Source organism: Perognathus longimembris, chromosome 8, assembly GCF_023159225.1.
Source record: "Perognathus longimembris pacificus isolate PPM17 chromosome 8, ASM2315922v1, whole genome shotgun sequence".
NCBI lineage: Eukaryota > Metazoa > Chordata > Mammalia > Rodentia > Heteromyidae > Perognathus > Perognathus longimembris.
Window position 1 is genome coordinate 68171901 of NC_063168.1, and position 121896 is coordinate 68293796.

General features: G+C 39.0%; 3 protein-coding genes across 6 annotated transcripts; 1 reads left to right on the forward strand and 2 right to left on the reverse strand.

The window, feature by feature from the left end:
* Positions 1-16572: 16572 nt before the first annotated feature.
* Msgn1 (mesogenin 1) lies at positions 16573-17151 on the reverse strand. The gene has a single exon (XM_048352191.1). The coding sequence runs from the start codon at positions 17149-17151 to the stop codon at positions 16573-16575; it is 579 nt and encodes a 192-aa protein (XP_048208148.1).
* Positions 17152-43850: 26699 nt separating this feature from the next.
* On the reverse strand, positions 43851-69775 carry Gen1 (GEN1 Holliday junction 5' flap endonuclease). The gene is made up of 14 exons (XM_048353393.1): positions 69627-69775; positions 64711-64893; positions 63877-64063; positions 61535-61711; positions 59184-59294; positions 57288-57361; positions 54235-54326; positions 52797-52947; positions 52017-52053; positions 51850-51930; positions 50919-51049; positions 48655-48716; positions 47034-47177; positions 43851-45637 (listed from the first exon to the last, which is right to left on the reverse strand). Exons 2-14 carry the CDS (start codon positions 64869-64871, stop codon positions 44331-44333), a joined length of 2715 nt encoding a protein of 904 aa, XP_048209350.1. The 5' UTR covers positions 64872-64893; positions 69627-69775; the 3' UTR covers positions 43851-44330.
* Positions 69776-70139: 364 nt separating this feature from the next.
* Smc6 (structural maintenance of chromosomes 6) lies at positions 70140-119819 on the forward strand. 4 transcript variants are annotated; one of them, XM_048353394.1, is made up of 27 exons: positions 70140-70296; positions 77397-77539; positions 78810-78927; positions 81222-81327; positions 83341-83477; positions 84024-84085; positions 88330-88410; positions 89572-89673; positions 92938-93057; positions 93147-93245; positions 94041-94187; positions 95422-95510; positions 95689-95853; positions 96360-96538; positions 97369-97573; positions 97998-98112; positions 98547-98707; positions 99678-99813; positions 102212-102292; positions 103187-103357; positions 104023-104160; positions 105426-105571; positions 109578-109703; positions 113258-113363; positions 115915-116067; positions 118283-118380; positions 119289-119819. In XM_048353394.1, exons 2-27 carry the CDS (start codon positions 77402-77404, stop codon positions 119401-119403), a joined length of 3294 nt encoding a protein of 1097 aa, XP_048209351.1. In that variant the 5' UTR covers positions 70140-70296; positions 77397-77401; the 3' UTR covers positions 119404-119819. The 4 variants fall into 4 exon arrangements, with proteins under 4 accessions (XP_048209351.1, XP_048209353.1, XP_048209354.1 ...); XM_048353396.1 differs by having other exon boundaries at positions 95692-95853; XM_048353395.1 differs by lacking the exon at positions 70140-70296 and adding an exon at positions 76042-76058.
* Positions 119820-121896: the final 2077 nt, after the last annotated feature.

The following is a 121896-nucleotide window of genomic DNA, read 5'->3' on the forward strand; positions in this document are numbered from 1 at the left end:
TAAGTGAAGTAATTCATGCCCTGAGAGACAAAGGATCTATGTTTTCCCTTACATGTGGTAGCTAGATTTAGCTTACAAACTCATAAGTAAGTATGGTGGGTGTTATGCAAGTGTATATGTACAAATGTATTCATTGAAATGTGGTAGATTCTAGGTAGATCTCAAATAGAGCAACACCTTAGAAAACCAAAATCAGTGAAATAAAACACCAGGAAGCAGCTACTCCAAAGGGGTGGGATGGAGTCAAGGGGAAAGGGGTGGAGCTAGGAAGAGGAGAAGAAGGTGAAAATGCAGACAAGAATCTAATATGTATCCTGAGAAATTAAGAAGAATGAGGAACAGGGGTGAGTAGAATGTTAAAAGGATTGACATTGATCAAGATATATTGTGTTCATAACAAGGCAGGGATGTCCACTCTCTCCCCTGCTCTTCAACATAGTACTAGAATTCCTAGCCAGAGCAATTAGGCAAGAAGAAAATATAAAGGGGATCCAAATAGGAAAAGATGAAGTTAAACTTTCTCTCCGCAGATGACATGATCCTATACCTAAAGAATCCCATAGACTCTACCCCCAAGCTACTAGAGCTGATCCAAAACTTTGGCAAAGTTGCAGGATATAAAATAAACCCTCAAAAATCAATGGCCTTTCTCTATGCTAACGACCCGAAGACCGAGGCTGAAATCAGGAAAGCAACTCCTTTTGCAATAGCCCCCAAAACATAAAATACCTAGGAATAACCTTAACCAAAGAAGTGAAAGACCTCTTTGATGAGAACTTTAAAAGCTTGAAAAACAAAATTAAGTCAGAACTAAGAAAATGGAAAAACCTCCCATGCTCCTGGATTGGGAGGATTAATATAATCAAAATGGCAATATTGCCAAAGGCTATCTACAAACTCAATGCAATACCCATTAATAGCCCAACACTATTTTTTAATGAAATAGAGGAAGCAATCCAGAAATTCATATGGAACAATAAAAGACCTAGAATAGCAAAAACAATCCTAAGCAGAAAGAACAGTGCTGAAGGAATTACAATATCCAATTTCAAGCTGTATTATAAAGCTATAGTAATAAAAACAGCTTGGTATTGGCACCGGAACAGGCCTGAAGACCAATGGAACAGAATTGAAGACCCAGAAATGAACCCACAGAACTACGCCTACTTAATCTTTGATAAAGGAGCTAAAACAATAGTTGGAAGAAAGATAGCCTCTTTAACAAATGGTGCTGGCAAAACTGGCTCAACACATGCAACAAACTAAAACTAGATCCTTATATATCACCCTGCACCAAAATCAATTCCAAATGGATTAAAGACCTCAAAATCAAAACAGACACCCTGAAAACACTAAAGGAAGGAGTAGGAGAAACACTTGGGCTCCTTGGCGCAGGATGGAACTTCCTTAACAAAGAAACCAGAAAGGCTACAAATCAAAGAAAGGTTGGACAAATGGGACTGCAACAAACTGCAGAGCTTCTGCACGGCAAAGGACATAGCTCGCAAGATAAACAGAAAGCCCACAGACTGGGAGAAGATCTTTACCAGCCATTCAACGGACAAAGGCCTCATCTCTAAAATATATGCAGAACTAAAAAAAATTACCTTCCTCCAAAACAAAACCGCAAAGAACCAATAGCCCCCTCATCAAGTGGGCTAAAGACTTACAAAGAGACTTCTCTGATGAGGAAATGAGAATGGCCAAGAGACATATGAAAAATTGCTCAACATCACTGGCCATAAAAGAAATGCAAATCAAAACAACATTGAGATTCCATCTCACCCCAGTAAGAATGTCATATATCAAGAAAACTAACAATAACAGTTGTTGGAGGGGATGTGGCCAAAAGGGAACCCTACTTCATTGTTGGTGGGAATGTAAACTGGTTCAGCCACTCTGGCAAGCAATATGGAGATTCCTCAGAAGGCTAAATATAGAACTCCCCTATGACCCAGCAGCCCCACTTTGGGGTATGTATCCAAAAAACCACAAACAAAATCACAGTAAAGCTACCAGCACAACAATGTTCATCGCAGCACAATTTGTCATAGCTAGAATCTGGAACCAACCCAGATGCCCCTCAGTAGACGAATGAATCCGGAAAATGTGGTACATATACGCAATGGAATTTTATGCCTCTATCAGAAAGAATGACATTGCCCCATTTGTAAGGAAATGGAAGGACTTGGAAAAAATTATACTAAGTGAAGTGAGCCAGACCCAAAGAAACATGGACTATATGGTCTCCCTTATTGGGAATAATTAGTACAGGTTTAGGCAAGTCATAGCAGAGCATCACAAGAGCCCAATAGCTATACCCTTATGAACACATAAGATGATGCTAAGTGAAATGAACTCCATGTTATGGAAACGATTGTTATATCACAGTTGTAACTACTTTCAACGTCCCATGTGTATCTGTAGCTTCTATTATTGATGATGTTCTTGTATCACCTTCCTGTGGTTGTATCTACACTAGCTCTGTAATCTTATCTGAATGAATATATTGGAAACCGTGTATACCGGTATTAGAACTAGGAAATTGAAAGGGAATACCAAAATTGAGAGATACAGGGTAAAAAAAGACAAACAACTACAAAAGCAATACTTGCAAAACTGTTTGGTGTAAGTGAACTGAACACCTTATAGGGGGAAAGGGAAAGGGGGAGGAGGGAGGGGGTATGAGGGACAAGGTAACAAACAGTACAAGAAATGTATCCAATGCCTAACATATGAAACTCTAACCTCTCTGTACATCAGTTTGATAATAAAAATTTGAAAAAAAAACTGAAAGAAAAGAAAAAAAGATATATTGTGTTCATAAACTGCTTTGTTAAATGGCAACTCCTTTGTACAAATACTTAAGGATAATAATAAAAACCATTATAAGTAATTCAAAGAAAAGAAACCAAAATCTATTTGAATCTGCTCATGACACAGGAAGAGAAGATTGGTTGTGTCCCAGATGAAAACTGTGACTATATGGAATAAATATTCTTCGTTACATCCAGTGAACAGAAGCATCGGGAAACACTTCTATCTTCTCATGGGCAGGGAGCTGAGCCACAAACAGCTCCCAAAGACACACACAATCTTTTCTGCTCTACAATGGTGCTCTGGGCCTTTCCCAGTGCCTAGGCTATTGCGTGGTCTTTGGTGAATGCTTCGTTTGCCTCTAAGGGCCTTGTTCCCTTCTGTAAAAAGGTGAGCAGTGGGGAGGAGGCCTCTCAAGCCAGCATGCAGAACTTCCTCTGAGGTCCTACCCATGGGGTCTCTTCAGGCCACCAAGTCTGTCACCACTCAGGCCTAGCGTCACTTCCCCCAAGTATTGCACAGCCAAGAGAGAGGGGAAGATGAGCTAAGCTGCGACACCATGCCTTAGTGTAGGAATCTGCAGCAGACCCTCGTGCTGAGAGTCGGGAGCAACAGTGTAAGTTTCGGAGTTCAAGCCCTGGTACTAGCTTGTGGGAATCTGTAGCATCCTTGTATTATGTTCCACCAGGAGTAGGGATGTGAAGATAGCTTTACCGGGAACACCCAATCATGGATCGACGTAACCATCGCGGGAACACCTGAGACCCAGGCTTGTAAACTGCCCTTAAAGCTAAGAGGTGTTGCAAAAGTCAAAAGAAGAACCCAGCTCCCTCACACTTGAATTATATGACTATGCACATTATTAATTATGATATACAAGTTCTTCAATTACTTGGAATCCACCCACACCCTCTTCTGTGTGTGACTCCTGTCTCTTTCAGGCAAGTGGGGTGTTTGCAACGAGACTGTATGTTCTCCAAAGCCTAAGGTCCTACCTACCTCACTTGGTAGAAAGTCTGCCAACCAATGACACAGCTTCTTCTATAATCTGTAATCCCTCTTCTTCTCTAATTAATGAAAACATTGCTTCTTTTGATCCCACAAACTCAAGACAGATGTCAGTCACGAGTTTGCCCACAAATATCTTTAGACCCTGGGAGGGTTAAAGAAAGGCAGCTATAAGAAAAACAGAGTGTCACATCTGAAATCCCAGAGACTCAGGAGACTAAGACTTGGAGGATCACATTTCAAAGCCAGCCTGGGCAGAAAAGTCTGTGAGACTCTATCTTCTATTAACCAGCAAAATGCTGGACTGGAGGCATGGTTCAAGTGCTAAAGCACCAATTAGGAGCAACAGCCTGAGGGATTGAATTCAAGCCCCATGCTGACACCAAAAAGAAAGGGCAGCTCCACCTTGCCCAACCTTGACGTTTTTCTGCTCTACACCCGTTCCTCATGGCTCTGCCCACCTTACACTCACCTCTGCCCTGTGCACCCAATGGGAGAACATTGACCAGTGATGAGCACTGACTAAAGAGGGAAAATCAATCACTCTCACCTCAAGAATTAACCAGACAGGGTCCCCCTCCCCATTCAGCAATTTCAGCCATGTCCTAAGAAATGGGTCCTTTGCCCCATATGTTCCCCTGGAGAGGAGCTTGTGGCTACTCAGAGTCCAGTTTAGATTCAAATGAAGTTCCATGTTGCCACCAGCCCAATGGCTGGTCCCAGCTTTCCCCTGCCTTGTTGTAGGTTGGTATTGAAGCTGAGCGGACCTGATCCTGGGGTCACATCTGGTTTGCCCCTCCTTGCCGCCCCTAGGGGAAACAGAGAACTAGTGATGTGGTTTACTGGGGCACAGAGGTCGGAGAGAGGGGGACAACAGCAGCAAGATGTTGTGGTGACTGTATGTGGCTGTTATCTGGGGTGTCTTTGCTTAGTTGTGTTCTAACTGAAATGACTATTCCTGGGGTCCCTGTTAGGGCGTCACTCTTCTCTGGTCGCCACCAATTAGACATTGATGCTCTTGGATGGCAGGGGGGAGGGAGGGTGAAATGCTTCCTGCTGTGGCAAACTTCACACCCCTGACAGAGACCCTGCTCCGCGCCTAGGGCTGATGTCAGATTCTCAGCTCTTCCCTTCCCGTTCCCCGGTCTGATCACTCTCTGGACTCCTCACCTGACACATTTATCCTTGGGGTCAAAATTACACGTTGAGGGGTCTGCTATGTATCCAGAAAGCCATATATGTAATATATACAATTATATATAACATAATATACATTAATTATATAATAATTGATATATAACATCTATTATTTACTCATATATGGTCTATAAAATAATGATATATGAATATATTACATATAAATAATATAGATTTGTTTGTATTATTCTCCATGTCTTCTTGCCAAAGAGGTAGAGAACACGCCCCTGCCTCCTCCCCTCCGCCTCCTCCTCAGGCTTTCTGTTTCTGCTCAGGGACAGGGCCATATAGGTCACTGTTTGGCAGGTGTCCATTCAAGGAACTAGATGTCAGACTCTCCTTCGCCCCATCTCCTGTATGACGCACTGACTCTGCAATGGGCACATATACTGCCACAATCTATATGGGGCAAAGGAATGGTCTCAGCCTACCCAAGACAGTCAGCTAGAACCTGGTGGGCCACCACAGCTAGCAGCCGTACTGTGGGCCCCCTACAGACTCCACTGTACGTGATGCCAAGTAAAGCGATACAGGAGGGACTGCACTAGGTTTTTATTTCCAGAGGCCTTTTCAAAACCACTGGCAGATTCTGGTCACTCAGTACTTAACAGAAATCGTTTAGCAGCTACACAGCTCACAAGCTCTTCATTAGAAGGGAACAGGCGCCCTCGTGTGGCCAGAACAAAAAAGACGACTTAGAATTCTACATGGAGAAATCCCTATCATGTTTACTTTCTTTTTCTAGGGGTCTTTTCCTGAGCATGTCATTATGCAGACAATTTAATATTGCCACTCTTGGGCATTCCCAATATAGAAATAAAGGAATGTTTTCCAAATACAGTGAAGTAATTTCTGAACTTTTAAAATATAATCACTGAAAATTCATTAGTTCTTTCTGTTTCTCTATCTCTGTATCTCTCTCTCTCTTTCTCTCTCTCTCTTTCTCACACACACACACACACACACACGCACACACACACATGTCTTAGGGACACTCCTTCATGATTCTCCTGGGCAGGGAGTGTAAAGTGGGAAGAAGCCAAAGGCTCCTTGCCTGTCCTTGTTAGTTTGTGCCTTAAGTGTACCAGGTAGGATTTTTTGTATAAAAACCCATGGCACAGGACCTGTGTACCTTACAAAGAAGAAACTCAGTTCTAAGGAATTTACTAATTTGACCAAGGCCACACAATTAGTGATGTCAAGATCAGGGATCAGTACATTCCATGATGACTCCCAAAGACTTGTTATCTCAGAGAGACCAGACATGCAGAGCTAGAGCTCCCCCTCCAGCCCCTGGAAACAGCACTGATGCTTCAACTAAGGGCCTCACACTGACATCTTTTTCACTATACAACTTGGCCCATACCTTCATTTCAGGCTCTATGCTGGTTGGTTAGACATAAAAATTTCTCAGATTAGTCTGCCTACGCTGGCTTTGAACCATGATTCTCAGATCTTAGCCTCTGGAATAACCAGGATTTTAGGCATGAGCTTCTCTTGCTTGGCTTCAGAGTTACATTCTCCCCCAGAGACTGGGGCTTGAACTCTGAATCTGGGCTTTTTCCTTTAGCTTCTTTGGCTCCAGGCTAGTGCTCTACCACGTGGGCCACAGTGCTACTTGCGTCTCTTTCTGAATAGCTTACTGGAGATAAGATTCTCAAGGACTTTCATGTCTGGGCTGGCTTTGAACCATGATCTTCCGATCTCAGCCTCTTGAGTAGCTGGGATTACAGGCATGGACACACAGCACCCAGATCAAATTTACCTTTGATCAAGGTCTTCATTCAACCAGTATGGCACCTTCTCTCCCCCCAGTTACCCTAAGTATATACTCACTCATGTTGCCTGTAAGGAGTCACTCCTGGGTTGACTTTCTCCTATACTCCAGTAAGGCCTCCAGAGATGGCCCAGCACCCTTGGATTCTTACAGTTCTCCCTTAACAGTAACAGCAACAGGTGCTATGGTAAAAAGAAAGTTGCAGAGGGAAATCCTCCCATCCCCTAGTGCTCGTGGACTCTTACTCCAGCGTTTTTACCAAGGCTGTGGCTCAGAAACAGTGGACTTTATAAGAGGAAGATTCCTTTATCGAAAACAACAATAAGGGCTGGGAATATGGCCTAGTGGCAAGAGTGCTTGTCTCATATACATGAAGCCCTAGGTTCGAGTCCTCAGCACCACATATATAGAAAATGGCCAGAAGTGGCGCTGTGGCTCAAGTGGCAGAGTGCTAGCCTTGAGCAAAAAGAAGCCAAGGATAGTGCTCAGGCCCCGAGTTCAAGGCCCAGGACTGGCAAAACAAAAACAATAAAACCTCAGAAGTTGGCATAGCATTCAGATACCATCTTGTAATCTTGCTCATGTAACTTATAAGAACATCGAAAGCCTATGGCGGGTGGGAGACCCCTGAGCACTCCGCGGGTTCGAGACTGCACACCTCCACCGTGCTCCCCACGGACCCTAAGACAGAGAGGAGCAAGCGTGTGTGTGTCCATCGCTGGCTGCAGTCACAGACCAGGCCTGTGTCCTAACGCTGGTCCTGTCTTTTGGTGTCAGATCCCTTCCCATCAGGGCTGGAAGGAAGGGACCTGGCCTCCCCTCCTCGCCCTCCGCAGGGCTCAGCTGCTCCAGACACCAGGCGCCAGGCCCCAGGCCGGGGAGGCGCACACAGGAGCACCTTTCTTCACCCTTGGGTTCCAGAAATCCCCAGCCCTGCAAGATCAGCAGCTCCAGGCGGTTCTTCTGCAATTTCCGCAGCGGCCTGAAGGGGGCGCACCAGGCCGCGGAGTGTGCGCTGCAGCGGGGTCTGCACCTCAGCACACAGCGTGGGGGAGGCCGGGCTAGGACCAGGGGGCTGCGGGTGTCTGTCTGCAAATGGATCCGGGCAGGAACTCTGAGAGAAAGGGGAAATTGTATCTGTGTCAGGGTCCTGTGAACCCTACTCTGGCTCAGCAGGAGGAGCGAAGACCATGCTCCCGAATAACAAGAAGTCCTCAGCCTCTGGTCAAATGCAGTGTACTCATAAATTGAAACCCCTTTGTGTAGACAGAGAGATAGATAGATGGATAGATAGTAGATAGATAGATAGATAGATAGATAGATAGATAGATAGATAGATAGATAGATAGATAGATAGATAGATAGATAGATAGATGGATGGATGGATGGATGGATGGATGGATGGATGGATAGATAGATAGATAGATGAGATAATAATGATGATGATAGTGATAATAATGATGGTGAACATAGATAGATGATTGATAGATTGTAGATTATTGATAGATGATAGGTAAGTAGGTAGATAAAAAGAGAAATCATTTGTTCCTTCCTGGTGCTTAAACTACACCAAGAACAAAAGCAAAGTTCTGGCATTTCCTTGGCACCATTTGCTCCTTTTAAAGAGAGGTCTTTATGATGGAGCCCCCCCTCCTCTGCCCTCTAGCCCCCAGGGGTGCCCTTTGGTTCCTCCGATCTCATTAACAGGGTTAAAAGCAGGCCCTAGGGACCCTTGATGCTCACCAAGTAGGAAAGACTCAAAGGGCCTCTTTGGCAAGGGCTTATGAGGGAAGTAACTGGTGCGTTTTTACCAGGTCGAAGTAAATTGCTGTGATGTCCATGTTTAAACCTCTAAGATCTTTGAAAAGGTTTTCCCTCAAATGGAAAACAAAAAAAACAACGATCAAGATACAGAGAAATTTGAGCTGTAAAAGGGGCTCTCTCCTGTCTCTCTCTCTCTTCCTCTCTCTTCCTTCCTCCTCTCTCTCTGTGTCTCTGTCTCTCTCTCTCACACACACACACACACACACAGAGATTTATCATTTGTAAATGTGCATTACAGACATACCTGTGCTAGAGCTTCCTCACTGTTTGTTCTTTGACAGGGCTGTCAATCTGTTCTTGCTGTTTTCTGTTGTCCTCCTTAGTAGATAGAATTACAAGCGTGAACCACTGGTGCCCAGCCAAATGGCATCTTCTCCACTGGCTTTTCCAACCCTTGCCAAGCTTGGAGCATGGTTTTTCCCCTCCTGGTTCTCTTGGCCTCTCACTCACTCTTCTTTTTTTTTTTTTTTTTTTTTTTTGGCCAGTCCTGGGGCTTGGACTCAGGGCCTGAGCACTGTCCCTGGCTTCTTTTTGCTCAAGGCTAGCACTCTGCCACTTGAGCCACAGCGCCACTTCTGGCTGTTTTCTGTATATATGTGGTGCTGAGGAATTGAACCCAGGGCCTCATGTATACGAGGCAAACACTCTTGCCACTAGGCCATATCCCCAGCCCCTCACTCACTCTTCTTCCCAGATCCTCCAGGAAGGCTCTGCTTGCTGCTCCTTTCTTCCCTCCAGCCTCAGCTCTGTCCTTTGGCATTCCCAGTGACTTCCTCTCATGCTTTATTTCCTCAAGGAATGGCCCTCCCTCAAGAAGTTCCTACAAGGCTCACTATCACAGCCGCTGTCCTTTAATCAATCACAGATTCAAATTCCTCCAGTTGAGAGTGTAAGCATCCAGAGGGCAGGAAGTCTGTCTCTCCCATCATCGAAAACATACACTTCGCACATTGGTGTTCACTGAACAAATTTGCCATCTACACATCGCTTCTTAGAGGGAAGGTGATAGAGGTGCTTGCTAAGTCTGACCTTCATCTTGGCATTCTATACCCCAGAACAGCACACCCCAGCTGGTTCCTGGATTTGCACCATGGTCTTGTTCTTTCCCTGGAAATGCCTCTCTCCTGACCAAGACCCTACCCTAGCCCTCTAGTTTCAGTTCCAAATTATTCACAAAATGACCTATCGCATCAAGCAGAAATCCTTTCCTCATCTATCTTAGCCTGTTCCTGCTGCAAGATGACCTAGGCCGGATCATTTTAAAACAGCAGAAACTGAATGCTCACACTTATACATATGAGAACCAGAAAGTTCCGGTTAATTTCTTCACCAACAATCTCTGTTCAGCTTCACAAGCAGTAAGGTTTAAGTAAGAATGAACTAGGATCATATGCATAAAAATGCACTGCATTTGCTAAACAACAGAAACCTCCTCTGGTACAGAGCTATGAAGAGAATGACGGAACACTGGTGTACTGTTCTGTATTGGAGAGGATAAGTGGTATCATGTGTGCGCGTGTGCGTGCTTGTGCGCATGCGCGTGCTTGTGCGCATGCGCACCTGTACTGGGCACTGTTCCTGAGCTCTTTTACCCAAAGCTGACACTCTACCATTTGAGTCACAGCTCCACTTCCAGGTTTTTGCTGGTTAATTGTAGATAAAAAGTCTCATGAACTTTCCTTCCCTGGGCTGGCTTTGAACTGGGAACCTCAGATCTCAGCCTCCTGAGTAGCTGGGATTATAGGCGTGAGCTACTGGTGCTCAGTCAAGGAAGTTGGTTGGATGCCAGATGCAAAGCTTCTTCAAATGAGAGCAAAGGCTTGTGGGAAAGGCTTGACTACAGAGACATTTCTAGGTAGGAATTTTTTTTTTACTGCTGCCTTTTGGTCACAGAGACTCACTCAGTATTGTTGAAGTTATTGAGTGAACAGACAGGACTTGGCCCTGTACAGATTATGTGACCATGGGCACAGTTATTTGGCTGCTTGATCCCTATCTCCAGGTAATAGCTAAAGAAAAAAATAGAGCTGGGCCAGTGGCTCATGCCTCTAATCCTAGCTTCTCAAGAGGCTAAAATCTGAGGATCGCTGTTCAAAGCCAGCCAGGGCAGGAAAGCCCATGAGACTCTGATCTCCAATTAATCACCAGAAAACCAGAAGTGGTGCTGTGGCCCAAGTGGTAGAGTGTTAGCCTTGAGCTGAAGAGCTCAGGGACAGTGCCCAGCCCAGAGTTCAAGCCCTACAACCGACAAAAATTAAAAAAAAGAGAGAGAGCCCTTGATCCTGCACTGACACTTCCAATGGCGAGTCTGCAGTATTGCTGAGCTGGGAGTAACCCAGGACAGTGATTTCTAAACTACGCCTCACTGGGTCCCTGCCTCCAGCCACACCAGGTCTCCCCAGCTAATGAAGACAAGCAGAAGTTAGTAGAGTTCGTGCAGAGAAGACCCTAAAGGAGGAAAGTCAACCACTTCCAACCCAAGAGACAATGACTGTCCTGTTCCCTAGCCTTCCCCGCAGCTTGCGTGCTTTCTTCTTCCTTGCAGTTCAAGGGGCTTTCCGGAACCAAAACAGCAAGATCAAGTCCTTCCTGGTACTGCTCCAGCCTCAGAATGCCATGGGCAACTCGGAAGCCTTCTCAGGTTCCTGGCTGGAGGAGGAGGGGGGAGGGGGGAGGGGGGAGGAGGGGGGGCAAGCAGGAGGAGGTGTGGGGAAGAGCCTGCTGGGGCTCTGGCTCCTTGCAAGCCATCCTAAGCTAAGCCTATAGGCAGCATCAAGGCTTTGGCTGGGGCAGGGATTTCCCTACGGAAGCCTGGAGCATGTCTGTGAACCAAACAAGTAAACCAAACAAGGTCTTGGTCTCAGCTAAGTATGTATTACACAAAGCCCTTAAAACAGGATCTGAGAAGCTAAGGGTGCTTAGAAATCCATCTCTCTTGATGGCATTGGTTATTGTTGCTTTTGTTTTGGCAGGCTGAGAGATGGAATCCAGCAAACCTGCTCTACTGTACAACATCCCCAGCCCTTGCTACTGTTGTTTCTTTGGAGGAGAGGCAATCCTGGGACATGAACTCAGGACCTGGGCACTGTCCCTGAGCTTTTGTGCTCAACGTTAGCACTCTACTACTTGAGCCATAGCTCCACTTCCAGTTTTCTGGGACTTTCCTGCCTGGCTGGCTTTGAACCATGATCCTCAGATCTCAGCCTCTTGAATAGCTAGGATTACAGGTGTGGGCCACCAGCACCTAGCCTTGCTGGTTTTTGTTTTAATGTTTTGTGTTTAAATATTAATGCAAGAGTAATTCTGTTCAATTTGTAAAAAATTCAAGACACATTCCCTACACACACACACACACACTGATTTGGCCTCTCTCCTGATGAGCTCATATAGCAGAAGCCAGCAGAACAAAGAAACCTCAGCCTGGTGTGAATTGTAGAACAATTTATTGAACACAAACAAACAGAAGTCAGATTTCCTCTGTCTGATTAAGAAACACTCTAGGTGCCAGCAAAGGGGAATTTCTGAGGAAGCAGTCAAGACAGAGGCAGAAGTTCAAAGGGAAATCATTTCGAGGGTATGCTGAATAGCTCCTTCCCAAATGCTTTACTTGGTGAACGAAATGAGGGCCCCAGAGGAAGGGAGGGGGAGAGAGAGGGGTGGTCCAAAAGGCCTGGGAGTGAGCAAGCATTTGCTCAGAATGTTTTCCTCCTGTCCAAGCCCAGGGCACAGTGTCCTTCAGGCAAGCCAGGAATAACAGTGGCACCATCCAGGCAGAAAGCCTGAGCTGGTTCTCTCACCAGAGCTGAAGCAGGAGCTAAGGAATTACTGTGTGCCATTAGCTAACATGTAGCTTCACCATCCTAACCTCCGTTTCTGCAGCTTCAAAATAGGAATGACAATACCTGACTCCTTTGGGGGTGTTATGAGGGTTATATGAACTAATAAAAGTGGAACCATTGACTAAGATCAAGCTTGTGAATGTAGGTCTGCAATTCTTTCTCTGTCCAAGCCCCAGAAATAACTTCTTCCTAGTCCTGAGCTTCGCTTAGGCCAAATGCTTTTAGCCACTCTCTAGAGGGACCTAAGACAGATTCCAGGTCCGCTCTCAGCAAGGGAAGCAGCTGGTGCAAGCATCTGGTCGCAGACAGAGCTCTGGGCCTGAAGCCTCCTCCCAGAAAGCTGTCCACTTTCTGATGATGCCGATACCTCTCCTCCAGTGGACCCCCCAGAAGTGCTGAGGGCAGTCCCAGCTAACGAGGAAGTCGGTAGCTTTGAGAGATTAGGAACCTTGTAATTCATCTCAGTACTTAGTCCCCAGGACAAACACAATGCTCCTAATGATTAAGCCATTCTGAATAATTGAGCATGAAGAACCAAAGCCTAGAGGATTTGGTCCCCATGTGTTTGTTTTTAAAGCAAGACAGAACAAAACTCCCCCACTGATGTAAACATTTTTAGAGTATATTACTATCCTTCACTAACAAAACACAACACACACCTGTACATATGCATTCACACACAGGTACATATATATATATATATACATATATATATATATACAGATGCACATACACACAGATACATGCATATACAAACACGTGTACATGCACAGGGAATTGTCTATTGAAGAAAATCTTGATATTATCCAACACATACCACATATGTGTGTGTATTCACACACACTAAAAACGTGAGAAGCTAGTGAAAGTGTGCAAGTACAATTATTTTCACAACTGTATTCACTCCTAACCTAGCCTCCACTGATGACATATATACTATTTTTCAGCTATAAAAACAGCAGTCAGAAATAAAATTAAATTCTTTTCAGACGGTATAGAGAAAACAAAATTTCAGGTGTATTAAAGACCCATATAGGTCTCCCTCGTAGGGAATAATTAGCACAGGTTTAGGCTAGTCACAAGAGCCCAATTGCTATATCCTATGATCACATAAGATGATGCTAAGTGAAATGAACTCCAGGTTATGGAAACGATTGTTATATCACTTTTGTAACTACTTTCAATGTGCTATGTGTAACCGTAGCTTCTATTATTGATGATCTTCTTGTATCCCCTTCCTGTGGTTGTACTTGTACTATCTCTGTATCTTATCTGAGTACATTGGAAACCGTGTATACTGGTATTAGAACTAGGAAAGTGAAAGGGAATACCCAAATCGAGAGACACAGGGTAAAAAATGACAAACGACTACAAAAGCAATACTTGCAAAACTGTTTGGTGTAAATGAACTGAACAACTCTTGGGGGGAAAAGGGAGAGGGGGAGGGGGAAGAGGGGAATGAGGGAGGCGGTAACAAATAGTAAAAGAAATGTATCCAATGCCTAACGTATGAAATTATAACCTCTCTGTATATCAGTTTGAAAAAAAAACACAAAATGCTTGTTAAATAGGTGCTTAATAAATAAACTAGTATAAAAGATAAAAAAGACCCATATATAAAATATAAAAACTGAAAATTTTTGAAAGAATCAGGACAACATTGAAATCATTTTGGAACCAGGAAAAACTAAGCAGAGGAAATCCACGTCATCAAACAAACATATAGGTATGCATATATATATATATATATATATGAAATAAGCTCACATAAAAATGAAAAACTTCAGAGCAACCAAATAATAGAAGACATCATTACAAAGGATATAACCAAAATGATAAATTTTAAGGAATTATTTATTGTTGAGAGTATCTTAATTTTAATTTTATCCCAAAAGTTCAGACAGGTTGTTACAGGTAGATGTAATTATTTTCCTTGAAAACTTGATCATGTCTCTATTTTCTTTTTGCAATGTTACAGTCCAAAGCCATCATTTTCATTATGAAGAAACTTCTTCTCTTCGGATTGTAAGGAGTGTTTCAACACATAATGTATAAAGAAATCTCCAAAGTTCCAGGAAGATAATCCAATAGAAAAATCTCAAAGAACATACACTGCCATGTTATAGATGACGAGCCAAGGTTAATAGTAGACACACAAAACACAGAAGATATTCCATTTCAACTAAGAGATAGAAAACTTAAAATTAACACAAAGATATGACATTTTATTTCTTACAAATTCTTACATTTGGTAATATCCTATGGCAATACAGGGCAAATAGCTTCTGTCACGTGATAGTAGTGAGGCTGTAAGTAGCCACAAACTTTTATGAAAATGATCTAGCAATATTGGTCAAAAGTCAAAAATGTCCAGATAGTCTGACCACCCCCTTTCTGATTACCCTTTTGGGGATACTTAAAATACCAGTGAATAAAGTTAGCTATCTGTGATGTTTTTATAGCATTTTGCTAGGTAAAAATTCTGAATGACTTAAATTTCATTCAAAAGGTGCTCCACAAAGAACTTAGGCAGAATCGGTGCAATGGACTGTTGTTGAAAGCTCTTTCAACTATAGTTCCCACATGGTAACTCCTCATCTATAAAAATCAAACTAATAGTGGTACCCACATCACAGGTTTAGTCATGCAACCCAGAAGAAATTTTACTATAGATTGATGAGCAATGAAAAGAATTTTCAGAATTAAATACATATGTAGACACAGACTTAAATGTATATATACATGTTCACATTTATTTCTGTGTCGTGTCAGCAAAGAAAAAATAGAGAAAGGGTACACCTGAAACTGTAAATGTAATTTCTCTTTACCATTTACATCACAGGAAAGAAGAAAGATTTTAAGTAGAAAAAAAAAACAGCAGGAAATATGAACAGATGATTCTCTGGAAGCAAATTGCTAGTGGTTAATTGAAGGGAGGAAAAGGCAATATTAGACAAGCCTGAAGTTTTTGAGAACTTCCTTAAACTAAAACCCATTTCAGTGTCCTGTGTATTCAAATTAGCCAGACAAATACCCCCCCAAGACAGGCGATGAGGCAGGCCTATGCTCGTGTATTGAGTAGGTGGGGTAAAGAGGGGCACGTCGGGGAGAGGGAGGCATCTAGGGCATTGGGGAGCATGTGGAAAATAAGAAGGAAGATGGGGTGAAGAGGGTGTCCAGAGTAAAGAGAGGCAGCTGGGTAAGTGGGCAGGAGTTTGTAAATGAAGACTAAAACTTGTGGAATGGTCAACAACCAACTTGAGTTCTACTCCTTGCCTCTTCACTTTGCATCTATTTCTTCTCAGCAATTCTTTCATTAGGTAAATGAAATAACAAGTGAGGTCTTGTTCACACCGGGCCTAGGACAGGGAGGGAGTCCTGGTCTCTCAGCCCTGCTTTAAGCCACCCTGTAGCACTGGGATCTCTTCCTTTTCTTCCTGCAGAATGTGCACACAGCCTTCCTTGCCTTGTCTTAGACAGGAGATTCCGATCCTTATTCTGTCTTAGCTTAGCTGTCTGCTGTGACTTCTACTTCTTGTGCCACTAATGTCTTCTGCATTGAGGTGGTTTGAATTCCATTCAAAGTAAAGGCATGCTTGTCACATCTCTGTCTACCTCTCATTCTCTCTGTCTCTCCCTCTCTCTTTCTCTTTCTCATGCAATCAAACAGGACCTCTAGGACCCCTTGCCTGGCACAGATCTTTCTGAAGAAGAAATCAAGGATAGTCTATTAGTTTAGTTAGCAACAAAATGTTTCCAACACCAAAAAAAGGCAGAAGATTAATTATAACATCGTTGCATTAGTTGAAAAAGATGCATTTAAGATGCATCGGCCTTTTAAAAATACCTTGAACAGAAACAGAGGGCAAAGTAACCTGTCTCTTTGCAAAGGATGAGTCTCTGGAGAGCTGTGGGCAAAGAAAGCGCTGGGAGCTAGCTTCTGCTGGACTAGTAGTAGTCCCGTGGCTCCAACAGGCAGAGTGGATCCCTTTAGAAGTCAGAGCACATGAGGGCCACCCTGGGTGAACACGATGAATTCTTGGTTGCTGTCCTGTGAGACGGCGTTTCTCCAGCTCCTCCCTTCCTGCCCAGCTCCTTGGGCCGCGGAGCTCACATGCTCTGGGGTCTGGAGTCTCTGGTGCTGTTGAGGAGCTCTGTAAGTTCCCCGATGTACTTGATGGTGTACTTGAGCGTCTGGATCTTGGTGAGCGGCTGGCCTCTCTGGCTGTACACAGGTGGCAGGTAGTTCCGGAGAGTGTGCAAGGCATCTGCCAAGGTCCGCATCCTGAGCTTCTCCCTCTCGCTGGCCTTCCGTCTCCGCTGGACTGACATCTTGACTTTGGTACCTTTTTGAGCCTTGGGGCCGTCTGCACCCCTCAAATAGGCAGGCTGGAAGGCCAGCATATTGTAGTCCACCTCTAAGCCGCTGGCCCCGCGGCTGCTGCAACCATCACTGCCCCCACTGCTGGTCCCATTGTGCTTGCAGGGCAGCCCGGCCCCAACTGGACAAGGAGAAGCAGCATAAGACTCCAGGGATGGAACTGGAGAAAGGCTCTGAGCCGGGGAGGCTTGGCTCAGCTCGAAGGGCCTTGTCCTGCTTTTCCAGTCCCAGCAGGACAGCAGGCCAGGGCTGTTGGAGGAATCCAGGCCGTCCTCCAGGCTGAGGAAGGTCTCCTGCAGGTTGTCCATGAGAGAGACAGCTGTGGAAGCAACAACTGCCTGGCCAGAGGAGAAAGGAGAGCACTGTCTCCGGCCAGGGACGAGCTCTCTTTTATGGTGGTGGGGGAGAAACTGATGAAGTGGCAAAGAGGGCCGGGTGGAGAGAGTTCAAAAGAAAAACCCAGGACCAAGATGGAAAATGAACTCTTCAGGTGTGACTTTCTCCTCATTGATAATTAGCATCTTCCAGCTAAAATGTCTTTACACAGAAAGACCTCCAAGAGAAGAAAAAAGGAATTATCTTGTTGTAACTAAACCAATTAAGGCTCCATAACTAGACTTAGCATCATCCTGTGGAACTCATTAATGAGGGAAGCAAAGAAAACAAATCTGGGCATGGGCCAGAAGGAGGGGCTGGAGAAGAGCAGAGACTGGAGGGGTCTTCCTTCCCTGCCTCCTCCCCGCAGCCTTCTTGGATATCTCAGAGCAGATGGGGAGCAGTGTTGCAGAAGAGCACTGAGGATACTGCTATGCACCCTGAACATTGATTCACCCTCATGTGAAATACAGACAACTGGGGCTACGAAAGGCTAGGACACACGGAAGGCAAAAGATGGGAACCAGTTCCCTTCTTTCTCTCCACTTGGGTGATTTTGCCCAGATTTTGAAGAGTTTGGACATGATCTTCAGTGTGCCTGTACACAGAATGACAATGCCCAGCCATTCTAGAGAGCCCAGAGCCTTCATGAGCAGGAAATAGTCTTCCAGAAGCAGAGAGCCCTGGCTTTCACTGAGCACATTTGGGTTCCTCATAGTAAACAGATGCCAGAAAACGCCTTAAAGCCAGGATTCTTGCAAGTATACCTGGCACTTAGTCTTCTGAAGGTCCTTTTTAAAATCCAGATGCCTAGTCACACCCCGTTTTTGAAATGTATAGAGGAAGTGTGAAATTAACAAGAGAGCTTGTTTTCCCCACCCCAGCCCCAAATGCCACTGATTGTGTTAAGTTGGATGTTAAATTAGCTCCCTCCATTTCCTATAATGCTCTAGCGGACCCTAAATTTTGAGAAGAAAAAAAAAAGGAGTATGTGTTTCTCCATTTGTCCCATGAACGAGACTTAGTCTCCATACAATTAATTCTCCAAATTGATATTAACATTGGAGTCCCAGGGAGCTACATTTTAGAGCAAAACATTAAGATGTCCTGTAACATAGTTATTTAAGTCCCTTTGCAATTACTGAAAAGTAATGTCAAGGGCCTAGGTAGGAAGGATATTTATGGTATTTTTTCATTAGCAAAGCTCAGGGAAGAAACATGTTAAGCAAGTAATCTATAGAAGAATGCTCTTAGTTTTACCATTTACTGAAGGGCACTGAGTAGAATCCTGGGGAGTTTTAATGCTAACAAAATGTAATTTATGCAGTAAACAGTGTTTCCTTCTCCTCTTCCTGTGCCTTCAAGTCTTGTCAGGAAGCCTAAAATATGCCAAAACTGATCAAGGAATGTTGTATAAATAGTGATTAATCTTTTTTTCTTTGTGTGTGTGGGGGGGTGGGGGGAGGGCAGAATGCTAAGGCTTGAATTCAGGGTGTTTACATGGTGCCTTAGCTTTTTCACACAAGGCTAGCCTTCTATCACTTGAACCCCTCCTCCAGTTGTTGAGCTTTTCTGACTAGTTTAATGGACATAAGAGTCTCATGGACTTTTCTGCCTGAACTGACTTTGAACCACAATTCTCAGATCTCAGCCTCCTGAGGAGCCAGGATTACAGGTGTAAACCACCAGTGCCCACTATCTTTTTTCTTTTTCTTTTTTTTAAGGTTTATAAAGAGGTTTATTAGTGGGGCCATATCTCCCATGGAAAAGGGAGTAATATGGCCTCTTATAAAAGGATTTCCTTTTATAATGAAGAAATTTCCAGATATGAAGAAAGTAGGTCAGAGGAACATCTAACTCCCTCAGCTCTAAAATGTTCTGAAAATGCCACTACACTGCAAACATACTTGATTTAAAAAATACTATACTGGCCAAGTATGGTGGCCCAAGCCCAGAAGGAAGGGAGGGAGGGAGGAAGGGAGGGAGGGAGGGAGGGAGGGAGGGAGGGAGGGAGGGAGGGAAAACTAAAGAAAGAAAATGAAAGAGAATGAGAAAGACAAAAGGCAAGGAGAAAGAAAGAAAGAGAAAGAGAGAGGAAGAGAGAACAGAGAAAAAGAGAAAGAAGGGAAAAGAGAAAGAGAGAGAGAGAAAGAAAGAAAAGGATAGGAGAAAGGTAAAGCATAAAAGAAAGCAACATATCACAGCAGGAAGGGACTCAGACACCAGAGTCAGTCATTTCATTTGCATTATAAAGATCCTTAATGCCACACCAAAAGGCTGGGACAGATATGGCTCTAGAAGATCCCAAACTCCTTAACTTCACATCTGTTTCTCTGCTTCTTTTGAACCTGAGTGTGCTGTACTTCCACATCAAGCAATTATGTATTCTCAATCTGGCTTTGTTATTGGGACAAATATTTTATTTCAATGTTTATTACTCTCAGCTAAAATATTTAAGCAATGGTCACTATGATTTTAACAGTCAGTGTCCATATTTGCAACATCTACAAGACTAAATCTTTTCAAGGAAATTAGCCACTTTAAACCTGATGACATTGCTGGGTAAATCCGCATACAAAGTGTTATGTGAGAGGTATATTTGTTCTAGGTTATTCATCACCTCCCCAGAAACTCTCAAATAATATGATAGGGTCACACACACACAAATAGAGTACCTACGTAAGGGTTGTTTCAAATCCCACCTCCTCCACGAAGTGTTCTCTTTCTGTCTTTGATCTTCTCCCTTCTTCAAAAAACAACAACATTTTGTCTGCACTCTGGTTTTCTACTCAACTCGATATAGGGTTCTATGTGGGACTGTGCTGTGAACAGAAAGCAAACTTAAAAGCTTTTGTCTTCAGAAATGGATCATCTTCTCACTTCCTAAGACCTAGAAAAATAATTGTTTATGCCTTCAAATAATTTCGAATGCATTTAGGGAACACAAGCCACATGCGCGTGAGTTAGCATCACTGCCAACACTTTCTGACGATAAGACAAGGAAGCACAGAGGATTTAAAATAACTCTTTCAAGGTCTCATGCCTGAAGTCTGGTTTCCACAGACTAGACTCAGTGTCAAGCGAGGCTGACTAGAGTTCTGGGCCATTAACCCTGCCCTGCTGCCTCCTGAAGACAGAGCGAGATAGAACGGGACATATCCTTTCACTCTGTACAACTACTGAAGCTAGAACTGGACCTGCAAAAATACTTGCCAGTATTCACAGGGCAGGCATAGGCAGAACAGCTGCAATCAGTAGGTGTACTAGGAACTATTGGGACTACAAATTACATAGTAGCCTCCTCCTAAACCACAGGGGTTTTTTTAGTTTGTTTGTGCTGGTCCTTGAACTTGTGCTGGGGTTTGAACTCAGGGCCCAGGTGCTATCCTTGAGCTTTTTTTGTTTGTTTGTGCCAGTCTGAGGCTTGAACTCAAGGCCCAGGCAATGTCCCTGAGCTTTTTTTTTTTTTTTTTTTTTTTTTTTGGCTCAAGACTAGAGCTCTACCACTTGAGCCACAGCTTCCCTTGTGGCTTTTGGTGGTTAATTGTAAATAAGAGTCTCATGGACTTTCCTTCCCCGGGCTGGTTTGGAACCATGATCCTTAGATCTCAGCCTCCTAAGTAGCTAGGATTACAGGCATGAGCCACTAATGCCTAGTTATAGTCTCATTTTTCTGAGGTTTAAGAAACTCACAATGAATCATGCTTCAAAACTATTAGATGGACTATTACCAGAAGTAAACATATCTTAAATTGTAAACTGTGCACCATTTAGGGGAGCGTGATGAAATCTCACACTATGGTGTTGTCTATGCAGGACGTGAATCGTCTCTCTGTCCTATATATCCATATGCTACACACATATTAGTTACTTAGTAGCGATCTCATCTATCAGATGCCTGTTGAGGTATTGTGGCTTATACTGAAGTCGTGCTCATGTAGTAATCTAATGTTACATCACAATGCCTTGCTCATTCACCTCTCTTTGTCCCACCACATAGCATTGTATAACCTCAAGAAGGGTAAGATACAGTAACACAATGAGATATTCTGAGAGAGAGAAAACATTTTCATCACTATTCAAGTATATTATTACAGTTTATTATTTTACATATATGACAGTTGTTAATGTCTTTCTGGGCCTAATTTAGATATTAAACTTGATCACAGTATAGATAGGGAAAATAACATATACAGAGAATATATACACATATCTGTACATATATACACACATGTATACAGACCTGTATGCATCTATGCATGTAAATATATATGCATGTGTGTATGTACGTATCTATCTATCTGGCTTCTATCCATCTATGGTTTGGTGCCATCTAAGGTTTTAGTCATCCAGTTGGGCCTTGGAATAAATTCACTGAGGACAGGGAGACTGCTATAACACATTTAGGTTTTGTGTTTATATTCCAAAATTAGATGGTTGGATAAGGCAGGCACTCACATCCAACTTTCTGCCCCAGGGGCCTAATTCTTGTAGTCCTAAGGAAGGTGTGTGTGTGTGTGTGTGTGTGTGTGTGTGTGTGTGTGTGTATGTGTATCCTTCCTTGATATCATATTCCTCATTATCCCAGTGAAGGGAATAATAATTGTTACTATTATCATAAATTATTTCTAGTGTTAAGTCTTTGTATAATTTACTCCATTTAAATACTATAAGAGTGTTATTTTTTTTGATGATTCTATTAGCTTTATCTGATCATTTCACAGAGCATGAAAACATCACAGTATGTGACATAAAAATGTGCACTTTGTCATTTGAGTTCAAAAAGCTGCTTTTTAAAACATTATAACCCCAATTTTAAGTTTTCTTACACAAATCCAATCACTACAAGTGCTCTTTATTTTTTTTCTAAGTAGTTTCTTTCTGATACCAGCAAAATGTCTTAAAAACTAAATAAAATTTTGGAATTATAAAATATAGCTCATGAAAATATTTACATAGTTCCAGTTCACTTTCATTTTGGGTTTCAAAATGAATATATATTTCTGATAACATTTTTACATTTCTAAAGAATGAGGTGAACCTTACAATTTATGTGTGCAATTAATACATTGTTATCCCCAACCTAGGATTTTCTGTTATCAAATCAAAGGTTTATGTTAATATTGCTAAGCATCTCATCTGAGGAAATGAAATACTTCAACCTCATGAATGTAAACATTTGGGCATCTTTTTTTCTTAATTTACATTAATTATGGGGGCATTTCATTATTATATTGTCTTACATATTTATACTATTTTCAAATCAGTCTCACCTCTATTAAGAGTGCTATTTTTATTCCTATGTTAAATTTTAAAAAATGAGGCTAAGAGAAGTTGAAGAGTTCCTCCAAGTGGTCAGATAAGTAAATGGTGGAGCATGATTTGGACTCCAGCTGGCTGAATTCAGGGGCTCCAGACTGCAGGAGGCCTGAGGCCCTGAGGGAGGAGCGACATGACAGAGAAGCACTGCTGTAAGGACTGCAGGGTCACGTCCGTGGCTCCCACCCTCTAGTACTTTCCCTGGCCTTGGGATGCGCGATAATCAGTATCAAGCAGAAGACAGGAGTGATATTTAGGCATCTTTTTGAAAATGAACATATTTACATGTTCATATTGACAACCGTAACAACACTTTTGATATCTTGAGTGCTTAGAGAACTTAACTCTGTGCTAGGAAGGAAAAACAACCGCCTTATACTCACGATATCATCGACATAATCAGGCGATCATTGATCCGTAGGTGGGTTTTGCTTTCATCTCCCAAGGGAGGAAGCAAAGCTCAGATGGTAAATGAACCCCACAAGGTTGCTGTATGGGTCTCACAGCCACAGAAGCTGCCACACCCAGAGCCACAGGCAGTAAAGCCACTAGTTCTGTTCTCATTTCCTCACCGGAAACATCCATACCCCTAACTAGGTGTGCCTTGATTGCAATAGTCTGCTGATCAGAGTTTCTGCCCTGAGCACTGCACATTCTACCCAGTCACTGGCTTTTGCCAGCAGTAGTGTCTGGGCATTTTTGTTTGTTTGTTTTATTTTGTTGTAAACACCTAGGAAAAAGGTAAAGTTTTGAAGCTTTTATTTCATCACAGTGTTAGTACCAAATCATAATCAGCAAAACATAGACAAGTCTAATGGGATAAAAGGACTTGGGCACACGTGCCGTGTGTGTGTGTGTGTGTGTGTGTGTGTGTAACAAGCAGGTCAGTGCAATACAATATCTCCCTTGTGTCTGTGAGTTAGAAAAGAGAAATTAGGGCAGAGATCTGCAGGGGCACCGACCCACAACCCAGGTGTCATCAAGATGGTGGGAGATTGAGCAAAGCCAGTGTGAGGTGCGGAAAGCCTCCCAGACTTGAGGCATTTACATTGTACTCACTACAAGTGAAGGGGATAGTAAAATATTTGGCTCTTCCTGGTTTGAGCTCATGGGTCATTGTAAAGCCAAAGAGGAATAGTATGATCTCCTTAAAAGGTACATCGGACAGCAAAGTGAAGAAACGGTGTGAATAGAGGCTTTCCACAGGTGGACTCCTCTAGAGATTTCCGACAGGATGTTCAGCCCTCTCCCTCCCCTTCAGTAAGCTAAGTCCTGAGGATGGTTATCCACCCCTCTCCTGGGTGACCAAGAAGCTTCCTTTCTCCGCAAGCACGCTGGCAGCGCAGTCTCCTTGGTTAACTCCACAGTCAAGTGCTGTGTGCATTACCTCTGCATAGCGAACATAGGCAAAAGCCAAAGCTGTGGGCGTTTGTAAGCCAACACAAAACAAATCCATCTCCAAATAGCCATGCTCCTGCAGGGTCCCGGGTACCTAAAGAGACGCCTCTGACACTTTTGAAAATACCATTAAACACGCTCACTTGGGAGCAAAACAAATCCAGCGCCCCTATGTGCACAAAATGGGCAAATTATGGGTAAGCTGAAGAAGGAGCACAGGGGAAATAGGAAGGCAAGGTGTGTTTGGGGGGTGGGGGGTGGGGGGAGGAGGGGGGGAAACACGTCCCCGCAGAGGAAGGGGTCATAAAGGGAGGAAGTAGAAGCTCATTTTCCCCAGAGAGCATGAAAGCAGGATGTTTTGGTTATTTTTATTGCAAATTGAATGCGATTTGCTCGGAAACTTTCTGAATGTTAACAAGTAGCCTCAAATCGAGGAGCTTTTTCCCCTCCCTAGCCAAAGGCAGCCGCCTCGAATGCCGCCAGTGATTGGTCAGCAACTGGCTGGCAAGATTTAACAAAATCTTATGTGTTACATTTACACCTAGTCCCCCTTTCAAGTCGGATTTTTTATTACCACTGGTATTTTGGGGTGGCATTTTAATACCCATGTCAAAAAGTTGAAAGCAATTTACAGGGATGTTGTGCTCCAAGGAATCCCTTCCTGCTTTTTACCAGCTGGAAGAAGAAGAAAGTGCAGAAACATTGCTTCATTTTTCTCTAATAGTGCCCAAACACCTGTCATTAAAGTTAATACGAACAATGTTCTGTGTAGGAGATAGGCATGACAAAGAATCTTATTTGTATATTGCCTGGCCTCTGCTTTTGCCCATATTCAATTCAGATTTATGTATTTCCAGGTAAACTGACACCTACCAAAAAATACAAGGCAAAACCCCTATTTGAAGACATAGTTCTCAATAAGTTGAGATAATGTATTCAAATATGATAGACAAAAGTAAACTGGCACAGGTGAGATGAATACCAGTTTGCCATTGGGGAAGGAAACAAGGAAATGAAGAAACAGCTCACAGAAGAAGTACAAGTAGCTAAAACATGGAAGAAAAGATTTGCCTTACTAGCAATCAAAGACATGTAAATAGACACAGGCCAGGCACTTTTCACCTTCCACATTAGCAGCTGACAAGAGGGTGAGGAAGCAGTCTTTCCCACAGGCTACTTGTGGGAGACTCCACTGGCTCAACTTTAAAAGACATTTTAAAGTCTCTAAAATGCGTGTTAGACTTGAAAGGACTTTTTACACTTGGATTCAATTCTATTGAACTAAGCAAACTGGTAGCCAATGACTTAGGAACAAGAATATGCCCCATCATTATGATAGTAAAACATTTGAATCAAATACCGAAGAAAAAGGAGGTGGCTTCTCTTCACATGATAGAGCTGACAAACCAAATCCCATGTATAAAGAATATTTGTTACAGGAGATACAATTAATAGAACTTAAGAAGAGTATTTAGAGAATTAAATCAAAATTTAAATTTTCTTCCCCATAGAAAAGCAACACCATGTCAGTGTGGCTATGACTGGTCATGGGAATTGAGAGTAAGCTTTTCTTACTTCTTCTTAAGGAATAATAGGGTGATCTGGGGCATAACTCTGTAGCCAGACTTCCAGTCTCAGATATCAACTCCATGCATTATACTATGTGATCCACTTTCTATCTCACTTTTTCCATTTGTAATATGTGGATAATAACAGTTCCTATGTCATATGTGAAAATCGATATAGAGAAGAAAATTTCCTATTAATTGGTCTCCGTCAAAAATCATAATAACTCAAAGGTCAGGAAATACTACTATTGTTGATAGTTTATCAATATTTTCTAATTTTAAAAAGTTATCACTTTAAAAGTTAGAATTTTAGGGCTGGGGATATGTCCTAGTGGCAAGAGTGCTTGCCTCGTATGCACAAAAAAAAGCCAGGGAAAGTACTCAGGCCCTGAGTTCAAGCCCTAGGACTGGCAAAAAAACAAACAAACAAACAAAAAACAAAAAAAAGTTAGAATTTTAAAAACCAATGATTCAACAAAGCCACCCTGAGTAGGTCTATGTATAAGTAAAAAATTCTTATCCCAGCATAATGACTCATGTCAATAATAGCAGCTACTGCTCAGAGGGTAGAGGTGAGCAGGATGGCTGTTCAAGCCTACTACCAGGAAAAACTCAAGTGTGACCCTATCTCAACAAATAAGCTAGCCAGTGGTGGGGCACACGTGTAATCTCCAGTTACTCAAGAGGCATAAATGGGGAGGATCTGATCTAATGCTGGCCCTGGACAAAAAGATGAGAAGCGGGGCTGGGAATATGGCCTAGTGGCAGAGTGCTTGCCTCGTATACATGAAGCCCTGGGTTCAATTCCCCAGCACCACATATATAGAAAATGGCCAGAAGAGATGCTGTGGCTCAAGTGGCAGAGTGCTAGCCTTGAGCAAAAAGGAAGCCAGGGACAGTGCTCAGGCCCCAAGTTCAAGGCCCAGGACTGGCAAAAAAAAAAAAAAAAGATGAGAAGCTATCTGAGAAACAGCTAAAACAAAATTACTCTGGAAGCGTGGCTCCAGTGGTAGAGTGCCTATCGGATATGTTCTGAGTTCAGATCTCAGTATCAATAGAAAGGAGAAGAAGAGAAGAGAAAAAAAAAGAGAAGATTTTACCTCTTTGACTTTCCATATTATTGCAACTTTCTCTGTCATTGAAGATTACACACAGTTGGGCTATGCTGACCTCCCCAGATCTATGTGTCCCTCCCTCATCCCCAGACCTACTCTCTCCCAGTTTTCAGGATGGCACTGTTTTGTCTCTAGACTGCATTCTTTTTCTAGCCTTCATTTGTGTTGTATCCTTAAGCCAGCTCACTCTTGCTGGTCTCTTGGCTTCTACTTGTCCATCTAGCTAGGATATCACATCTAAACTTCTTTTCTGCCTCCTTCAGTCTTCTGCAAACAGGTATCTGACCAGCTAGCTCAAAAGTTTGCTGGAGTATCCTATAATTTATCAGTCATTTTCTTTCCATTGAGAAGGAGGACCTTCATAATTGTGAACACAAAAGCATTGTCTCACAGCTTACCATATAAGAGATTTTCACACGTAGCACATCTTTGGAATGTTATCACAACTTCACAGGGTGGGTAATATCTCTACTGAATTAAGAAAACCAAGGTCAGAGAAGTTTTTCATGCTTGCTTGTGATAAAACTACCATGAAGTAGCAGAATCAAGACTCTCCCTGGGGAAAGGGTTAGGGAATGCCCCTACAGGAAAATTTGAAACATAAGAGTATAATGAATGGTTCTCTTTGTTGCCCAACCCAGAGGGAGGGGCAGAACATCATTTTCAACAGCAGCTGCTTGGTGGGCTGGGATTGTGTCAGCTACACACTCAAATGGCACCTGTTGTTGTCTTTAGGAGCCAGACAGCTGTTGCCAGGAGGAGAGGGCTTCAAACTGAATGAAGGAAATGGAATCCTGTGTAATGACTGTGCCTCTATGTATGTGCACGATGTTCTTAGTTCTCAGAACTCAAAGTGTTCCAAAGATATAATCTAATTATCTAACCCCCTCCCCCAGAAGGCCAGGCTTGCTGAGCACAAGGGAGAAAGCCAGGCAGAAATGAGGTAAGTAAGTGTCTTTTAAAGTAGCCTTTGTGGAACATTCTTAAGAAGGGAATGGAGAATCTTGGGGGTTCCCCAAGCCTTTCAATTCTTGTGATAGCATTTGCAATAGACACTGCAGAAGAGGTTTCATGGCAGAGCTGGGGAGCCCTGGCTGAGTCTACACTGAGGAACAAGCAATGGAATCGGAGATAACTCCCCCGGAGACACCAGCTATTCCTATCTGACCACTTTTAACTTCCATCCTTTTATGTCCTGATAGTGCCTGCCGAGAAGGCGCTGCTGTATTTCCTTTTCTTTCTATAAAATAATAATAATGCCATTTTACATGGCACCATTCCTTCCTCTATGCTCCTCTTCATTCCAGTCTGGGTTTTCTTCTTCTTGCTGTCCATGGAAGACATATAGCCTATCATAAGACTTCCCTGCTATGGGACAGTCCCCTTACCTAGATATGTCACCTATCATAAGACTTTCCTGCTATGGGACAGTCCCCTTACCTAGATATGTCACCTATCATAAGACTATTCTGCTATGGAACAGTCCCCTTACCTAGGCTACAAGTTGGGGACTAAAAGGGAGTTCACTTCTCATTACTCTCATTGTCTTTCTCTTGGTCTATATATGATAGCTATGTATTCTGCATCCATTTGCTTGGGACTATTTCAGTACTTTCTCCGTTCTTGTTAGAACTATGGATTTGATTCTGGGCTTCATGCTTGCTGGGCAGACATTGTACAGCTGAGCTAGGCCTTCAGCCTCTTTTTGCACTGGTTAATTAGAAAATTTAGAAAATAATGACCCCTTCCTGCCCAGATATGTGCCTCAATGATGATCCACCTATTTTTAGGCTTCTTGCCCTAGCTGAGCTGTCAGATACACACAATGAAGCCCAGCTTCTTTCCATTAAATGGAGTCTCTCCAACTTTTCTCTCTGGGCTGCCCCTAACCCCATTCCTTCCATTCTCAACCTTCCAAGTGGTTAGGATTAAAGGTCTGAGCCACAATGTTTGATTTCTTTTAAAGTCACATTTCTGCTTTAAATTATGCTATGTATGTTGAGCTTAATTTGTGAATAGTTTATGAGTACTTTTTGTGCATTTTGAGTAGTACTTTGTCATGGATTAATTAACACACAACCCGCAGGGGTAGCAGCTATTCTACTCATGTTTCATAGCTGAAGACTTTATGGCTTAAAGAGATAAAGTCACTTGCTTGAAGCCACAAGCTAGTGGTCCAAGACTTTAACTGTTTGCTACAATATTTTGCATAAGAGACCAAAATCCCTTTCAAGAAGTAGGCAAGTGAAGGGTACAGATAGAATATAAGTATTAAATAAATTGGAGGCCAGGAATTTGGAAAACAATGATCCTCTCTAATGACTGGACCCTTGCCACCATCATCTGGGACTAATACGGACCACTGAGGGTTTGGCAAGCCTTGGCTACTCTATTAATAAAGTGTAACATTGCTAGAGAGGACTAGCTTAGGGAATTCCAGACTCCAGCCTCTGGGCATTGAGTATTTGACCTCAGAAGACCAAGGATGAGGCTTGAACTCTGATTTCCTCAGGAGATGTCTAGTACCTAGAAAGCTGTGATCCTGTATCTATGAGCATGGCCTTAGCTGAGAGGCAACTCTTTATTGACAAAGGCAATAGCCCTTGTTTCCTAACTGTATCAATTGTAGCTGAGTTATGAAGCAAGCCAGTGGAATCTTCTGGGAAGCCTGTGGCCAGGCCATGAACTGGCTCAACCTGTTTTTCAGAAGAAATTTGTACTGAGAACACATTTTTGCTGTAGCTGGGCTTTAGAGATTTCCATGCTCACATTAAAAGTTGATTAAAATGCTTTGGCAAGAAGTGGTGCTGTGGCTCAAGTGGTAGAACTCTAGCCTTGAGCTGAAGAGCTCAGGAATGACGCCTAGGCCTGGAGTGTAAGCTCCATGACCAACCAAAAAAAAAAAGAAGAAGAAGAAGAAAAATGCTGATAATAAAAAATATATATAAAAAAATTAAAAATAAAATTAAAAAATGCTTTGAAAAAGAGGCTGCATACGTAGCTCAGACCCCTCCCTGCCTTTTGTATTCACTATCTAAAATCCCACAGTGCAGGAAGCAAGAAATAAGGATATCTGCTCCATTTAAAGCCCCTTCTCAAGGTGTTCTTGAGCTTTGGAAACAAAGTTTGCTTTAGATTCTTCTTCTTTCATTAAAAGGGATGTGTGCCATCTCACTGATACAGTGCGTTCAAACATCTAGCCAACAAAAATCCCCAAGGACACTATCTGGAAGGAATTTAGAATTTTCTCAGTAGTTGTTCCTCTATCTCTTCCTCCTCCCCCTCTTTCTTCTTCTCCTTCTTCTTTTTGGCAGTGCTGGGGTTTGAACTCAGAGCTTCAGACTTTCTCAACTTCTTTCTTTAGCTGGTGCTATAATATTTGAACCACACTTCCAGCCCTGCTTTATTCTGGCTATTAAATGGAGTCTGGAGACTTTTCTGCCTAGGCTAGCCCCAAACTGCCATCCTCAGGACCTCAGCCTTCTGAGTAGTTAGGTATGAGTAACTGGTACCCAGCCTGGCTCAGATAATTTCCAAACATTTGTCATGCACTGTTTCTTTACAGAATCCCGAGTCAGAAGTCACGGGCTTGCCCTCAAGGAACTAGCACTGTGTTTTCTAGTATGGCATCCACACACACGGTTATGGAGTAACTTGACAAGTAGCCAGAAATGTACTGTAAAACTGATACTAAATCCCTAATACCTATTATGAATATAAAGTGCAAGGTATCTCATTAGTGATTTCTGTATTGGTCAAATGTTGAAATAGCCTTTTGAACATGCTGCATTTAATGAAAGATATTATTGAAATTAATTTCACTTGTTTATCCTACCTGTGTGGCCACTAGAAAGGTAAAGATTATATATGCTGCTGGCTTTATACTTCTGTTGCACACTGTTGGTGGGTGAGTGTCATATGAAAGGAAGGGTGACCCCGCAAAGCATCCTGAAAAAAAGCACGGTGAGAGGCTAGAAGGGCAAAGAAATTTCAGTTGCAGGACCAGGAAGACTGTTTCCCAGTGGACATAGAAGTGGGGGTAGGGTGACAATGATAAAAAGGCATTCTACTCATACATTTATATGTTAAATTAAAACCCTGTTGTACAGCTACTTGAAGATAATTTTTTGAATAATTATTTATTGTCAAAGTGATGTACAGAGGGGTTACAGTTTCATACGTAAGGCAGTGGGTACATTTCTTGTACTATTTGTTACCTCCTCCCTCATTTCCCCCTCCCCCTTTCCCTCTCCCTCCCATGAGTTTGTCTTTTCTTTTACTTGAAGATAATTTTCAAGAAATTTTAAAAAAGAAGAAGTGAGGTTAGGGTTATAAAGACAGAGCTGGTGTCAGATCCAGCCTAGAGATTTGGGCCTCAGCTAGCTGGAGGACCACAAGACTTTGATGGGGCTCCAATCTGCCTCAGTTTCCAACCCGATTGCCTATCACAATGACCTGGCTGACAGTCCCCTGGGTTTGCACAAAACACCACAAGTCAGGATGTGTTGTTGTAAGGCACAGATACCCCTGCTTCCCAAAGTATCTTACAGCTCATTTGACCCTAGTTTTGGGGAACCATGGGTAGAGATACATTGTAAAAATGGCCACATCTGCTAAAGGACCAGCCACCAGTGAGCTTTCCACAGTCCACAGCTAGAGACAGCCCCGATCCCCTCTGTTCTCGTAGTACATCCTTTGAGGAGAGGCACCAAGCAAGAGGCATCTGCAACACAGAGTTCAGAGCTCCCTTCCCAGGGAGCTCCACAGCAAGTGGGCCGGCGCATGTGCCCCTAGGGATGGGAGAGTGCAGGGCCAAGTCAGCTTCTCCTTTTCTCAGTTACCAACTGAGTTACTCATGAAGCCACACTTTCTGCACACACAGTGGCATCAGAGATTTCAGCAGGCTAGACGATGCTCACTGATCACAACTGCTTCGTATTCTCAAATGCCCTCTGTACCAGCAGGGCGTCATTGGTGCACATCTGTAATCCTTGGTTACTCAGGAGGCTGAGATCTGAGGATCCTAGTTTGAAGCCAGCCTGGGCAGAAAAGTCCATGAGACTCCTATCTCCATCTCACCATCAAAAAGCCAGGAGTAAGTGGAGCTCTATGACTCAAGTGGTAAAATATTAGACTTGAGCAAAAAAAGCTCAGGGACATCACCCAGGCCCCAACTTCTAGCCCTAGTTCTGGTGTGTGTGTGCACACACACAGAAAGAACCTTTTTTAGCCGTATTAGATTAAAAGGAGAGAAGGATAAGGCTGAGGCTGGAATTAGAGTTCTATCATGAGATGGAGTGAAGAGAATGAGGGAGAGAGAATATTTATTTTTACCCCCTATGGTGAATAAACCTAAATCAAAATCTTCTGCTTGTCCTCGCCATTTTCCCTTTACCACCTCCCTACCATCTCTCTCTCTCTCTCTCTCTCTCTCTCTCTCTCTCTCTCTCTCTCTCTCTCTCAGATGTTGCCATATGATAGGTGTGGTTCAAAGACTTCTTGAATCAGAAGCTGGTTTTATATTTTTTTTAAAAAAGAACCTCTTAGGTTCTGTAAGACTTAAGTGTTTAAAACTCTTAGATAAGTTCTGTAAGATAATTCTGTAATGACTACCATCGAATGCTACTTTTTGGCTTACGGGTTAATAATCTTGGATTACTTACTTGGCACCTGTTCTAGGACATACTACCCAAAAGCATTTTCCTCTTTGATTATGGTTACCTCATTTGACCTACCTATCTCATTTCTGCCCTAAGTACATCCCTTTGCTGTGCAAACTGTCCCTTGATGCCATTTTTCCATGGCAGAAGAAAAAGGACCTTCATAGAGTGTACTAGAACATTTCAAGAAATTTGTTCTTGAAAACCTCTTCCTTCCAGATTGGTTAATTCAGTCAACATGCAGCACACATTTCTCATGGACATATCTACAACTTTATCAGAAATATAACTTTATCACTATCCACTGGAGCCACAGCAGGAAACAGCCCCTGGCCCTCACTGTCTAACTTTCTCACTGAGAAAGTTCAGGAACAAGCTTCAGACAGGGAAAAATGTATGTAACTTAGTATATGTGTGTATGTGATTTGAAAGGTTTTGCATAATTCCCCAAAGGCTAAGAGCTACATAACCTTGGACTGATAACAATGACAAATACTTTCAAAATTTGCAAAATAGTGTCAACTATGATCTTTAAAAACATTGCCATTAGCAGGCCAACTGTTTAATCCAGAAGGGTAAAGATGAGATGGAGAAAAGTTGCTGTAGGTAGAGTGGTTGAAGTTGTCCTAGAGGAACTGATGTACTGAGCCAGTCCAAGAGGATCTGTTCTCATGATAGCTATGCGAGTGTAGATTTCCAACTAGGGTTTAGTAAAGAGAGATAGTCAAGCCCAATTTCTTGTAAGAAATGACCAGTGAGTTGTACCTTTTGAACAACTGGGATTGGGCCACAGATAACTGATTTGGATTCAAAGCCACTTATCCATTGTCTTACATGCTGGACCTAGAGCTGCAAGTTTGACCAAGAAATCACTGAGGAGAGCAGAGGAATGCCAGTCCACTTCTAACTCTGCCCTGAGTACAATAATAGGGAGATTTTTACTTCTGTAGCTATTCCTCCCCAGAGGGATTTTTCTAAGGACTTTCTCTCCCCCGAGCCAGAGTCCTTGTGGAGAGAACAGAAAGGATATTCAGGATTCCTAATCTGACCCCCTAGGAAGGCAGATTCCTGAGGAGTTTTACAAGGAACTGTGGTGGGGCAAAGGCAGGTCCCCGTCCCATTTTGGATTAGAGATGGGATGGGAAGAGAATGGGAGCTGCGGCTGGAGCTTTGAACATGATCTCTCAACCTCGACAGGAGCACTCAGCAACTAGGAGCGACTGTCTTATGACTCGCAATTTGGCACTTCTAAAGCCCCCTCTTCGAGGGTGGGAAGTAGATTCTCTAAGGAGCAAAGCAACTTGCAGAGTCCTCTGACTTGTCACACACAGACTCTGAAAGTGAAAGCTTCAGAAGATGTTGTGCATCAGTAATTCCTCCCTGTGTTTCAGCTGAGCCCCGGGCTTGACTTCATTGTTGTAAAGACCAGGAAGGAGATTTAGAGTTACAGACTTGGCTTCCTGAAGTCACAAAATGACTGAATGCACCTCATTGTGTTAGCTGATTGTTCTTTGGCACAGGGACAAATTTCACAGTTCACCTGGTTGCCTCCTGCTGCATATTTGATTTTAGTAGTCACCTGAGCTCTGATTGTTGCTTCCTTGGTTACTCTGTGGAACCCTGAGTCATTTCTTCCTCTGAACCAGTGATTATCTAGGACAAAGAATAATACCAAATCCCACCCCACTGCCTTGTACTTTACAGTAGAAAAAGGTTTGTCTCATTTGTCTTTCATGGTTAGCCTATATCAGGTTTCATGCTCAGGACATCAGTTACATTGCCTAAGTTGTTCTTCAAACCTCAGTTTCTTTGGTGGCTGGCTGGATTCCTGTCAGCCTCTCAGCTACACTGTTGGAAGTTTGGATACTCTGAGCTTATTTTCAATGGGCTTTCTTTGGAGACACTCTGTTCCGTGGATGGCAGACGGAGGTCCAAACCCAGGCAGGCAGCTGTGAGCTGCAGCAATCTGTGTGAAAGGAGAGGGAAAAATCAGAGCTCATGAGGAGCTGCAAGGGAAAAGACAGCTGCAAGTCTGTCCTCAAGTAAATCAAATTGTGACATTTATTGGGCTATTTCCAGAATAACACTAGCAAGAAGCCTGGAATGCAGGATTACTTTTTCAAGACGGATCTTAGCTAAGAAGACTGCAGTAGCCAACTTTGTCTACTGGGGTTAGCTCGGCTTCTACCAAAGGTTCAGAGATTTAGGAGCACATAGATCAAGGCTTTAAGTTCTGTCTCTCCAGCTTGCTGTTGGTGATTTGGGATGGGCTATTTAACCCGTTTCTCCTCACTTTTTAAAAACAGGTAAATAAAATAAGTTGCAGAGTAATTGTGGGTGTTAGGAATTAAAAACACTTGATGCGTAGTTGGAATTTGGTTAAGTAGGAGCTCCATTGCTATGAGAACACGGTATCAGAGCACACCTCCCAGAAGCCTTTGCAACTGAAGCAATCATTTCTTTGGTCCGTCTCATATAGGGTGAAGAATTGAGACTGGTAGGGAGAGAGGCAGCAAGGCTAGAGTTGCTGGGCAAAGAGGAGAAAGGATATCAAAAGGCCTAAAAAATATCTGTCAAACTTTTAAATGCAAATCCCCTGCCTGTGGCCCAGTTGGGTTCAAATCTTTCATTATCACCTTTCTGAGAAGGGCTTGAGAGAAAGGAAAAAAAAAAAAGAGAGAGAAGTTAATTATAATCCTTTTTGCCAAAGAATATTTTGATTTACTGTGGTTTTGTTGCGAGGCCTGAGTATGGGGTAAATATTTCATTTAACTCAGATCTGGACATGTGGAAAGTTAAGCAGCTAACTTCATACAGGTTACTATGAATACACTCTGAGTTCCTCAAGAAGAGAAGATTGTCTCCATCTTACAATGGCCACTGCCATCTGAATAATTAGCATAGAGCATCTCCTTGCCGGCTGGCTAAGTACATGTAAATTCTGAGCATACTAAGTCTTTTTCACTAGCAGGCCACCTTGTTCTCAGGTAGCCCTTCTTGACACTTCATTGGAAGCCATGACAGCAGTGGCCCTCAAAAGATGTAGCTGTGATTTTCTGAAACTCCAGTGGGCTGGAAAGCCTTCTGCCAATGGTCGTGACTCTATGCAGCTCCAACAACCTGGTCATGTATGGTGCTGCACTTAAGCTTTAGCCTAACAGTTCCCCTAAGGACATGGCCTGCTCCTATGAGCACCACTGTTGACAGGTGACTTCTGGAAAAAGCAGAACTTTTTTTGCTCAAAGCTAGGGCTCTACCACCTGGAGCCCCAGTTCTACTTCTGGTTTTCTGGTGGTTAATTAGAGGTAAGGATTATAGGTGTGAGCTACCAACACCCGACTCCTTCTCCCTCTCTTAATAGCACCTGACCCAAATTATATGGAGCCTTTTGTTTCTAGGAAGAGATTCATCTTTTCTATATTCTGATGACCTATGACACTAATCTCTTCTATCACTACTTGTTGTATTTGTTATTACAAGAATGAACGGCTTTCCTGAGCACACTGGTGGCTCATACCTGAGGACCTAAATTCAAAGCCAGACCAGAAAGAAAAGTCCATGAGACTCTTATCTCCAAAAAAGTGAAAAGTGAAGGTGTGGCTCGAGAGGTACAGTGGCAGACCTTAGTAAAAAAGCCTAGTGAGAATACAAGCCTCAGTACCAGCACACATGAGTCTGGCATCACAGCTAAGTTATAAATGTCTTGAAGGGGGGGATCAGATATGATTCCTGTACATTCTGCATCAGGTACTGCTCAAGACTGACTCCATCTTCAAATTACAGCATGTGGGTATTCAAAGCATAGGTTTTGGCTTCCCACAGATTTTAGTTCAAAGGTTAATTATGTATGAAGTTTATTCTCTTATGTTGTTACTATTGGGATGGGAGAGATGTGAGCCAGAGAAAAAAAAATCAAATCATCTGTGGAGAATATAATGCAGGAAAAAAAGGCAAGTGAGAAGGTTTGATGATTAAAGGAGGACATCGCTGTTTAGCTCTCATGGTCACTAAAGTAGTAGCTGAAGCTGAGAGTGGAGTGGTGCTAAAGGGCTTATTATTCAGGGTCCATCCAAAAGTCAGGAGAAGGAATAGCAAGTGTAAGAGTCACAATGCGGAGTGCGGTTGGTGTGTTTGAGGCAAAGAAAACAAGGAAGATGAGCAGGGGCAGATGGTGGAAGACAGGTGAGGGAGACAGGCAGTCAAGCAGGACCTTAGAGGCTCTGGGAAGGAAGCTAGAATTGCATAGTGAGTGAAACAGTTCAGTAGACTCTATCTCCAACTAACCAGCAAAAATCCAGCAGTGAACGTATGGCCCAAATAGTAGAGTGCTAGACCTTAGCAAAAATGCCAAGTGAAAGCAGTAGCCTCAGCGCGCGCGCACACACACACACACACACACACACACACACACACACACACACACAGAGTCTAGCATCACAACTGCTATAAATGTCTTGAAGGGAGGGAGCAGATATCATTCCTGTACATTCTGCATCAGGTATTGCCTAAGACTGACATAGTTACCGAGGGGCAGGTCAGGTTAGAATGTGATCTGATTGCACTAGAGTCACCTGGCTGGCTCATAGGCTATCAGAGGTGTATGAGTGCTTTGAAGCAGAAGGAATATTTAGAAAGTGCTTTTACTGGCGCCTCCAGGAGAGCATGGCCCTTGTCTTCTGGAGGTAGCAATAGGGCTGGAAGATGCGTGTTCTAACAGTGCGACCCCGGGCATGCTGTTTTATATCCTCAAATTGCTTTCAAGATAAATGAAAAATCCATGCATGTGACTAATGAAGGGCATGGCTAGTTGCAGGCTTTGTGTAAGGATGATTCATGTGGGCTGGGAATATGGCCTAGTGGCGAGAGTGCTTGCCTCCTACATGTGAAGCTCTCGGTTCGACTCCCCAGCACCACATATATGGAAAACGGCCAGAAGGGGAGCTGTGGCTCAGGTGGCAGAGTGCTGGCCTTGAGCTGGAAGAAGCCAGGGATGATGCTCAGGTCCTGAGTCCAAGGCCCAGGACTGGCAAAAAAAAAAAAAAAAAAAAAAAAGAAAAAGAAAAGAAAAAGAAAAAGAATGATTCATGTAAGAAATGAACACTAAAGTGGTGATGTTTGGTGGAGCACTCCTGAGAACTTGCAGATGACTAAGAGCTGAGAACTCTCTGTAGCTGTGAAGTAGAGCTCTGAGAGAAGGAGATGTAACTTATAGGGGATTTGGATCCCTCGCTGTTTCTTTCCTCCTCACAGAGCATTATGTGTGAGGTGACTCTACCAATTGTTTTTTCTTTAATTCTGAAAGCTTCAATACGCTTTGAGATAATTTGTGTTCCTAGGATTGCTTTGCTGAGATTACAAACTATTCTTATTTAGTAGTCACTTTTCTACAAATCAGTAGATGCCACTGCATCTCTGGTAGCTGGGTTCCTTGACACTGTCTTGGACTCAGCCATGTAGAATATGTAGAAACTTTAATTCCTGCCAAGGAATCCAGGAGTGTGGAGTGAGTAGTAACCAAGTTTTAGAGTTAAGAGTAGCTCTGGGTTCAAATCCTGGTGGTGATAAGTTGACCTTGGATAAGTCCCTTCACATGTCAATAAGGGGGGGACAAAAGTGTTTCGAAGATTTTGTGGGATATACATGAGATATTTGATAAAGAATCACAATGTAAACACGCAGTGTTTGTCTGTCTTCTAAGATTCACTAATGTTTGGTTTTATATTTTCTAAATGTCATGAACCTATTCATACTCAGTTGTGCTCAGTTTTCTCCTGTTTTTCTTCATATCTAACTAGGGACAATCATTGCCTCAAAAGATTATAGATTACCGTGGAACACATTTCAAAGACATCATCTTTGGCTCCTGAGTAAAGGCAGCAAATCAAGTCAAGGATGAAGATGCTTAATGGTGGCTAACTAGTGGCTCACACCTGCAATCCTAGCGACTCAAAGCTGAGATGTGAGGATCACAGTTCAAAGCCAGCAAAAATCCAGAAACAGAAGTGTGATTGAGCTCTAGCCTTGAGCAAAAAAGCTAAGGGGCAGCACCCAGGCCCAGATTTTAAGCACCAGTACCAGCACACACGTACACATAAAGTCAACAGTGCTCAATTAATACAGTGGTAGGTCTCTTAAGGATAGTTTATCCTCATCACACAATTGAGAGTGAGAAATAGGAGCACGACCCTCACTTTCTGGGAGAGAAGTGAGGTGGCTTCTCAGTGTAGCTGGTCTGTAGCAGAATCAAGATAATTAAAGACTCAGAGCACTGACTCCCATGTTTAAGAACATGTCCTTTGGTCCGTCTCACAGGATGTAGACATAGTCTAGTTGTACTGAGTTCTGACACCTTTCCTGGAACTATTCAGGTGTGAAGTTGTGAGGCCCTTGTAGGGCCTGGATTAGAGCATTCTGTGCCTGGACAACCCTGTAATAAACAAAACAAAACAAAAGAAAAACTGCTGGGCATCAGACATTCGGTCAGCATTTTCAGTTGAGCAAAAATGAGGATTTGTCATCTACCTTCACATGGGTGGTGGTTTCCTAAATCATTCATTCTCACATTGGGATTCAAAGCATTTGTGAGGACAGTGCTTTCAGACTTCACTTCCTATTGACAGGCAGGAAGCTGTTGAACAATAATAGATGAAGAATCAATCTTTCATCTTTCTTCCCTTTTACAAGAAATTTTATTGTAAAGGTAATGCACAGAAGGGTTACAGTTGCGTGAGGTAATAAACACGTGTTTTATTTATTTATTTATTGTCAAAGTGATGTACAGAGGGGTTACAGTTTCATACGTAAGGCAGTGCATACATTGCTTATTCAACTTGCTACCTCCTCCATCATTTTCCCTCTTGCCTTCCACCCTCTCCATTTCTGTCCCCCGCCCCTCCGCCCCCCCATGAGATGAAAGAGTCACAAAACATATTAAGGTCTAAACAACATTTGGAAGCCTTAACACTCATATGGATCTTAAAAATAATAGAGGAAGAGATTTCAGTTGATGATGATGGAATCTTTAGAGGAGCCTTTTTATTAGGTCAAAGAATCCTAAAATAGTTATTGTCATTTTGAGAGGTCAACCTTTTGTGGGGGCATCTTGACATAGAATAACACAGGGAAGCTCAGAAAATCCCTAGTAAAGCAATTCAGCTTTGTTGCTTATAAATAGAAGCATTAGCAAATAACTCTGTCATCCTGACCACAAAAGGGCCAGCCTACTTAGCTGACAACTCCCTCCATTGCCACACAGGCAATTTATTGGATTTATCTGGCCTGGAATGAAAGGTATCCATTTTTGACAAGCAGCAGACAAGGTCTATATTTTTAGACTATTACCAGGGCACATACTATATAGTGACACTTTGTAGCCTGTCCCTTTAAAGGCAAGGTGGCAAGTCCTTGAAAGAGGCTCATGCAAGCTGTTAGCTGAGCCTGATAAAAGCTTTTCCTGGCTAAGAAGGTGATAAACATTGCCACCTTAATCTGAAGATGAAAGGAAGCTGCCTTAGTGATATTATTTAAGCTGTTTGACCCTAAGTGTTACAGCACCACAGGAACAACAGCTCATTTAGCCCCTTCACCTTCAGAGCAAGCATCTCACCAGGGCATCTTAAGACACCTGAAGGTGACTAGCAATCAAGCTGAGGGAGGGAATCATCCAATTGGACTTGCTCTTTCCTCACAAGGAGCTGAAGAATGAAAGGTCCTGAATTCACTACTAGTCAATCAGCAGCCACTAGATGAATGCTTTCTGTGACAAGTCCCTCTGTTGGATGCTACCAGATTTGGAAATACAAGATGAGTCCTCAGCCAACTGGAGGCTCAGACTGGTGTGGGAGACAAAGATGTAAACCAAGGCAAAAACATTTGCAGGTAATAGTTGAGGAATCTATGAGGAATAGTAGAAGCAATATAAATGTTAAGAGAAGACCATTTACACTCTAGTCTTCAACGAGGCAGGAAGAATGGATGAAGCAAAAGGAGGTAATACCTAAATTCCTGACAGAGCTCTGAAAGTACAAGAACCTGATATTATCCCTGTGCCCAGAGATGTCTCATCATTGGCATGTGTGTGTGTGCGCGCACACACACACAGACGGATACATTATTAGAAGAGAGGGATTGTGCTTCCTGTCTTGTAGAAGTCCCATTACTATAGGAGTACCACTGATGATACACATGGTGGGATGGGGAAGTTATCCCCACATTTAGTAGTTTTTGTGAACACAATGATCTAAAACCCTTGCTTTCATTAACTTTGCATTCTAGTTTGGGAAGTAGATAGTAAAATACAAAATCATAATCAAAATCAGTTACAAAACAACCCATATAACATTTATACCAGACACTAGAAAGTGTAAAGAAAAATACAATTGGAGCAGAGTTGCGTAAGAGAGAAAAAGGAAGACTGTGAGGTGATCTAGGAGGCAACAAGTGAATGAAGTATGAAAACAGAAACTTAGGGAATTACTTTCATCAATGAAGTAGGAACTTGGAAATCTAGCCGGCTTTCGCCTTTTCTAGCTAGGTGGCCTACAGAAGGTCTTGAGAACTCACTGGCGCACCAGCAGTTACATACAGAAAGCTTAAGAGCTTTGCACAATGCATGTACTCAACAACTATGTTAGTTTACTGGGTTAATGTTGGTTATCAAATTATACTTCAGCAAGTACATTTTTCCTCATATTAACCATAGCTAAAAGGTCACATCTTTTAGAATCCCTTTTAGTGCTATCCAAGAAAGCTTCCTTTTTATTGGAAACATGTCCTTTGATACCATCACACCATCTCCAAGGAAAGGGTTATGGTACCCACATTTTTACACAAAAGGGCAGTGTTTGTATTTGACCCGAAATCTGATCTGAAAGTTAATTTTTCTTCCAAATGATGTTAACCGACACAGCTATCATTTCCAAAGTACTTTAATGTTCCACCAGAGGCAGGCATGTTACAAATATGCAAGCAGCCTTATAGGACATTCACCATTGAATCTTCAGTGCCCAGTTCATTGCCTGTCACCTAAGAGATGGTATACAGATATTTGTATAAAAGCTTCATAAAAGTTAGGAAAGTGCTTTAGGGCCATGAGAAAATCTATCAGAAAAGTGCTTAAAGCTAGGCATGTTTGAAAAAAAATATCTTGAGCCAAAAAAGGTCTTTCTCAATGTGAACTTTGGAAGAAAAAAAAAAAATCCCAAGAATTAGAGACTGATCTTACAAAGCCCACTCTAGGCAGACTAGAATAGGGCACTAATATAGAAAACAAATGACACAAAAGAAAACAGTTTCACGTTCTGAGTAGCTGGAAGCACATCTTCAGCAAAGTATTTCAGACAAGATAGTCAATGAAAGACTGAAAACATTAAAAGCAATGTATGATAAAGAAAAAAAAGATACACAAGTAACAAGATCATCTGGGAATCAGACTTCTGTAAAATGATTGGTCTAAACCAGACAATTCCCTGGAAAATGAAAGGTGATATGAGTGCATACATTTTGTGCCTGTATGAGCTTTAGCGCAAAACGAACCAAGATGTCACTCTTGCTTTATTATTCATCAAAAAAAAAAAATCCTATGAAACTCTCTAAATACTCTATCTGCCTAGACTGGATGATTCTAAACTATCTGTCCAGAATGGATGATAAACCCAACACAGACACCTAGGAAAATGTTTTAATGGGAATTTTAACCTTTAGTAATCAAACCATTACAACACAGCATTACAGTTGTAGAGATCATAAAATTTATATAGAATTTAATGGAGTACTTACACTTAGCACCAGTCAGTACTCAATACGTTGGCTTTCTTTTCCTCGGCAATTTGGATTACTTCGATTTCTTGGCTATTATGAATGTTACGGATGAATGGTTACACACAAATTTTGAGCTTGGTATATATTTTAATTTCACTTGGATACATGCTTTGGAGATTTTCTGTTTAATGATTTGAGAGTCAGGCTAAGTGGCTGCCCATTTTGTCCTTCCACAAAAGCAGGTAATGAGTTCTAATTCTTCACATCCCCATTACCTTTGTCCTATTGAGAATGTCAGCCATCTTATTGGGTGTGGTGTTTTTGATTTGCACTTTTGTGCTGGCTTACAATATAGGGATTTTTTTAAGTATACTTATGGGGCATTTGTGTATCTTTGAAGTGTGAATATGAATACTCATTTTCAAGTTAGTTTTGTTATTGAGTTGTAAGAGCTTATAAAATTCCCTTATCACACCTATGATTTGGAGCTATTTCCTCTCATTTTTAAAATGTTAATTTTCCCCCCAATACTGGGATTTGAATTCAGGGCTTCATGCTTGCTAGGCAAACTACCACTTCAGCTACATCTGCAGAACTATTTTCCCCCTTCATTTTCAGATAGGGAATTATGTTTTGCCCAGGCCAGACAATTATATCTTTGTACCTCTGCCTCTTGCAAAGTTGGAATCATGAAGTGCACCACCACACCTTGTTTGTTGAGATGGGGTAAAAATAACTTTTCTTGTTCAGGCTGGCCTCAAAGGGAACTGCAATCAGCTCAAGTAGCTAGGGTTACAGAAGTGAATCGTCATGGCTGTTGTCCTTTGAAACATGAAGGTTTTGATGAAGCTCAGTTTATTTGTTTTGCTTATGGTTTTGGTGCTATTTTTAAGAAACCTTTGTGTAATCCAAAGTCACAAAAATTTTTGTCTTTCACTTAGTTGTTTCAGTGTTAGATCAAATGTTCTTTGATCCATTTTTAATTATAGTACAGGGCAGGGATTAAACTTCATTGTTTTTCATGAGAATAGCTCATAATCCCAGCAGCATTTTTCAACTGATTATGTGAGGGCATATTTCTGGACTCTGATTCTATACCACTGATCTATAGTGACTTGCGTGTCTACCTTTAAGCTAGTACATGATCTTCATTAACTTTGTATTTAGTTTTGAAATCAGGAAGAGAGCCCTCCAATTTCTTTTCAAGATCATCTGATTATTCTGTCTCTTAAATTTCCATGTTAGAATCAGCTTGCCAGTTTCTATGAAAACTAGTATGATCTGATACTGCAGACCAGCAAAGTATTCCTATTTTCTTTGTGGTAAATTGAGGTTTTTTTTAAAACTTTTTATTTGGTAAGCTTTCATTTTCCTATGCTTTGAGAGTACGGAAATACAGCTGCTTTTATTGTGTCCTATTGAACCCATTTATCAGCTTTAATAGATTTCTTTTATTGGATTCTTTGCAATTCCCAATATTTAAAATCTCATCATCTGCCAATAGAGACAGCTTTAATTTGTTTCCATATCTGGATGCCTGTCTGGAATTTTCACTAAACAATTTTTGTCAGTGTTAAAGTCAATCATGCATAGATTATCTTGCTTTTTAAACAAAAGGGGAAGAAAAATGTATCACAGGAAAAATTAAAAGCAGAATAAACCACAGAATTAGAAGAAACATTAGCTATGTGATCCTGAGTAAGTTTTGAATCTTCTTCTGGTTATACATTTAATTTTCCAAATCTTTTTCTACTTGATATGCCTATGAACTTCATGGATTATTTAGCCATGACAAACTTTTTTTTTTTTTCGAATTGATCATCCTCTCTTTTCCATTTTGTCCCTCACCATGGTGAACAAGATCACCAAAAGTGGGAGAGGTTTATTCACAGAGAGAAAACACAACAGTATAATAGAAGACACAGGAAGACAATAATGAAGAGTTACCTTCTTGGGAACAAGGTAGGATATAAACAGATGCTTTAGAGGAGAAGGAAAAGCAAAATTGAACAAATGGATAACATTTTTTCTGTTAGATAATATTTTTAAGCATTAGAGCATAATCAATAAGCATATTTTTAAATGGTAAAAATGTCTTTAAAATACATTATCTGGAGTTGTCACTGCAGAGAATCATCCCTTAAAAAGCATTATTTTAACATTTTAAGTTACAATTTGATTAAAATGGAGGTTACATGACAAAATCATATTAATTTTTCTACCAAACACTAGATATCATGCTTCTGCTAATGCCAACACCAATATAGTATGTTGTGTTTATTTCTTTTAAATTTCATTTAGTGTTTTGGAACCTTAGTTTTAACCGCTGGCGTAAAGGAAGAGGACTATCCAAACAAGTTTCAGGATCATTGTCTTTCTTAAGAAACCCCTGATAACTTTTTGCTGGATCTGAGAAACAGTTTTCTTCATTTCTAGCTGTTTCATCAGAGTCAAAGGGCAACTCTGTTCCTTTAACATGTATTTCGGGATTGCTAGACTTGTTGTAGCCACTTTCTCTCAATTGGGGATTATGTTTCTGAGTACTGTGCTTTACTTTTTGAGTTGTGTTTTTTGCCTTCCAAAACACTGGGCCACTTTCTTCATCAGAAGAGTATTTGTCAAGGCAAACACTGCTCTTCACAATTTTCTTAGTGGTTTGCTTGTCAACCTTTCTCCTGTGATCTAAAGCGGTGCTTGGTGGCCCGATGTGAACACTGGAGGTCTTTACTAGTAGGTTATTGGCAGAAAATGGTAGAGAAGTATTCATCTTACATTTCTCCTGAAACAGCCGGTCTCCTTTTAGAACTTCACTGGATTCATTTTGCAACTGACTTCCTACAAGATCCTTTGAACGATGCAATGGACAAGCAGAATTATGATTAGCCCTGGGTAATTCTTTTTCCTTTGGTAAGGATACAGTTTTGAGGCCCATATCTGGTTGTGCATTGCTTGGAGGATATGATAATTTCATTTTTATTCGTTCCTTTAAAGGCAAATCCTGAAGATACAAATTAGCAACACCAGAAAGAAGATGCTCTTCAGGACTAGTCTTCTGAAGATCCCCACCCAACACCTGATTGTTTGCAGTGCTCTTCTCTGACTCGCACAGAAATTGTTCTGGGATATTTTCAAAGCCATGAGAGATGGCTAATACCTCTGATTGAAGTTTTGGTTTTAAGTTGTGAGAGAACGCAGCCCTTTGATTAGCTGGAGAATTACTAAAAGAAGTACCTTCCCAGTCAATGGTGCTCAAGTGTAGATTAGTAATCACAGATACACTATGAGATGAAGTATTGAGTTGATTAGATTCTGAAATTAGAGACTTATTAGCATCTTTATTTGGCTCTGTAATGAAAAGCCTTGGAGAAGGTATTAAGTTTTCTTGTATATTCAAACAAGGAGTATCTTCAGGTAAAAGCAAGCTATTCAGGGAGGAAGAAAGCGGCTCCCGTGGTAATAGAGAATGAGAAGAAATTTCCAAATTTAACTTGGAATTCTGCTCAGGAAAGACTTCACACGTGGGTTTTACAGTCAAAAGTGACTGGACACTTAAATCATCTGATTCTGGCAAATTGTTTTCTTTAGGCTTAACTTTTATACCTGAAAAGAAAAAAAGGCAGTTTGATTAATGTTATTTCTTTTCCTTAACATAGATTAAAAACTAAGTGAAGTGAGCCAGACCCAAAGAAACATGGACTCTATGGTCTCCCTCATAGGGAATAATTAACACAGGTTTAGGCAAGTCACAGCAGAGGATCACAGAAGCCCAATAGCTACACCCTTACCAACACATAAGATGATGCTAAGTGAAATGAGCTCCACGTTATGGAAACAATTGTTATATCACAGTTGTAACTACTTTCACCGTGCCATATGTAACTGTAGCCTCTATTATTGATGATATTCCTGTATCACCTTCCTGTGGTTGTACCTACACTATCTCTGTGTCTTATCTGAGTATATTGGAAACCGGGTATACTGGTATTAGAACTAGGAAATTGGAAGGGAATACCAAAATTGAGAGACACAGGGTAGAAAAAGACAAACAACTACAAAAGCAATACTTACAGGGCTGGGGATATAGCCTAGTGGCAAGAGTGCCTGCCTCGGATACAAGAGGCCCTAGGTTCGATTCCCCAGCACCACATATGCAGAAAACGGCCAGAAGCGGCGCTGTGGCTCAAGTGGCAGAGTGCTAGCCTTGAGCGGGAAGAAGCCAGGGACAGTGCTCAGGCCCTGAGTCCAAGGCCAGGACTGGCCAAAAAAAAAAAGCAATACTTACAAACTGTTTGGTGAAAATTTACTGAACAACTGAACAACTCATGGGGGGTGTGGGAAAGGGGGAGAGGGGAGGGGGGAATGAGGGACGAGGTAGCAAACAGTACAAGAAATGTATCCAATGCCTAATGTATGAAACTGTAACCTCTCTGTAATTCAGTTTGATAATAAAAATATATGTTAAAAAAATGATGAGTCCAGATAAGAAACCTATAGTAGCTACTTTTGCTTGTATTCCCCTTCAGTGCATTCTTAGAAAAGTTGTCAAACATTTTCCTCTGGAAACAATGATTATTGAGCTGTGTCCCTCACTCAAAAATGTCATATTTTGCTTTGAAGTTGGTAAATATTATTATTAATACCCGGTTAAGTGAGTAGACATGGAGCCAAACAGTGTACACTTAGCTTAGTTATAAAAGGAATTATAGTGAGGCTGAGGGTATTAGGGATATAGCACAATGCGAGGGTGCTTGCCTAGCACTGTAAATAGATGAAGTTTAAAAGTCATCAGTATGTATATACACATACACACACACATACACATATATATACATATATATGAAAAGTTCATGAAGATAAGGAAGAATATCATACTCTTTCCTCTGCATTTCATAGAACGCTCGCCAAAATTTAGATAAGATAGACTCAACAGAAAAGATAGAACTTCTGTAACCCCGATATGTGTGGTATATACATAGCTAGCCAGCCCAATACTTACTTCTTTGTTTCTTCCCTTTAACTTCCAGTTTTTGTTTTTGGTAAAGAGCAACGATCTCCGGATAGGCTGCCTGAAATAGTGATTCTTCTTCAACTGTAAGTAGACCCAGTTCTCCGGGTTGTTTTTCTTCTATAGCATAATGTTCTAAAAGATCAAAATGAAAAAATATTTACCAATAAATTTAACTAAATCATCCACAAACTGCAGATTTTGCTTTGTAACATCATTTATCTAATAGTCTGTTTATGGTAGTAAGGAATTTATTTTTTTGCTTAGTGGGAATTAAAAGGAGATTCCTTCAAGTTAGTTTTAACTTCTCTTCTTTCAGAGACGGCAGTAGCAGCTTTGAGCATAAAAAGAAAAATACTTTCTTTGGATACAGGTGTGTCGAAGAAGAGTTAAAACTCCAGTAAGAAAGAGATTGGTTTCTTAAGTGACAGCTTCTGAAAAGAATAGCATTGAATGGGACATTCAAAAGACTACAATTTCCTAGAATGCTATTTTAGAGATAGTCTCTCTCTTTTTTTTCCTTTCTTATGGTTTATGGCACTGGCGATGGAACCAAGTGGGAGTTAGAAAAATGCTCTATCGCTGAGCTATACCCCGAGTCTTCCTGAACAATCTATGGAGGATATTCTCAATCTTACTGGGTTGATAAGAATCTGAAAACCCCAAACAAGAATGTCAGGTATAAATTGACACTATGATATGTATGTAAGTGCATGGTTAGATTTTTGTGTTTTTCTACATGTGGAGTAAAAAAAGTATGAGAAGCCAAGTTATAATGAAGATAAAAAATGTATAAAGCATAAAAAATAGAAATCACGTGATCTGAACATGTTTCCTATGCTAGCTCGAGGTATATTTCCTCCCTTAGAGGAAAGCTCCAAAGGATGAAGGGGTGTCAGATAGGGAAGACACACTGTCAAGCTGGCTAAATCTGTTTCTATCCTGAAGATACATTTTAGTTAGTGGAACTGTGCCAATATTTCAAAATCCTCCAGTTTCCTATCTTCCTGTTATTGCCTAGATTGCTTTATCTAATTCTTTATAATTTTAATCTTCAAAGCTCACTACAATAGACTTGAACAAATTTACCCTTCAATTCATTAATTTCAAAGCCAAACAGAAATGAGTTTATCCGTTTCCATTTTAAATTATCTGTGTTTTACTTCCCTCTAGTTGGGAACTCAGTAAGAGCTCAAAGTATCTCTCTGTGTAGCAAAAATGAAAGATATATATGTATATATACATATATAATTATAAATTCTCATGAACTAACATGAACTAAACAGAGTAAAGAGAAAGAGTAATCTAGCTACCATTTAGCAGACTTGATTGCTCTAAATCCAGTTGTACATGAAATCTGATCACCAGACAGACCATTTGTAGAAAGCTTTTCTTAAGAAATGTAAGTCAAAACCCTTTGGGTATTACTTTCCTAATTATTACAAAAGAAAAGTTAAACACAATCATTTAAAGTTTATCGTATTTACTACCAGTCAAGATCTTTTTTTTTTTTTACTAAAACATGAGTAAATGAAGGAACTGATAGTGTATAGACTTTATATATATGATCAAATTTTGTAAAGAAAAGATTTTGCTCACAGTGATTACATACCAGGCTTTTCCCACTCTATTTCAAAGCAATGGACTCCATTTCTGATTCGGGACTTAACAATCCTGAAAGATAAAAGTTATCCACTGAGGTCTAACTGCATGAGGTTATCAGGAATTTTGAATTATAGACTGAATAATTCATTTTACATTAGCCTTTTATTCCAGTAAAAATATAACGAATTACTGCCCAGTTATGTCTGTAAGTAGTTTATTCAAGAGTTTAAAATTTTTTCTTTTTTGGTGCCAGTCCTAAGGCTTGAACTCTTCCAGGCCTGCGTGCAGTCTCTAAACTTCTTTTGTTCAAGGATAGTACTCTCCCATTTGAGCAACAGCACCACTTCCAACTTTTTCTGAGTAGTTAAATGGAGATCAGTCTCACAGACTTCTCTGCCCAGGTTGGCTCTGAACTGCAATCTTCAGATCTCAGCCTTCTGCATAGTTAGGATTATATGTGTGAGTCACCTGTGCCTGGCTTCAAAGAGTAATGTTTTTGTTAGATGTACAGTATGTCATGTGAGGCTTTCTCAGTGATTGCTCCTTTTATTATTACATAGTAATAATAACATCATAATATACAAACGATATACTGCATATTAATACCAGAATATTAATATATAATAATCTTTTCTGGAATGATTTTTGTTTTAAAGTCTACTTGGTTTCATTGCTTTGGTAAACATCTGCCAATAAATCATCTCCAATCTGTTTTTGAAGACTGTGTAGCATTCAAATGTTGTAAAGCACTGCTCTGCCTGTTCCTTATAAACATAATACTGCTCAACTTTTCTCATCTAATATCAGTATTTTAATAGATAAGTTTAATCCATTTACATTTACTGTGACTACTGCTATATTTTGGCTGATTGATTCATAAGTCTTAGTTTGTGTTTTCTTTTTTTTTTTTTCCCAAATTGTAAATTCTTGCTTCCCTGGTTTGGTACTTTCTAATGTTTTTGCCTTATGTTTAATATCTACAATATCAACATTGAATATCTAATATCTACAGGGATTTGTTTACTGTACCTTATGCTTGGGAGTATGATTTGGTCTAAGAACATTTTGCCTTACATTTTGGAAAACTCAGATATGAACTCTTCAAAAGTTACTTCTCATACTATATGCATTCATGAAAACAGAACAATGGAACTTGTTGACAAAGTTTTAAGAATGAAAAAGAATGGAGGGAGGGATTGAATGGAATTCCATACATGCTGTATGGAAATACCATAGTGAGCACCACTTCCCATACAACAAATTTGTGCTAGCAAAAATAACAATTAACAAGCCAATCTGTCAGCTTCTAGAAATAGACTGGAAATAAACTATTATCCAAGTCAAACATTCTCAAGAGGTTTTTATCTGAGTCTTTAAGATGCCTCTTCTCTGATTTGATCAGCACTATGCTTCAACTGCGGGAGTCCCATATATTGCTTTTTATTTAAACAACTGGTTCTCTTAGGAGTTCTTTTTCTTTCTAATAGTTGTTTTTACATTCATTTATTTAAAATGTTTCCATCTTTGCTTTATAATTTCATTTTTTTAAAAATGGATTTGTCTTCATTCATTGGACATTTTGAAAATGTTTCCTCTTCCCTCAAATAAAAACTCTCCTCAGAACACTGACTGCTTTATAAACAAATTTCATCTGGAATGAACTCATGATGCAATTGCTGTTTGCTGAACTATTGGATTTCTTCATATTCAATGTGTTTGTTTTTTATCCTCTGGCAATTTATCTCTGTCCTCACTTCTATCTCTAGCCCATGTTGAGTTTTTCCAGTAAGCTATGATTAGTGTTTTACTTAACTATCCCAGCCTCTACTAGGAGTAGCCTATGAGATAGCCTCACTAAGAAAGAAACCCACTTTCATCAAACTTGCACTTTCGATTTCTGCTTATCTTTCAACCTTTGATGATTTATCACTTTGATACTGCTGCTGTTCTGAATCCAAAACTTTATTTCTGTCCCTTCCTATACTTTAGTCTTTTGTTCCTTTTCTGGTTTATAGAAATAGTTAACTTGTTAAGCCTTCTTATATGCCTTTATTTGCATAATCTCTAATTACTACGTACCAGAGTATGCCTTTCTAGGTTGCCCTGTGTGCCCTGAATATGCTTCCAATATCCCAGTTGGCCTTCCCTCCACCTTGAAAACACTCAGAGCTACATAACCCACAATGAAGAGACATTCAGAATATTTCACATCCTCAAGTTCTCAAATGGAAACATGGAGTCTGAATTACATAATTCTCGAAGTCATATTACCGGACTGGCTGTAGTTGACTAGAGTTCTTTCTACCAAGTTTTCTTTCCATCATGTCATAGCGGGTCAAAAGCACCAATAGTTTCTCACAGGCATAGTGATTTGGCCACTCCATTTTTTCAAGAGTAAATCTCTATAAATAAAATAAACAAGATTTAGAAAAAAAATTTATTGTAGACAAATAGTACTCTCTGGCGATACTAGTTTTGCCTTCTGAATTAACACTGAAGCAGTATTAATGAGAACATTTCCAGAAAAAGCAAGAAGCGTCCTAAAGAGAAAGTATTATATAATGATGCTGCTGAAAGACTTCTTGGTTTTAATACTAGCACATTTTCTAGATGTTGCACATTCCTTATCTCTCTTACAGACTCGTTTTCCCTGTCTATATAAAAAGAATACAATATAACCTAGGCCATAGATTGTGAGAAAAGTAATTTATTTAATATGATAGTAGTTTTCAAGTGTTCAATATGTGTTGGTTGCTACTAATACAGCATTACTGTGGCTGATGGTGGAGGTAAACAGCAAGTACATACAATTTACTGGACTTCTCTGTGCTCCTAACTACTGTTAGGTTAACATAAGTCATCTATTTTAATCCTCATGGTGGCTGTAAGAGCCAGGTAATTATTTCTATTTTAATGACAATAGATATCCATGGTCATTGGATTTCATTTACTATGTGACTCTTCAAATTTATCTCATTTTGTAAATTATACTTCCTTCCAGCACTTTATGGTGTAGACTTTAAAGTATGGCCATTGTGTGGCAGAGGAATAAAGACATAAATGATGAAAACATATGGCTAAACAATAGCTGCGTGTCTTAATTGCTAAATTACCTCCTCTTGAACTAATCGAAGTAAATTTCTTTTCCAATCTTTCTGGTAGCTAACTGTGTATTACCAAGGAAGGGTTTACTTTCCGATACCTGAAACAGTAATAAGTCAGGTCTTTGGTACTGGATAACCTTCACCAATTTATCTTTGTTCACAAGGAATTCTTGAATAACCTAGTTAAAAAAAAATAAATGAACATCAGGACTTAACACTTCTAAAAATTTTGTGAAAGAAACATGCAATTGAATAACAGCATTACCTCATGGAATGGAAATCCCTCACAACGGCACGCTTTCCTGAAGATTAATTATATATAATTACTACTAATAATATACACATTATATATACTTTGCTACTAAATCAAGCAACTTTACACAGACCCTGAAATAACCTCACCCAATCGCTTCTTCATTTCACAGAAATATTCATGTACTGTATTGTTCCTGGGTTTTGGGAGTAGAAATAGATTCTAAACTCAGGACCCTATGCTTCTAGGCAAGCATTCTACACGGAGCTATCCTTTAACTCTTTTTAGTACTCATTACTTTGAGACAGAGCCAGGGAACTTTCTAGGACTGAGATTGGTTTTAGGTCCCCTGTCATAGATGGTATCATGACAGGGATGTCCAGCTTTTTCTATTGAAATACAATTTCATGGCTTTCTTTGCCTGGGCTGGCCTGGGACCACAAGCCATCTGATCTCAGCTTCCTTTGTGGCTGGGAGGAGGACAGGTTTGTACACTCACTGGATAGGGAGACGCCTTGCTAACTTTTTGCCTGGACTGGCCTTCAACCTCAATCCTCCCAATGTTCAGCCTCCTGAATAGTTAGGATTACAGGTGTGAGCCACTGCACTTGACTTCATATACGGCATCTTAAACAGTCATGAGGCTACTCTCAACGACTATTAAATTATTATACATGGCTGGATTTAAAAAATAGAACCAAGAAAAGAATACGCAAAACGTGTGGGGAGATTTAATGCGCAAACAATGCAACGACAGAGTTCATGCCAGAAAAAAACGGTCCTTAAACTTACTTCATAATATTGTTCTCTACTCCATGCAGTTGCCTATCATATTCTGACTGGTGCCACTCACAAGGACAGATGTATTCATAGTCGTGGGGTTCACAGTATCTATCACTTTTGCAAAATTTGCAGCCATTACGTTCATGATCCTTCGGTGAACCTTTTTGGAGACAGGAAGAAGTATCACTGCTTTTTACAATTATCTTACAAAAGCTTGCTTTCATTTTTATTTTGCCACTATCTAAAATTTCAAAACATTCATACTGCCCAGGGCAGTGTTTGGTATAAAGGTTTCAACATACTTAGATTGAATAGTGTAACGCATGCTAACAGTAATTCTTGAGATAAAGTAGATCTTATTACTATCACATGACACCTTTCAAAATTACTCTTTCCTTTGACAGTTTAAGTTTGTAATCTGGAATGACACATTTATTAATAATCAGTAATGGGAGAACTTTCTGGCACATGTACTATCACATACTAGAAAGCTCAAACTAATAGTAAAGGGTTCACTTACTAGAAAAATTCATGACTGTTTTAAAGGAGAATGTTAAAAGTATATGCCAGTTAATTACCTCTGCCAGGATGTGACTGAGTTGTGTGTACAGTTATTTTTAAACTGTGCCTGGGACATGAACAGAATATGACTGTAGAACAGGTGTGTGTGCGGGGGGGGGGGGAGCGGCAAGTTTCCTTTAAAAGCAAATGTGATAACCTTCAATATTGTTTTGAGATATGGAAGAGTGCAATACTTGGTATGACCAAAGACTTGTCACTTGTAAGGTCATAGAAAATATAGAATGGTATTTTATGTATAAAGACACCAACTTTCTTGAAGGACTTAATTTATAATTTAGCAATGTTAACAAAAACATATTAGGAGATACAAACACAGTTAAACTTCCTTTAAGAGTTGATCCAACATGATCTCCTAATCTTTTTTGGGAGGGAAAGGCATTTTTGACCCAATACATGTCCAATGATATCTCTGTTTTGCCAAGAATAAGGAAGACCCAATGTATTTCCAATAAGAACAAATGTGCATGAGAAATTAGTTTTAAGTCATTATTTTTACACCCACTTGAAAGCATATTATATGACAAAAAAATCTTATAAGAATGTAAATATAAACCACTGGTAAAAAGGAAATGGAATGGTTTCATTTTCCCCTAAGACCCGTTTGTTTTTCCTAAAATGAGTTTGTAATGTTCATGATAATATTAAGATCTAAGTAATTGGATTTCAAAGTTTTATCATTTTAATCACATTATTTCATGCAACAAAGTGGATATAACACAACGCCTAACTAAAAGGCATTCTCTATAGTGGACAGGACCATTTAAAAGACCTCACAGTGTATATAAAGGTATGAAAAAGTTCAGTGGGGACTGTTGGGACCAAGGGGGTCAGTCTAATACACGAGTGATTCTCCAGGTCTGCTTACCTGGGTGGGAGCACACAGAACAATGAGCCAGTTTTTTAGCGACTAGTGGTTGTGAAGTAGCATAACAAGATTTTTCATTCCACTGATTAAACCTTTAGTAGAAAATGTTTAATAAAAAAAAGAAGCTAGGTCATAAAAATGCCATGTTCATAAGCAAGTGTCAGTCAATTCTATTCCATTTTAACCCATCAAATTATTTTCCCTTCAGTGTAGATCAATTTGATAGCCTAGCTTGGGAAAAGCCATAGTCACAAGTTTTGGGACATGGTCCCAATGACAGAGTAGAATTTGTAAGAGAATGTGGGGACGTATGGGTGTATGTATAAATTTATATCTAATACATTCACCCAGCTTTTTAAAGAAGCTTATTAGGTAGCATTATCTGGAGAGAATGATCTGAATATCTAATTTTTATCTCTCTGTGCCAGAATATAAGACAAACTGTATAAATTAACATTTTTTCTATATTAGAAATGAGAGTAAAGAGTAACATATAAAGCCAAATCAAATGCTAAGCTTCTAGTTTAAAACCTTTAAAAATCTGAATCTCAAGCCAGGAGCTGGTGGCTTACACCTGTAATCCTAGCTACTCAGAAGGCTGAACTCTGAAGGATCATAGTTCAAAGACAGCCTGGGAAGAAAAGTCTGTGAGATTCTTATTTCCAACTAGAAGTGCAGTTGTGGTTCAAAGTGGTAGAGCACTATTAGCCTTGAGCAAAAGAGATCAGGGGCAGCACCCAGGCCCCAAGTTCAAGGCCCACGATGACCACCACCGGCAAAAATCTGGATCACTTAAAATAATCATTTCTGTCTCTAGCACAAATAGTAAAACACTACTTATTTAATGGAAGATTTTATGTATAGCTCGAGTTCATTGGGTAACATCTAGTGACAAGAATAATTATTTAGTTGCTGGAATTTCATTTACTACCAGCGCAAATACAAGCATTCTTAAAAATTCACATTAATTGCTTCTAAATAAATAATAGAGGCCCGAAAATTAAAAACTATGGGAAACTTGTCTAAGGCAATAAAAAGTACATAATAGGTAATCTAGAAAGAATGTAATTTTATTGTTTTCAGGTGTTAACAAATACTAAACACTGCCAAAAAATACAAACTTGTTGAAACTATAATGTGTCTTGCAGGTAGCCGAGCACAATATTTGCTTGCTTTCCCCCTTTTTTATTATTCTTCCCAGTTTTGTTTTGTTTTTTGTTTTTTTTTTTTGCCAGTCCTGGGGCTTGAACTCAGGGCCTGAGCACTGTCCCTGGCTTCTTTTTGCTCAAGGCTAGCACTCTACCACTTGAGCCACAGCGCCTCTTCTGGCCGTTTTCTATATATGTGCTGCTGAGGAATCGAACCCAGGGCTTCATCTATACGAGGCAAGCGCTCTTGCCACTAGGCCATTCTCCCAGCCCCTTGTTCCCAGGTTTCAAATCGTTCCCTTATTCACCTGTATGACAAAGTCCACCTTTCTCTCCTCATTTGGCACAACAGTCATGGATAGTAATGGACTTAAGTCTGATGTCTGTCAAGAGCATTATAGGAAAGACTGCAGGGGATCTTTCCTAAGTATTCCATTTTCATTTCTGTCACTTAGCATTTCTTTCAAGATATTCGCCATTCCAAACCTGGAGCCAAGATTTCCAGTCTCCTGTTTTACTTATTCATCCTATACCATCCTAAATATCCTGTATTAATCTGCATAAACCATTGCTTTCAGCAAGTAAGTATTAATGTAATTTTAAGAGTAAATAGCATAGCTTATAAATTTCAATAAAATCTGTATTTTTAACTAGCTTGCATTGTAGAGCTCAAGTCAATTATAATGAAGCCAGACACTGGTGGCTCATGCCTATAATCTTAACTACTGAGGAAGATGAGATCAGAGAATCATGATTTGAAGCCAGCTGGGCAGAAATGTCCTTGAGACACTTATCTCCAAGTAACCAGCAAAAGACCAGAAGCAGAGGTATGAATCAAGTGGTGGAGTATCAGCCTTGAGTGGAAAAAGCTAAGCAAAACCACCAGGCCCCAAGTTCAAGTGCACAAACATGAAAAAAATCATCCTAATTAGTGCATTACTAAATGTGTAGCTGCAGAACAGTCCAAAGTGAAAACAAATTTATTTTTTGTCAGTACTAGCATTTGAACTCGTGTCTCATGCTTGCTAGTTCCACTAAACTCATGCCTCCAGTCCTTCTTGTTTTAATTATTCTTCCAGATAGGGTCTCCTGTTAGTGCCCAGAACTGACCTTGGCTTCAATCCTGACCCCTACCCATGCCTCTCACATAGTTGGCCTCACAGATGTAAGCCACTATCCCCACGTCCCTGGCAGAGATGAGGTCTTGCTAACTATTGCCTGCCTAGCCCTGATCTACAACTCTCCCTTATTAATCGCCACCTTTCAAGTGGTCAGGGTCATATGTGTGCACCACCATACTAAAGTAAAGTAAAAGCTTTAATCACATCTTCCTGATTATTCCTCCTAATTATGTGGGAGGCTCAGATCTGAGGATAGAAGTTTGAAGACAGCCTGGGCAGGAAAAGTCCTTGAGATTTTTACCTCTGTCAAATTACCAAAAAATAACAATATATGTAAATAAAAATTGCAGCAGGCTATATGTACACTTCATTTATTAAAAAGTAAATATATAAGATTTTCAATATAAAATTAATTTTAACATGTTAAAATAATCTAAAAATCCTGTGGCAAAATGCCTATGATTATAAATAACCATAAATATATTCATTTGACACCACACTAATTATATTTCATGAGCTGATAACATGCTTACAAAAAGTGTTATTCTACACATATCATATACATGTTATTGTATATACATATATTACATATGTATATGCATATATATTCCATATGGATTAGAACATATCTATTCTCTTCCTTTGGAAAACATCAAAATAAATAAATTATTTGAAGTCAAAACATAGAACAGTTTAAAAACACAAACCCCTTTTCCTGGAATGCACAATAATTTTTGTAATATTCACTATTAAACTCAAGAAGAATAAAAAATGTTGTAGTCACCTCTGAAGCAAACTTTGCCCTTCTAAAATCTGTATAAGTTTTAATGCTTGTTCTTTTCCAACTCCAGGGATTCCCTTTCACAAAGCAGAAAAACAAATTCAAATGTTAAGACCTAGGGAATGGCAAAAGGGTAGCTCATAAATATAATGGAAGATTATTCAGCCCAAACAACAAATGAAATGGCATTGCCAATGACAGGAAAAATGTATACGATCCATGGCTCTGTGTAACATGAAATGGCACAGGAGGTTGGTGGGATTTGTCTATCTGTGGGACTGAGAGCTATATGCCAACTCCCTGACATAGTTCACCCTGGTGAGGACAGGAATGTAATTTTGGGGGGCATTTGCTTATTTTGCCATAATATTTTATTGCGTCCTAACTTTGTGTTATGTTTAAATCAGGGAAATCAAGCTCATTTAAATTTTGAACCCTCAATATTTATAGACCTTGATGTCAAAAGACAGATGCCCAAGTTATTAAGTGAAATGTGAATTACCAAGGCCTAAAATGCTTACATGTAAGCACAAATTCATGCCACAATTTCTGGTTTAAATAGAATCTTCTGTTCCAATCAAGGTTTATGAATATGCTCTTACTAGCTGGGTTACTATTTAACGGCTGTGTGTGAAGAATAGACTTATCACTGTTAATACTGTTATCACTGTAAATACTTCCAAACTGCTAAGTGCATAGTGAATGGCCATGCCCTCTGGGTGCCTACCACTATTCTACATACATCCAGAAGGTAGCTGCTGAAAATATAGTGCATGGCACAGTAGAGGCTGCCTGAAGGTTCTTCTCTCTCGATTTTACCTCTGACATGTCAGTTGTTAGGCATTTCGAGTATCAACCTTGTATTAGTATTTCACTACATCTCAAAGCAAAGCCTGATAGAGGCACAATATTAAAACTATTTAAGAAAAGTGCTTAATTAGGATTCAAAAGGTCAAAAAAATCAAAAGCTTAAGAATTACGTAAATATTTCTGTACTAAAGCTGATTTCAAGTTAGCAAAGTTCTTAAATTCAGCTGATTCTAGATTTTATTTATGATACAATTACCTAGAAACATAAGGGTCTTTTACTTTACAAGAATTACAACAAAATGGTGTGTGGTAGTTACAGGTTTCTTTCCTCCTGCTTTCTTTGCTTACTAACTTGAAAAAAAACCTGGCTTCTATATCTAGCCATGGAAGACTTAAGTTAGAAATCAGGGATAATGATTTTATATCCTCCTATGTTTTCATTTCTCCTAGCCTAAGAGAAAAAAAAATTATATGCTGCTCTTCTTTGAACTTCTCGTGTGTGTGTGTGTGTGTGTGTGTGTGTGTGTGTGTGTGTGTAAGTGTATATGTGGAGAGAGAGAGAACTAAACTAAGGCCATTAACAAAATGCTTTCATAAACAAAACCCAATACAATGTTGAAAGGCATTGTAAATGGCTCACTCCAATAATCATGTTGCTTAGCAACAGTAATAATACATTGGGTATATGCATAACTGGGAAGCTACAATGGAAACGGAAAACTAAAAAATACACAAAACAAGAACAGAAACTAGTACTAGAACAATGTAACAAGTGCAATTCCTGTCTTTCTCTGAAAGTATAGTCACACTTGAATGTGTCAGCTTCTAGGGTAGTGGCTTACTAAGATTCTAGCTGTGGTACTACTTATTATTCTATGTTTGTATATAATATTCAGAATCACAAATCAGATTTTAAACAGGGTCTGAAGTGCTGATTATTTTAGTTCCTGATTACTTTACTATATTTAAACTTTCATCTTAAAAGATTAGATTTATACATTTGTAATCATATTATATGCATATTTGTACAGCATGCAAGATAACAGAAAAGCACACTATAAAAAGTAAGTGACTATGACTTCTGCTTGCCTTTGGAAGATAATCACAACCGAGAAGTACAGCTAGTCCAACTAGAGCATCTCTGTCCAGACCTAGTTTACTCTTGATAGATGACATTGTGTAACAGTCAACATGTGGGTCCTAAAAAAAAGAGTACACATTTAGTCAATCCTCAAAAGGCAGCATGTGCTAGTTCATTAAACATTACAAAAACATCTGCCAAGGTTAGGTTGTGTTAACTGTGTGCTTGCCTGCCTGTTTGTCTATCATCTCCCTACCAGTGATACTGCAGCTTGAAATCACCGCTTTATAATTGCTAGGCAGGGACTCTATGACTTGAGCCTAGTCCCACTTCCCATCCACACACATTTTGTCTTTGTCATTTTTGAACAGGGACTTCTGTTTAGGATGAGTCTGGAGTAGAATCCTCAGATTTGTACAGATTTGTGTGCCATCACATCCAGGTTTTATTGCACGAAAGGGGTCTATGGGCTGGGGTTTTTTGTTTTTTAGTTTTTGGCCTGGAACCGCACCCTATGAAATAGCAGCCTCCTAGGGAGTTAGGCTTATAAGTATGAGCCTTTGTACCTGGCTCTTTACATTTTTATTTCTAAAAATTTAAATAGGAAATTTATTTCCATCCCTAGAATCTTCACATTTCATTATGGCATTCCAATAGACAGCCAGAGCTTCAAAAAACTGGCTTAAAATAAACCATATGGGGTAATTTTTTTCTCTTGAATTGTTCTTTGGTGCCTTAAAGATATGATATGTAATATGTATAACAGGAAATAAACATTCCCTGTAATTATCACATTACCTAAGTTCATTATTTTTAGCTTGGTGCATGTTCTTCAAAAAACTTTCTTCAGGGGCTGGGGATATAGCCTAGTGGCAAGAGTGCCTGCCTCGGATACACGAGGCCCTAGGTTCGATTCCCCAGCACCACATATACAGAAAACGGCCAGAAGCGGCGCTGTGGCTCAAGTGGCAGAGTGCTAGCCTTGAGCGGGAGGAAGCCAGGGACAGTGCTCAGGCCCTGAGTCCAAGGCCCAGGACTGGCAAAAAAAAAAAAAAAAAAAAAAAAAACTTTCTTCCACACATCATAATACTGAATTAACTCTACAAAAAGAGGAATCAAATAAAATATTGCAATATTTTCCCCAGCAATATGTCTAAGTATCTTTTATGACAGCACTTATACTGTCTTTAAACTGACAGCTGAGTGATGAATCCCAGTGACACGGAGGTGGTGTTCCCAGTGGGGACACTCTTAGAATCTGAAGAGGATAACAGTATTGTTTGTCTGGAGGTAGGGTCTGCCTGGCTATCTTCCATGAGATATCTAGGCACAGGTTCCCCTGTACTGTAACTATAGAGTATTTAATCATTCCTCTAGGAGTGCATGGGTTTTGTTTTTTTTCTTAAATTTTTTGTTATTTTTTCCCTTGCCTATTTGGAGATGTTTTTGAGCATAAAATAGTGAAATTGGTAGCTCTTGGTCAACGCAATATACTTCAGATACAATTGTGTGATGTGTTGATGAAACTGATTTAGAGTTCAAAAATGTGAAAAGAAAAAAGTCCAGTCTGGTAGACAAGTTGCATTTTGAGGAGGATAAACTATGTGTCAATGTTCTTCTTTTATTTTTGAATTTATTTTTAAATTACATGTAAAAATCACAAAAAAGTACAAATTAGTGAGGGGCAACATAACGTTTTCATACCTGCCTATAATGACTAACGCTGAAATGAGCTTAATAATGTAGCTCTTCAGAATACTTGTAACTTACTTATGGCCAAAACTTCCAAGATCTTTATCTCTACATGAAATGAGTAAGAAGCAATTACTGTATAATTCATTAACAGTAAACATTTTATTTAGCAACTGCTATTTGGCAAGCGTTATGGTCAGTATTTTACACACATTTGACTTTAGTCCCTTTCTCTACATGGCAATACTGGCGTTTGAACTGAAGGCTTGCTAGTCAGGTGGTCCCTTACTAGAGTGGGTCTATTCTACTAGGCTAATCAGCCCTTTGACAAAGGTAACTTGCAGCTGAGTGTTGGTGGCTCACACCTGTAATAACAGGCTATTTGCAAGACTCTATCTCAACAGAAGGTAAGCATGGTGGAGAGCCTTTGTTACCCCAGCTAGAGAGGAAGCCCAAAAGTAAGTGGATTGCAATCCAGGAGCAGCATGTTTAGGCAGGGAAGCAAGCAAGACCCTGTCACAAAAACCATCACAAAAAGTGCTGAAGAGCCACCTCGCAGGTAGAGCACCTATCGAGTAAGCACGAGTCCTCCAGTTTAGAACTTGCATTATCATAAAAAAAAAATAATGCAAGTAAATGATGGCGCGAGATAGAAAACACAAAATACCTTTGTGTTCATAGTGAAATTCCTGTAAACAGTGTGGGCTCCGTAGAGAAAGGCGTCCCCGTCATTGGTCAGGCAGCCGTCTACATGGCCAGCAGCGTTGAGGTAAGCACACATAGCCTCTGCTTCCCCGGCAGCTTGCACCCAGGGGATCCCCAGGCATTCCAGCATAGCAAGGCACTGAAACAAAAAGTAGGTGCCAGACATTAACTTCTCCAGTGCTTCACTTATTTCTGTATTCAGCACACTGTGGCTATGCTATTTTCTTTCTTTCTTTCTTTTTTTTTATTTTCAGAGTCATCCTGTAGAGAGTGATAATAAGATCTTGAACATTAACAGAATTACGGATGGGATTTGTTGTAAAATGATGGAGGAGTGGGATAGTGGGTAGGGACAGAGATGAGACAAAAGAGTTGTTGACACATCGGTGTTGGATTACTTCGGTGCCAATTTTAAATAGAGTGCAGCTTGGATGCTTACTTCAGCTACTGGCAATTATTAGGTGGGACATTCGGTACTTAAACCCACATTTAAAAAAATACATAAGGATGGAAATTAGACATTTCAGCGAGGAAAAAAGTAACTCTAACGTCTTTTAAGTTTAGGAAATGCCTTTTAAAGTATATGTTTTAAACTAAAATTGAAATGAAAAGTTGAAATGAATTCAAGGAGAATATAAGGTTTGTATAATTAATGCGCAAAGACTTTGCACAAAACAAAAATGATCTTAAGAGAGATGTAAGAGACCTAAGGAAGGACTGAAAACTAGAAACAGGTTAGATATTTAATCTCATGATTTAAAGGTCAACATGTGCTAACTGAAATACCTTTGTTTTTGCATGACACAAAGATAAATTTACCACTCAAAGTTCTTATGGGTGCACTGTAATTGTTAAGTTCATGGGTAGTAAACTAAAGTAGAAATGATACATACAGTCTTTGGAAAGATTTCCAGCTTGACACAAGTTAACCAACCACTACAAGTTATATTTGAAAAGAAAGTGACAACTAGGATTTATGCATGATATGTTAAGCAAAAAGCCCACAATAAAAATTATTTGTGTAGTATTATAGCAAATCTTTAAAAACACATTTGAAAAGAAACAAATTAATATTTTTCTATAGTTTTAGTTATACATATGTACATACAATCAACTAAAATCATATGCTAATTAGATACATACATATATACCAATTATATATACATATATAAATATGTATGCATCTAAGTAGATATATAAACATACATAATTTTAGTTGATTTCTTAATCTACAAAAATATTACTATAATATTACAAATAATATGACAATTACTCTGTGTGTCTGTGTCTGTGTGTGTGTATGAGCACGCTGGTATGGGTAACTTAGGGCCTCGGTGCTATCTGTTAGATTTTTAACTCAAGTCTGGCACCTAACACTTGAGCTCTACATTTAATTGGTGGTCAGAGTCTTAGACTTTCTTGCTGAGGTTTACTTCTTTCTTTCTAATCACTATCTTCACATCTCAGCTTCCTGAGTAGCTAGGATTATAGGTGTGAGATACTGGCAGTCCGTAACTCTCACTTTAAAAGTCATAAGCCCTAAGTCAAGTATATATTCTATAGGTAAACTATCACAAAATTTTAATGGGGGAAGTAGGAATTGAGATCTCATACATTCTGGGAACCTATGTTACGAAGGATAAAATGACTGAAGTCTCTTCGTTATGTAATACTTTTTTGGGGGGGGTTGTTGGGGGAAGATACGAGGCAAGATTCATTGGTGAGCACGATTAAAGTGATTGAACTTGGCCTGCATAAGGCTTCAACCACATATTCTTTATGCTGTGGCCTTGTACGGACGCACATCATTATACGGACACTGCCTGTCTGGAGCATAGATAGGAGAGAGTGTGAGATTAGACATGAACATGCATTTGAGATACCGTCTCCAAGATTGCTGAGGTCATCCCATACAAAAAGCATGCCGATATCCTATATACCACCCAGGGGGCTGCAGTTGACACCAGTGCAGGAGTTCCAAGTTCCTGTGAGAAAAGGACCCCGGTGGGCTTAGTTGGCTACAGATGTACTGATTATTTAGAGACATTTTCTCTTATTTTGATGACATTCCAGCAAAGTATTCGGAGTAAGAACTGTGCATCTGATAAGTAAAAGTTCTGCCTCTGATACAAATCCTCGATGCCAGAGGCCAGGACTGAGCTCAGGTCAGTTTTACTCTAAAACATAACTCTTTTTGCCTATTCTTCTTGTTACAGCACAGTTAATAGGTATTAAAATTTACAAATTTCAGAGTTCAGTGTGTTCTACAATTCAAATCAGAATTAACTGAATACACAAGCCCACCTCTTTCAAGACTGATTTGAAATGTGATCGCCCTGTTTTCTGAAAGCACATTTTTCCAGAAGTCCCATAACGCATCTGATTCCTCTTGCTTATGACATCAGCTTTCAGCTGTGGTGGCTTCCCTTCCATAACGAAAACTAGCTTCACATCCATTTGAGTTAAATATGAAATACGAAAAAATAAGTTCCTGAAATACAGAAATTAATGATATGTGAATCATCACACTGACGACCAAAGTCCAAATAGCAGTATTACCAAACGTTGAGAACAATCAACTAGTATAAAACCTATTACATGCAATGACAAGTAATTAGGATTTGATTTTACATGCTGGGAAAAACCACTAGACATTTTGAAGCAAAGGAGGTTTATAACTATTCTTGTTGCTGTTCCAGTTTCTACTGGAAGAGCAAGCCAGTAGCAGAGAAAGGGATAAAGAAAAGAAGTTGTTTCAGCAGTACAAATTAGAAATGAGTTTGGCAAGGACTAAGGATACGGAAAGAAGTTTGTAAACCCAAAGTATATTTTACAAGAAAAACTGGCAGGACTTGATGGATTGGATGTGGGGTAGAGGCAAAACAGGGAGACAATGGCTCTCAAAATCCTACCTTTTACTAATGGAAGCGCTCTAGTGGTTATGTTAAGTAGGAGACAGATATGGATCTGCGTCTCACAGACTAAGATGTACAAATCTGTAAGTCATTAGTACAAAAAAAGGGCAGACCTAGATGTATGAAATATAGTTTAACAAAAGAGAAGTAAACTTAAAGTAAAAACAAGACACCAAGACTGTGTTTGCAAGCATACATCCATGTTCTAAGAACGTTTTTATACCTGAGGTGAGGCTTCACGACAGTTCCAATCATTTTTTTGACTGTCTGTGCCTCGCATACCCAGAGACTCAGATCGACTGCAATGGTTTTCCCACCAAGATTCTGCAGATGGATGTGTTGCTTAACAGGCTCCAAAATTGGCCACAAATCATTCACTCCCATGCTGGTGATTATCTGCAACACACTTTTCCCAAAATATTAAAAAAAAAGTTAAACCCAGAAGGTCAAAGCAGGAATTCAAACAATATATTATAATCAAGAGAACATTCAGGAAAATTCAGAGGAGGTGCTCCCAGTTTATTAGTCCGCATTTTGAAATTAATCAAAAACACCCAAAATATTTTTTTAAAAAGTAAGAACCACTCTTTCCCAGCTATTAGCTGTCTTCAAGTCTGTTGTCAACTATTTAGATATTTTCTACAGGCTAACTTTACAATATTAAACATCTACATGCTTTTCATTTGTAATTATTTGTCAGACATGTGCAACATTTACCATAAAGTTCAAGTATGACTAGATAAACACAGTATCAGATTGTTATTCGAATCCTTTTGAGTAAAAACTACTGTATTATCTTTTCCTTTATCAGAATCATCTAAATATTCTCACATTGTAAAGGGAAGACAAGTGCTCCAAGTGTTGCTATCTGTAATTTTCTCTCTCTCTCTTTCTCGCTCTGTGTGTGTGTGTGTGTGTGTGTGTGTGTGTGTGTGTGTGTGTGTGTATGTGTGTGTTTATGTGTTTGCCTGTCCTGGGGCTTTGACTCAGGGCCTGAGCACTGTCCCTGCCTTCTTTTTGCTCAAGGCTAGCACTCTACCTCTTGAGCCACAGCACCACTTCCAGCCTTTTCTGTTTATGTGGTGCTGAGGAATCAAACCCAGGGCTTGGTGCATGCTAGGCAAGCACTCTACCACATTCCCAGCCCTGTGTGTTCCTTTGATTTTAGTTATACAGTGTTACAACGACCAGTATCAGTTATCATCTTGTGCACTCATTTTTTATTAAGTGTACAAAAATATACTATGTCACTTTACAAAGAAAAATATGCAGATTTAAACACAAACAAGTATCCAGTAGTTAATCTGGCCCAGTAACAACATTGTCTTTCACATCAAGTTCTGGTTGAGTTTAACACTGTGGCACAGATTCAGTTATTTCAAAACATTGTGGTTAATCTATAACAGGGGAGACACAGGATTTCTAAGACATTCATATGAAAGGAAATAAGATCTTTAAAGTACTCACTACCTTACGTATGTAACTGTAAAACCCTTTGTACTTCACCTTAACAATAAAATTAAATTTAATTTTTAAAAAGCATTAGGAAACAAATCTGTTCTTAGTTTTGCTTTCATTTGTCATTCATAATGGATAATGGAATACTTAACAAAAAAGTTCTGCTCTCTGAAAGAACATTATCACAACTCACCTAATTTCATTTAAATGTGACCATAACTGTTATGGCCAAATTTAAATCCAAATGTCTTCTGACATAGCCATTTTTCCTAGAAATCTATTTTAAGGTATGTTATTAGAGGTGTGCAGATGGACATTATGTAAATATTCACTGTAGCATTGCTTATCATAGTAAGATAGTAGGAAGAACTAAGTGTCCACAGAGGACCATAGAGTGTCCGTAGAGAACCATATGTACTGATGAAAAAATACTCTCCAAGACTCAAAATAAAATCATAGGTATATGGGGTGTAATGAAAACAGGTACAAAAGTTATATATTAGGCATGATTGCAGCTTAAGAATGTAAAGAAGAGCCAGGTGCCCCGTGGCTCATGCCTATAATCCAAAATAATGTGTTCTCTTAAAATACTACTTTTAGGATTACCATTCACATACCTACAACCTAAGTTTAAAAATGCATGTAAATTAAAAATACACGTTCTTTTTGAAGATCACTTATAAGAGCACAATAGTATCTCAAAGTACAAGCTCAGGCACCAGTCGCTCACTTCTGTAACACTAACTGCTGAGGAGGTTGAGAACAAAAGGATGTGGTTTGAGGCCAACCTGGGTAGAAAAAAATTCACGAGACTTGTTCTCATGCCATAGCTGGGTATAGCACTGTGCCTGGCATCACAACCTACACGGGAGGCTGAGGTGGGGAAGACTGTGGTACCAGGCCAGCCCAGGCAGAAAAGTCCATGAGACTCTGTCTCCATAAAAGGGAAGTTGGTAGAGGGGGCAAGTGTCAACAGTCCTAGCAACAATGGAAGCCTAAAAGCAAATTATGGGTCCTGGGTAGGAAGCAAGACTCTATCCTAAAAATGACCAGAAAAAAAGAGGACTCTGAGATATCTTGCCAGTCTAGCTAGAGACATCATGAGTTCTATCCAAGATCTATGGTTCCATCATTGCTTTTCCTCCTTTGTCACATTTTGTTTGCAGCAGTCATTTTTCTGCAATGATATTACATAGCAGTGGCTAACACCATGAAAACACATAAAATTCCTAAAAGGCACAGAAAACAACAGCTTATAAAATAACAAACTACATTGAGAGAACAAGGATTCTTTTATGAGATCATCAACCACAAGATGAGATTACTTGAAAATAGCTCAGCATGAAGTTAAATCTAAAAATACTATGTCTTTTAAAGCCACCAAAACCAATACATAACTTTGTTTGGTTTTGTATTTCCTTAATAGGGTGAAAACTGAAGTTTCTGTACTGTGGTATAGGGTAAGTTCCTACTCAACCAACCAAATCTTTTTTTTTTTTTTTGCCAGTCCTGGGGCTTGAACTCAGGGCCTGAGCACTATCCCTGGCTTCTTTTTGCTCAGGCTAGCACTCTGCTAATTTGAGCCACAACCTTTTCTATATATGTGGAGCTGAGGGATCGAACCCAGGGCTTCATGTATAGGAGGCAAGTACTCTTGCCACTAGGCCATATTTCCAGCCCCCTCAACCAAATCTTTCATAATAAAATAACTTTATTGATATCAATATGATCATGCAATCAATACATATCACATATAAATGTGTCTCTCAGCATATTCACAATGCTTCAGAATTTCATTGTGACACAAAAACATGTACATGAGTCAACCAAGTCAGAATAAAACATAGCAAATTAGCTTCATAACCTACCGATGGCTTCAATTTCATGAAGAGTAGTAGACAGCCTAGGGATGTGCTCTTGGATACATAACTGACTGACCTTGGAAAGACATTTAACCTTTCTTCAAAGTCAGATTATTAGACCAAATGACTTATAAGATCCTAATAAGTCTTGAATCTCCAGAACAATTTTGGTAGGTTGGAATAAAAGATATTACTCTTAGTTCAGAAACCATCGTTTGGTAGAAAAAACATAAATTTCTACTTAAAGGGTTTAAGAATGCATTTCAAGTTAAAACACAAACAAACCTTTGATGTGACCATATGGTGTCCATAAATCAACTCATGCTCCTTAAACTTCCTTAAAAGCTAATAAGCTTTTATTGGTTAATTATAAAACTGAATGAGGTGAGAAAAGCACAGTGCCTTGCTAATTCCACTAATGAATCAAATTTAAAGGACGTAAAGTCGGTAGCTTGATTTATGCAAAAACGTGCATTTTATTGAGACAAGTTTTCTAATTTAATGTTGAGCAAAAAATCATAGTTTAACAAAATGGGACCGAACACCTATATTTCCTAATTTTCATTTAGATGGCTACACTTTCATATACAGACTGACAAATGGTGTAAACTTCCTATCAGTGCCAGGCTGTATTTATTGTATATGATTTATCACATAATTTCACTAAGTAATGCTGCTTTTTAAAATTAGTTGTTTTTTACATAAATGTACTTTAAACTTGAAAGCTTATTACTTAACCATATTATTATGTATTAGAAATGCTCCTAGATGCTGGAGATACGATGGGAGATTCCATTTAAAGACCTGGTGAGGGGGAAAAAACGATTTTGCATATCCCTATTGTCAGACAGCAGGGCCAGAAAAGCAGAGCAAAATGTGGGAGGAGCAAAAAGACAAAAGGTGTCCTACCACTCCCCCGCAAAGAGAAGCCTTATCTAAGCAAGGGTCTCCCCGCTGTGCTCCCCACTGGTTTCTGAACTGAGAAGGGCCCGATTTTCATTTTTACCGAACTTTAAATTAGTGCATGGCAATCCGTACATGCGTTTGGCTTCCTTTTTATATGTGATTATATTTCATTACTTCCAGACATAAAAGTGCCCTTGAATGGTAGAGTTCAGTAAATGGGAGGCCAGGGCTTTCATAACGCTTTGATTCCCCAGGCAGGAAGAAGATCTGGGAGTACGGAGGAAAGGTAAGTCACTGAATACAGTCGGCGTAGTTATGAAGGGCTGTATAGGGAATTAAAGTGATCGGAAACCGACGCCTAGGAACTTCCCGGGTTCGGCATTCTTTAAAAGGGGTGTACACTATGGATTAGCGCGGGGGAAGATGAAAGGATGACACCACGACCCAAATTATTTGTAAGGGAAGTATTGACTATCTGCAACCTTTAACAAGGAGAGGAGCCCACCAGGTCGTGTTTCGGGCACCGGGGAAGGCTGGCCCGGAGGACCTTTAGCAAGGCGTGGGATTCGATCCCAGGGAGCACAGGGAAGGACCATCGGGACCCAGCAGCCTCGGGAAAGCGGGCAGGGCGCAGGGTGGCAGGTGAATTTTCTGGCGACCTGGGCGGGCAGTAAGTAGTAATTCGCAGAGCCAGTTCCAGGCCAGGCCTGAGAAGGTGGAGCCGAGAGGGTCGGACGTCTTGGCTCAGGTTGTGCACTAAGGATGAAGCCTCGGAGGGCATTTTTAGGAGAAGCTGAAGGCGGTCGGGCGCCACCCGGACGCCCGCACCGAGTTCCCCCCTAACTGCAGGCCTTCGGAGGAAGGCAAGGAAGGACCGGGGCGGCTGAGGTCTCCTCCGTCCCGCAGGACTTACCCGGACAGCCCTTCCCGCTTGGCTTCGTTATTTAGTTGGGCCTGAAGTCTAACTAGCTGCCTCCAACTTTCCGAATTTTCTTAAACCCAGACAACAAGCAAATAACACAACTCGGGTCCCAAGCGCTGAGCGCCCGGAAGACTTTCGAATTCCGCGCCCTCGCCACAATCCCCGCCTCTTCCGGGAAGCGACTTCCTTCTTCCCGCCCCCATTCCCGGGCCACCCCCTTGGCAGGAGCGACCCGACGCCTAGCAGGCCGAAGTACGCATGCGTGGACCTGAAGCCCGGTCCGTTACGCGAGCTTCACTTTCACTTAGGCAAATCGCCCGCTTCCCGCCGCTCCCGTCCGCCGCGGGGCCGCGCGTGCTCGGGGGAGGGGCACTTCCGGCTCCTCCCCTCGGGTTGGAGTGGCGCGAAATCCCCGGAGCGCGCACGCGCGGGCTGAGTCCGCGAGCGGACCGGGCGGGGCGCAGGCGCGCAGCGTCCGCGGCGGGCGGCGGGCCGTCCGGGCTCCCGCCTTCCCCTCGGGCCGTCCGTTGCTCGGTTCTCGGCTCGAGCCAGCGGCGGTCGGCCGAAGCCGGGATACCGGTCTCCGGTGGCGCTCGCCGCCTCTCGCCTCGCCTTCAGCCCCGCCGGCGGGGTGCCCGTGGGAGACCGCGACTTGGCGGAGGTACGAAGCGGGCTCCGCGGTCCTTCCCTCCGGGTCCGGCCCTCGGGGCGCCCGCGGCTGCCCCCCCCACACACCCCACACCTCCCCGGCAGGTCACGGGGGGATCCGGGCCGCCCCACGGGGCTCGGGGCCGGCGGGACCTTCACGCCTGAGAAACTTGGCGGTCGGCGCCGGACCCGCCTTGGCGTGTCCCGAGGCGGCCCGGGGGAGGGCGGGGAGCCCGCGGGGGGCGCGGCGGGGCGGGGGGGGGGGTGAGGCCCGCCTGGGAGCCGGGGTGGTGCGGAAGGTCCCCCGCGCACCGGCTTGGGCGTACTCGGAGGATGTGCCACGGATACTCGAGCCTGGATTGACCGTGGAACGCAACTGCATGCTCGGACGGATTGGTCTTTAAAGGGGTTTTTGTTTCTTCTCTGCCTTCTGTCTGTCCGTCTATATCACCTAATGTATCCATCCATCCCAGAATCCATCCTATCTTATCTAGCATCTTCCCCCCTTAATTGTACACAAACGGAGGCGGAAACTATCCATCCATCCATCCATCCATCTATCTATCCATCTATCAATCTGTCTATCTATCTATCCATCTATATCCATCCATCCATCCCATCTTATCTAGCATCTTTCGCCCTTAATTGTACACAAACGAACCGAGGCGGAAACTCTTTTGGGGACTTGAGGAAAGCAGGACCCGAGGGTAGGGCAAGGACTGCGGGAGGGAGCCATGGGGTTTAAAGGAATCCTGTGCTCATTCTTGGAAAGAGCCACCCTTTGAGGTTTAAACAAGTAACTGGGAGCTTTTTTTTTTTTTTAAACTCTGTACTGTTAGAGTAAAAGATTAAGCCAGTGTTTGAAAGATAAAAGCTGTTCATTTATTCAAAGGAGGAAAAGTCTAGAGTCCCAGACTTTGTGTACAGTCCTCTGCAGGTCGTTTCAAGGAGGGTGGAGAAAATGAAACAACACATTTCTGCTTAGATTTATTTTTTTATCTCAGTCCCTTGGAAAAAAATGTTTTTGGATGTGGAATGCATGTTCCAAGTTTCTTGGCCTAAAGGGATTGTAAATACAAAAACATTAAGAACCCCCTCCCCTTTTATGTTGCTTAAAAACAGACAGAAGCAGGTGTCTGACCTTTGCGCCAGTACCATCTCTTTACATGTCAATTCCTAAGTTCCTGGATTCTTAAATATATGAAGAGAAGGCTGTGTTGTGTAATTACATGTAGTATCTATCTGTAGTTAGTGAAACCTGGCCAAAAAGAAAAAGTACAAAGGAAATTTAAAAGTTTATTGAGTGCCCAGTCTGCAGAATTTTATTTAAAACATGTCTAAACCTTGTCTATTTTGTTAGGAAAATTAATCCGAGATACACTTTGCTATCTTGCTGGGAGCACTCAATGATAGAGTACTTGCTTAGCATGAAAAACCTTGGGTTCAATCTCCACTGAACCTGCCCCCATCTGAAAGTACTTAATTTATTATTTGGGAATTTATAAATAACAATTTTACCATAACTATATACGTTATGTTTGAGAAATAATAAAGTACCATAGTTTATATACACAAACTTAAGTCTAGCTGAATTTCAGGTCAAGCATCACTTAAGCATAGTATTATTTATTCACTAGTAAAATGAGTTACCCCTTTTCTAACATTCTCTCCTTAGTTATCAAGTTGTAATGATCTGTAGCCTTTCTTCTTCTTTCTAGGCTACTTCTATTCACAAGATACCTTACTGTCCCTACCCCAATGGTGTATCTCAGTATCCCAGGTGTACAACTGTCTTCAGACAAAACTTATTTATCCCCATTCTTTGGCATATCAGCTCTGTATATAAGGGCAAATAGAATTAAGTGAGAAGGTGAAATACAAAATGAAATTATGAAACAAGCCCAATGTTTTGATTGGCTTTAATAGGAACATTTAAAAGGACACATGAAATTTTTTTTGTAGTTCTCATGAACAACATCCAAGGCAAAGAACAGATTAATAGCCATTTTTTACTGACTGAATAATTAAAACTCAGTGTTTTACCAAATAGGAACTTGGACACTCAAGAAGTTTGACTTCTCTTCCCATTTAACATTGCTAGGCTCCCCTAAATTATACTTACTTATAAATATAAGTTCAAGTCTCTATTTCAAACCTTAATTTCCCTTGCAAAAAAGGGGCATTACTTAACAGGATGTTGAACATCACAGGAAATAATTTAAAAAGCTCTTTGGGTAGTTATTCATGTGTTGGTTCTATTCGTCTGGAGTTTTACCCAACTTTAAAGATCTTTTGGTTTCTTCTCTGTTGTTTATCCTTGTTATTGTCACAGTCTTTGACCATTCTGGTGTGGAAATTAGTCTTCACTGACACTCTGCTGCTCACCACTAAGACTGTGTTCAACACATGTTGGAATCTAAGTCTGATTAACAGACAAGCTTCATACTTCCTCCCATTTTTGCTAGTCTTAATAATTTGATATGTGACGTTAATATTTTCCTCTTTGTTATTTCCTTTGATTTCAAAATACACAATAATGTACTTAATTCAGTACATTAACAGATTGTTTAATGTAGAATTAATGTCTTTTGTGGTAAGAGTGGAACTGGGACTCTACCACAACTTCTTAGTGCAGCAATAAGTTCATATTGTATCTCTGAAATATCCTCTGTATCTACAAGGTGCAATAATCCCTTAGCTCTGGATTTTTAATTAATATGATCTCTTAATTTCCTGTGTATCTATAAACTGTAGTCTTGGGCTGGGGATATGGCCTAGTGGCAAGAGTGCTTGCCTCATATACATGAGGCCCTGGGTTCAATTCCCCAGCACCACATATATAGAAAATGGCCAGAAGGGGCGCTGTGGCTCAAGAAGCCATGGACAGTGCTCAGGCCCTGAGTCCAAGCCCAGCACTGGCCAAAAAAAATAAATAAATAAACTGTAGTCCTGTAATCCCTTAATTACTCGTGTGTGTGTGTGTGTGTGTGTGTGTGTATAAACACCTGTACTGGGTCCTTAGCTCAGGATCTAGCACTTGGGACTCTCATTCTTCCTTGACTTTTTCGCTTCAGACTGGTACTTTATAGTATACTTGCTTTGACTGACTTTGAACCTTGGTCCTCAAATCTCAGCCTCCTGAATAGGTAGGATTATAGGCATGAGCCATTATCACCTGGCCTGATTATTCTTTTGAATTTATTTTTTTATTGGTGATTTCCAGATTATGAGTTTGCTAAGTGTAACAACTGAAATGCTCCTTAATTTATTTTTTATTGTAAATAATATCATTAACTGTATAGAGCTCTGTCAATACATTGAAAATCCCAGAGCAGCTTTCTTTTTAAATTTAATTTTATAGTTAAGGTGATATACAGAGGGGTTACAATTACATATGTTATGTAGTGAGTACATTTCTTGTCAAAATTGTTACCTCCTCCCTCCAGAGGAGCGTTCTTGTTTGTTTATTCCAGAGTAAAACACTTATTACATTTGTTTATGTGTCTCTCTACCTGATTGATAACAGCTTTCCTATTTTAACAATATCTAGTTCTTAATACATTTATATCTGTTTTTGAAAATATCACCATTAAATTACAAAGTGAAACCTATTTTTTGTTACTGCTATTATTACTGTTTTGTTTTGGGACAGAGTCTCCCTTTATAGCGCAGATTGATGTCCAGCTCACCATCTCCTATCTTAAGAAACTTACCCTCACCCTTTCCAAGTGCTAAGATTACAGACCTGTGCCACTGTGTAGTGTTGTTGTTATTTTAAAAGGTGGATTCTTGAGTATTTATTGGATGAAAGTTACCTTGGCAACCTGGTAGCAAACCACGAATCCTTAGGCTCTACCTAGCAAATAAAAAACAATCCGTAATATTTGAGTGTATTGTATTCTGTGCAGTATAGAATCTCACTTTTATTGTAAGATCTGTATTACACTTAGCCTATTGCATCTCCCTTCCCACTAATTTTACTTGAAAAAATTGTTTTCTATTCTGATGGTCAAATCGGTTACAATGGTGAATGAATACCTGCTGTCAGGTTATGTGTTAATTAAAACAATGCCTAAAAGGACAATCAGTGTTGTACAAATCAGGAAATAATAGTTTCTTTGCTCTTCTGTGATAACTTACTGCTAAGTAATTGGTAAGGAAATAAAGAATGGCTGAAACAGAAGAAAACGTTGCTGGGAGAATAATGATCTGGGAGTATTTGGGTAATTTAAAATAGCAGCAAGCTGAATACGTTACTATCCATTGATTCTTTTTGTTAAATAATTTTAAAATGTTTGATTTTGAAGTTACTATATAAGAGATTCGAAATCAATATGGAATTATTTACTGAAAAAGATACTAGTGTTATATAGTTGTGACTACATGGACTTATTCTTGGGAAAGGTATTGGGTTAAATGCCCTTTGGATAATTGTTAGTATATCCTTTAAATGGCATTCCATTTATGTATTTGTTGACTTCAGCATAGGGTGAAGCCCCAGTTCATTACTATGACCCGTCAGTTCTCAAGTTTCGTAAAAGTGTTGTTACAAATCTCTGGAAGTCTTGTATATATTCTGATTTACTTGCTCTAGGATGTGGCCTGATATTTTAGTTACTAGAAGTTCCCAGAATATAGAGGTGCTGCTTGCTGGCCCTTGGATCAGACTTGGTAGTCTATAAACAGCTTCCGCACTGTTCTAACTTTATTTCTGGCTAGGTATGTATGCTTTATAGTTTATGGTACGATTTCAAGGATTTATTTATCTTTTGCATTTTTCAAAGTGTGGTACAATGATCCTTGAGACTTTTCATATGCGTATATAATGGAGTTTGTAGAGGCTGCATGACGTGATGGATGGATGCCATTGACGGATGGAATGTCTACTTGTATGTGTTTGTTTCCCAGGTTTAATTTCTAGTGTACGTATAAACAAAAGCTCTTTAGTGCCCTTGCTGTTTTTAAGTACATTTTATGGTTTATTAGAAACTAGACAAGGCAGATTATCTAGAGAACAGAGAAGCAACTAACATAATGAATGCAGCACTGCTTCAAAATGTTCGTTGGACTGCTTAGGAAAAGGAGAGAAAAGGGAGAGTGGAAAAAGAAAGAGTATGAGTAGTTAGTACCTATCAAGAATATATGAGGGGAACATAGATGGAAAGAAGAGAAACACATTCTGGGTAGGTGCGACCAGTGGGTGGTTGTGCTTAGAGGAGAATAAAGAAGATCGGATCTATCCAAAGAGACTACTAGTAAGTATGAAAATGGAACCAGGAAACTTGTTGGGGATGCCTTGCTTTAAGGAAGCCAGTATGATGGAGGGGGTGAGAGTCATTGGAATGTAGTGTAAACTTGTGAAGATAGAACAAGGAAATCTCTTTCTGTATAACTGATTTATGCCAATAAATGTAGGCTTCTTTGAGGAAATAATTTAGAAAATCAGAAATCTTTACTTGATTTTCTATAGATAACCTATAAACATAGGATTAATATTCTGGAATAGTCTTAGGAGGCACTGTGTCATTTCTACTAAATCAGTTCAAGCAACTAGAAGCTACTTTCCACAAATAAAATCTTTTACCTTTTGTGAATGTAGGAATTAAAACATTCAGGTAGTTTCATAGCAATACAGTTTTGGCTATGAATAACTGAAGTAAAATTGGCTACTGCAGAGGAAAATTACATGACACCTTTTTTTTTGGGGGGGGGGGGTGTCAGTTGTGGAGCTTGAACTCAGGACCTAGGCTCTGTCCCTGAATTTTTTTGCTCAAGGCTAGCACTCCACCATTTTGAGCCACAATGCTACTACTTCCAGTTTTCTGGTGGTTGATTGGAGATGAGTCTCACCAACTTTTCCTGCCCAGTCTGGTTTTGAACCACAGTCCTCAGGTCTCAGCCTCCTTAGTTGCTAGCATTGAGGTGTGAGCCACTGACACCTATCTGTCGTCTACCTGACACTTTTTTTTGCCCCTCCTGGGGCTTGAACCCAGGACCTGAGCACTGTCGCTGGTTTAATATGGAGGTCATATCTGGCCAGCACCATCATTGGCCACATGGCAAGTTATACTATCTAGCATCTTGTCTTGATGTGTGTGCCTGGATCCCTACAGGAAGGGAAGTCCCATCCCCAGGTAATGGGTGTTCCTGAATTTGGAGACAGGGGTGGGCATGTGGCCTATAGGTTACTGAACCTGTCAAGTGCTTGGGACTGGGAGTTTCCTGTTACCCAGCCGCTCCTGATCCTATTTAGGGTCAGGCCTTTACACCATGCCACATGTCTCCAACATGGCATCCTGTGCCCTGTCTTCTGGCTCATCTCTCCTCCCCTTGGTGTCCCAAGTCAGCTCTCCTTCGGAGCTGAATTGGTTTGTTGGTATTGTTTTTGTTTTTACCTTGCTCTCTGGCCTGTTTCCTGATAGTATTAAGGGCATGTGTGGGCTGCAGGAGTTACTTCTGGAAGATTCCAGAAGTCTCTGTGTCTCTGTCCTGTTTTGTGTTATATGTTTTTCTGAAACCTGGGACCGGTCCATCTGGAACTTCCCCAATAAATCGATCTTTTGACTTGAGACTGTCTCTGAGTAGTGACTCTTGGAGGAATGGGGAAACCCCTCCCTCGAACCCCATAACACCTGGCTTCTTTTTGCTCAAGGCCAGCACTCTCGATCCACAGTGCCACTTCTGGCTTTTTCTATAACATGGTACTGAGGAATCGAACCCAGGGTTTCATGTATGCGAGGCAAGGACTGGACTCTACCACTAGGCCATATTCCCGGCCCTACGTGACACTTTGAAGACATCACAAATTTTATTATACTACCCATGTGGAAATTACAAGTCCAACTAATGTCTTGAAGTGCTAAGAGTCAGTAGAGCTGTGTTCTTTTATGGAGGCTCTTGGAAAATCTTTTTACTTTCCAGCATTTTTAAATTTCATGCCACCTTCTTCCCCCATGTGTGGCAGAGGACTTTAATTTCTAAAATTAGAATTAGTAGACGTAGTACTTAAAATTTAATAAACTCTGTGTGATCTATCTTGTTGAGATTGTTTATTATATAATCATGTAGTTATTATATTTTATTTACTTCATTGTTTCTGTGAAATTTGTTAAGACCTGATGGCCAAAAGAAAGGAAGAAAATTTCGTGTCTCCTGAAAATGCAAAAAGACCAAGACAAGAAGAATTGGAGGATTTAGATAAAGATGGTGATGAAGATGAATGTACAGTTTCTTTTACTAATGGTACTTCTACTTTGGTAAGTGCAAAATTTCAAAGTTCTAGTTTTCAGTTAGTTTATTTTTTGTATCTATTTTATCTGTTTTTTCAATGGCTAATGTAATCAGGAAAAAAGTATATACATTTTAAGTGCTGGGGTAAAATAACTTCTGACTGATTTGGAAGTTTTATGACCAAACATCACAGGTATCAAAAGCAGAAGGAAATAGAAATTAAAGATTCTTTACATGTAACTCTAAAACTTTCTGTGAGGAATGTAACGTGCAGCTACTATATAACCCAGCATTTGTTGCAGAGAAATAGTTATCTTTATGAAAAATCCTGCATATTTCTAGGAGCTTTATTTGTAACAGTTAAAAACTGGAAATTACTATGTGTTATTCAGTAAATAAATATAACTGTACACCCATCTCAAGAAACACTGACAACAAGAATTAGGCTGAACAAAGATTGTAATCTTCCCTATTACATTTTAAATATCCTTCATGAAATGACGTTATAGAGAACAAACTAGTAGGTAAGGTGTTGGGGTGGTTATTGAGTGAGTGTGTTTTGAGCGTAACCCTGAAGGGGCTGCTTAGTGGATGCTTGTAATAATAGAAATGTTTTGTCAGGACCTTGGCTGTAATATTGTGCTTTCATTTTGTAAGATATTCTCTGGGAAAAGTTGACACAATTACCATTGTTATTTCATAACAAGTGCCTGTGAAACTACACTTATCTCAAAGTTAAAAGATTTGTTTGAAAAAATAGTGATTCATTTCTGATACTTACATGTGTAGATATAGATGATTTTTTTTAAATGAGAATGTGTCTAGTACAAAGATGGAGTGTCTAAGCCATTAAAAAAGATAACAAAAAGTGTCAGGTAATTCATCTGCAGTAGCTGGTTTTACTTCAGTTATTCATGGTCAAAACTAGATATGAACCTATCTGGGATTTCCTTCCCCAGGACATTTAGCAGGATCTGGATTTGTTTTTGGTCGTCACAATTGGTGGGCTGATATGTGCTATGGGCATCTAGTGAGTAGAGACAGAACTGGAGATGCTGCTAAATATTCTTCAATGTGAAGTGCAAATGATCTGCACAAAATGTCAGTTTTGTTATACTATAATTATAGAATTAGTGATGACTCAAAATTTCATATTAATCATTAAAGTTAACATTATTCACCTGTAACTTTTTGTGTTGGTAATACTAATTGGTTGTCACAATTGCTCTTACGATGATAACGAGGGAATTGGTCAGATTTATGGGGATTTTTTTCTCCACTTATTTTATTTAATAGACTGCAGCAGAAGTTGGAATAATAGAGAGCATTCAGCTGAGAAACTTCATGTGCCATTCCATGCTTGGACCCTTTAAATTTGGTTCTAATGTCAATTTTGTTGTTGGCAACAATGGAAGTAAGTGCTTTGCCTCTCTTTTTATTTACAATGTATGAGGTTTTTGAAATAGGTTCATATTTGGGTCTTTAACTTGTGGTTATGAATATTCTTAGTATTTGTTGTCAGTTTATATTTGCATGGTTTTGTCACATGGTCTTGGAGGGGAAGGGTAGAAACTGACTCTGCTAAGTTGTCATAAGCAATATTATAGACAATCTTGAATTACATAACAACTTTTTTTGCATTTTATTTATAATTGTGAGTGGAAAGCTCCATAAAATTCTTGAGGAAAGTGGTAACATGGTTAATATTTTTGAGACAAACTGGCCACAGTGGAGGATGAATTAGAAGGGGGAAAACATGGAGGGAAAGGGGTGAAAACAGGGAAAGACATGTATAGCTTCACGGTCCTGTTCTTGTTCTTTGATTGCCCTTCTCTATCCTTCACTGAAGAAGGAAAAAGTTGGAGGAGGAAAGTATGGACAGAGAACAGGATCAGTATTCTAGGGAAGGAGGTCTGGCAAGAATCATAGGCTGGGGGGGGGGGGGACAAGTGACCCCCAAATGGTACTGGGGCTTGAACTGAGGGGAGAGCCTCATGCTTCCAAGCAGGTGGCTCAACCATTTGCTACCCTCCAATCTTGTTCTACTTTTGTTTTTTCTAAAGGGTCTTATTTTTTAATTTGTTGATCAGGGAGTTCAGAAAATGGTTACCAAGTTGTAGGTGATTGTTATGCAATTTTGAAATTGTAGGGAGGAAGCTTTTTAAATAATTTTTTCAGTTGTCCAAGTAATGTACAGAGGGGTTACAGTTACATACATAAGGCAGTGAGTACATTTCTTATCAAACTTTTTACCTCCTCCTTTGTTTTTCTCCCACCTTCTCCTGAGATGTACAGTTAGTTTACAGCATATTGTAAGTATTGCTGTTGTATTGGTTCGCCTTTTACCCTTCATCTGTCCATTTTGGTATTCCCCTTCGCTAGTTCCAATAAATGCACCTATACTCCCCAGTGTACCAAAGTCAGTTACAGTGACAACAGGGGTAAAAGCATGGTGAAGGGGGAAAAAAAAGGCAAAATTGCATAAGGGTACATTGGAAATAAGAACATGAAAAATAAACTACTTATTTCCAAATCTTATAATTCACTTCACTTAATGTGGTCATATATACATTGCTATTGAGCTATTGTGCTCCTCTGCCAGGACTGTCCTAGACAAGTACAAATTGTTTTCAATGAGTATTTTTTCCTCTGTTACGGTAAAAAGCTTTATAATTTTTAAAGACCTAGACAACATCAGTATACAGTTGCCAAAATACTCTATAACATCTATGTGACATTGTCATTTTTTTCTATGCAAGTCATTCAATAAGTATGTGGATGTACAGTATGCACTGATACTGAGGATGCTTCACTGAATGAAAGACAGTGTTCCTGTCCGTATGGATCTTTGCATTTAGAGGTTGTAAAATATTTTGTAATGTTTGAGAATTTGTGATATGTAATTCAGTTAGCCAGGCACTGGTGGCTCGCACCTATAATCATAGCTACTCAGAATGTTGAGATCTGAGGATTGCAGTTCAAAACCAGCCCAGGCAGGAGAGTCCATGAGGCTCTTAGCTCCAATTAACCACCAGAAAGCCGGGAGTGGAGCTGTGCCTCAGGGTGGTAGAATGCTAGCTTTGCCCAAAAGAGCTCAAAAACAACACTCAGGCTCTTAAGTTCAAGCCCCATGACTGACAAAAAAATAAGTGGATAAATTAGGTTATATAATTAAATAATAAATATAATTAAGTTAGAATGCAATGAAAAGTGATATAAACTAAGTACATAAATGTAAATGGAGAAATAAGTTAATTTATTAGTCTGGTGAGCCAAAGTGGTATGTGAGAGGTTCACTCTTACGAGTAGCAAAAGTTTAGGTCTTCAAAGTTTCAATTAAGAAAATTATATCTAAGTATTCTATGATATATACAGCCTGGAAGAAAATAATATGAATTGATAACAGTTTATTTTAGGATAGGACTAATTCATTCACAAGTCTTTTTTGCACCAAATTATAGATGTCAGCTTTGTAAAGTTCATGTAAATGTTACTGTAGTGGTTTTTTTTATTAATTAAATTTTATTGACAAGGTGTTCTGCAAAAGGGGTACAGTTACATAATAAGACAGTGAGTACATTTCTTGTGATATTGTAAACCCTCGTTTTTCTTCCCCAGATCAGGTAGGCATATATACAATATCCCGTGTGCCAAAATCATATACAGTAACCACGTAGGGTATAAATTTTTTAACACCTGTTTCTTTAGGTGGGAAGAGTGCAGTTCTTACAGCTCTCATAGTTGGTCTTGGTGGAAAAGCAATTGCTACCAATAGAGGATCCTCTTTAAAAGGTTTCGTGAAAGATGGACAAAAGTAAGTACATTCTGCGTGTACTTTAATTTCTTAAGCAATAAACAGCTGCCTTAGATTCTCAGTTTATGTAGACATACAGCAAATGGAGTGCCTTCTAGAATAGGAACAGGGTTTCATGGCTTTTAATTCCTTTTTCTTGTGCTTCCTGCCAACAAGACTCACTGTTTTGGTGAAAAACTGCCTTGTGCTACCCTCCTGTACTCTGCTCTTGTTACTTTTTGGGATACTATGTATTCATAAACATTGTGCCTTTCAGGCTCTTGACCCAAATGCAGCATCACTGGACCACATTGATGTGGTAAAAGCAAGCTTTACTGATCAGCCAAGGTGTTTTTCAACAAAATTGCTTTCCATAGTTTGCTAAGAATTTCAAAATAATATCCTATTTTTCTGACTTTGATTTTATATTCTTCATGAGTATGGTTTTAGGATCACACTATTATATATTGGTGTTAATAGTCAAAATTTATAAAATTCTAGGCACTGAGCACATTAGATAAAATGAGGACTCATACACTGTGAAAAAGTGTAACAGAATTGAGAACCTTTAGTTGCATGAGAGACTCAGATTCTTTCAGAGGTATGTGGTATTTTAAAAATTACAAATCATTTTTTATCCACCAATTGAAGACGTGGCTGAACAGCTTTTACTCTCTTCTGGTTCACGTTTATATTTCTTTTTTTTGTAAATCACTTTCATATAGTTGTATTACTTTTCTGCATTGTAGACTTTACCACCTTTGCCCACTAACAGTTCTCTCTCCAGGCTGATTTTTTTCCTCTCCTTCTGGCTCTCTCTTTTTCCTTGTTCTTCTTTTCTCTTACCTTTCTTCCAGAACACGTATACACAAATTCATTTTCTCTCACATGTGCGTGCTCTCTCTCGCTCTCTCTCTCTCTCTCTCTCTCTGTCTCTCTCTCTCTCTGTCTACTCTCTTGCTTTCTCAGGCTCTTACTCTGAGCTGCAGCCTCAGTCCCTCTTCATTCTCCTTGATGTTATACCATATACCACTGAAAGAATCCTTGTCTCTCATGACAAGGCCCTAAGGTCTGTTATATTCTTTCCCAGTGAATGATAATGCATTTGTTCCTAGTATGTTCAATGCCTACTGACTGTTGACTATTAATACCAATATACAGTAGGTTATGTAGTAGACTTTCCTTTTCTGTAACTGTTATATCTACTTAATTTCTTCCTATCTAACTATTCAGATATCCAGCCTGAATAAGATGTGAGTCAAGATTGCCAACTTCATACATATGCTCAGAAGATTTTCAATTCCTTCTAAGAAAGGAAAAGATACGTAGAAAATAACTTCTGAGCCCACATAACCATCTCCCTGCTCTTTCCCAGTTTTTTTTTTTTTTTTTGCCAGTCCTGGGCCTTGGACTCAGGGCCTGAGCCCTGTCCCTGGCTTCTCTTTGCTCAAGGCTAGCACTCTGCCACTTCAGTCACAGCGCCACTTCTGGCCATTTTCTGTATATGTGGTGCTGGGGAATCAAGGCAAGCGCTCTTGCCACTAGGCCATATCCCCAGCCCCCTAGTTTGTATTTCTTGATATCAGATACTTTTATGTTCTTAACTCTCAATTGAAAAATGAAAATTTCTTTAATTCTAATCTTAGAAAAATCATTACTGCATGTTAAAGTTTACTGTTACCATGAAGCTTTATTATGTAATTCAGAGCCATCAATGATGATTTTTTAATCCTTATGGGAAATTGTATAATTTACCTACATGATGTGTAACAGCCATGATTTAATGTTTTCTGTGTGAATGCGAGTTTTTGGTGTTTTTTTTTTTTGCGCAGAATCGTTGACTACATTTTATTAAGGGCAATATTGTCAGGTACAATATCTTTAACAGTTTTCTTTAGGAGACTGTGCCATCAGCCTTCAATGAAAAGCTAATTTTCAAATGAATTAACCAGATTATCTTGGAGTTTAGAAAATCTTAACCTATTCTAACTGCACTTTACCTTTATATGACTTAACTCAGCCTTATTGTTTTAGCTCAGCAGATATCTCAATAACATTACGGAACAGAGGAGATGATGCCTACAGGGCAAATGTGTATGGTGATACCATCGTGGTACAGCAGCACATCAGCGTGGATGGAGGCCGATCTTACAAACTAAAAAGTGGCGCTGGTTTGTGTTTTCATTTCATATGAAGTACTAGTAAATCCTCACATAGTCATTTAATGGGTACTTTTTCCCAGACACTTGAAACCACTTTCTTTGTAACAAATATAATTGTTCATAGGAACTTTCTGTGTGCAGTGCTGTGATTAGCAGAATTTAAATGGTTTGATACAAGCTGTGATATTTTGTTCTCAACTGCAAGCCTCCTTTCCTTTTTATGATTTCTATAAAGAGATAGCGAAAAGACAGAAAAAGAAGGGAGGTTTAGGTTTAGAGTTATGGGAAAGAGATTGGTGACAAACAGGGTATACTGGTTATTTGCAAGAAGAAATAAGTTCTTTACTGCACATGGCATTTTTTTCTTCCTCCGTGTACTTCTGTTATGACTAGGATACCAACCCAGTTCATTCAGATTTATGCATACTTAGTGATACCTTTCTCATGGACACAGTGAAAGGTAATTAGTAGTTATATTTTGTAAGTAATTGTACATTTTTTTCCTGTATTATTGCTCTAGAAGGAGTCTGGTCATTTTGTGTTTCTTCTAACTAGGCACTATAGTTTCTACTAAGAAAGAAGAGCTGGTTGCAATTCTTGATCACTTTAATATCCAGGTAAGGCTAAATTTGATTTATTATGTTAAGTTTTTTTAAGTTAATTAACACACCTTATTTTTTGTTTTGGTGTGGTTTTGCATGCATGTGACAAATAAATAAGAGTATTTTAGTCATTTATGTGAATAAATTTAATTTAGTGAATAAACAAGCAGAAGAATAGTTGTACTATAATTTTTTTAGTGATACTCTAAAATTTACCAGTTTAACATGATTTTCCTTTCTTTGTTTCTGTGTGTGTGTGTGTGTGTCACTTGAGCCATGTCTCTACTCAGTTGATTTTCTTGTATTTTTGCTCAGGGCTGGCCTTAGTAATTCTCTTACCTCAACTTCCCAAGTAACTGGTGAGATTATAAGCATGCAACACCACATCCACCTCGTTCTTTGGGGTAGACTCTCACCAACTTTTTTGCCCAGGCTGATCTTGTACAAATAGTCTCCTATTTATACCTCCCAAGTAGCTGGGATTACAGGTGTGAACCACACCATGCCTGACTTCAGCATGAAATTTAATGTTTACTCTAGTACCCTTAATTTGGTATAGCAGTAAAGAACATGTAGTCTAAACTGATATTGTAAAATTTATGTTGATTTATGCTTCTTCACTTTCTTCTGCATTCAAAATACCAGGTAATTCTTGAAGGAAGAACATTTCTTCTGAAAAGAAACAAACATTTCTTTATGTACTTTGAAGTTATTGGTCACACTTGGAAGAGACATGGTTTGAGTCCTTTCTGTTAAGATGCTTTGGCTGAATTTATTGAAATGAAGAATGTGTAGTCCTCTAACATTAACACTGGAATTATCTTTAGAGATCATATGCTTCAGATCCTTGGTTTGGCAGGGGAGAAACTGGAAGTCAGAAAAAAAGTAAATTTGTACCTAAGGCTGTGTAGGTGCAGTTTTTATTAAGAATGTGGGTTGGATCTTTGGCATCTTGGTTTCATTCTACTATTCTGTCTGTGGTACCTACCCCAGGATTAAAAATACTAAAACTACTTATCAAAGAAAAAGAACAATTAGTAGATTGCATCTTTTTCCCAGTTTGATTTATGAAAATGCCATATAGAACATATGGGATGGTAGAATTAGCTATCCTGAATCAATGCTATATAATAGGGTAGCCACTTGCCATAGAGCCCCTGACCAATCTAAATGTGTAATTGAAAGTAAAATTGTATTTAATTTTACTTGGGGGGAGCATGTAGATTGGCCTTCCATTTTCAACCATACATGTTTTAAAACAATATCATTTAAATATGAGCATAACCAGATAATAGAACAGATATGTTTCAGACTAGAACACAACATTTCATTAAAAAGAATCCAGACGCCCAAAAGGTAAGAGTTAGGACCCATTGGTGTTGGGAGAATCTCGAGAGGTCATCCAGTATACTTGCATATTCCATGCTTGCCCTGTGAGGATCTCTACTCAGTGAGAAGAAGCAGCAAGAACTTGAAAGGAACTTGAAAGGATGAAGGTTGGAAACCACGTCTATCATGGACTGCTTTTTTTCTTGTTTAAATAACTATTCATTAGAAAGCTTTCATTTTGTGGACAGTTGAATAAAGCCCATTTCTTTGTATTCCTACAACCACGAAAATATGAAAACTATTCTCTCTTGAAATATTTGGCATTTATTACCATAGTGAATCATTTAGTTCTCTTCTTACATTGTATTGTTAAACCATAGGTAAGGATTTGGATTCGCCGATTTAAAAAAGTCTGGGTTTAACAGAGTCCAATAGTAGCTTCTATCCACACATACATGCTAAGCAATCAATGTGTGATTAACTCAGGTTGAAATATGCTGAAATACAAAGTGCTAGACTTTAAAGACTTACTGAAAGGAAGTATAGCTCAGTTTTCTTTTTATTGATTACATATTAAAGATAGCGTTTTTGCTATAGTAGATTAATATACACTAGTAAAATTTTACACTTTTGATATTTTTAATGTGAATACTAGAATTTTAAATTTTATGTGTGGATAGCATGTTTCTGTTGGCTTGTGCTGACAGAGAGGTATATTTAGAATTTTCTTGAAGTGTCTGATTACTTCTCCTGTGTTGCCTTTTCTCTTTAAGTTAGCTCTGTATTCCAAGGTGTTGAAAGGTAAAGCTACAAAATTCTTACATAACCCTAAGAACAGTATAGGGACTAAAAGCTGCATTTCATATACAATCAGAGTGTTTTAGAGAAAGACAACAAACATTGATGAAGTGATTAATCCAGGATTGGTGATAAAATATCTGATGATAGCTGATATTTTGACGTATCCAGATGCAATTCGAAACTAATGTTTAAGGAGGTATTGTAAAAAGGTATGTGGCAGAATCTGTGAAAGTAAAAGTAATTTGTGTAATGATTTCTTGACGTAATTAGTATGTCATTTCTTTAAAGTTTATGTGAAGATTTCTTTACGTAAATGCTTTCCATTATCTTAGAAGAGAATAACACAGCATTTCCTTTAAAAAATGTTTAGATTGGGGTCTGGGGATATGGCCTAGTGGCAAGAGTGCCTGCCTCATATACATGAGGCCCTGGGTTCGATTCCCCAGCACCACATATACAGAAAATGGCCAGAAGTGGCGCTGTGGCTCAAGCGGCAGAGTGCTAGCCTTGAGCAAAAAGAAGCCAGGGACAGTGCTCAGGCCCTGAGTCCAAGGCCCAGGACTGGCAAAAAAAAAAAAAAAAATGTTTAGATTGTGGTTTAGTAATGTTACATAATGTATATTTTACACATATGAAGTGTTTTTAAAGAGTTAACCCCCCATTTATGCTAATCTTGTATAATCTCTTAGCTGTGAGACAAGTTTTTTAACATATATAATAAGGTCCGTTATCAAAGAACAAGACTGACCAAATGCAAAAGTATAACAAAGTTTATTTCATGTCAAGCATGGAGATCTTTAACTGACCAGCCGGGGCCAGGAGCAACCCTTCCCTGATCTCACAGGCTACTTTTAAAGCAAAGTAACTGCAAACTGCAATGCCAACAGCTGCCCTTTTACACCATTGGCTCACACTAGGGAATTCCAGTGTGGGTTTTCCTGATTGGCTAGCTACCCTTTCAGTTACCTATTTTGGCTTTGATATTGTGAATTAGCCTGGGTATCAGGAACTGATGGCAGGTAGTCATGTAGCACTGATGCAGGGGGTTAATGCAGGGGGTAGAGCAGGTCACAAATGGGTTAAGCAAGCTGTTGACAGAAGCAGAATTTTGTGGTCAGGCTGACCTAGTACCAGCTTTATTTTAACAATTGCCACCATGTTTTCCCATCACCACTAAGCAAGCTTGAGCGGGCTAAAACAATCCAGTACTCAGTCATAAGTAAACCAACCCAACACTTACCATGGCATTTCTACTACTATTATGGTTATTTCTATAGTCTATGACTATGATCATCTTTTACTATCCATTACCATGGTTGCTACCTAGGTACAGAAGAGAACAAGGGCTCCCTATATTCTTAAATGTCATACTACAAGAAACTAGTCTCACGGGTGGAGGTGCAGCCCTCTAGCATGGAGTCACCACCAGGGTTTAGAAGCTGTTATAATCTTAACACTAAAACTTAAACTATATTTAGTCACTCAGGTTCTCAAGTTATCCCTTACATATAAATTGCTTTGTCATTAAAGATACAGTGAATTTTTTGACAGTCTTTTTTCTCTTTAAAAGTACATTTCCAACTGTTCTTTAAAGGTTTCAACTTGGTAGTCAAATAAAATGAAGCAATGACTTATTTTAGATGATTTTTTTCTCCAGAAAAAAATACTTCGTTATTTCTGCTGGTTTATTTAGTGAAAAAATAAATACATAGGAGATGTGAAGTCACTGGTAACAAAAACAGTTCTTGTTGCCATACTTTTCATCAGTGGTAACTAAATTGTACTGTGTGTAGTTGGAAAAGCTCACTAAAGTTAGTGGGACAGAATATAAGAACTGAAGACAGCTGCCTTCTTTTCTGGATTATTTCCATGCAGTTGTCCTGTGATCCCCGTGGCCTAATACTAGTGTCATCTTTATGGAAGGAAGTAAAAAGCCTTCCACTACAACACTTTTGAGAGTTCTTGATGTTGTCCCCTCTGTAATGATAAAATGTTGAATGTGACTTTCATTTAAATCTTGGGATGATGAAATTTGCCGACCTATGTCAATTATGTGTATTTCAGTTTTTCTTAAAAATACTAGGATGAAACATTAAAAAATGATATTTTTATTTTTAAATTTGTTTCAGGTGGATAACCCAGTGTCTGTTTTAACACAAGAGATGAGCAAGCAGTTTTTACAGTCTAAAAATGAGGGCGACAAATATAAAGTAAGAGACACCCCAGCAAATTCAAATAACTCCCCACAATACAGTTATACACTGAACATTATTCATGCCTACATAGTAGATGCTGAGGTCACTCTTTTCCACAGTCATGTATTAAAAAGAATATTGATAGATTAGAAGCTTACCAAATAAGGTGCGTATATAATTTTCTTGTCAAGTCTTTGTTTTTATTTTTGTCTTTTAATTCTTAAAGAATAGATTATTATTGTTGTTATTGTTTGTAGGGCTTAGATTCAGGATCTTGGCACTGTCCCTAAGCTTTTTTGCACTCTACCACTTTGAACCACAACTGCACTTCCAGTTTCTCAGTGATTAATTGGAGATGAGTCTCACATGCTTTTCTTCCTGGCTGCTGTGATCCCCAGATCTAGGCCTCCTCCGTAGTTAGGATTATAGGCATGAGCCACCAGTACCCAGTATAAGAATGGATTATTTTTAAAAATTCTTTAAGGAAATACAAAGGAATGATTGAAGAGTAATAATTTATTAAATAATAATTTAGAAATTTTAAAGTGTTTAAGAATTTAAAAGTCAACTATTTCTAGCTATTTGGGAGATTGAGACCCAGAGGATTTTGATTCAAAGCCAGCCTGAGTAGAAATTTCCATGAGACTGCATCTCCAATTAACTAGTAAAATGTCTGGCTAGAAGCATGGCTTAACTAGTAGAGTGCAGTTAATGAGCAAGCAAACCAAGCAAGAATAAGGACCTGAGATCAAGTCCCCAAAGTAACAAATGGAGAGGGAGTTGGGGAAGGGAAGAAAAGGGAGATAATAGCCTTTTGAATAAGTTTTAATATTTCCTCTTCTAAAAATTGTATAGCCTATTACTTTCAAGGATAACAGTGTTATTTATTTCACTTAAAGAATGGAAAATTCTGTGCACATGAGCTTTCAAAATTGTATTTACTCTGATACCCAAAGGGCTTACTTTTGTGAAATATGAAGAACAGTAGCCCATTAACATGTAGATATGAACATAGGTTTAGTAAACAGTTCACTGAACAGTTTGCTGATTTTGTGTACATACTTGCATTTTTAGTCTTTCCTTACATATGGGTCTAGTCAGGAATCAAATTTGTCTATTTTTCACAGACCCATGGAAGTTTAAAACTACTTTGTGTTTTTCTTTTTATTAATAAAGTTCTTCATGAAAGCAACACAACTGGAGCAAATGAAAGAAGATTATTCATACATTATGGAGACAAAAGAAAGAACAAAGGAGCAGATAAGTCAAGGAGAAGAGGTTTGTAAATAGCATTAATCTTTTTTAGATGAACCAAATTTTTATAGTACTTATGGTAATTGGATCAAAATTATCTTTCGCTAGGCTGGATGAAGTGCATACCTGTAATCCTAGCTAAGGCAGAGAAAGAAATATATTGGCTTGATGCCATCCTGGGCAAAACTCATTGAGGGTTCTCTTTCAAAAGCAAGCTTGACATGATGGTGTATAGACATGTGGTCCTAGCAACTTGAGAGATGAAGATAGAAGAGTAGTGGTTGGAGACAGTCCTGGAAAAGTTAGCAGAAGACACTATCTTTGGGGGCGAGGTGGAGATCAACTAAAAGTAGCCAGGTGCTATGAATGTGATCATGAGCTAATAGCACATGACTATAATATTAGCTATTTGTGAAGCTGATATTGAAAGGTGTGTGGCTTGAGACCAGTGTAAAGTGTTCTTTATCACTTCCAAACCAAGAGCTGGATGCAGTGGCCTTGTGCCTGTTAACTGAGCTTCATGGTAAGCCTAACATACCTAGATGGATTGTGTCCAGGGTTGTGTCCATGCAGAAAGCTAGGCAATGTCTCAAAAATAACGAACAAAAGTCAGGGTTACAGGTGTTAGAGTGTCTGCCCTCCACACCTCTCCCCCACCCAAAAAAAGATACAAAAGCACTGACATACATAATATTTGCTTTCTAATTTAGTTCATTAGTAACTTTTTGTAGTTTTTTTGTAATGTTTTCCAACTATACTGGAAATTAGGGATAGTTTAATTCGAAAATAATTACTCATGTATCAAGGTTAAAGAATGTAATCTAGTTTACCGTTTAGTACAGTAAGACATGTACTGTACTACCTATTTTGTTGGGTTATTAAATAGCACAAGCTGCAGGTTGATCTTAAACCTAACATGCAATAATGACATACAGTAGCTGACTCATTACATCAGCAAAATGTTAACATAAGATAGCTTAGTGGCAGCTGTCACCTCAGTACTCACCAACTTTGCAGCCATGCAAATTGCACTCCCACCAACTATGGTTTATAACAGTTTGTCTTTATATCTCTTAGACTTTTTTGAATACACTCATTTTCAGATTTCCTAAAGATCCAGCTTTCTCCCTGATAACCAGAGACTTCAAAATAATAAAGCTTATATTACTTACGGCTACTCCACCAGTTTTACATAAGTCTATATCTTACTGTTTTGTTTAAAGATCAGTAGAGTCTAGCAACATTTTAGCTTTAGGATAGAAGGAGATTTTGAATGTCAAATTTACTACATCACCCTGGCCATTGTGCTTCTGTTTATGAGAAATGTATGTTTTAAGTTAGGTCTGTAGTTATGTAATTCACTAAGTGAAAAGTCAAACACCAGCATATGTATATTTATTTTGATTCTTTACATATTGCTCTTTTACACCTGTAGTAATATGGCAGTATTCAAGGAATTACTAGAAACCATATAATTAATACAGTGTACTTTTTTGGCATATTTTGTCCTTTTTTTCTTCAATTTAATTTTATTGTCAAGTTGTACAGTTAATTTCCAACATACTGTCTTGTATCGCTGGTGCATTGGTTAGCCCTTTGTCCATTGTCTCACCATTTTACTGTTCCCTTTCCCTTCCTCAATTCAGGTAAATGTATATACTTGATCCTTACCTTGCACTAGCATCAATTCACAATCGAACACAGACATCAATGTAAGATCTGTACCATGGAACGGTTACAAGACAGAGTAGGAGAAACATCCTAATGTTTCTCTTGGCACAGGAAAGAACTTTCTGAGTAAAAATCCAGAAGCACAGCAAATCAAAGAAAGATGTGGTAAATGGGATATCATCAAACTAAAAAGTTTCTGCATAGCACAACATAGATTGTTGAACATAACCAACAGCAACCTAAGAAACAGCTTACAGAATAGAATATTTTTGGCTGGGAATATGGCCTAGTGTTAGAATGCTTGCCTCATATACATGAAGCCCTGCGTTCGATTCCTCAGCACCACATATATAGAAAAAGCCAGAAGTGGCGCTGTGGCACAAGTGGTAGAGTGCTAGCCTTGAGCAAAAAGAAGCCAGGGACAGTGCTCAGGCCTCACGCCCCAGGACTGGCCCAAAAAAAAAAAAAGCAAAGTAAAACAGAATGGAAGATTTTTGCCTACTAGTTGCATAATATCCAGAATATACAGAGCACTTACAAAACTCTCAACGAACCAACAACCTAATTAGTTTAGTAAGTGGGATAATGAGCTAAAGAGAGTCTTCTCAGAAGGAGAAGTGAAAATGGCTGGTAGATATATGAAGAAGTCCTCAATAGCTCTGGCTGTAAGGAAGTATAAATCAAAATCAAAACAACATTGAGATGCTACCTCACCTTAGAATTGTCATTATTAAGAAAACAATAACAACCTGGTTGAGGATGTGGTCAAAAGAGAACTCAATATACTGTGGGAATGTAGTTAAAATTACAAACCAGGATATAGTAAAGCTGCCACTACAACCATGCTCATTGCAGTGCTATTCACCATAGCCAGGATTTATGGAGTAAACCCAGATGCCCCTTGTTGCACAAATGGATAACAGTTTTGTTCGTGGTTGGAAATATAGACGAAAGCATAGGAATGGGTGATGTTGGAAGCATAAAGAGATAGAATCGAAAATCCATGGTTTCAGACCTCTGAGAGGCAGTAGGGAAATACTTTTTTTTTTTTAAGATAAACTAAAACATTTGACATAAAAATTATAACTTGTTTGATTTTTGCTTGTAAATTCTTTCCGATCATTACATTATCTTTGGAGTAAATACCGCATGCTACCTATGCTTTGTCTTTATGGGCCTGTGTCTTTCAGATAGGGAATAAAAAGAGAAGTGGGGGGCTGGGGATATAGCCTAGTGGCAAGAGTGCCTGCCTCGGATACACGAGGCCCTAGGTTTGATTCCCCAGCACCGCATATACAGAAAACGGCCAGAATCGGCGCTGTGGCTCAAGTGGCAGAGTGCTAGCCTTGAGCAGGAAGAAGCCAGGGACAGTGCTCAGGCCCTGAGTCCAAGGCCCAGGACTGGCCAAAAAAAAAAAAAAGAGAAATGGGACAATGAGTTTATGGAATTGTGTAATCTTGAGCCTTTAATTCCTTTGCTCTTCTGTGAAGAATAGTTGGCCATATTGTAGTGCAGATATTAGCAAAATCATTGCATTTGGTTTTGGCATTATATTAGATTACAACTTTTTTAAAAAACTGTGTTGGTAAGAAAAATGTATCCTTTTTTTCTTTGAAGCGACTCACTGAACTAAAGCGCCAGTGTTTGGAGAAAGAAGAACGTTTTCAAAATATTGCTGGTCTAAGTACAATGAAGACTAACCTAGAGTATTTGAAACATGAAATGGCTTGGGCAGTGGTAATTTTCACTTGTTTACTAGTTTGTAACATTTAGAATATAGTTGATCACTATTAGTCTTAATAATTTGCCAAATCATTTCATCTTAGGTCAATGAAATTGAAAAGCAACTGAATGCTATTAGGGATAATATCAGAATTGGAGAAGATCGTGCTGCTAGGTTGAACAGGAAAATGGAAGAACAACAGGTAAAGTTCCATTTTTTTTTGATACAGTGGTTTAAATTATGAGGCTGTGACATTAGTCTATTTATGACTTACTAGAGTAGACATTTCGATTGAAGTTACAGTTGAATTTTTCTGTTAAAGCAGATCTGTGCTTTCTCTGCGGACTGTTGTGGTAACTGAGTTTTTGGAAATGGTACTGTTTGACCGTAAGAACCTGAGCTTGGTTAAGGCTCGGGCTGCTGATCTTGTAAGCATGTAGGTGATGGGAGTTGGTTTCAGACAAGAAATACTAGAATATAAAGCTTTTACTTTTGAGTTCTTTGAGAAATATAGGAGTGCTAGGATAATATCCAATTAGAGTAGTGTTAAGGGAACTTTAAGGGGATTGGGTTTTAGGACCTAGAAGCCAGATTTCCTGAGACAGGGAGTTAAATATATGATTCATGTTGTCAGTATCCCATATCAGTCCCTTAAAATTTTTTGTTCTATATTATTGTATTAATGTCTCAAATCCTTAATTTTCCCTCCAACCTGCTTTTAAGTGCTTCTGGAGTAAACAAGATGCAAATCTGGTCATATATTATCTTCCTATACAGATTTAGATTATTAGAAACTTGCTGTTATATCTTTGTAACCTCAAGAGGATAACTCGTTAACTACATATGGCTCAAAATTAAATTATATCTTAGTATTTTGTGTATGTTTGTTTATTTGATGTCTTGAGTAATTAAACTTTTATAGAAATATAGATTTTATAGAATTTAAAATTTTTTCTCATAGAAGGAAAATATATTTCAATAATGTTATTTTTTAAAGGTCAGACTTAATGATGCCGAAAATAAGTATAAAGATATTCAAGACAAATTAGAAAAGATTAGTCAAGAGACAAATGCACGAGCCCCAGAATGCATGGCATTGAAAGCTGATCTCACTGCGAAGAAAAGAAACTTCAATGAAGCTGAGGTGAGAGAGATGCTTAACCTGAACATTACAAACTCCATAGTAAATAGAAAGACTGTGTTACTTGGCCTTTCTCTGTTTTTCTTTTTTTGCCAGTCCTGAGGCTTGCCCTCAGCGCCTGGGCATTGTCCCTGAACTTCTTTTGCTCAAGGCTAGCATGAGTGGATCCAAAAAATTTGCTACATATACACAATGGAATTTTACACAGAAAGAGTAAAATAACGTCATTTGCAGGGCAACGGAACTAGAACAAATCTTGTTAGGTGGGATAAAACAAATTCAGAGGGACAAATGGCATACACTGGATATGATCAGTTATACAGGATTCTAGCTACTCATACACAGTAAGACCAAAAAAAGGATTTATTTATTTATTTGTCAGCTTTGGAGCTTGAACTCTGGGCCTCGGCACTGTCACTGAGCTCTTCAGTTCAAGGCTAGCACTCTTACCACTTGAGTGACAGCTCCACTTCAGGTTTTTTTTGGTGGTTAATTGGAGATAAGAGTCTCACAGGCTTTTCTGCCCAGGCTGGCTTTGAACTGTGATCCTCAGATCTCAGCCTCCTCTGAGTAGCTAGGATTGCAGTCATGAGCCACCAGCATCCCGCAGAAGAGGATATTCTTAAGCAAGAAACTCAAAAGCACAATGCCTATGTAACTCTTCATAGTAACATAAAATAATATATCTATTGAAACAAACTCCCAAGATATGGGAACAAAAGAACTCTCTTTATTTTTTCATTTTAATTTTTCTAGGTTTTATATTTTTACTTTTTGGTGCTTTGGTCTTTTCCTTATGTATGGTGTATTCAATTGCATATCTTTAAGAGGATTGGGGGGGAAGGTACAGACCCAGAGGGAAAAGGGGTGAAAAAGTTCAGCAGTGGAACTCACTGGACATGTTGAGAGTGAACTATGCAACTTGTGGGTGGAGAAGGGAGGGAGGGACTGGGAGAGAGTAGGGGAACAGAAGACACTGTATGAAAGGAAGTGTACTCATTACCTGACTCATGTAATTGTAAGCCCTCTGTACGTTGCATCCATAATAACAGTAAAGTATATTAATTAGTAAAAATGTAGAAGTCTCAGATGAAGAGGTTTCACATCTGTGCTTTCTTATAAAATCATATTTCAGTACACAATGCAGCCTCTGTTTTTGGCAATTAGCCACAAATGGGCTTGAATGGGATATTTGTGGTTTTTTTCCATATTACTACAATGCATACTTTTTTGTTAGGTTTTGTATAACCGGTCACTAAATGAATATAAAGCATTAAAAAAAGATGATGAGCAGCTCTGTAAAAAAATTGAAGAACTAAAGAAAAGGTAAGAGAGTAACTGTACAATTTTCACAATCACCTTATTTTATCATAAATATTTAAAAGTTCAGTGTAGTATTATATCTCTTGTGTTAATGAAATTTTATTAAATTGGCTTATACTTTTCAGTGTTGGAATGTATTTTTTTTTATTTGACATTTTCCTATTTTACTATTCACTGTTAGTAGTGATCAGTCTTTGGAACCTGAGAGGTTGGAAAGGCAAAAAAAAATCTGTTGGTTAAAAGAGAGAGTGAAGTCCTTACAGGATCAGGAAAATTCAGTCAATCAGGAAATTGAACAATTCCAGCAAGCCATAGAAAAGTACAAAGAAGAACATACCAGACTTAGGTAAGTTCAGAATACTTAAAATCGAATTATTTGAACATCATTTAATTTTGCTGCTTATAAGACATACTTTTTTGTTATTGTTTGGTTCATTTCTTACACAAAGAAGGGATCTTTTCAAAACTTTCACATCTTTTCACAGAGTCTGTCTTCTTGAATCATTTGGGAATTCCCAGGCTATTACTTTGCTGGGGTTTTCTTTGTTTTTGTTTTTGTTACGGGACTCACATCCTCACATTGCTTGTGTTGCTTGTTTGGCTGACACTCTGTCACTTAAGCCATACTTCAACCCTGGTTTTTGCTAGTTATTTTGGAGATACTGGCTTCAAACCATAATCCTCTGAACCTCAGCCTCCTGAATAACTAGGAGTCTGGTAACAAAATTATTTTCTAATAATGAGTTCTGGTTGGATGGATTGTTTTTTTAGCATACAGGCTAATGAACAGAAGCTAAACTTTTCTATAGACCTGTTACATACCTGTTTTGGTTCTCTGTTTTCATTTTTCAGGCGAGAAGAATTAGATGTGAAGCAAGCAATGAATTACAATCAGAGGCAACTAAAAGAACTGAAAGATAGTAAAACTGATCGAATAAAAAGATTTGGTTCACATGTTCCAGCTCTTCTGGAAGCAATAGATGATGCTTACAGACGGGGACATTTTACCCATAAACCTGTAGGCCCTTTAGGTATTTGTTACTACTTAGTGAGGATATAATCGTAACTCTTATTCATAGGAAGATGTGACTTGGATTGTGCATGTACATATTTTTTAGTAACAAACTTTGAAGCTTTCTAACTCTTTATAATTTCAAAGCATGAAACAACTAAAGAAAGAGAACTTTGTAAAAGAAAACATAATACCATTAATAATATGGTCTATATATTGGCATGAAAATACATGAACCTTTAAGAAATGGTTTTGTTCTTAGTTTCTAATTTAAGTTGGATAACATGATTTCTGAGTCCTTCCTATTGATTAAGTCGGTGTTTAATTCATTTTATTCATGAATTTTCTTAGTCAAGTACTCCTGAGAGTTAGGTCACATTCTGTATGTTATTAGTTAATGAAGCTATGGGTGTACTTTCTGTTGTTAAACAACTGCATTTAACTGTACCAGTAACTAATTTCTTTTCACTAAGTTGAAACAAACTTGTATACATACCATGATCTATTCCAGTAAATGAGACTTGTTTTCCTCATCCTTAAATCTAAAATTCTGATACTTAGTAAATTCACATAAAATAATAAAGAATTTATTTGTAAATTATTTATCTTGATTTCAGGACACTATTTAAAATCTAAAATTATGTAAACTTATATGGAAAAGCTATTGTTGATGTTTATGATATTTTCCCCCCTTTGTACTTAGTGATTCATATGGGGATTCCCTTTGCAGTTGAAATGAGGTCTGTAGTGTATTTTATATGGACATATTAAAACTCATGAACTGTTAAAAAAATTAGTTTTTCTAAATAAGTACTAATGAACATTTTTATAATTTTCTGTCACCTTTAGGAGCTTGCATTTATCCTAGAGACCCTGAGCTTGCTTTGGCTATTGAATCTTGCTTAAAAGGACTTCTACAGGCCTATTGTTGCCACAATCATGCTGATGAAAGAGTACTGCAGGCAATGATGAAGAGGTTCTACCCACCTGGGACCTCTCGGCCACAGATAATAGTGTCTGAATTTCGGCATGAGATATACGATGTAAAACACAGGTAATATCATTATATGCCATTTCTGGTTTTGCCTAATCATATGCAAAATTGGAAAGAACTTATTAGTAGCTTTGAATGTTAACCATATAGTTCATACTGGGTTGTAAAATTTCTCCAAGCCTATATACCTTCAGTGTAGGCAATGGTCCTAGGCATTAGAGAAAAATAGACCAAAAGTAGGTTCTTAGAACCCTGAGGTTAAGGAATTAGATGTAGTGAGGCATAACAATTTTGCTGTTGAAGGAAATCATACAGACCTACCTAGTTGAGAGAGAAATTCTAAAGGAAGACCCTGGAACGCACATATATGTGTACATACACACACACACACACACATACACACACATGCACAACTTTTATATGCCTGAGATTTATGTGATGTTTATGATTACAGTTTGGTAAATTGGCCTTTTTTGTTTCCTAGAGCTGCTTACCATCCAGAGTACCCATCGGTTTTGACTGCTTTAGAAATAGATAATGCAGTTGTTGCCAATAGCCTGATCGACATGAGGGGCATTGAGTCAGTGCTGCTCATCAAAGTAAGGCCAAATGCAAGAGTGATGTATAATTACTTTTTCATCACAGAATGATTGATAAGCTCTTCTTTTTACCTCATAACAAAATCTGGAAGTGGTGCTATGGCTCAAGTAGTAGAGCGCTATCCTTGAGCTGAAGAGCTCAGGGACAGCGCCCAGGCCTAGAGTGCAAGATCCACAACCATCAAAAAAATCTGTGGCAAATATAAAGCTTTTTAGGTTTGTAGTTTCTGCCCATGGAACAGTATAACTTTTAAGCTTTTCTTTGTGAAATAATTTCACAAGTGAATATTATTTATTTGAGAAGTATTTCGTTTGACTATTTAAATAAGATTATATATTGTCTGAAAACAATGCAAGTTATGTCTTGAAATTGTGTTTATGGAAATATTTTGGTATTGTTTAAAACATTTTTCCTTTCTGTTTTTGTTTTTTAGAATAATTCTGTAGCTCGTGCAATAATGCAGTCCCAAAAGCCACCTAAAAATTGTAGAGAAGCTTTTACTGCTGATGGAGATCAAGTTTTTGCAGGACGTTATTACTCATCTGAAAGCACAAGACCTAAATTTCTAAGTAGAGATGTGGATTCTGAAATAAGGTTGTAGTCAAGTTTAGCTTTACTATATTTTTCCCACTGCTTCCTTTGGGGTTTAGTTTCTTCAATATCACTGTTGGTGTTTTCTTTCACTGGTTTACTATAATTTGTCTCTGGGTTAAAAGGTTAACTGCATGAGATTCTGGATTGATAGGTACTCTCCTTCATCACTTTGACAACACTATTCAGGGCTAAGGACACAAAATGTCTTACTTGATCATTGTTCCCTGTCCACAAAGAACTCAAAGGACAGTGAGCTGCGTCACCTTGCCACTGTTGGATATGGCCATCTGGCCTACATTCTGTCTGTTTTGAACCGCACAGCTCGTTCCCTTCACTACCCAGCTCTGTGTGGAGGAGTAGAGGTCAGTGAGGAAGGGAAGGTCACGCTGGAGCCGATGCACGTTGTTGCCAGGAGACCCCTCATGGTTCTTCCTTGTCCTTCTCTTCTTCTCCTTCTCTCCCCACACATTCTTACCCCTTCAGCAACAAGAAATCTTGAACTGTCACTTAACCTATTCTCTTCATCTTCTGCTTTGTGTATTTCTTTCTTTCCTCCTACTTGGCCCAGCTAGTGATGGAAACTTTTGAGAATACAGTTTCTTCTCCCAGACCCCTGCTGTGTCCATTTATACTCTCTACTCCTGTTCACATTTTAATGTTAGTTTATCGTTTATCCCCTTTTCAGGGATTGTGTGTTCATTCTGTTTCTGCTGCTTGCTACCACCATTCTACACAATTCCTTTCACAGGATTTCTTAGCATAAGTACTTATTTACAAAATAAGTGTTTACAAAGTGTTTTTAATGTTTCTGTAATAATTTTCGTGTTACTTATAACTTGGCTAGACTATAGAACTACTTTAATGGAAAAAGCTATTGTAAATAAATCATTACAAATAAGCTTTACTTTGTAAGGGCTCTAAAGTGTTTGTAATATTGAAAAATAAAATATTTACTGTCCTCTCCTTCAAGTGATATGGAAAATGAAGTTGAAAATAAGAAGGCTCAGCTGGTAAAACTTCACCAACATTTGTCTGCACTTGAAAAGGATATTAAGCACAATGATGAACTGCTTAAAAGGTGTCAGCTACATTATAAAGAATTAAAGGTAAAACAAAGTCCTTTTGCTTTCTTATCACTTTGAACTTAATTTAAAAATCTTTTTTTTTCCCCCTTTACTGGGCTCAATGGCTTACCTCCTGTAATCCAGGCTACCCAGAAGGAAGTGCTTGGGAGGACTGCCATTTGAAGCCAGCTTGGGCAAACTTGGGGAGACCCTATCTTAACTAGGCAGCTGAGTATGGTCATACATGCCTGTCGCCCTAGCTAGTTGGGAGTCATAAATAGGAGAATTGTGGTCCAGGTTGGCCTAGGTAAAAGTATGAGACCCTATGTAACAAAATATTCAAAGCCCAGAGATGGTGATTGAGGCCCAGTATGTATCCTGTAAATCAGTACTACCTCCGCTAAAGAAAAACTTATTAGTGTAGTTGAATTGCACAGAGAGGCTTTGTGCTAATATTTTCATACATGCATACGATACATGTATCACTCTTTCATATCCTTCTCTCCAACTACCCCACCCTTTTTTCTTTAGTTTTTAATGGATTTAATTATGCCGTCCGTGTGTGTGTGTGTGTGTGTGTGTGTGTGACTCATTATCACTCTACTTCCATTAACTTCTTTTCTCCCCCAAACAGTTCTCTAATGTGTTCATGTCTTATTGTAATAATTATTAGGTCTGGATTACATATAAGCAAAATATGTGAGTTTAACTTACACTCAATATAATCGTGTCCAATTCCATCAATTTGTATAGATATAAAATGGAGTATTATATAGACAAAAACAAAATTATGAGGTTTATATGAGAGATTATAAATCTTGTCTTTTACTTGAAATAATTCATAAACCTTTGGGTTCACCCTTTGTCCTTTGTCTCACCATTTCTGTGATTCCCCTTCCTATCCCCAAATCAGATAAATGTGTATACAATACAAAGGGTACTGAAATCAAAAGCAGTGACAACAGGAGGTAAACAAAAGGGGGGAAAACCCGAAAGAAGAAAGATCTGCATACAGTACACTTAAAAAAAAAACCAACCCACTTTCCATATCATGTAGTTGATTTCGATTAGTGCATAGTTTCCTAAGGTCATATATATGTACGTAGCTATTGCGCTATTATGATCTTTTACTAGAGCTATCCCAGGCATATGCTAATTATTACAAATGAGGGAAACCAAGTATCCTGTGTTTCTTTGGGTCTAGCTTACTTCACCTACTTTGATTATTTCCAAGTCTTTCCAATTCCTTACTAATGGGCGTTGTCATTCCTTCTGGAAGCACAGAATTTCATTGTGTATGTATACCACATTTTCTTGATCCATTCATCCACTGAAGGGTTCTAAGCTACCAGCACAACATTGCAGCATTACCTCTTTAAAAATTAAAGCAAAATTTTTGTTTCTTGGTCTTTGGGCTAAGATTAGGTATAAAATAAAATCTAAGAATATTAAAGTTTTCAGAGATAATATGAAAAATATATTTTTAAAACAAAGGATTTGGTGAGAATGACTTGTTGCTTTTACCATCTTGATTTCTTTTTTGTCATGGAGTTTGAAATGTGGATCTTGTGCTTGCTGTACAGATGTGTTCTAGTATGTGGGCTACTCTCCCCACCTTCATGTTAATTTTTGAGACAAGGTTTTATTATGTAGCTCTGACTAGTGAGAACTGACTATTTCCCCTACCTTAGCCATTGAAAGTAGTATTCTTTATATATTCTTTTTGTTTGTTTGTTTGTTTTTTTGGCCAGTCCTAGGCCGTGAACTCAGGGCCTGAGCACTGTCCCTGGCTTCTTCTTTGCTCAAGGCTAGTACTCTGCCACTTGAGCCACAGCGCCACTTCTGGCCATTTTCTGTATATGTGGTGCTGAGGAATCGAACCCAGGCCCTCATGTATACGAGGCAAGCACTCTTGCCACTGGCCATATTCCCAGCCCTCTTTATATATTCTTAATATATATATTAGTATTCTTTCATAATCACTAATTGTCTGGTTTAGTAAAATTAATGTGAATTATATCAGCTTTGGCATTCAGTCTGCTATAATACCACACTAGATATCATTGTAAATCACCTGTACAGTTGTGGAAAAATCTTAGTAAAGTGGTAGATTTATGACTTAGTGTTTTTATTTAATTATGACCACATGCTACTTGGGTGTTACTGTGAGAACACTCAAGAGCCATATCTGTCACTTGAGTCGGTGGGGGGGGGGTCATTTGTAAGCGCTCAGGTGCATTATTTCAGTCTTATTTACATGGACTAGATTAGCAATAAGTGTGATCCTGCCAAAATTTATGTATAAATCTTAATAGTAATATTCCTCTTTTGTGAACTATGAAATTCTGTGTCATAATGCGTGCCTAGAGCTTTGTGGATTAAAACACTCTTAAGGTTTATGGTTTTTATTTATGTTAAGTTCTGAACATTTTCCTTTCAGATGAAAATAAGGAAAACTATTTCTGAAATTCGAGAACTTGAGAATATAGAAGAACACCAATCTGTAGATATTGCAACTTTGGTAAAAAATGGTTTTTTTTTTTCAATTTAAATATAATGCTGAAGGATTAAATTGTTAAGAGTTAATGGCCATCAAGTCTCTTTTAAAAACATCTTTTAACTTGCAGCTTCTCTTTATGAATGCTGTCTCCTTTCATAAATTTGCAAGTACCTGGGCTATAACCATCCCATTTCTTATTATTTTCTACATGTTCATTTGGTTTTGTCTTCTACCACCTAATACAAAATTTTATAAGAACTAGTTGTAAACAGTGGCCATCAAAGTAGACTGCTTGATGACATAGTTCAGCTCCATCGGTGTGACTAGGAAGAGGTTTCATGGCAGCCTTTCACTCAGTTTCACATTGTTTTCTCTAAAGTTTTCTGTGAGTTTTTCAGACATCTACTGTATTTATGACACCTAGCTAAAGGTGGGCAATTAACAGTAAATTTCTTAGGGCATTAAACAGTAATTTAGGTAAATTGCATAGTTGTTACAATGAATGTTTGTCAGTGTTTCCTTTGTGTCAGCATTTTAAGCACTGAGGTTTCAGCAGTGAACAAAGGTTTCCCTGGGCTGACAGCTTTAGTGAGAATTGTGGGTTTTCCCATAATTCGTTTCTACTTATTGCTTTTCTTCTTTTTATTCACAGATCACATTTCCTAGAAACATGGATTGTGTCCTAAATTATTTTTAGTTTACAACTTGTAAAACATTATTTGGCAACAGACACAAACACCCAAATGTGTGTGTGTGTGTGTGTGTGTGTAAGTTTACATACACACAAATACTTTATTTTCAAAACAGTGAGTGGATAAAATAAGAATTGCTACTTTATACCTATATTTTTCCCTGAGAATTATATGTATATTTTCATAAGTATTTTAATTAATTCTATGTCTTGAATGTTATCAGGAAGATGAAGCTGAAGAAAATAAAATGAAAATGAAAATGGTTGAGGAAAATATGGAGCAACAGAAAGAAAACATGGAACATCTTAAAAGTCTGAAAATAGAAGCGGAAAACAAGTATGATGCAATGAAACTTAAAATTAACCAACTGTCGGAGATGGCAGATCCACTTAAGGTATATGCCATTGTTACTCTGTTTTCTGTTTTTTTTTTTTTTTTAATATTTAGTTTCAGAGAACTTACTGAATCTTCCTTAAAGGAGTAAAAATATAACCACGTAAGGTGGGATCTAATTGTATATAATACTCACTAGTTTTAAGTTTCTTAAGATTAACATGGGTTCTCCTTTGCCCCTCTTCAGCTCACTTCTTTAGTAAAATTAAGTTGAAAGCAAACACTTTTTATGGAAACCTCATGTAAGAACTGGAATGTAATTTTAATTTGGGAACTTCTGTTTAGTCATAGATGAACGTACATTGTAACACTTGCCTCCTTAGGCACCATAATTCTGCCTGCTTTATTGAATGATTAATCTTATAACTATATTGAAATGTTATCAGTTTGTTGCAGTTTTTTAAAAAAAAAAAGTGGTGTGTGTGTATACTGGGGCTTGAACTCAGGGTCTTGTTGCTCTCTCAGTCATCTTGCTTGCTCAGGGTTGGGGCTGTACTGCTTGATCCAGTCCCCCAGTCACATTTCGCTGGTTAGTTGGCGATGAAGTCTCTTGGACTTTCTTCCTAAGCTAGTTTCAAACCATGTACTTTTGAATCTCCTAAATAAAGCTGCTGAGTAGTTAGAATTACACTTTCTTAAAAGTCTGTTTTGGCTTTATTCAAACAGGATGAGTTAGACCTTGCTGATACTGAAGTGGATAACCAAAAACGAGGGAAGCGGCATTATGAAGATAAACAGAAGGAACACTTGAATACCTTAAATAAAAAGAAACGGGAACTCGACCTGAAAGAAAAGGAGCTAGAGGTTATCCACTGTTTTCTTTTCCTTGTCATTTATTTTGTTTACAACCTTAGTCATGATTATTAAAGTGCATTTTCTCATGTTCCCAGAAACAGACACACTGTCTGAATTTGTATTCCCTATAAAATCAGTGTTCAGATGAGTCAGAGGAAGAAGAGACTTAGGATCTCTTGAAAGATAAAGATTTGACCAGGCCAAACTGTCCCACATTACCGCTCAGTGATTGAGAAAATGGCCTTCACACAGTAGGTAGCCTCTTTATGTCAGAAAAAGGGATCCCTTCTGAGTACTTGGGGTATGGGCTGGATCAGATCTACCAGTCATGCTGCTTGACCAGCATGTGTTTAGAGTGAATTGAGGCAGTCTTCTAACTGGAAAAGATAGATTCCAACTTTGCTTTTATGCTTCTTAAGGAAAATGAATTGAAATTTGTAGTTTATTTCCTTATTTTAAAAAAACACACAGTTGGCTGGGGATATGGCCTAGTGGCAAGAGAGCTTGCCTCGTATACATGAGGCCCTAGGTTCGATTCCCCAGCACCACATATACAGAAAACGGCCATAAATGGCGCTGTGGCTCAAGTGGCAGAGTGCTAGCCTTGAGCAAAAAGGAAGCCAGGGACAGTGCTCAGGCCCTGAGTCCAAGGCCCAGGACTGGCCAAAAACAAACAAACAAACAAAAAAAAAACACACAGTTTGAATATAAACTAAAGTACTGTATATTAAAATACTTTGCATTTCTTTGTTAATTTTAAACATATTATTTTGAGTATTCAATCCATTGATGTGTTCAGAGTCCATCCTAAAGCAAGCACTACTGGAAGCTATAGCCAGTTTCAGCACCTGGGGGCCGTTTTTCTGTCCACCACTTTAAATTTGTCCCAATATGAAGTTACGAGGATATTAAAAATAACTAAAGGTGTACACATCAATGGAATTTTTCTCTTAAAAGATTTATAATGACTCTGGATTGTGTACTCATTTGTAAAGTTTAGATGCTTGCCACATGTAAGTAAAATACAGAATTTTACATTAGAATTAAAATGTTAAGTCCCTCATTTTACTTTGGATATTTTGCCACAGCCTTGTAGAGATGAGCTGAAGGTGTAGCTCTAACAGTAGAGCCTTTCTCTAGCAAGTATGAAATCCTGAGTTCAAACCCCAGTACCACCAAAAATACACAGAAAAAAAAAGCTGTTTGGTACAAGTTGGATGTTAAATTGTCCTATCAAAGAAGAGTTGGAAAGATTTTAAATATCTTTTTGTTAGGAGAAAATGTCACAAGCAAGACAAATTTGCCCAGAGCGGATAGAAGTAAAAAAATCAGCATCAATTCTAGATAAAGAAATTAATCGATTAAGACAAAAGATACAGGCTGAACATGCTAGCCATGGAGATCGAGAAGAAATAATGAAGTAAGTGGTTTGTAGTTTTTCTACATTATATTTTCTACATATTAGTCAGAGCTAAAAATTGTATGTAAACCTTAAATTTAGATGAAGTGTTACTGTTGTCTATAGTTAGGACTAGTTCATAAATGTGGTATAAGATTTATGTAGACAAAATATTCAGCTTTACAAGAAATATAAATGAAACAGTTAAAAGCTACTTTTAAAATATATCCAATTGAATAAGATTATAAAAACTTAACAGTCCAAGTCAGTGGTAAAAACAGAAACTTCATTAGAATTTAAACAGATTCTAAAGAAAGAGTATCTCTCTTATGTATCTCCTGGAGCCTTAATTTTCTCATTTACAAAATAAATACAATTATTATACCTTATAGAGCTGTTAGGAAGATAAAATGCTAATTCTGTTTCATCATTTGTAAAACATGAATAATAATTTTAAGAATAAGAAGCAACTGGTCCTCAAATTTGCAGTTCTAGTGAATTTTCCTGTACAAAACTAATAAAGTATGGAGTGGAAAAATTTAGAGTCAGTTGACATTAATATATATTACGTTATTATGAAATGAAAGTATTATAGTGGTACAAGCATTATTGAAGGGCTGCACTTAGGGTGTGTATATAGACGTATACGCACACTTAAAGATAGTTTCTGCACTAGCATGTTGTATATATCATGACCCTATACTTTCTAGTACATTTAACATGTTTTAAGAACTAGAACATCCTCTTATGTAACAACAATATAAAAATGTAGGACTTTTAACTCGTAAGATCCGCAAATTCCAATATTACAATTTGTTAATGTCCCTCTTACTGTCTGAGATCATGTATTTCATTTAACTGTCATACTACTTTACAGAGTACTGTTGGGGTTTACCTGATACTTCCTACTAAAGAGATTACAGTTGCTTTCTTTGTCAGGATCTTACAGTAGATGCTGCTGCTTCTCTGTCACATCCAGGGGCACAATTGTCTCCCACCTTTACTGGTGATGTAAGTTTTGATCATCCAGTAAAGGTATTTGGTTTCTTCATTATATGTTTCACTATATTTTTCCACTGAGAGTTGCTAAAGCATTCTGTTAGAGACATTTTGCAGGACTGTTAATGCCCTGCTTTTCATCATATAGTTGCACTAAGGTTTGTGTTTGATTCTTACATGACCCAATCTTTAGTGTGCTATTTGCAAAAAATGGTAACTTTCCTATTTCATTGCCACTGTCATGTTTATCATTCACTTGTAAGGAAGAGTTCTCTCTCCCTCTCCCCCTCACATATTTATTTACCTACATACTTGACAGTTACCTATATTTGCTTTATGGATTCCTATCTTATTAATAGGCCATAATCATCATTCATTTTTGTGCAGACACTACATGTCATTTTTCTTATTCCCTTCTTGGTTGTTTTTGAATGTTTCTTTGTTTTTATTATTATTGTTGTTTTTTATTTTTAAGCTGGTACTGGGGCTTAAACTCATGGCCTCAAGCTCTTGCTTGGCTTTCTTTGCTGGTGCTCTACCACTTGAGCCATGCTTACAGTTATGCATTTTATTGCTTAATTGGAAATGGAGTCTGACTTTTTTACTTGGGCTGACTTCAAACCTTAATCCTCCCCAGTCTCAGCTTCCTTAGTTGCTCAAATTACAAGCCTGGGGCTGGGGATATAGCCTAGTGGCAAGAGTGCCTGCCTCGGATACACGAGGCCCTAGGTTCGATTCCCCAGCACCACATAGACAGAAAACGGCCAGAAGCGGCGCTGTGGCTCAAGTGGCAGAGTGCTAGCCTTGAGCGGGAAGAAGCCAGGGACAGTGCTCAGGCCCTGAGTCCAAGGCCCAGGACTGGCAAAAAAAAAAAAAAATTACAAGCCTGAGCTACCACTCACCAGCTATTTTGACAACATGCTCTAAGCTCATTCTTTACCTTTTACTAGTTTTGAAGTTAGTCATTTCTCCTAGTTCCTTTTAGTGGGTATTAGTACCACAGAACAGAATTCGATTTGTAGAGATTCAGTGTCTAGGTTGACATTCTTCCAGCACCTATCAATGAGCTAAACATAAGTTCATGAGGCTCTTCAATGGCAATGTAAGCCCACATATGACATCTTAGCCTTGCCCTACTCCAGGTTTCTGTCCTTTGACACCAAGAACCTGAGGCCCAGGGGCATTAACATTCACCAGTCTTACAGATCTAAAAGTCATTCAAAATGTACTTGCAACAATTTTCACTAGTGTAAATAATTAACTTGTTTCCAAAGTTATTTGGGTAATCCTACCTCTTGCCCTTCCTGTCTCCCTTTCAGTAGTAGTAGTAGTAGTAGTAGTAGTAGTAGTGATTAGCAGGAAATTAAAATACTTTCATTAGCTCTTATTTACATTCAGTTTTTGATCCTATCAATCTATATTTATTATTTAATTTTGTTGTGGGCAGGTATATGTAGAAGTTAACATCATTTTTCCAAAAATTATTCACTTATTGTTTCCATCCCACATCCTTCTACCTTCCCCTTATAGATAGCAGTTCTTTTTGGTTTGTGTTTTTCATACCTTGTGAAAATAGCCAGGTCCACATGTTTCTTTCGTTCTTCTTCTTTTTTCTTTTTTTTTTGGCCAGTCCTGGGGGCTTAGACTCAGGGCCTGAGCACTGTCCCTGGCTTCTTTTTGCTCACTTTACCTCTTGAGCCACAGCACCACTTGGCGGTGATGAGGCTTTATGCATGCTAGGCAAGCACTGTACCGCTGAGTCACATTCCCAGTCCGTGTTTCTTTTTTTTTCCTTATTGCTTCCTCTGTTTCACAAAATATAGACAACTGCCTTGTTCTCATTACTTACCATATTCTGAAAACTCATTTACTGATCTTATTTGTACAGCTTCTTTGTACACTGTGTACATATATACAACACATGTTGATTTATACCATAGTACTTTAGTCATTTTTAGTTGTGCATTTAGATCATTTATAGGATTTTGCAGTTAGGGGTAATTTTACAGTGAATTACTGTGGGTGTGGGGGGTGCATGTATTTCATGTTTTTTAATACCTATATTTGCTTTCCAAAAAAGTTTCCATTATTGGAACATAAATGTACAGATTGTTTTGTTAGACATTGTTAAATCTCCTTGGTATATCATGTAGATACTATGTGTGCATTTGCATCATCATTGTTTGAGTTCATGTTCCCTTACAATCTTAGAAAGAGTATATAGTATCTTGCTTATGTAGTGCTTGCGAAATAGTATACTAATATACTTTAATGTAATTTCTTACCTATCTTAGGTTCTCCCATACTCTTGCCTTACCTTCTACTATCTTGTTGATCACTTTTATTACTTACCTATTCCATGAGTTTTCTTCTGCGTTGAGACATTGCTTTCCTGTAGCACTTACCTCATGTTTTTGTTTTTAAATTCATGGTGTTCAGGTACAATTTGCATCTACTTTGTTGCGTTTTTCTTTGTAGAATTTCGATGTTTTAAATCTGTAATAAATATCTTTCTATGAATGCTATATTTGTGATTTTCCTAGACTGGTTATTTGAAGGAGGATGAAAGGAGTTGTTATGTAAGCCTGACCCAGAGTTGCCTTTCATACTTGGTCAGGATTAGATCTCTTTATCTTACACTATAGTGTCAGACAGAGGGCTTCTATAATGGTACTTCTTAGTTCCCATGACTTGTCTGTGTCTTTGACCTTGTATTGTTGAGGGGTTCTCTTGTTGGAAGCCTTTCTTACCATGTGACCCCTTCACTTTTAGAAGATGTATAGTTGCTATTGTTGTTAATACTGCCACTTCTGGGCTCAGTTTCTCTCTTTTCCTTCTATATGGCTTGGATTGGGTTCTTCCCATTCAGTTATAACACTGTCTGATTCTGTAGCATGAGTCCATTCTGAAAATATATTTTGGCCTGAAATTTATGAAGGCAGCTGCTGATGGCATCTCTTTTATCCCTGTGTTTTACATTGGGTATGCATGACATTTATTCACCAAATGTTATGTTCATATTAATTAGGCAGTACCAAGAAGCAAGAGAAAACTATCTTGATCTGGATAATAAAGTAAGGACGTTAAGAAGATTTATTAAATTACTAGAAGAAATAATGATCCATCGATTCAAAACATATCAACAATTTAGAAGGTAAGTATATTTAAAATTATTACCATAATTTTTTTTTCTTTTCTTTTCTTTTTTTTTTTGGCCAGTCCTGGGCCTTGGACTCATGGCCTGAGCATTGTCCCTGGCTTCCTTTTGCTCAAGGCTAGCACTCTGCCGCTTGAGCCACAGCGCCACTTCTGGCCATTTTCTGTATATGTGGTGTTGGGGAACTGGACCCAGGGCCTCATGTATAGGAGGCAAGCTCTCTTGCCACTAGGCCATATCCCCAGTCCCTATTACCATAATTTTTATATTTTTGGATTTTACATTACCTTTACAAATAATAAAATTAAGCTAAGTAAGTTTTAAACAATTTAGTTGCAGCAGATACTGACTATGCTTTGAATTTAGTATTTAGGATTCATAACCGGAATTCTTATCAAAAATACCTTTGTAGCAAACTTAAACCAGTTTTTCCATTCTGCTAGATGTCTTTGAAGGATGATGGTACTGGATCTTGAATTCAGTGACTAGGTGTTCTGTAGCTTTCTCTGCTCAAGGCCTGAGCATACCTACTCTTGTGGCTTTTTTTCTGGTTAATTGGAGGTAAGAATCTCACGGGCCTTTCTGCCTGGGCTGGCTTCAAGCTGTGATCTTCAGATCTCAGCCCCCTGGGTAGTTTGGATTGCAGATGTAAGACACTGATGCCTGGTCATTAGATACTCTTTGCTGTTTAACTCTTAGATGCTGTTTCTTATCTAATAGGTTGCTTTTAGTGGGAACTCCTGGTTCTGAAATAGCCTAATTTCCCCCTTGTATATTCCATGTTCTTACAGGATACGGAAGTTTAAGTGTGCTGTCTTAACCAGCACCTCAACTGACTTCCATAATCTATTAGAATGACATAGCTGCATAAATACAGAAACCTATTTACTGCTGTATCTCCAGTGTTTCTGACTTTTCTTGAAATATAGTAGGTGCTTGGTACAAAACTGGTTGAATGAATGATTTTAAAACTGAGGAAGCTAGATATTGATAATATATCAAAAGATGCAAAAACTTGGCTCTAGCATCATAAGTGAGATTAAACCAAAGGATGGTTCATAGGGAAGGATGATCATTTAAATACTCAATCCATGGCAGCCCTAATTGGTTTATTTTTTGCCTATTTCCCTCAAAGGTATTGCCTTAGTAACATGCTTTTTAAAAGCAGATAGTTTTTAAAGGTAATAGTTCTATAAGCTTAAGACTATAGCATAAAAATGTAAATTATCTATCTGTAATTTATATGGGGAGCTTTGTAGAAAGCAATATATTTGACAGTATTCCTGAACTAACCTATAGGTCAGCTTTAAAATCATGTTTTTACTTGTTGGATTTTCTTTTGAATATGATTTTTGTTTCTAACTGACACAGTAATCTGTGCATCTTATAGGTACCTACCTATGTGTAACATATTATGATCCAATCAGGTTACTGACATTGGTCATTTCTTTGTGCTGGGAACAATGAAAATGTACTCCATTTTTATAGGTCTATTACAACTTGAATTAAAAGTGAATTTTATCCTTGTAGACTACTATTTGGCTTTGTCAGGGAGAATTAATGTAGTCTTTACTTGGGGATTCATTGTACCCTAACTCTGAGATAGTACTCTCCTGAGTACTATACCTACTCCTTGTGAACTGGGAGCTTTTCACTCTAGCCTGTGGGAACTGCACTGTTCTTGGCTCTGTGTGAGCGTGTGGTGCTTTTCTTTCTTAGGTTTTTTTTTTTCCTCGGGCTCAGGTAGTGTCCACATAGGTACCGATCGGTGCTGAGCTCCGGCCTGGAGCAGTGCCGAGGTGGATCCTCTGCAGTTCTCCCACAGTGTCTCCCTGTGGTGCTTTCCTCCCCAGAATTCTCGCTCTGTCCAGCGCTTGCTGTCAGTCCCTTTTTCTCTTTGTCTAAGAAGTAATACGGGGCATCCACAGGGCTCAGTGTGAGCCCAGGGTCATTCAGGAATCCTTCGGCGCTGCCTGTGTGCTACCTGATACCCAGAGCCTGAAAACTGTTTAATATTTTTTACCTAGTTGTTGTCAGAAGAATATGCCCAGCCTTTATGTATGTACCACATACATATTTTCCAGGTATAGTTTTTGTATCACTACCTAGAAATACACTTTAAAAGAAAGCATGGTTTATTACTTGCTGAATCATTTATTTCCATACCCTTACTTTCCAGCTTTTTACTAGTTATTTGGAGATAAAGATTCTTTCCAGCTTTTCTGCCCAGGTTGTCTTCACAACATGACTCCCAGATCTTGGCCCCTTGCATAACTAAAATTATAGGCATAAGCCACCAGCTCTTGGCTAAAGGAATTATTGAAGCCTGAGAGCAATGGTTGCTATAGTAATAAAAAAGAATCTAGGTTTATTAGTATTTTCTAGTGTGGGAGGTTAATGCAGTTTAAGGAGAGCAATAGAAAGGAAAAAAAAAATCCTATTGCTCTGAGGAAACGAGAGCAAAGATGTTAAGAAATATAGCTAGTTACCTATCCCCCAGTCTTATTTTTCAAATGCTTTTTTCCCTGAAAGGAACCAGGTTCCATGGTGAAATAGCTGATTCCAGCTGGACAGGTAGAGTTGAGTCTCTTATTTTCCAAAATGGAAAAAAAACAAACACATTGTTTTAAACAATCCAAGCACCAGTGGCTCATGCCTGTAATCCTAGCTATTCTTGAGTCCAAGATCTAGAGGATTATAGTTCAAAGCCTGCTCATGCAGGAAAAACTGCTTGGCTGGAGACATGGCTCAAGTGGTGGAGTACAAACTGAGCAAGAAAGTTGAGTGAGAATACAAGGCCTTGAATTCAAGCCACAGAACTAACACTCCAAAAAACAAAGAAAAGAAAAATAGAAAGTGATGCTTATAGGGCTCAAGAACCAGCTAGATGGATAGGTTAAAGCCTGTTTGAAGTTGAAGAGAATGAGCAGAATAATGAATGGTAGGAATAAATTTAAAATGGAGCCAGTGAATAAAATAAGGATCTTTAACTCCACCCTAAATAGATTTGTAAAGAATTGAGGAAGAGGGGAAGAACATTGTTATAATACAGTATCATCTAATCTACAGAGATGAGTGATAAGGTTTGCCTTGTGCCAAGCAATGCATGAGATACAATTAAAATCAAGAGATTTCTCTTCTCCTTTGTGCCACTGTGAATTTGGGAGGAAACAGGTATAATATCAACAGGCATTTTTATTTATCTTAATGCCTCTAGAGCTTAATTATTCTAATGACACAATTTATATCTTATATATTTGGGAATTAATGCCTTATGTAAATTAACTGAATGGTTTATTCATTTATATCTGCTGACAGGTATAATGGGGCATATTAAATATAGGATGGTACTTTTATTCATTTTATAGGTATTTGTTACAGGAGTAAACTGGTTAGAATATGGGGGGGAAATGGATATAAAGGTCGGGAAAATCACCTTAAACCTTCATGTGACAGCCAGTGTCAACATTTCAGCCTGGTTCTCTGTACTTAAGCTTTGCTAGATGTGTCATTCTCTTAGCTTTTCAATGTATTCAATTTCTTATTTCAAGGTGTTTGACTTTACGATGCAAATTATACTTTGACAACTTATTGTCCCAGCGGGCCTATTGTGGAAAAATGAATTTTGACCACAAGAGTGAAACTCTTACTATATCAGTAAGTATCTTGACTCTGCATCTTAATCATTAGGAATACGAGCAGCTTCTTTCCTTTAATGAAACATTGATTATTGTTTAACTTATCCTTGGAAAGTGACAGAACTTCTTTTTCTTTTTTTGCTTATTCTCATATAATATGGGTATATTGGAGGGGTTGCTGTAGGAAAGAACAGGGAATAAGCATTTGGAGGTAATGGTTGGGAATTTTCAAAACTGAAATACATCAACCCAAACTCAGATCTCAGGAAACTGCAAGTGGGTTAGTTCAATGGAAAGCACACTTGATACAGTGTAGTATATAATAGCTGAAAGCCCCAAAACAAAGTGGTTGGATGAAAAACATCAATAATAACACTGAAGATAGACTCTTTAAATAATAATCATTAATTCGAGATAGGGCTCACTGTGCTGTCCATTTTGTTTTTAAACTCACAAGCTCAAATGATCCCCCTTTCCAGCCTTCTTCCCAGTGAGTTACTGGGATTACTATGCACCATCGCACACAGCTTAAATTGTGGAAGGCAAACTTCATTTGATAGACTTTTAACGTAATAATAAAGGAATAAAAATCAAAATGAGATGCCTTAGTTTTCATATAACAAAAGCTAAAATAAATTAATACACTAAATCTACAAAATATTGAAAAATATCTTTAAGTGAAAGGAAAGTTATTCCCAATGGAAATATAGAGTTACCAAAGGCAAAGAGATCATTGCAAAAGATAAATGTATAAATATAAGTAAATATAAAATATAGCTTTGGCAATCTAAAACAGTAGTAATGTTTTAAGAGGTTTATGAGATGTAACATTAAAATATGTGACAGCACATTAAGAAGATAAAAGTATATGTTAGGTTAAACTGTTAAAGATTCACAATTTCGGAAGTAATGCTCATTTAAAGTAAATTTATAAATATATGAGATATGTGCTGCAATCCCTACAGTAGCTGCTGGAAGAATTTTAAATGTATAATAGAGACCAAATAAAAGCAATGAAATAGAAAAACACTCAAAAGAGGGAGGAGAATCAAAGAACATATGGAACAGAAAAACCATAGATAAATTCCCTCCAAGTAAATGAATTCATCCTATCCCTAGGTTTACCAGTAGTTAGGTTGAGCATACATAGGCATAATAATTAGATTGAAAGCAAAAGATTATCACTGTGGGTAGTTTTCCTTCTCTTAGGTTAATATTTAAAGTTTCTCTCTCGCGCACGCACGCTCTCTCTCTCCCTGTCTCCCCTAAGTAGACATGCCATATAAAGATTAGCCAAAAAGAAAGCCGATAAAACAAATTGATAATGAAATGTAGTTTGCACAAGAAGTATTAGTCAAAAGACTAAAAATTGAGTGAATAGGCAAAGTAAAAGAATTGTCAGATGTAGTTGGAAATTTTAACACTTTTTTCAGTAATTGATGAAACAAGTATATGTCAGTTAAAGTTATATAGAAGATTTACATAGCTAACCAAATTGACACAGCTGTAGAACTTTATTTGTTTAGCAAATTACCACAAATTGTAGATTGTGGAATGTTTAGCAAATGCACCATTTTCCTGGCCACAATAAGTTTCAGTGGATTGAAATTATATGTAATATATTACAAAGTTGGATGAAAGTACAAATAAAAGATAACCTAAGGATTCTGAAATATTAGGAAATTATGTAGCACATTTGTAAATGTTCACATGGGAATTAGAGGTAATTCTTAACATGCATGAATAAAACATCAAAGCTTATAAAAGACAGCATAGAGGGGTGTGTGTGTGTGTGTGTGTGTGTGTGTGTGTGTGTGTGTGTTTATTTTTTGTTGCTGTTGAGTAGGACTTGAACTTAGGGTCCGGGCACTGTCCCTGAGTTCTTTGGCTTGAGGCTAGCACTTTGAGCCACAGCTCCACTTGGAGCCAACAGCACCACTTCCACTTTTCTGGTGGTTAATTGGAGATAAGAATCTCAAGGACATTTCTACCCAGGCTGTCTTCAGAACATGATCTTTCCGGACTCCTGAGTAACTCAGATTACAGGTGTGAGCCACCAGTGCCCAGCTTTTAAGATTTTTTTTTTTTAAAGAATGTATTTCAATCCATTCCTACTGTTATTCTTCTGTGTAAATCCTCTTTTATGTTTTTGTCATTTAGCAACTACTTTTAAAGCAGCCTACCCACTAGATGTCACTGTAATTCAGGAAATGCAAAAGTTGTCTCATTTCCAAATGTTTGAAACAGTAATAATTTCAGGAAAACTGCTTTAAATTGTTTATTTTGATATATAATACTTAGTTAATATTACCACTTTTTAAGCTTTTGAAATGTGCTTGTTAGGTCTGGTTATGATGAGAAAACACCTCCAATTGGATTCTCAAACTAAAACAAAACCACCATTATGTAGCTACTTTTTTCCATAAAATATTTGTTGTAAATAGTTATAACATTTTTCCCTCCATTAAATGATGATGTTCTTTTTAAACCCTTCTGCTGCTGCAATGTTTTTCTTTACTTATATTGTAGATGTAATGTTTCAATAGCTACTCTTCTTGTCTCTTCTCAAGGTTCAGCCTGGAGAAGGAAATAAAGCATCCTTCAATGACATGCGAGCCTTGTCTGGCGGTGAGCGTTCTTTCTCCACGGTGTGCTTCATCCTTTCCCTGTGGTCCATTGCTGAATCACCTTTCCGATGCCTGGATGAATTCGATGTCTATATGGTATTGTTACATTGCTATTTTTGGACTGTTACTGTTTGAAATAAGTATTTTGAAGGGAAACAAATCTGTAGTTTGCCCATCACAGGAAAGATCCCCTCTGACATTGCAATCTGATCCAACTGTAAGGAGTACCTTCAAGTTTCAATTCTCTCCCATGCTGCCATGCAGTGCCTCCAGGAACCCTGCCCTGCATTTCATTCCTTGATCTCCCAGCATGCACATCATGACTGTCCAACTCTCAGACTCTCTCCTTCAGCTTCAGCCTCTTCCTAGCTTATTTCTGTTAACACAGAGGTGTAACCAGTTCACCACCCTTGCTTTTACCAACTCCATTAGCTCTTGGCCTTCCTGGCCCTCAAAACCAGTGCATATAAAATGAAGGTGCAAGAACATTTGACTTGAGAGGACTTAAGAACTATCTTTGCTTCTGATTGTCCAAATGGCTTTAGGCAAAATACCCTTCTTGGGTATTAGTGTCTTTGTTTTATAAACTAACATTTTATAAAGTAATAAATGTTATTACTGTTGCTTACTTCATAGAGCAGTGGAGGCTCAGGTGAAGTCCTAAATTTGTTGCACTTGCTGTGACACAGGTGCAAAGTAAGTTCTCGCAGGTCAGCAGCTGATTACCTACTGACTGTTTCCTGTCTCTTCTTAAGTGCCACATGGTCTGAATCTAGATCACTCTTGACTAGCAAAGGTTGTACATGAGCTAATACACCTCACCTTATTTGAGGAAGTACTTGTCATCATCAACTTACTTCCATCCTTGAGGAAAGGTTATCTTACCAGCTTCCACACTCCTTCCTCTTCCTGGTTTTCCTGTATCTCAGTCTGCCATGTTGTCTTCATTAGTTCTGATGCCCCTAAGTGTTTCCTTAGTTTGTTGGTTATACTTCTGTTGATTTCCTTAGGGGAAGTACCCTGCCTACTCCCTAGAGATCACAATCCTCAAAGCTACTGCCTGAGTAGAGACACCGCCTGCCTCCTGCCTCAAAGCTCTCTCACAGTATAGATAGACCTGGGTGCCACATCTTAGTGAGTCTGAGAATGTATCTTCCTTTCTAAATCTTATTTCTTTTCCTAGATTTCCTTGATTAGTGGCAAATAGTCATTATCAACACGTTGCCCTGCTTTAAAGTCTGTGATTTCTCTCTTCTTCCCTTAAACTTCACCCTACCTGCTCCTGTTTTGAAATTTCCCTAGCCTCCAGCTTCTCTCTCTCAATGTGACTTGTCCTTCTCTGTACCTCTTTTATGCTGAACTTGCCTTTTGTCCAGACTAGCATCTCTCTCCTTCAGTCAGTCCTCCACCTTTTTCGACAGGTTTATATTTCTAGAATAGAACTTATTTTGAACACTGAATTTTAAAAAATCTCACAGTGGTTATTATATGTACATGAATGTTTATTTCTGTGTAGTAACTTTGAGACTTCACAATGGTAGTATCTTTTGACTTTTAGCTATGTTAATAAGCTATTTATAATTTTCTAAACATGGTGGCTCTGCTTCACATGTCCTCTTTTGGGTTTTTTTTGCTTTTTTTTTTGGCCAGTCCTGGGCATTGGACTCAGGGCCTGAGCACTGTCCCTGGCTTCTTTTTGCTCAAGGCTAGCACTCTACCACTTGAGCCACAGCGCCACTTCTGGCCATTTTCTGTATATGTGGTGCTGGGGAATTGAACCCAGGGCCTCATGCATACAAGGCAAGCACTCTTGCCACTAGGCCATATCCCCAGTCACGTGTCCTCTTTTGTTATATAATAAATTCTGCTTGTATTTTAACACATAGCTCAGTTCTGAAGACTCCTATGACCACCATACTTTTGAAAACATTATCCCTTAATCATTGAGGGACAGTTTGAGGGACTGGATAGATTTGAAGCTAAGCACTTTTGTTATTACTACCCTGAGTAATTACCATTACTAATTAGATTCACTTTGTAACATGAACTATGGCATTTGTCTGTTTCCTATTTTTTTTTATTCCTTCTCATATCTGAAGGAGGAGAGGGGACACAGAAATATTTTATTACAGAAATATAACCTACAAGATCTGTTTATTCAGTTATTACTCCCATATTTCCTGATACTATCTTTCTGTAGATCAATTGCTTGACATAAAGTAACAGATGAAAATCCAGTTTACATGAGCCAGCACAATGCTGTTTAGAAATCTATTTGACACAATACCTAACTTGTGCTTTTGTTCTTCAGGATATGGTAAATAGAAGAATTGCAATGGACATGATACTTAAGATGGCAGATTCCCAACGATTTAGACAATTTATCTTGCTTACTCCTCAAAGTATGAGGTAACTTTCTGTGAATGTATATGTAAACACAGATGTGTAAAAAAGCAGGAAATACATTTTTTTTTTTTTTTTTTTGGCCAGTCCTGGGGCTTGGACTCAAGGCCTGAGCACTGTCCCTGGCTTCTTCCCGCTCAAGGCTAGCACTCTGCCACTTGAGCCACAGCACCACTTCTGGCCGTTTTCTGTATATGTGGTGCTGGGGAATCGAACCCAGGGCCTCGTGTATATGAAGCAGGCACTCTTGCCACTAGGCCATATCCCCAGCCCCAGGAAATACATTTTTTATAATTTAATTTTTTCAATGCAAACACAAAACTGACCAATGTAAACTAAAATTACCCTTATAATTGGTTTAGGAGATTTGAGGTAATGTATCATTCTCTAGATATTAATTTTTTTTATTCTGTCTTTTCCCATAAGTTAACTAGGCTTTTATTATTAACTTACTAGCATTTGTGTTGTATATTTGTTCCTTTATGGTTATCATAACCAAGCAAAACAAAGTAATTTTAGTAAATGTATTTAGGAGAAAGAAATAACTCATTATTTCCTAGTCTTTTTTTCCTTGGGACTTAACAGTGCCAGTCTTTCTAAATAGGTGTTCTGCTCTGCTGTCAGTAGCATTTCTTGGGCACGCGCCTACAGTGTGTTGGCAGGGTATCACCTAGAGTTGGTATTCTGTCTCTGCAGGGTTCCTGGGATCATATGGCTATTGAAACTTGGGGTTAGAAATATTAGGTAACTCCTTCTAGCTACATAAGAGCAATGATGTTCATGGCCTGTGTTCCTATCTATATGTGTTAAGACAGCGCTGTTGCACTGAGCTTTATCAACCCCAGCCCCTGCTAGTTGTTATAAAGGGTAGAAACTGTTTGGGAAATTTGAGTGATTGATTTGTCTTCCTCTAGCTCACTTCCTTCAAGTAAGCTGATTAGAATTCTTCGGATGTCTGATCCAGAAAGAGGACAAACCACATTGCCTTTTCGACCTGTAACCCAAGAGGAAGATGATGACCAAAGTTGATCATTCATCTCTGCCTTGGCCTCCTGCTCAAAGATGAGGAAGAGGGAAATAATATTGAAAGGAGACATCGTGTTGGACTATTTGGTGAAATAAAAGGAGATTGGAGATATCCTAAAATAAAAGAAACTCCTCCATTTGACCACCATAAAGTGTATAAATTAGCCCCCAAAACCAGCTTAAAGCAAGATATTAAAATTACTGTTATTTTCCATTGTGAAAACCAAATTTCATAGTACTGGTTTTAAATCTTGTTAAGTTTATGTGTGAGCGGTTTTGTTTTCATTTTTATCATCTATTTTTATAGTTTTCTTTTTCAGAAGTGAAATTTTGTACATAAGCACATGTACATATTTCTTTAGTTTGAGTTCATTTCTATAGTATTTTGTAAGAATTAAAATAAAAATTTGAGCACCTGATTATATTTAGTTCTGCTTTTATGGAGCATTATATTCTATAGTTAAATGACCAAACATAGACAAAGAGGGATTTTGCCTGGCAGAGAGAAGGGTAGAAGGGTGTATGTAGATACCATGGACCTACTGCCTGGTTGTTAATACTGAAGGCCTTACATAGTACTGTGAGTCTATCGGGCCAAATCTCTGCCTAGAGGTAATTTTTAGCCTTAAGAGCAAAGCTGTAGAAGAGCTGTGACCAGGCTTGAGAGAATAGCTAGAAAATCCGGGAGGAGGGTGGCGCCACATAGAGCAGAAAGACCATGCTTGATGGCGAGCTGTCATCAAACAAGACGCGTTCTGATCCGAGAGCTGTTTAAACGTGTGTGGCTTAAAAATGATCAAATGTAGTTCATTGTAAAAAAAACAAAAGGTACTTTTTTCAAGAAAACATAAAGTAGGAATGCTGCCTTTATTCTTTGATACTTGAATTAGTGTTAAACTTTTACAAAACACAAAGCATGCCTTATATCGCTAGCAATAAATACCAGAATACATATTGATGGAGTTGAAAAGGAAGTATTTTAAGCAAAGCAGAATTTTAAGACCACAGACATTTCTATAATAAGTTATTGTGAAATACTGAATTTTGTTTTTTGTGAAGAAAGGATTCTTAGATCGCTTGCTGTGAGAAGTCCAAAGCATGCTTTGTAAAAACTCATGAATTTATAGGCTTTTTTTTTTTTGGCCATTCCTGGGCCTTGGACTCAGGGCCTGAGCACTGTCCCTGGCTTCTTCCCGCTCAAGGCTAGCACTCTGCCACTTGAGCAGCCGCTTCTGGCCGTTTTCTGTTTATGTGGTGCTGGGGAATCGAACCTAGGGCCTCGTGTATCCGAGGCAGGCACTCTTGCCACTAGGCTATATCCCCAGCCCTCATGAATTTATAGGAAGTGGAGACTTGTAAATCTTTTAGACACTCCCTGCTGACCATAACACGAATTTATAACTCATTTGTATCAAAACTATTTCAACATAGACCTGCTTTTTCAAATAAAAAAGTAGAATTTACTAAAAGCAATTATCTTTTATTAGCAAAAAAAAAATTCAGTGTGAATTACCTAAGATTTAAATGTTAGGCTGCTTAATACCAAGTAGGAAACTAATCTTGAGATAAATCCATGTGAGCATCTCTTGTTGAAATAATTATGATTCGTTACTTTGGTGTCAGAGAGTTGATTTCAACCATCATAAGTGAAAATATCTTCATTGAATGTTCTACCTAGTACTAATAATAAGAGTAAATGAAGAAAACATGTTCTTTTTAGAGATGTATAATTTAAAACCTAAAATTTATGTTAAGTCATGTTTTGAGCCATTGGGGAAGGAAATGTTACTTGACTAACAGGACTATTGAATTACATTGGGGATTCTCATGTGATAAAGACCTTGGTTGCCAGTCTGTGCTGCTGTCATAAGGAGCTAGTGGGATTAGTGCAAGGTGGACTCTCCTGGAAGGCAGTTAGGTCATTGGGGTGTGGCCTTGAAGGGACATTGAGACCCCGGCCAGAATCCTCTTGGTAACTTCTGGGCAGCCATAGCCAGGAGGGGAGCAGGCCTGTGCCACATGTTCTGACCAGGCCTGAAGCAACAGGACGGGGCTGCAGCTCAAAGTGAGCCACAAGAAGTCCTTACTCTATGACAGTTGATTTGTCACGATTATTTTGTTGTTGTCATGGGAAGCAATCATGAAGCTGATGTCTTCTACTTTGACTACTTGAGATTAGAACTGAGGTGAAATTTAAAAGAGTTTTAAAAGTTTAGTTACTTCATGACAACCTTAGTGTCCCTGGATTTAAGACTCCACAAAGTATGTAAGAGGAGCAAGTTTTATTCTTTAAAAGAATTGAATAATGTGGTTATACATCAGCTGTTCTTTTGAATCAGTTGATGAAACTTCCTTAATTCTGTATTACATAACTTGTGTATTTGATCTTTGCGATGGCCTCGAGATAGAATCCACAGGAGCAAGAGTGGCCTGCGTGTACTCACTAATCACTGAAGCTTAAGGGAACTCCTGCTGTTGGAAGATGAGCAGGATAAA

Bases quoted from the DNA above. Each gene is read 5' to 3' on its own strand.
- Msgn1 (XM_048352191.1), bottom strand. From the start codon at position 17,151: ATGGACAACCTGCAGGAGACCTTCCTCAGCCTGGAGGACGGCCTGGAT.
- Gen1 (XM_048353393.1), bottom strand. From the start codon at position 64,871: ATGGGAGTGAATGATTTGTGGCCAATTTTGGAGCCTGTTAAGCAACAC. The intron at 61,712-63,876 runs GTGGGCTTGTGT...TTTTTGTTTCAG, and splicing joins TCAAATCAGTCTTGAAAGAG to TGCCTTGCTATGCTGGAATG. The intron at 47,178-48,654 runs GTATGTAATCAC...TTGATCTTTTAG, and splicing joins AATAGAGTGGGAAAAGCCTG to AACATTATGCTATAGAAGAA.
- Smc6 (XM_048353394.1), top strand. From the start codon at position 77,402: ATGGCCAAAAGAAAGGAAGAAAATTTCGTGTCTCCTGAAAATGCAAAA. The intron at 98,708-99,677 runs GTTGTAGTCAAG...CTCTCCTTCAAG, and splicing joins GATGTGGATTCTGAAATAAG to TGATATGGAAAATGAAGTTG. The intron at 105,572-109,577 runs GTAAGTGGTTTG...CATATTAATTAG, and splicing joins GATCGAGAAGAAATAATGAA to GCAGTACCAAGAAGCAAGAG.